This window comes from Bombyx mandarina, chromosome 28 (genome assembly GCF_030267445.1).
Source record: "Bombyx mandarina strain Sakado chromosome 28, ASM3026744v2".
Lineage (NCBI taxonomy): Eukaryota > Metazoa > Arthropoda > Insecta > Lepidoptera > Bombycidae > Bombyx > Bombyx mandarina.
This window is the reverse complement of record NC_143233.1, coordinates 6,627,567-6,730,814: the sequence shown is the minus strand read 5'-3', so window position 1 is coordinate 6,730,814 and position 103,248 is coordinate 6,627,567. Positions and strand designations below refer to the sequence as shown.

The 103,248-nt window shown below is 37.9% G+C and overlaps 5 protein-coding genes across 6 annotated transcripts in view; 1 reads left to right on the top strand and 4 right to left on the bottom strand.

The window, feature by feature from the left end:
• RpS11 (ribosomal protein S11) overlaps positions 1-823 on the bottom strand; it is a 5,192-nt gene extending 4,369 nt beyond the window's left edge. The window contains exon 1 of one of the 2 annotated variants that reach the window (XM_028175376.2): positions 682-823. In XM_028175376.2, coding sequence (XP_028031177.1) covers positions 682-693 — 12 coding nt within the window. In that variant the 5' untranslated portion in view covers positions 694-823. The remainder of the gene's footprint in view (positions 1-681) is intronic. The other variant, XM_028175375.2, reaches the window with a different exon arrangement.
• Positions 824-3,302: 2,479 nt separating this feature from the next.
• Positions 3,303-14,021, bottom strand: Nup62 (nucleoporin 62). Its single transcript, XM_028175381.2, has 13 exons — positions 13,792-14,021; positions 13,544-13,600; positions 12,940-13,041; positions 12,329-12,456; positions 11,954-12,032; positions 11,450-11,574; positions 10,611-10,743; positions 9,048-9,881; positions 8,140-8,224; positions 6,900-7,071; positions 6,361-6,536; positions 5,736-5,847; positions 3,303-4,886 (listed from the first exon to the last, which is right to left on the bottom strand). Exons 1-13 carry the CDS (start codon positions 13,856-13,858, stop codon positions 4,728-4,730), a joined length of 2,229 nt encoding a protein of 742 aa, XP_028031182.2. The 5' UTR covers positions 13,859-14,021; the 3' UTR covers positions 3,303-4,727.
• Positions 14,022-25,000: 10,979 nt separating this feature from the next.
• On the bottom strand, positions 25,001-28,465 carry LOC114244790 (uncharacterized). Its single transcript, XM_089739084.1, has one exon. It carries the CDS (start codon positions 28,380-28,382, stop codon positions 26,313-26,315), a length of 2,070 nt encoding a protein of 689 aa, XP_089595210.1. The 5' UTR covers positions 28,383-28,465; the 3' UTR covers positions 25,001-26,312.
• Positions 28,466-30,405: 1,940 nt separating this feature from the next.
• On the top strand, positions 30,406-35,602 carry LOC114243774 (uncharacterized). The gene is made up of 3 exons (XM_028175380.2): positions 30,406-30,597; positions 31,956-32,045; positions 32,687-35,602. Exons 1-3 carry the CDS (start codon positions 30,576-30,578, stop codon positions 33,271-33,273), a joined length of 699 nt encoding a protein of 232 aa, XP_028031181.2. The 5' UTR covers positions 30,406-30,575; the 3' UTR covers positions 33,274-35,602.
• Positions 35,603-40,567: 4,965 nt separating this feature from the next.
• LOC114243784 (uncharacterized) lies at positions 40,568-60,975 on the bottom strand. The gene is made up of 5 exons (XM_028175396.2): positions 60,205-60,975; positions 59,320-59,430; positions 55,153-55,240; positions 41,485-41,617; positions 40,568-40,774 (listed from the first exon to the last, which is right to left on the bottom strand). Exons 1-5 carry the CDS (start codon positions 60,846-60,848, stop codon positions 40,569-40,571), a joined length of 1,182 nt encoding a protein of 393 aa, XP_028031197.2. The 5' UTR covers positions 60,849-60,975; the 3' UTR covers position 40,568.
• Positions 60,976-103,248: the final 42,273 nt, after the last annotated feature.

Below are 103,248 nucleotides of genomic sequence, written 5' to 3'. Positions count from 1 at the left end.
TGTAAATTTAACGGTAGGTAGGGTGTTTCTAATTGAAAAAGTTAAGGCACACCGCCTGTGATTTCTTGAAACGACTATTGAATTTAGTGATTTATTGAAAAACTGTTGAGTTTAATGTCGCTAGGCCACTTCAAAACTATGGAGAATACGTAAAAATTTGTATAGAATAAACTTCACAAGTTAAATTGGGATTTGATTGACCGCAAAAGTTCATCGATTTTTTATTTTTATAATTATTTTTGTGTGAGATATTGACTGAGCTGAAAATTAATAATTTTATGTATTTTCAACACATTTTCATCAAACCTTTTCTGTAACTGATTGTACCAGGTTATTTAGTTTACTTAACAAAAACTAACCTAACAACATTGTGACGGCCACTGTTTAGAAGTGAAATTTGAAATCTACGCTCAAAATCTAAATATATACAGCATTAACAAAATGTTCACTGTTAAAATTTATCTTTTCAAACACGATTTGTGTTCTATTTAAATATGAAACACATTTCCACGTGCCCGACGCAAAATTTGTTTTCGATCACATTTTTTACAGGTCTCACACGAGGAACACTTAACACTTTTATTACACCACACATATATGCTTTTAATCTACATTTTATAAGCAAAAACCAGTTAATTTTAATTATTTTAAGACATATTTTCATTTAAATACAGCACATACCTGATCCGCCATTTTGCTTGACAATGAAAAGAAGTTGGTGTAGGGATGAAGACCTAAAATCGAAAAATCAGTGACTCGTTTTTTTATTCGGTAGAAAATATCGATTTCACTCACTGAATCGATCTGAGACTAAATAATCTAGATTCGCTTTTTTTGTTTTTTTTTTTATTGCTTAGGTCGGTGGACGAGATCACAACCAACCTGGTGTTAAGTGATTACTATTTAGAACCAGATTCGCGTTCGCGGCTTAGAGCTTAGAGACCCTGATCGAAAGATAGCCTGTAATTCGCCGCACACCGCCGCTAGTGATGAGCAGTTTAGTAACTAGGGACGCCGCCACATGTTTTATGAAAGGTATCGTAACATGAATCGTATTAAAAAAGAAGGCTGCTGTTTTAAGAATAGATGATTTTTTTGCCGGAAATAAACATAATTTGACTACTGGTCGTATGAATTGAATGTAAAAACTAAATACTGCAAATGGGGACTATCTCTGTTTCTTTCTTCTACGTAAGTGCTAACTTGAACCACTTTCATTTCACAAAAGATTTATGTCCCACGTCCTTGCGGATCCATCATATCCATTAACCTTTGCGTTAGACGCCTTCAACTCTAACACTAGGATTAGGCAAAGGAAAGTGCAACCTAACCCATGCATCAGCCCGCTGAGTTTCTCGCCGGATCTTCTCAGCGGGTCGCGATTCCGATCTGGTAGTAGATTCATTCACGACGCAGCTGCTCTTGAGTTGATAGGTCTCCTTCGGCGGCGCTCGGACAGCTATTAGCAAATCCCATCAATCACTCCTCGCTCAGCATTTGCTCGCCCACCTGTTCTGGTGAAACTGGAAAGGCCACAAGGCCACCAGTAATAATTAAAAAAAAAAAAGATATTTATCTGGAAACTAAGTACCGAAATAAGTTTTCGTGTCGGGTTTTAAATAAAACAAATCCATAACGAGTGAACACCACAATTTTTTCTATGCCGATGGGATTCGACTGTTGCTCTCTGTCGTAATCAGTTATTTAAAGAATTAGACGCAGTCATAAATTTGTATTTCACGGTATTTCGCAGTCGTCAAACAATTTAAAATGCTTGGAAACTAGCTTCGGGCTTCGAGAACGGTCCACTTCAATCGGATTTAATATTTATTTGAATCCAATCAACATTTCTAGGTCTTTAGGTTTATTTGTGACACTGAAGTATGAAACCTATGGAAATGAAACGTCAACAAAAAAATCGTGCCACTGTGACGTCATCTGACCACAAAACATGGCGGTTTTAGTGCTGTACAAAAGATTTCAATGTTATCAGGTTTTATCGATAAACGTTCTTGGCTCATTTTATTTTAAATATTGTTGAGTATTATTTATTTGTAGAATTTATACTTTAATAGGAAGTAAGTAGGTATATTGTTATGTGCAAATATGATATAATTTAGATGTGTGAAATCTAAGACAAGTTCGTCCTTCGAATTTGCCAAGTAAACGATATGATGATTTTTAAAAGTTGCTACACTGATTTTATAAAGTTGTCGTTTGTCGCAAAACATAAAGATATAGCGTAGTACAGTGCCATCTGCCCATTTCTAACATGCTAAATGCTATCGTATTTTGAGTACGTGTTTTTCTTAGACTATTAATTGTTTATTAATTGTTTTACTGACCCTAAGGTCCGTAACACACTACCGCAGCGCACCTCAAGGAAGGTGCGCAGCACCATTTGAATCACTTTCACTTGAGAGTGATTCAAATTTTAAACTTATCAAGGGACCGCGTGAAAAAAAAACACCTACAGAACATTTATTCATTAATTACAAACGTCATTCCTTGTGAATTCCTCTCTAAAATCACTCTATTATTAAATATTTAACGAATTTACAATAGTGTTTTACTCACTGCGGAATAAAACTATTTTATTTAAATAGTTCCGAAGAGATTTTGTCGGTAGCCTTTTTCCCGAAATATCTAAACAGAATGTCTAAATATGTTTTGATGACATATTTTATAGAGGTATTTATGATTAGTGTCATGATCAATAGATTCCGACCGAAAAATGGTGTCCGATTTTTCGGATGAGGGCTCCATAATGAATTTAAATATATATAGATAATAGTTTTGGGGCATCGACTTTCTTGAGATCCTATAAAATACGTTTTAATTATCATTTTTGTATGTTTTAAGCATGATAAAACATAAAATTTTATATAAGCAATCATATTAAATCGATATCAAAGTCATTAATTAATGTACAACCCAAAACAGACGGCCGAACTGACGTGACAATGACATTTGGTGCGCTCAACATGGCGGATTTTCGGCCTCATTAGACATTTACGTATATTCATGTTTCATTTTATGTACATACGCACTGAAATACTGTTATATTGTTTTCCTGCGAGTTAAAGTGCTGAGTAAGAACGAGATAGATATATGTTTATGTGTGTGCTTTTAAAATGGGTGCTATTTATATAAGCAATTGTACGTATAGAACAATATGTCGTGTCCCTATTATATAGGTCTATGATTTGTGAGACGATAGTCAGTCTGTCAAAATGGGCCAGCAAAAATAAAGTAGAGGGAAATAAATCGATGGATTTGATAACAACAAGAAAAAAACTATATAGATACATAATATTTTTTATTTTTATTTATTGAATCATTTGTTGCCATAACAAAAACATTTTAACGTCTTTAATAAATGACACATTCATTTGTAAATATTAATTGAGTGTTTCATTTCTGGCCTCGTCACTAGCAAGTGTGCTTAGTGCGAGTTTTTAACATTCTCGATAGCGTAAAAGTTAACTCAAATTTGTATGCAGTTGGAACAGCGCCCCTAGCGGCAAACGTTCCAACTCCATACAGATTTGAGTTAACTTTTACGCGATCGAGAACGTTAAAAAACTCACATTAAGCACACTGATCATCAATATAATCAAATTACGTTCGTTTGTTTGCTTGGGTAACAACATATTACGTGATTTGAATTAAAATTCTTTGAACCCATGTTACTCAATTTTCTAAAATATAATGTATAGTAATAATGCAGTTTGATCGCGAACTTGCATTTGATAGTACGAAAGACAAGGGATTCATGAAAATATTTGATTCACATTTTCATCCTCATAGTACATTTAGGTACCGTCGTAATGTGAAGTGTTTTTGGACACATAGACATGCATCATAAATAATATGATGAGGAATGTAAATAAATTATACGTGCATTTAAATTATAATTGAATTCTACTCTAAGCATTTTTTGGTATAGCATTCGCAACGGGTTCTTGAACGTTGACGTCATTGTACAAAGTAGTGACCTCTTTTTTTTGGGCAATACTGAAAATATTTACCTTTATTACACGACAGATTTTTAATTGTTCTCCTTCATTATCTCTGATTGTTTAATAATAGGTTGTTATAAATATTCGTGTAAAGTACAATTCTTGAGTTTAGAAGCTAGATATTCGGTAATGCGACATTAATATTTTTATTTAATATAAGATTTATTTCAATTATTTATTTAAAAGAAAACGTTAGAAGTCCAGCATTGTACTGCATTCGTTAGTTAATCAAACAATACAATTCACTACTTTAAGTACTGCAATAGTAAAACTGCAATAGTAATATAGTTGTATTACAAATATTCTTCTATTACAGTTTACAAACATTCTGAGTACTTGTAAGCGTTCTTAACACGATAACTGCCTTGTAGGTCACCGGTGTCCTACGCGGCGCACTGAAGTAATTATGTCGATTTGCCTTCTTTTGTTTTTTAATGTATGTTTTTAGTCTTCTAGGTCTCTTAGGAATAGGTTAATTCTCAGTATCTTCGGATTCGTCTTTCCCAAAGTTTGCTAGATATTCCTTAGTAAGATTTTTTTTAAGAAGACATTGAAGCGAGAAATCGCCATAATTACTTCAGTGCGCCGCGTAGGGCACCGGTGACCTACATGTCAGTTAGCATATTAATTATTAAAAGTGACATCCAGAAACAATCGACAAAAATCACAAAACTGAACCAGCCGTACACATATCATAAAAACCGATTAATTGTAAGTCAATTGAAATGATCTCTCGTTATCCTTCCTGAGCGTGTCGTGAACGCTCTTCAATTGATCCAGCTTATTGGATATCTGAGCTATGGAGTTGTCTACCCAGTGCATCGACGACATGTGAGCGTTTAGTATGCGACCAATTTGGACAATCTGAAAAAGAAAAATATTGAGTTATTCGAGTAATTTTAAAATGCATAAGTTCAATACGCATAGATAGAGATTAAGCTTCTTTTCAATATTTAAAATACTGGGTACTATTCAATCTAAAAGTTCAAAAATGTATTAACTTTTATACTGGAATGTATTAATTTTTTTATACGCTTTTATTAGCTTCAGACGTATGTATGTATGTAACGGAATCTTTGAACATGATTTTGACCCCCTTCAAAACGTCGGATTAACTCGAATTTTGGTATACTTATTAAGGACCGATGACAATACAATATTTTAAAAAAAAGTTGACAAATATTGAAATTCCAACTGAAAAATGAAAAATAAATAGTAGTTTAAAAAAAACGAAAAAATACGCTTTTATAGAAAATTCAACAAGCGTATTTTTTAGTTTTTTAAACTACTGTTTATTCTTTTACTTAGAGCAATTTTTTATAAATAACTAGCTGACCCGGCAGACTTCGTAGTGCCCCAATCGAGAAATAAAAGACCTAAACTTTTGTATAAAATAAACTTAAAACAAACAAAAGGAATCCGTCCGACGGGGGACACATCAAAGGAAACACAAAATTCTCTGGACTTCAAACGACAAAAAATTCAAGACCAAAAATTAGCGAAATAGGTCCAGCTGTTCTCGAGTTTTAGCGAGACTAACGACAGCAATTCATTTTTATATATATAGATAAGTGGCCCTAAGCTACCAGCAATAAGACAGTAGTGGCGCGTAACAATTAACGTAGAAATAATAAAGAGTTTGGATAAAAAAAAAATATTGAAAACCTGCTTTAAGGAATAATCGTTTCATTTTTAATCAAAACAATCACTTACTGGATCGTTGCCATCTTGACTTCTGTTTGTCTCATTGAGATGCTCTATAACTTCCTTCAGATCTTCCGACATCTGATGCAGTTGAGAATCCAAATTTTCCGCTAGTGAATACCTAGTAACGAAATGAAATAAAATTATTATTGAGTATTGTTAACATCTCGGTATACAGCTGATTTTTTTAATCTGCTCCTATGTGGGGCTTTCAAAATTTTAAATGAATACAACATCATTAGGTGTGACGTCATTTGAGGCCATGATAATTGTTTTATTTTTTATTGCATAGATGGGTGGACGAACTCACGACCCACCTGGTGTTAAGTGATTACCGGAGCCCATAGACATCTACAATGCCGCCACCCATCTTGAGATAAGAGTTCTAAGGTCTCAGTATAGCTACAACGGCTGCCCCACCCTTCAAACCGAAACGCATAACTGCTTCACGGCAGAAATTAGGCAGGGCGGTGGTACCTACCCGTGCGGACTCACAAGAGGTCCTATCACCAGTAAAACCTGATAGACGATTATTTCATTATACATAATTGTTGTTTATAATCATGATTATATAATAATATCTTTCTTCTGTAATTGAGATCCATATTTCTATGCAAAAAAAAAAAACACTAACATATGTTCTCTCTCCGGATCTTTAATGCGGTCATTGTTCTCTTGCAGTAACTGTTTCTCCATCGGCCCTAATAGATCTTCCAATTCTTTTTGTTGTGCCAGTACAAAGTCTAATTCATGTTCCAGTGATTGCTGTTCGTTTTTAACTGTCTCGACTGCTTCGTTTAGTTCTACGATCTGTGGAAAAAGCATTATTGGTAAAAGTCATAATCCTGAATAGTTTAAAACAAAAGCTAGAATGTTCTCGGTTGCTTCTCTCTAATATTTGAACTAGCTGACCCGGCAGACTTCGTAGTGCCTCAATCGATAAATAAAATACTTAAACTTTGGTATAAAATAAACTTAAACAAAAGGAATCCGTCCGACGGGGGACACATCAAAGGGAAAACAAAATTATTATCTCTGGACTTCCATAAATAATTCAAGACCAAAATTAGCCAAATCGGTCCAGCCGTTCTCGAGTTTTAGCGAGACTAACGAACAGCAATTCAATTTTATATATATTAGTATAGTATAAATATTAAAAAAATGTGATCATACCTTCTCTCCGTTCGCTATTAGTAATGTGTCCCAAGCATTAATCTGGGTAGCTTGGTTGATGAACGTCCGTTCCTGCTCTTCCAATTCCAGGGTCCATTTGTTGATATTCTCCTCTAATTGTGCAAATGTTATCGAAGTTATCGGTTGAGGTGGAACTGGTGCAACTGCAGTACTAAAAATTTTAAAATGATGCCATCATATACCCAAACACGTCTGATATTAAAATTTATTTATTTAACTTAATGCACAGAAGTACAATGGCGGACTTAATGCCTGAGGCATTCTCTACCGGTCAACCAAGGGTGGTGTAGAGAATCCTGTGGTAGGTGCATTACTTAATGTGAAAATAACCAAACTGATAATACTTCATACCTATACAAACATACACGGTATATATATATCATCACATACAACAATGTACATATATACAAACTCTATCATATACTCATATATTCACATACATATTCATATACACACTTAAACACAACATAAAAATATAACAAATTTATCAGAGAAATAAAATAATATATACATATATAGTACAAGAAAATAGTATATAGCCTAAAACACACTATATTGCGGGTCAAATTTGTAAGTTTTTAAGTTTCTCCAGAAAAAGTTGCCGAACCTTTATATTTGATATATTCCAAATTTTTCTGTTGTCTAATATGGTATGAATTCCATCTATGCTGTGCAGCAAAATTACTTAACTATCAGATATTTTTATGTCTATATATTGTAGCATAAGGAATCATTAGTTTATTATCATTTAAGAATAAGTCCGTTCCATTCCAAAGTGGATTTAAATAGCAGTACTTTTTTTTTTACTGCATTGGACTTTGGAATGAGCTTACCATCTACTTAGTATTTATTGTGTGGTAACAGGAAAGCACAGAGTACAGACATCACAATATCAGTGCTGCCATTCACCTTGGGTCATAATGTCTAAATATCATTGTGTAATATGTACCACAGTTCAAACCAGAACACATGACAGCTTTGCGGCAGAACTAAGCAGGATGAAGGTCCTTGCCTATGCAAGCTTACAATATGATCTAACACAAAATTGTACTTTTTATAAGCACAATATGATTTGCCACAAAACAGCGCCCCTAGCGGCAAAGGTACGCAAACGATCCAACTCCATACAAATATGAGCTACCTTTTACGCTATCGAGAACGGTAAGAAACTCTCACTAAGCACACTGTACTTTTTATAAGCTAGTGTTAGTCGACTTACGTTGTTGTAGTCAAAGTGGGCATTATTGAAGTTGAAGCTGTAGTTTTTCCCAGTGCCGTTATGCCAGACGGGGTGGTAGTGGATGCTGAAATTTAACGAAATTTACAAACTTTAATAATGACATTGACAGCGATATCTGACACTGATTACAATGACATTTTAAAACGCACAAAGGTTAATAATACTTTCTTGTCAAATATCACGCCCTAACACCGTGCTAACGCCATCAAAGTATCGTTGGACAACGTTTGGTGAACAAACTAGATTTTATGGTATTTAACTATATCATCATAGCAAAAGTGTGTATATACTTATATAAGTAAGTACCAAATATATTTTCCAATATAATATTTTCAGATTATTCAGTGCAAGTAAGGTAATAATTGATCAGAACCCGATAAGAAATGAGAATATCAACATATTCTTAGCAAACGGGTAGGTACCACCACCCTGCCTATTTTTACCGTGAAGCAGTAATGGGTTTCGGTTTGAAGGGTGGGGCAGCCGTTGTAACTATGCTGAGACCTTAGAACTCATATCTCAAGGTGGCGACATTTACCTTGTAGATGTCTAATAAGCAATAAAAATAAAAAACAAAAAAAAAATGACAGGGGAAACGTTATTAATTGCCTAAAAGAGTTAGGGAAGACCGTGGCATCCACTGGTATTGTATTGGTAGCACGCAATATTTTAGAAAAAAATGACGATTTGAAAAGTTATTGTGATTTCTACCTCCATTTATAGGTTGCCTTTAAATAATAAAATAATATTATAATTTATCAAGAAATTGAAACCCCCGAAAATAGATCTTCACAAAATCTACCCAAGAATTAGTGGAAATCCGAAAATCGTAATAATAAATTAATAAAAAAAATACTTTTAATTAGTTTATCATCTGCATGACTTACGTGCGGAAGAAACAGCGGTCGTTGTAACAGTTTTCGTTCCGAAGGTTAATCCGGCTGATGTACCGGTTCCAAAATTGATTCCGGTGGTCGGTGGCTGAGTAGTGGCCGAGCTTACCCCGAAACTAAGCGTGGTAGCTTGGGTACTTGGCGCGGAGCTGACACCAAAACTAAGCCCAGTCGTTTGCGTACTTGGCGCGGAACTGACACCAAATCCCAGACCAGAGGTTTGTGTACTTGGAGTGGAACTCACACCAAAACTAAGCCCTGTCGTTTGTGTACTCGGCGTGGAACTGACGCCAAAACTGAGCCCTGTTGTTTGTGTACTTGGTGTGGAACTTACACCAAAACTAAGCCTGGCTGCCTGAGTACTAGGTGCTGAGCTAACACCGAAACTAAGCCCCGAAGTCGTTGCGGCCGCTGCCGTACTCGTTCCAAAGTTTAACCCGGTTGTAGTAGCCGTGCCAAAACCAAGCCCGGTCGCGGAGCCCTGAGAAGTCTGCCCCCCGAAACTAAGCCCAGTGGAAGGTTGAGTTACGGTGGTCTGTGTTGTCGGTGCGCCGAAACTTAGTGTTGCACTCTGTGTAGTTGTGCCGAATCCAACGCCGGTGCCAAAATTAAGACCACTCGTCGCACTGGTCGATGGTGTACTGAAACTAAGCGCGGTCGTGGTTTGACCTGGAGACGTTCCGAAAGCTACACCGGGTCCGGATGTAGTAGTACCGAAGCTCGGTATGCTACTTTGAGCTGTGGTAGTGAAATTCGTTCCACCCAAATTAAGCCCAGAGGCTGGCTGAGATGTGCTGCCACCGAAACTGTAACTTGGTGCGGGTGTTACTGTAACAAAAAAAATATTAAATTGTAAGTGATCTGTATATAAATACCCAAGAAAAGGGGTACAACATTATCACTGAATGGTAGGTACCCTAGAAACGGTAAAAGTAATAAAGGATAGGAAGCAAAGGGATGGGAGAATAAGATAAAGTGGACAGCCAGGCCCAACTGGAGGAGGGTTGCTAAAAATAGATAGCAGTGGACCACGTAAGAGAAGGCTGAACTTAGAGTTATTCTGTAAAACGTACCAAAATGAATCAACAGCACTAAAAGTTCAGGATTAAGGGAGTCATTGATTGATTGATATAAATAGGCTAAGACAAAATATGATTATTTTCTACTGTGTTGAGCTGTATATACTAGTAAATGATAATTTAAACTGTCATCAACTTCTTAAATTTTAAATTTACAATTTCATCCATTAAATTAATGGATAGAATAAACCTTGATGTCAGTGGATACAAGCGAATTTTGATTATTGGTTGAATAATATTTCAAGAATATTTTATTTGGTTGCAATAAGAAGTAAAGATAATCTCAGAAACGAAAAAGTTTCCACATTTTGTTTTTTGTTTTTGTTCAACCATGTATTTCCTTGCTGGTGCAATAAAGAAACTTCCTCATGTTCTAAGAGAGTCATTGATTCTTTTTTTTTTTTTCATTTTATTATTATTAAATTTTGTAATAGATTATCACTTATCACTTATTATAATACAAAACCAAAATACGAACCGATACTGGTTGTAGTTATAGCGGTTTTACTGCCAAAACTGAAGCCCGTTGATCCAAATGAGCTCTGTCCTAAGGCTGGTGCTGCGGTTGTTTGACCAAACGTTGGCAGAGTCGGTTGTACTATTGTCGTTGCCTGGAAATGTTTCAACATGAAGAAATCCATCAATAAATATGGTAGAAGAAAGCATTGAAAATAATCTCTGTTCTTATCATATTTTTTTTATATTCTTTGACGGGAGAATGAGTTTCCAATCCAACTGGTATTAGGCATTTACCAGAGCCCATAAACATTAACAATGTAAATTTCGCCACACACCTTAAAGCATCAGTCGTAAGTCTATAGTATAGTAGTATAGTATTATATATATAATAATATATTCTGTAGTATAGTAGCTGCCCCACTCTCCAAACAGGATAATTAGCAGGGTAGTACCTATCCTTGTGGGCTCGGAAGATGCCCTAATACCAACAAAACCTGGCTACATTTGAGCTGCTGTTAATGTTAGCTAATCCTAAATGTTTCGTGGAGCATACTTTTAGCTATAAGGCTTTCAATTACCTTTGTAATATAGTTTTCATAACTATTTAATTTTAATTAAAGTGCATGATTGCTTTGCAGCAGAAATAGTATAGATGGCCATCAATGCTTACAGCTAAGTAACTACAATATACAGACTGACACTGTCTCCTGGTTTCAACAAATTATTGTAATCAGAAGTTGGATTTAGAATAGGTACCTTTGTACCTTAAACTTAACAACAAAAATAACAGACAATACAAAGGAATTAACTGGAGATGATCTAAAAATGATTTTTTTTGGGATTGTTACAATAACTTACAGTACTAGCTTGCGGTGCTGAGAAACCAGATGTAGGTGTTGAAAAACTAAAGCCAGCTGTCGTTGATGCCGGCTTCCCGAAGCTAAAACCTGTATTCGCACTGGAACCGAATGCTGGGGCAGCAGCTAAAACAAATTTCCTGTTCATACATTTCCTTTTCCTAAAATTTCTGTTCACTTTATTACTGATGGCTATGCGATGCAAGCTAGACGTACTGGTGAAGTAATTATAAATTTCGTTTGTAAGGAACAATGACTTAAAACTTTTCTGAACTTTTTCATAATAGCAAAAGCTGAGCGCTAGTGCATTTACAAAAGCAATATTATTATCCTTTTTTTTAATTTTAAATTTATAATTATCCATGTCATCTGCCATGTCAAAATAATTATATTTGTCAATCCAGGTCTTAAGCTGTGTTACCATTATAATCGTCATTTTAGTATAATATCATTTATATATTCATTATAATAATAAATTTATAATATTATTATATTTATAACCAACCTTGTGTGGCAGGTGTACCGAATGCCGGTGGTGCTGTGGTGGTTGCACCAAACGACAGATTCTGGGCCTGTCCTGCATTCTGTGAAATATTCACTAGCATTACAAGGCATTAACACATGCAAAGGAGCACAGTAAACGACATATAAGAGTTATGTAGAATGTAAGCATTCTCGAACTAAGAAAGAAAAGATAACATTTTTTTCCCAACTATTTAACAATGGCAGAACATTATTGACTTACAAATATAACTGTTTTTTTTCACTTAATTTCATGAAATGCACAATATGGTATTGATCGATAAATGCAGCTGGAGACATCACACCAAACTGACGAATAGTTTGTTTAACAGGCTCCCAACAAAATTACTGTACACACCTGATTTGTTGCTTGCCCAAAAGCAGAACTGCCAACTGTCTGATTAGGAGGTGAAGTGAAACCTCCAAAGGGTGTTGGCTTATTTGCTCCAAAGCCTGCAGTTGTAGTTGTTGTAGATGGAGATGAAACTGCCATACAATACATCAGTGTGAGAGGCATTTGTTATGAGTAGAATGTTTTTCGTAATGTTTGATGTAAGCCTCTTTTTGAGCAGCTAGGTTCTCACTGTTTATAAAGAGCAGTACGGGAAAGGATCATAGCTCTTATATTATGTGATTCAGTAGAGTGTGGTGATAATTTTGATTAAGCACTATGTTATTTTGTTATTTGTAGGTCAATTCTATTTTAGTGTTAGATTCATTCCTGGAGTTTAATTTAACTTGTATGAAAATTGTTTTTAGAACTTAGGATCTGAGTGTAAATAAATATCTATGAAATATTGATCATTTAAGAACCCCTTTGATGGATAATCATTATTTTTTTAATAATTTTTCACATGTCAGCTAGGAGTGTTAATAGTTGTTTAAATATCTTTTGCATGTCTTTTGGCTATGGTTTAATTACAACCATACAGTATATTCAGTGTTAAGTAAACGAAGGCCATTACTTACATGGTGAAGGTGCTGCATTTGTCGTTTTAGCACCAAATGCAAAACTGCCAAATACTGGTGCACTTGTTGTGGGACTAGTAAAGCTGAATGTTGCTTTGTTTTCTGAGAGATTAAAAATATTATTTGCATTTTCTATATCGACAGTTGAAAGGCAAACGTGACTAAACAACAATGCGTGAACTTTACAGTAGACTAATTTAAAGTTGAAATACCTGAAAACAAATTTTATTTTAACGAATCTAGCTGTAGTAGAATTTAGCTAGTAGCTGTAGGATTGAAATGATTTTAATAGACCTAGAAATATATTTTTTTGCGCATCGAATATGGTTATTGCCTATCATTTATGTACAAAGCAGTTAATGTCGCTTAGTCACGTTTGCCTTTCAAGCGTCGATATGCTTTTTTTTTTGGGATTCGATTCATGTTTGGATATCTAATGGGTATACTTCATCTTTTCTGAAAATATTGATGTCTCTTGGTTTAAGAAACCAGCACCACTGTGAATAAGTTAAGTAACAAAAATAGACAGTAAAATTTTAACGCGAAAATACAGATTTAAAATTTCGCTTGTATTTGTTATTGGAAGTTTTTGTACGCATCGTACCTGTGTTGGATCCACCAAATAACGGCTTTGAAGCGTCACCGCTGCCAAATGAAAATCCTGTAATTAAATCCAATTAATTAATTTTTTGATCTTAACGTGAAAAAAGTGTGGTTATATTGTTTACATTTACAATTTAATTATTGTTTAAAAAAACATATAAGTATATCGTAGTTCGAATCGTATTCTAGAGTATTTCAATTTATAAAGCTTCAAATTGGAACATGATAATCAAACCAAAAAGAATTTACCTGTTGATGGTGTTGGTGTACCAAAAGTATTAGACGACGTTGTAGTAGTTCCAAAAGAAAAACTCATTTTGTAAACTATAGATAAACTTATGTAAAAGTAAAATAGTTTAAATGATGAAAGTATGTATATTTAGATATTTCAATAAATGTTTAGTAATAGTACTCTTTGCCGCCGTTAGAAAATTTATCAACAGTAAGATTTATCGAGATATTAATCATTCGTTCAAACTTCAATGTGTCAAAACTCACTTTTTGTTATGTCCGATCAGACCGGCAAAAGAAACGTAGCCAATTGATTTAAACTGGAATTGAAATCCTTGTGTGAGATCTCAAGCCAGGCAGATTGCAAGCATATTTTTTCCCGTGTCCTCATCGCAACCAATTCTAGAAAATTAGTGTTGGAAAGGAAAAATATATGAAAGATAATCGTGGCAAAAGAAGAAAGATAAGGCATGAGGGAGCTCATATAGAGTCCCTTCTTTATTTCGCCTGGTCGTGTTTTATGTAATTAACACCACAGTTGGAACAATATAAATTTTATTGTTGTAGCGGCATAAAGTAATTACATTAAATTAGTTATTTAACTCATTATAAATTATTTTTCTGTTTTTCATATTTGGCGGTAAAAAGGTAATGCCTCACAGACTATATCCTTTTTCCCACATCTCGTGCGTTCCGGCTTACGCATAATAAAACGCCACACCACCCCCCTACGGAGAAGGAGAATCCGCAGAAAAAGAGAAAAATTATCATAGGTCGAAAGGTTTGGAGAAGTGGACTCTGCGACCTGACCGGGTGGTATATTGAGGTGTATGTGTAGGAGTAGCAGTTAGAGGTGCCGAAGGCACGAGTGGACGTGAAGGGACATTAGTAGCATCCGGTTGCGCTGGTTGAGGCACAGAAACCCGCGGTGCTGGTGCTGGAACGAGATCTACTAAAGAATGCTCGACGAAAGCTGGCTTAATTCTGTCGACACTGACCGTCACCTGCTTCCCTTTTACATCAATCGACCACGTTTTTCCGTCCTCGGCTCTAGATATAACTCTATGAGGACCAGAGTAAGGTGGTTGCATTGAACGTCTAACCGAATCCTCCCTGAGCATGACATGAGAGGCAGTGGAAAGATTTTTAAATATGAAAGGTGATGGTTTAGTGTGTGAGGAACATGGAGTGGGACGCAATTTAGACATACGCTGTCTTAACTTTACGACAAAATCCGTCGGGTCCTCGAAGCCAGAAGGACCGGGAGGTACTAACAGTTCCCCTGGAAGCGTTAATGTTTCTCCGTAAAGCAATTCCGCTACTGTTGCTTGTAGATCTTCTTTAAAAGCCGAACGCATTCCTAATAAGACCAAAGGTAATGCATTCAACCACGAATCATCATAACACATCAGAGAGGCCTTTAATTGTCTATGCATGCGCTCCACGAGCCCATTGGCACAAGGGTGGTAACTAGTAGTGCGTATACGTTTAGTACCACATAAATTAGTAAGGCGTCTGAAAAGGTCCGACTCGAACTGTCGTCCCTGGTCGGTAGTGATGACAGCAGGTACTCCGAATCGAGCAATCCAACCGGCTACAAAGGTGCTCGCCACTTCTTCTGCTGTTATTCCGTGCATAGGCCAAACTTCGGGCCATCGAGTGTAGCGATCCACAGCAGTCAGGCAGTATTGGAAGTCAGAACAAGATGGAAGAGGGCCTATGATGTCAATATGGACATGCTTCAGTCGAGACGTAGGACTGGAGAAATGTCCAAGTGGAGATTTTATATGCCGCGTCACCTTACTTCGCTGGCAAGCAACGCAGGTTTGGCACCAATAACGGCAATCTTTGGCAATGCCAGGCCACACGAAACGGTCTGAGATCAATCGAATGGTTGATCTAGTACCAGGATGGCTAAGATTATGTAGCTGAGCAAAAATCTTCTTTCGCATAGGTTCCGATACAAATGGGCGTGGTCGCCCTGTTGACATGTCGCAGACCAAAACAGTGTTTGTGCCAGGAACTACGACGTTCTCTAGTTTTAGAGAAGAATTCGCATCGTTACGATACTTTTTCAATTCGTCGTCAAGTTTTTGGCAAGCGGAGAGAGCAGAATGGTCAGTTTCAAAACTAACAGCTTCGATGCGGGACATGGCGTCCGCCACCGTATTGTCCTCCCCTTTTATATGGAAAATGTCCGTGGTAAACTGCGAAATAAAAGACAGTTGATTTAACTGTACCGGAGGAAGCCTTTCGCGACGTTGCGAGAACGCATAAACTAATGGCTTATGGTCCGTATAAATCGTTACGTGCTGTGCGGCTAGGAAGTGTCGATAATGTTGCACGCTCTCATATACCGCAAGAAGTTCTCGGTAGTATGCTGGCGAAGCAAATTTTCATCAGTGAGGGTGTTTCCTGCCAATGATCTAAGATGACGTAAAAACTGCGAAGGACGGCGGTCACCCAATTCAACATCACTGACAAGTTGCCGGACACGTTGCTCCTCAGACGTGGACAACCTACGGATCAACTCGGATTTGAGGTAACCATATTTGTCCTCAGGTGGTGGTTGGAGAATAATGTCCTCTACCTCCCCAATAACTCGGGTATCTAACTGAGCAATCACGTAGTTAAATTTAGTTAGGTCAGCGGAGATGCCTGAAATCGAGAACTGTGCCTCTACCTGAGCAAACCAAATTGCAGGCCGATCAGGCCAGAAGGGAGGAAGTTTTATGGCTACTCTGCATACGGAGGTAGGTTGAGGAAATAATGGGTCTGTGGGGGGTGGGTCCGTTTTATCGATGCCTTGCATTTTAAGTTTTTGTAATTCAGCCTTTAGGATGGCATTTTGTTGTTGTAACAGTGTATTTTCTTCTCTTACTAATTGTTCGTTTGCCTCCATTACGTTTACAATTGTAAAAAAAAAAAAAAAAAAACTAGCACTTATACAATGTAACAACTTAAAAAATAATAATAATAAGTAAAGAGGAAATTGAAAATTAATGATTATGGTAAAAGATGGCAAAATACTGACAATAACACAGTAAAACAATGAAATAAAATTATAGTAAACAAGAAAATAGAAATTAGACAAATACAGATGTGATGTTAGCACCGACTTACATTTCCTGACTATTGACTTTAAAACATTTATGTAGATAAGACCTAAAACTGTAATTATTTTGCCTCGTAAAAACAAATATTTCCTTACTACTAATCGTACAATAATACCTTAATATTATTATTAACTACAATGTTATACAATGAATTGGCGGAGCAATGAAGGCCCGTTAACAAAATATGATTAACTATTGTTACAAAAGGAACCTATAAATTAAATTAAAATTTTGTTTTTCTTGTTTTTTATGTCGACAAAGACAAAGCTGTTATATATGCAATTATGTAACAAAATTAAAGTTACAGTATAGGCGGAGAATATGAAGAAGTATTAAGATTAAAATAAAATAAAAAATATAAAACACTTCACTGAGTTAATCAGAAAACACAAAATTTTGTGGAATGCCGCACCAGTGTGCTTAGTGCGAGTTTTGTAACGCTCTCGATAGCGAGCCAGTTTGCTCAAATTTGTATGCAATTGGAACAGCGCCCCTAGCGGCAAACGTACCCGGTGTTATTTTGTGAGTGCGAGTTCATATTAACGTTGTGATCTCGTAACCGAGTAATTTTATCGAAATGAGTACCACGAATGACATTTGTGCGAGTGCGTGTTACAAATTAGTGGGTTTTAACGTTTCGATCGAGTATTTCTTTAGTAGTTCTATTTTTCCAACTAGAGAGGCAAAAGTATCATGCCATAAAGCCTAATCTTTTATATGAAAAATGATAATATGGAGTGAAATGGATTTGATTAATTTGAAGCATTAATCAATTGGCATAGAATGAAATGAAATGAGATCAGATAATATGGGATAAAATATAATCTCTGCAAAATGCTGATTATATACTGAGATTTTTTTCAGTGGACCTTTTCGAAGACTTTGAGAAGCTACGTCCACCAGTTTTGTTAATTTTTTTTAAATTTTTGCACTTTCACAGATACTATACAGTTAATAAACCCACGTTACTTTGTTATTGCATAGATGGGTGGACGAGCTCCCGGCCCACCTAATCTTAAGTGGTTACCGGAGCCCATAGACATCTACAACGCAAATGCCGCCTCCCACCTTGAGATATTAGTTCTAAGGTCTCAGTATAGTTACAACGGTTGTCCCACCCTTCAAACCGAAACGCATTACTGCTTCACGGCAAAAATAGGCAGGGTGGTGATACCTACCCGTGCGGACTCACAAGACGTCCTACCACCAGTAATTACGCAAATTAATTTTGCGGGTTTGATTTTTATTACATGATGCTATTCCTTTACAGTGAAAGTCAATCGTAAACATTTGATAAGTACGTATTTCATTAGAAAAATTGATACCCGCCGGCGGGATTAGAACACCGGTGCATTGCAAGATACGAATACACCGGACGCCTTAACCTTTAGGCCAGGACGGTCTCAAAATTACACTTATACACGAAGAAATATTAAATACGCATAAACTAAGAAACATTAAATAGACAAAATAAAACAATTCACACAATTTAGCTCCTCGCGGTCCCTCCAAAATGTCTTTTCATCTTTTTTTCCTAGTTGTTCAATTGTAAATGAATAAATCAAAATCAAATCGAGTTTACGTTCTATACGGTGAAAAATGAAGAATTGTGAGTGTGAGTTGAGATATGCTACTCGCTTCGCAGGGCGTTTATTCACCGAGAGCAGCAATAATATTATTTCTCGTATATTGGTAGCACGTGATGTTTTGGCATGAGACCGTCTAAATGAAATACAACGCATTTTAACAGCATTTTAATGGGAACCAACTACTTTCAAAATTATTCAGGTAATGTCACGTGTTCAATACTATTTTGTACCTTTAGAATTAAAGTGGCTCAACCCAAAATTCTTAGTTTCTGGTAAACTTCAATATTGAAATACAATAATTGTATTTTTTTAGTTTTTCGGTTTAAACACTTTAAGGCATGCCATTTTATTTGAAAAAGACAGAAAGAGTACTTTGTCCTTTTCTAGACTAAAAGAGACTGTTTAATTTTATAAGCTGATATAATAATATAGAAAAGAATAGGATACCCTCTAATCGTCACATTGGAAAAAGGTATGGCTTTATCATTTTATCATTTAAATTATTTTTTATTGCACTTATAAAACTAATTTAATTTACAATATGTAACTACATATATCTATAACTAATCCGTACTTGTCAAATTCCTCATAAATTGTCAATATTCTTAATAAAATTCCTATTAATAATATACAAGTGCAAATGTTGAGCTGCTTGCCAGAAATGATATAATAGTGTTTTGTTTTTTTGTTGTTTCCTTGTAGGCTGCCTGTAATAATCAAAATCTGTGTGAAAGGCAATAAATGATTTTATTATTATCTACTAATGGTAGTCCAGTGGTCGAAATTTGACCATAATTTATTTAAATTTTAAGTTTGAACATTATTATAGTTCTATTGTCACCTTTCTATTATCATCATTTCTATAATAATCATTGCTCTATGTCGCCAAGGCTACATTATAGAAAAATAATATTAAAGACAAAAAATCTATTCTCAATTTGACCACAGATTGATAAATCAATAAAAAAAAAAGTATAAATGCATGTGTGTGTGTGTGTGTCAAATACATGGTAATGTGTGTAAGGTTTTTTTATTCATTTAGTTTATTTTTTTATTGTTTATGCAAAATTAAAAAAAATATATTAGCAATCTGCACTACTTCTCTATATTTTCTATAAGTGTGGGAAATTTCATACTTCTCCGTCCGCGCAATTTTCGTAAAAAGGAGTACAACATTTTTGCTTCACGTATTACCTATTTAAAATGTAGGTTCTTAATAATAATACATAAGTGTTTTGAAATATAAAACTAATCTTAAATTTTTTAGTTATACCACTTCCATTCTAAGGGTGCAATTTCGTAAACAAACTTTGCCGTAATGGCGTAACCTTTAAAATACACGAAAACTGCCCAGCATAAACATATTTTTTTAGTAACTTTAATAGAAGTATTAGAATTAGAAGTTTATTATAGAATTTATTTAATTGTAATTACATATTTAGACATACTTAACATAATTAATCTTGGAATAGGTAATTATTTCAGCTTTTTTTAATTAAGAAATTATGTTTTACATAGGTTTAATCATTTACCCGTTGAACGTTTATAAAATGATTGTATTTACGGTAATAGTGTTGATGATCTTCATTAGGTGGCCCAAATATACTAAAATTATTACGAGCATCCATCCTTATTTATAAATGTGTAAAGAAGCAAAATTATTATTACATTGTTCAAATTTCTATATAATTTATAAATATAAATCTGTACGTATGTACCTGTAAATATGTATATTGCGCGCGTGTGTGTGTGTGTGCGCGTGTGTATGTGCGTGTGTGTATATATTTCTATAATAGATAGGTACACAGTGTGCAATTCTTTTCGAAATTATTCTTGCCCATCTAATGGTTGTCTGGAAGAGATCACTCTTAGCGATAAGACCAAGAAAGAATGTTTCACAATATTTATTCATTTTGTGTACAATAAAGAATACCTACTCTTTCACTGGTGGTAGGACCTCTTGGGAGTCCACACGGGTAGGTACCACCACCCCGCCTATTTCCGCCGTGAAGCAGTAATGCGTTTCGGTTCGAAGGGTGGGGTAGCCGTTGTAACTATACTGAGACCTTAGAACTTATATCTCGAGGTGGGTGGCGCATTTACGTTGTAGATGTCTATGGGCTCCAGTAACCACTTAACATCAGGTGGGCTGTGAGCTCGTCCATCCATCTAAGCAATAAAAAAAAAAACAACTCTATGTCACTCTCTCTCCCTCATCAAACAACTCTTTAAAAAAAAGCAATGATTTAATAAGAATTAAATGAAAAAGCAAAGAATTAATATGTATTTACAACTAGCTACACGTCTATAAAATTTTCTAACCGAAAAAAGATATGTGTATAAACCATTAGAATAGATAAAACCTTAAAAAACAACATTATTATTAAAAACGAAAGAAAAAATCTTGATATTGTATTGGTTTCACGGCAAAATTTTTAGTGACTACTTAACTTGCTTGAAAGTGAAGAAATACTCTCAAAATCCATTAATTTGCAACTCGCACTCGCACATACATTTTTTTTTTTTTTTTTTTTTTTTTTTCCTACCTAAGCTGAGAGCCTTGAGAGGCTATGTCAGCGTAACCCTAACTTTAGTAGGTGAGCTCACGGGGCTCAAACCTGACGATGTTGCTAACACGAACCCTAGCAAGAGTCGTGCTTCGCAGAATCTACCACCGGATCGGAAACGCGACCCACTGAGAAGATCCGGCGAGAAACTCAGTGGGCTGTGTCTGAGAGTTAATTTACTCGTCGAGCCCTTCGTCGCAAGCGACGGGTTCGACGAGAACGGTGACCGGTGCTTGAAGTACCTAAAAGCACCGTTAGTGGATCGGGAGGATCCGAGATAACGTGTTTTGGGCGACGTCGACTGCTTTCCATTCTGTCCGCAGGATCGGGAATGTAGTTACCGGCGGCCACGATGAGAGGGTTCTCGTGTCGTGCCGCTTTATCGAAGTGGCGCATGGACGCCGACTGAAGATACTTACTGATGGTCGTCATGGAGGTCGACGTTCCTGACGAACCACGGGGCTCCGACGGCTATCCTGCAAAACCGGGATTGAATAATTTGAAATGTTTTTAGGTGTATGCGGGCCGCGTGAGCGAACACTACACTTGCATAGGTCATGACGGGGCGTATGCAAGTTTTGTAGAGTGTCACCTTATTTCTAAGGGACATTTTACTTCGCCTACATATCATCGGGTAGAGACGTCCTAGAATGAAGGCGGCACGGTCGCGTACCGTCTTAATGTGGGGGCGGAATGTCATCCTACTGTCGAGGGTGACGCCTAAGTACTTGACCTTCGGGGCCCACGGTATGGGCTGGTCGAACATCGTGATCGGGCGAACGGCGGGGGCGGGGGTATTGACGCGCCTAGTCGGGAGGGGGATGCTCAGCGTGGTGTTCGGAGGGCGACCCCTTTTGAAGAGCACCGCTGTGCTTTTCGTGGGGTTAATGTCGATGCGCCACTTCCGGAACCACTGTCCCATGGTGGTAGCTGCGGTCTGAAGTCGTCGATGAAGCAACGCCTTCTTCCTACACGAGTAGTAGATGGCGGTGTCATCGGCGAAGAGCGCCAGATGGGTCTCCGGAGACCGGGGTATATCGTTGATATACAAACTGAATAGTAACGGGGAGAGGGCGGAGCCTTGCGGGACTCCGGCTGTGACGTGACGGGGCCGGGAACGCGTTCCCTCGACTCGATATCGGAACGAACGGTTCGACAAGTAGTCTCGTATGATGAGCACGAGTCTGTCTGGCACTCCCATGTTATACAGTTTGTATATCAAACCGTTGTGCCAGACTTTGTCGAACGCCTTCGCTATATCGAAGAAGAGGGCTCCTGTCGGAATGGGTTTCCGCCTGTTCAGCCCTAGTAAGATGTGCTCCGTGAGGCGGTGCACTTGATGGACGCACGAGTGTCTGGCGCGGAATCCAAACTGCTCGTCTATCAGAATTTTGTTCGCGGATACGAAGTCCCAGAGGCGTTTACGAAGGAGCCGTTCGTATAGTTTGCCTATCGCCGGGAGGAGACTGATGGGGCGGTAACTCGCGGTTTCGTTCTTCGGTTTGCCCGGTTTGTGTATGCCGATAACGTCCGCTTCTTTCCACGCCGCGGGAAAGATGCAGTTCGTCATAGCAGCATTTAATATGGTGGCCAACATCGTTATCAGTTGGGCTGGTAACAATTTAAGCGCGCGGTTGCGGATGCCGTCGGAGCCGCGCACATACAATAATCGAGAGGCTCACTTCGGTAAAGCTATTCGATACATGAGACAGCAACATTAACAAACCTTCTCTCTCCCACAAAATGAGATTCATAAGCTTACCACTAGGTGGCACTGATACAACCTCACACAAATTAAACATATCATTAACATCGACTGAGTAATTAAAAAAACTCGCACTAAGCACATGTACATTACCCATTACCCGAATAATTATAAATATCGTTAGAAAGCTTGGCATTTCAATTAAACGCCTTAAAAAAACCCTTGCGTGCTACCAATATAAAAGAAAAAATTATCGCTTCTCAAGATGAATAAACGTCCTGCAAATCAAGTAACTCGCACTCAGAGCTCCGCACGTTTCACCGTGAAGAGCGTACACTCGATGCGAGTCATTCGATTCGATTTTTGAAACTCGCACTAAGCCTACAGGTGTTTAACCGCTTGTACTTGATCACTCTGCTGTGCGCGGCGATGCTGCGCCAAGTGTATATGGTTCGTAGACGATCTTGCCTGAATGCTGTGCCAGGTGTATATAGTTTGTACTCGACCTTGTCTGGATGCTGCGCCAGGTGTATATGGTTTCTACTCGATCTCTATTTGTAACGATCGATCACGTCGGGGTCACCAATGAGGGAGCTCATATAGAGTCCCTTCTTTATTTCGCCTGGTCGTGTTTTATGTAATTAACACCACAGTTGGAACAATATAAATTTTATTGTTGTAGCGGCATAAAGTAATTACATTAAATTAGTTATTTAACTCATTATAAATTATTTTTCTGTTTTTCATATTTGGCGGTAAAAAGGTAATGCCTCACAGACTATATCCTTTTTCCCACATCTCGTGCGTTCCGGCTTACGCATAATAAAACGCCACAGGCATTTAAAAGCTTAATAAAACTATATTCTTATAGTACATAGTATAAAAAATACCTAACAATGTTTAATTACCCCATTTTTTCTCGTCACCTAATATGAATCCTAACGATAAATGTGAAACCGTAAATTATCCTTCCAATCCAACTCTCTATACTCTGTTCAATTCAAATCAATTTACTATATGTGATTTTTAAAGGCAATCTCTTCTATACCTTTAGATCGCTTTTGGTAACATCAGTTGGATGATGACAATAACAATTTTAGATGAAATCATCCATATCGTTTGCCACATCCTGAATTAAGCAAGTTTGTTCCAAAGTCGAGTTTGATGGTGTGTTCCAAAGGAAAGGAAAAAACGAGCCATCGCGGTAAAGCTTGTTGATGTGAAACATTGATATTACTTTGTACAAGTATAGATTATAATAAAACAATGTTTTCAAGACATAGCATAAAAATATATTAATGATAGATGGTAAAAATGACAGTGTTTGAAGTATATTTCAAATAATGGAATATGGAAAAGAAGGTTACAACATTCCTCCCCATCTACATCTCGTTGATCAGACGGCGGGGTGCCTGTATACGTCGATTACTTCGACGCGGAGCAAATGGCACAGGAGTGGAGACCGGAGCAGGTGAGGAGTATAACTTCGAATGCTGTGAAGTTGAATTTGGAGAAATTTGTACATTTGTAGGTGACTGCGGTGTAGGTAATGGTACTGCTGCCGAATTCTTGTTTTTAGTTAGCCTTTCGTCAATTGTTGTTTCCATTCCAATGTCTGGAGAAGCAGTCGCCGGCAGCATAGAAGAATGCACCCTTTCATTCCTCGGGGTTTCTGAGGTGGAGGACTCGCGTGGCCTGATGTGATCAGCGTGTCTTCGTTTTTCTAGTCCTCCTGGTGTTGAAACAATATATGAATATTTATGTTTTCGGGATGTAATTACCGCTGGTTCCCATATTTTATCATTGCGTGTTTTAATATATACTTGGTCACTTGGTCGGTAACTCGGTGATGTGGTACGAATGTTTTGTTTTACTTGTAAATACTGCAATAATCTTCTTTTGTCTGGCCGAATGTTGGAAAGTATGCAATTCAATTGTCGTCCAAACATCATCTGAGCTGGAGATTTACCAGTGGACGAGTGCGGAGTGTTTCTGTATGTAAACAAAAATTCTAATAGTCGGCGCTCGAGATTTGTGTTGTCTACCGATGCCATTCTATTTTTGAATGTTCTAACTAAACGTTCTGCCAGCCCATTTGTCCGAGGATGATATGGAAATGATGTGACATGTAAAATAGATTGTTTTGTGCAATATTCTTTAAATTCATAAGATGTAAATTGAGGTCCATTATCGGATATAATCATTTTTGGTAAGCCAAATGTACAAAATATGTTATCTAGTGTAAGACAAAGTGATCTGGTGTTGATGTGTTTCATCGGTCGTATTTCCACCCATTTGGAGAGAGCGTCGCACAATACCAACCAATACGATCCTTCGAACGGTCCAGCAAAGTCGATATGGATTCTCTCCCATACTTCTTCTGGTATGTACCAGGAAAATACAGGAAGTTCAGTATTACAAGGGCGGTTCTGTTGGCATCTGGTACATTTCTTGACAAATAATTCTATGTCTTCGTCAAGGTTAGGCCACCAAACATAGTAACGTGAAAGTGCTTTCATAGCAGAAATGCCAGGATGTCCTCGATGAAGGTATGTAAGAATGGCTTTTCGGAGTGCTGTAGGTATAACGATGCGTCCTTGCCTCATAAGTATCTTATTCTCAACAGATAATTCAGTCCGGTTTCTGTAGAATGGTTTCATTTCTGGATTGTAATCTGATTCTCTCCAGCCGGTTTTTAAATTTTGACAAACTTTTGTGAGTATATGATCCTTTGAAGTTGTTTTCATAAGTAACTGTTCTGATAGATTAAGGTCAGTCATTCGAGTGCTCAAAAGACGTAGATCTATTTTATGTACAAGCCCTTCTGTCTCGGAGGGTTCAGTTTCAGGGTTTGGTAATCTAGAAAGGCAATCAGCTAATGTGTTATTTTCACCTTTCCTGTAGTAAATGTCATATTGATAACTTCCCACTACTAGGGCCCATCTTACCAATCGGTTATTGGCTAGTTTAGGAAGGTTGCGGTGTGCACCCATAATATGTATAAGAGGCTTATGGTCCGTAACTAGATTAAATTTCGTTCCTCTCAAGTACTGATCAAATTTTTTTTATACCAAATACTATTGCTAAAGCTTCACGATCAATAACGGAATATTTCATTTCCGCTGGTCGTAGTTTCCTTGAAGCAAAAGCAATTGGTTGTTCTATGTTCGAGTCCTTGTGGAATAATACTGCACCCAATCCCTTTTCGGAAGCGTCACATGCTAAATAAAGGGGACGTCTCTCGTCAAATGCAATTAATGGTTGTGAAGAAGTTATGCATTTCTTTGTATCTTCAAATATTCTGTTTTCATGATCAGTCCAACGCCATCTATTTTTTTCACTAGTTAGATCGTGAAGATCCGAAGAAATCCCGTGAAGATGTGGTACAAACCGTTCGTAAAAATTAACTAGTCCTAAAAATGATCGTAGTTCTTTTGCATTACACGGTGCTGGGGCCTTAGTTATGGCATCAATTTTAGATTTGGTTGGGTGGATGCCATGTTTATCTATTATGTGACCTAGGTATTCAATCTGATTCTGTAAGAAATTACATTTCTTTAAGTTAACTTTTAGGCCAGCGTTTTTGTAAGCGATCGAATACAATAGATAAAGTTTGTAAATGCTCTGAAAGATCTTTCCCTGCTATAGCTATGTCGTCAAAATATACAGCTACATTGGTGATATCGCCTAGCAGTTGATCCAGAAAATGTTGAAAAATTGAAGGAGCAGTCGATATTCCAAAAGGCATTCTATTGTATTGGAAATACCCTTTATGGGTTGACAACGTTAAGTACTTTTTCGAATCTGGTGCTATTTCAAATTGTAAGTATGCGTCTTTAAGGTCTATTTTTGAAAATAATTTACCGTTTTCGAGATTTTGGCGTAGTTGATCGAAAATTGGAACTGGGTGTAGATGTTTAATAAGTACTGGATTAAGTGTAGTTCTGTAGTCTCCACATATCCTAACTTCCCCTGTAGATTTCAGAATGTTAACTGTGGGTGTAGCCCATTCAATAGGTGTAATATTAGGATCTACCTTTTCCACTATCCCTTCTGAGATCAGACGATCTAACTCCCTTTCTATATTCTTTTTCATGCTGAATTTTATAGACCGTGCAGGAAGGTGGATCGGTTCAGCTTCTGGTTTGACATGTATGTTTACGTAATAATTGTTAACTTTTCCTAGTTTTCCATCAAAGAGTTGTACATGTTTACCCAATATTTGTTTAAGAGTCATCGGTGTTGATGTTTTGATGGAGTATACTGGTTTTGGAAATTCCATTTCAAAAACTTCACTCCAATGTAAACCAAATAACATTGGTTTGGCATTTTTCATTACGACCACAGGTAGAAGTTTTTGCAGTCCGTCGACTTCCACTGTTACTTTTGTAATTCCCTTTGTTTTTAAGTTTGTGCTACCGTAGGCCTTAAGTTTCGGGGCGGGTTGTAAAGATGGTGATCCTAATTTTTTCCATAATGTCGTGTTTATTATTGAATACGCAGAGCCGGGGTCCCAATCCATAGTGCAAGGTATTTCATTGATGCGTACATCGATTTGTTTGCATTCTCTCTTACGTGTACCCAAGACGCTGCAGATAACTTCATCATCGCTTCCTTCCTCGTTATTACTGATAGATGATGATGATGATGTTGAGGACTTATGATGTCTTGTTATTTTTTTAACTGATTTTCGGCTCCCTTTTGTATAGCTGATGTATCCAGACTTAATGCAACAACTCTCAAAGTGTGCCTTCGTGTTACATTCTTTACAAATATGGTCCTTGGCTGAACACTGTGATAGGCTGTGCCGTTCTTTCTTTCCACAGCGTAAACAATGCATTGGATTTAATTTTCGTGTTGTATTTTGATGTAATGGTACGGTTTTGGTTTTGCTCCTATTTATTTTTTTAATACTTGTTCGTGGTGTGTCTTGTTCTGCCTGTTCTCTTGATTGAGAGATTGTAAAAATTTGTTGAAAGGTTACTTCTCTTGGTATTCCGTCTACCATTTGAATTAAATCAGGCCATTTTTGTTTCAAGTCGGTTTCTAAATCTGGATGATTCAATCCAGTGGCAAAGCGGTCACGTAATTGTCGTTCCAGGAAGTCATTAGTGTAGCCACAATCCCGACTAAGACTTTTTAATCTGTTTGCATAGTGCTCCATCGTTTCATTTTGTTCTCTAGTGCAATTCCAAAATTCTGTTAAGGCTCTATATCTCGTCGTTTTTATGCGATAGAGGTCTAATAATTTGTTACAAATTTCGCTGTATGTAGCTATATCGAAATCAGGCGTTAAAGCCACTTTTAATTCGTGGAATATCTCTGGTGTTAGTAAATTCAGAAGTAAATCCTTCTGTAAGTCGCTGTTATTGACATCAAGAATTTTGCATTTGTTTTCGAAAAAATCAATGTGATCGTCAATTCTGAATGTATCTGGGTTGTATTTATCCATATTGAAATTTTTGATTATACTTATCTTGTTATCCGTATCATGTTTTGTAAAAGAGTCGTTCGTCACGCTCTTGGCTGTTGTATTGCAAGCTGCTGGTACTAACAACTTCAAGATTTGTAAAATCTGTTCTTGCTGATTTTGTTGTGCATGTAAAAATAATGCGAATTGTTCATCGTTCATCTTAATTTCTTTTAACTCGTCGCCAATATAATAAAACAATGTTTTCAAGACATAGCATAAAAATATAATAATGATAGATGGTAAAAATGACAGTGTTCGAAGTATATTTCAAATAATGGAATATGAAAAGAAGGTTACAACAGATGTTTATATGGATAGCTTAGAATAGAAAATTGGTGTGGAATATGAAAAATACAATAATAAAATAATGAGATAGTCGCTTGCGCATGGCGACGCGTTGCCACGTCAGCAATCAAAAAAAGAGCTTAAGTAGCTTAGCATTTTTAAAGTATTTGTATATTTCATATTATTTTTATTTCATAAAACCTAATCCGCTTACATAGCAGTGTGGCCCCATTTTTTAATTTGCCCTGGGGCCCTTGGTTACCTTGCTATGCCACTGTTTATCTCGGCAGGTAGATTCGTGTTTCATGCTCGCATTACTATATCAGAACACTATTTTAATTATTTATATTTATTTTATTAAGCCACTGCTACTATTTTCCCACGAGATTTATGGAAATGTCTAAATAAGACGTACATAACTACGACCACTCCGCTAGGATTGTACGACTGAGAAGAAAAGAAAAACTATCTCAGACGTGGTGTGTCTGGTTTTAAACTTTTTGACTAGCAATCCATTGTATACAAGTGCACAAATATGAGGCGTAAAGTTTTCAAAGTAAGTTGACTACCTGCATACCTACCTACTTAATATTTTATCTGCCGTACTTATTCTCGTAGGTTCCATAGTGACACAATTTTTACGTCTATCTGGTCTATCACTTTTTGGCGGGAACGCGAGGTGTGAAGTTGTGTGATTTGTTTTATTTTGTCTATTTAGTGTTTCTTCTGATTTATTAACTGTTTAGTATCTGTGAAAGTGCACAAATGTGGGGAAAGTAAACAAAGCCGTTGGACGTAACTTCTCGGGATCCTCCAAAAAGTCCACTGAAAAAATCTCAGTAAGCGACCATCATTTTACTGAGATTATTTCATCCCCTATCATCTCATCTCATTTCATTTAATTTCATCCCAGTTGATTAATGTCTTTAATTCTTCATGTAATTTCACTCCATATTATTATTTTTCATAAAAATATCCCATATCATATCATCTCATCTCAAAAAAAGCTATAAAAATAGTGATTTTCATATGGCAACAAAAAAATTTCATCTGTCAAAACTGAAATTTCATGGAATTGTTTTTGGTTTGGCTTCAAATTTCCTTTAAAAAGTGGTGAAAATGTCAAAGACACCTCTTCGGTGGCAAGCAAAAAATATTGTTTTCAATGTTTATCAAAGAATACTTGATGGACAAGGCGCAGAACAAACACAATCATTGATATTGAGGCATGTGCAAGCGTTGACTGGTTAGTAGGAATGACACGTCTTGATACCTTGCTTTATTGCATTTTCGTGTGTATTATGTTTACTAAAATTTTGTTTATTTCAGGTGTTTCTAATACTACCATAAGACGAATTGTTGCTGAAGGCAGATCTAACAGAGGCGTATTTAGTACGCCCGGTAAAAAGAGGAAAGGTGGCAAAAATACTGCGTCTTCCTCGTCTTCCTCTTCAGATGAAGACTTTTTTATGGATGTGCAGTATTTGGAACCATTTTCAAGTTCTGATAGCCTATAATTAATTAATAAGAGCGCATAAATTCATGAACAGAGTAATTGGATTTTTCATCTAAATTTCGAACCCCACATTCATCACAGTAAGATTTTCAAACAATATCCTTGATCATTGCATATTTTTTTATATTTGCATGTATCACACACAGAATCCAGCCGCTATAAGAAAAAAAAGTATCAAAACGTTTTACTCAAATTTCCCCAGTATTGCTAGCGTCAATTTTTTTTTCCTTTTTGCTATCAGATCTTGGTTGACCTATAATCAGCTTAATTTCATTTCCTAATATCATATAATAATATAATAAAAATAAAATTAAAAGATTAGGCTGTATGGTGTGGTACTTTTGTTTTTCCATTTGGAAAAATAAAACTACTAGGTACTATTACTTTACGTCAATTAAATTCATTTGATAAACATTTTCCTAAATCACGTGAAGACCAACCAAGTGAGTGTAACAATAAAAACCATAAATAATATTTATTATCGTGGGCGGTCTCGAATACTACGGAGGAATAAAAGCAAGAATATTGACGATACAAATACTAGAAATAAAATGGAAAATCAAAACTCTTCAGGTACATAATAATACGCAATAACAATAAATTTGATCTTCCTATCTGTTTTCACAGTAGTGCGTAGTCGGTAATATATGAAAAGTATAACATAGACCCAGAGTCTCTTGCTCATATTTACTTGATGGAATGGTGAAACTGCAATCGGTGGTAAAGTCATGACGATACAAACGTAAGGGTAGCCTTATCGCTTAAAGCAATATCAAGTAATCAAGGTAACAACTAGGTAGGTACCACTACCCTGCCAATTTCTGCCGTGAAGCAGTACTTAATGCGTTTCGCTTAAAAGGGTGGGGCAGCCGTCGTAACTATACTGAGTCCTTAGAACCCATATCTCAAGGTGGGTGGCGGTATTTATGTTGTAGATGTCTATGAGCTCCAGTAACCACTTAACACCAGGTGGGCTGTGAGCTAGTCCACTCATCAATAAAAAAAAAAGATCAAACCAGACGTAAACCAACCATAGCCCCATACACATCAACACATCACACCCATGCACATCTCAATGATTGCTGCCATTGTGAAGTCTCAATATTTTTCTATAATAGCTGTTCTACTATTCATAACTATAACAATAATAACTGGTAACAAATCATGTATCTGGTCATCCTGCTCCAATTTAGGATTCCCTGTGTAATGGAGACATACACACATCGATCTATACATTTAAATAATAATGGATAATAAACACCCAGACCAAGAGCAAACAAACCTATTCATCATACAATATTAGCCCAACATGGGACTCGAACCCATGACCCTTGGTGCAAATAGCCAGTGACACTAATTACTGCACCTCCGGGTCAGTTGAATAATGAATATTATAAATGCTTTGCAGCTACAACTGGAAATATATAGGGAACTTTAGGAAATGTGGCCCCTACTGAGAATACTGACATAACAGTAACATCTGTACCCAAAACATTTCAGAGTATAATTTTATTTATTTATTTATTTGGAAAACATTTAAATTTTGTAATCTTACTAGACATTTTCAAGTTTTCATTGTCTATACTAAAAATGGTACATGTTTTTGAGAGCAGACTGAATAATTATTGTCTCACATAATCATGACAATGGTCATTAAGTCTGTAGGTCCATGCACTACAGTTTCTCATAGCTACAAGACTAAGGGCTAGTCTAGGTAATAAGAAGGCTTAAAATGGACTTTACAGTGAGATTCTATTTCTCACATCCGACCTCTATCCTACTAGAGTACCAATTGCATTGAAAAAAAAGAAGATAGAGTTATGGGACTTAGCAAATCAAACCCAAACACATGACTCATGACTGCGTTGCATCATATTTTGGTGAATCAGTGTTTGGACTCTGACGATTATATTATATTTGTTTTATTCCAGAAAAATCTGAAGATACAGAGGAAAATCGAAAAACTGATGACGAAGCCGACACCATTAATACAGATGTACAAAATACTTTAACACCTGAAGGTATTGTAAGATTTTCTTTTATAAAGAAATCCGTATATTACAGGACCAATAAAAAAGAGACGGGAGTTCCAGAAATATATTTCGTGTAAAAAAAATTTAAGCACTATTGTTGTTCCTAGCCCTCCCATAATATTGTACACCTTTGGCTGATAGCATGTTTTTTAAAGCAAATGATACTTATCATATTAAACAGTTCCTCACAGCATCCAAAATACATATACCATAATACAAATGTTAAAAATCGGAGAGCAAAAAAATTGATCTTCAGTGGATGTTAATGATTCCATTGTTAGTTGTTTTTTGCCTGCCTACTGCTAGGAAAATCAATCAATCATTATACTATCCTCATAGTAAGTGTCAGCGAGCTCACAGGGCACCTCCTGGAATATTTTGCTAACATCTGTTTTAGCAAGAGCAGTGCTCCGCTGAATCTTTCACCGGATTGGAATGGCGACTCAGAGAAGATCCGGCGAGAAACTCAGTAGGCTCGTACTTTGCGTAAGACGCTGCTGTGGATTTTATCCAAAACTGATGTCTGATTATGTGGGTTTTGTGGTCACTAACTACACAGTCCATCTTAAAGACCTTATTGCATATGCAATGTGCTCCTACTGAAGTTTTTTATTATTGTTTCTTTCCAGTTAAATCTGGAGACAAAGAGGAGAACCAAAAAACTGATGAGGGCTCAACAGTAGCAACGGATGAAGAAAAAATTTTAGCACCAGAAATACCTGAAGATTCTGAAGGATATTTTGGAATGAAACCCTCTCCCGGTACATGGGACATTCGTAAAACCATCGACGAGCTTAATGGGAGGGAAGGTAAGAACTTGGCGAGATATGGCATTACGTACGTTTTTGAGGACAAAAAGGGTCAGCTTATGCCCGGAATAATCGGCGAACCTGAAAAACCGAGCGGGAACTTTAAATTCGGTATTCAAAATTCATCAGAAGACAATACTGATGAAGGTGAAATAAAGACGAAACTGCGCGATTTCAAGTTTGGCGAAACACCCCCTGAAATCGAAAGACCTGGTACAATGTCAGAGGAAAACGAGAATTCAAACATAGAATTCAATTTTGGCATACCCGCCGGTGCTGCCAGTAAAAATAAAGATTCGTTGGAAGGTTTTAAATTCGGCCAGTTGTCTGCATACGAATCTATGATGGAGGCCATCAAGAAAGTATCGGGTAAGGAAATAAAAAACGAAAAACAATATTTGTGTTAAGACTAAACAATGTTTTATGATACACAAAAAAACATGACAGTTAAAAAATGATGTAATTTAAGTAAGTTCTGTGTGAGATTTATAGCGATATTTTCTAGATTTTAATATTGTGTTAGAAATGACATAAACAAAAAAAAGCGGCCCGCTTGCAACTTTGTGCACGTGAATGAAGTGAAACTTCTTTTTCGATGTGTAGCATTTAGTAGTTTTCTTCATTTTTCATCCTTAAATCAGATTGCTCTTGTATATAATAGGGAATGCTGTGTATAAGAGTTGCGATATCTTCAACATTTATACTATACATAGAAAAATAAATAAATATATATTTCTAAATACTTCATTAAAATATTGTATTGGACGCTACTCGTTGCTAACGCTCGCGCTGGCCTGTAACAAGTATACTACGCGCGTGCGTTCGAGTGCCACGCATTCACTCTCGCTGTGTCTCTTTCTGTTTCATGGTAGCGTTAAATGTTTAACGCTACCTTGTTGGAATTATATTGGAAAATCTTGCATTAGAAGTTTCACTTCAAAAAAAGCAACAATTAATGGTGGCAGTTTTATAGTCTAAGAATGTACCAGTGAATACTTTAGTTGTTTTCTACAAGTACCACTGTCACTTAAATGGGAGAGTTGTCGCTATGATTGGCTGTCACCACACAACCGAATGATATTAGATTATGAGAGGCACAACTAGATAGGTACATTTTTGAGGTGTATAAATAAATTATTGTATCGATAATCTACAGTCCTTGTATCTTTGTTTTGCGAATTCAAATAGACTTTGTACTATATGTACAGTCAGTTACAGTCCTTTGTAGTTTGATATTTGTATGAAAAATAAGTTGCAGTCCTTCGCAGTTGGATGTACAGTCAGTAACAGTCTGCTGCAGTTTTTCATATTTGTATGAACAATAAGTTGCAGGTCCTTGGTAGTTGGATGTACATTCGATTGCAGTCCTCCTTAATTGTATGTACAGTCAGTTGCAATGTTTTAGTTATATGTACATTCAGCAGTAGAATTTAGATTCTATAATCCTATGCATGTTTGATTATAAGTTAATAATAGTAGATGGCGCTTGTGGTGTTATTAATTACACGAGTATTATATTTATTTATTTATTAAAGTTTAATTTTAAGTGGGTAGTGATATTGTTTATCTGTATCGTTGCCTAGATGGCGTTAGTTGTTCATACGAATTTTACTGTACTACCCACGCACTTTTGCAGCTTACTGTATTTTGTATATACATTTGTTTTAAATCTTCTTCAAATTTGTTTTATAGGAAGAGAATCAAGTGAAGCTCTTTGAATAATCTATGTTTTATATCGCCAGTAAACTTTTCGTTTTTTTTTAAATGGAATTCAAAACTTACATTTTATATAAGTTATTGCATTTATTTATTTATATTGTGGATAATATAGCTTTAGACATAAGTACTATTGTACTCAGGAAATAATGCCGATTTCTTTTTATTGTATAAAATACACAAAGTATTTTTAGGTTAGGATTTATATATACTACTAGCTGAGTCCGATGCTACCCGCGGTTATTGTCATATCGCGGGTGACGCCGGGGGCGAAGGTAGTCTAAAAAAGTAGCCTAAGCTACTCCTTATATCATCAGCAACCTATCAGTGAAAGTACCGTCAAAATCAGTCCAGCCGTTCTAGAGTTTAGCCGGAACAAACAGACAGACAAAATAAAAAATAAAAAAGTTATTTTGGTATATATACTGTGTATACATACTTACGCATTTAGTACCTATAAAATGTGGTTATTTTATTATTACAAACAGACACTCCAATTTTATTTATTTGTACAGATGTACGGATACAAAAAAAAATCTATGCGTTCGTCAGTTAATAATAATAATAAATAATAATGCTTAGTGCGAGTTTTTTAACGTTCTCGATAGCGTAAAAGTTAGATCATATTTGTATGGAGTGGGATCGTTTGCGTACGTTTGCCGCTAGGGGCGCTGTTCCAACTGCATACAAAATTGGGTTAACTTTTACGCTATCGAGAACGTTAAGAAACTCGCACTAAACATATACTGAGGTATAAGAAACCTCTATTACAATACTATTTAGACTTTCACATCACTTCGTTTATCAATGGGAGTGGCGGTATTAAAGTTATGATGTCTATGAACTCCAGAGACCACTTTGTACCAGTTTGACCATTAGTGTTTAAACGTATGAATTACTGTGATTATAATAACAAAGTATTTACCAATGTTTTAAAGTTATCGTATATTTAAAAATTTTAATAAAGTTATTTATATCTTTAAGTGTTGTTGAGTGAACATTATAATATATTAATTATCAGTATTGTTATTTTTGTTAAGTTAATTTCTGTTAAATGTTATAGTGAGAACGTGGCTTATCGGCCGTAGACAATTTTTTTTTTCGTAATTTGTCTACGGCCTTTGGTTACTCGACCTTTCAGTTAACATTGCCGTGCTACAACACTTACAGATTATTAACGACTTTTATTACGTGACGAGTTGTCATAAAAAAAGTAGTAGACAATTTTTTTTCGTATTTTGTTTACGACCTTTGGTTACTCAACCTTTTAGTTAACATTGCCGTGCTACACTTACAGATTATTATCGACTATTATTAAGTGACGAGTTGTCATAAAAAAAGTAATATTTAATACTAGCGACACGCCCTCGCTTCGCTTCGGGAATATTTAATTTATTATTGATTATACAAATAAGATGGCAGATTTTTTTACTACTTACCGTTATATTTTGGGTAATTCACACTATATTTTTATAAATTGTAGCCTATGTGTTATTGTGATGTGTCAGCTGTACTATTGTAAACTTTCACCAAAATTCATCGAGTAGTTTTTGCGTGAAACAATAACAAACAAACATTCATTCATTCTTACAAACTTTCACGTAGTATTAGTAGGATTTTAATATTAGTAGGATTATGACACTTTACTTAACCGAGTTACTCAGTTGCTCAATGTGGCAGGAACGACTAATGTCTCAAAGTGGGCGGAGGTCAGGTCTATGCAGGCTCGTTAAGGGGGTACTTAACAAATGTTCACGATCGACTTCCACGGTGAAAAAATAAATAAAAATCAAACCCGCAAAATTATAATTTGCGTAATTACTGGTGGTAGGACCTCTTGTGAGTCCGCGCGGGTAGGTACCACCACCCCGCCTATTTCTGCCGTGAAGCAGTAATGCATTTCGGTTTGAAGGGTGGGGTGGGGCAGCCGTTGTAACTATACTGTGATCTTAGAACTTATATCTCAAGGTGGGTGGCGGTATTTACCTACGTTGTAGCTGTCTATGGGCTCCAGTAAACACTTAACACTAGGTGGGCTCTGAACTCGCCCATTCATCTATGCAATAAATAAATAAATCAATGAACAATACAATGGGCGATCTTATCGCTAAGAGACAAGAATCATCTAAGGAAGGAAATTGGTATTTATGTATACTATTCCGTATTCTTAAACTTTTATTTTCTAATTAAAGAAGAACACCATGATATTTTTATACAGTGTTTTTTTACCTTTTTATATTAATTGCTAATAAATGGTTCGATTAAAGTACTTGTTTTTTTTTTATAACGACAGTCCTTATCCGCATTGCTCATGTACATTTGTGCACGAGAATCACGCAGCAATAAGAATAATAGTAGGTAATATTAATATTCTCTTGCGGCCAAGGTGACCGCTTCAGCTCTGTTTCTACTGGTCACGGTGTGCTCTTGTGTGAGTAGACAATGTATCCTCCTTCCTAATCGTTCGCTTACTGTTGAGCAATCTGATGCGCCCGCGCGAGATCTTTTCTTCTGTGTGCTTAGTGCGAGTTTTTAAACGTTCTCGATAGCGTAAAAGTTAACTCATATTTGTATGGAGTGAAATCGTTTGCCTTCGTTTCCGCTAGGGGCGCTGTTCCAACTGCAAACAAAATTGGGCTAACTTTTACGCTATCAGAAACGTTAAGAAACTCGCACTAAGCACACTGATCCGCAGACCCATGGAGGTCAGTGGCACAGCGAAGTGCGTCACTCAGACTCGGTCCCAGTTATCCAACTTTTTAAGCTTCGACCCATGAATCACTTTCCATCCATTTTAACTGTGAGTAATATTTTTAAACTTCCATCAATAGTTTATCGTATTTTTTTTAAGTTTGGCAATTGGCTTCTAGCGATGCCATTGTTGCCAGTATCGATTTTACAAAAATATACTTATTGATTTATAAAAAATACGGATCGAATTGAGTTGAAGTTGTTTAATAGAAAGTGTAATCAATTTATATGAACTGGAATGAATGAATGAAAGGGGATGGCCTATTTTAGGCCCAAAGCGGACAATAGATTATAGAAAAAATACTTAGTGCATTAATTTTGTCATAAATAAATATGCATTTACTTTCTTCCAAATAAGCGCCACTACAGTTTACAATAAGTAGCTTAAAAAAAGTAACTCTATTGAAAAAGCAAGGACTTTTATTTTTGCGGGAAAAATATTGCCAGCTTCAAAACCTTTTACGTATGAAGTAAATATTTTAAGTATATAAATAAAACATATAAATAAATCATTTTAAGTATTATCATTAATCAATCGATTTTAATGGATTTTATGCACATAAAATAACATCGAAGACATACCCATTGGACTTTAACTTATAACTATACTTGAGACCTTAGAACTTATATCTCAAGGTGGGTGGTGCATTTACGTTGTAGATGTATGTGGGCTCGAGTAACCACTTAGCAACACCAGGATGGCTGTGAGCTCGTCCACCCATCTAAGCAATAAAAAAAACTTTACTAGTATTGTTATTTAAATATGTACAACAAAAACAAAAACATAAAAAATAATGTGTACTCGTAAAAAAAAGATTAAGATATAAATCAATTATCGGTTATTTAAAAAAATAATCGATATATGAATTTCATGTAATTATTTTTCTTTATACTGTCAACACTGAATTTAATCTGACTGACTGACAATTCGCTTGCTGCTTGTGGTGTTGTGCTTGCGTACAAAATGGATGTGTTTTGATTTTTCTTCGATTTATTTTACTTTTATCAATAACGTTTCATACTACGACTAAAAAACATTGTGTGAATTGTGGTTTTACCCTGACCGAGATTTAAAACCGTGTATATGCTCTCCTTTGCTATTTTTAGATGATACTAATTGTGTATGAAGATGAAGAAAATATAGATATTTAAAGAATTAAGTGTGTTTTTATACCCTATTGGATAAAAATACATTAGGAACATATTAAACATTAAGAAAAGAAAAGTTCTTGAAGTATCTCACAATCCGACACTTATTTATATAGAAAATTAACCTCAAAACGAGTTTTTATTTTTATTATATTTTTTATAATAGTGGCGTCAATTTCAATATATTTTTTAGATATCCAATACATTTAAGAATTTGAATCAGTACATTTTTATAGTAATATTTGATGTCCATCTTGGGCCTAGCACACTATGGAGAGTGGGCAATCCCCTTTAGTCGTCGTGGCCTAAAGGATAAGACGTTCAGTGCATTCGTATCTAGCGATGCAACGGTGTTTCCAATCCCGCAGGCGGGTACCAATTTTTCTAATGAAATACGTACTCAACAAATGTTCACGATTGACTTCCGCGGTGAAGGAATAACATCGTGTAATAAAAATCAAATCCGCAAAATTATAATTTGCGTAATTACTGGTGGTAGGACCTCTTGTGAGTCCGCACGGGTAGGTACCACCACCCTGCCTATTTCTGCCGTGAAGCAGTGCGTTGGTTGCGTTGCGTTGCGATTTGAAGGGTGGGGCAGCCGTTGTAACTATACTGAGACCTTAGAACTTATATCTCAAGGTGGGTGGCGGATTTACGTTGTAGATGTCTATGGGCTCCAGTAATCACTTAACACCAGGTGGGCTGTGAGCTCGTCCACTCATCTAAGAAAAAGAAGAAAAAAAGTCAAACCAATCGAGATGTAACAAAGTTTCAGTCAAATGGTGGTTATCTAATGATATTTTAGTGGACTTTTTGGCTTTGTCTCATTTTCTCACATTTGTACACTTCTACAGATGCTAAAGGGTTCGTAAACCACCATAATTGAAATCTGAAGAAGCACTAAATTGATAAAATAATTCAAATAACTTCGCTCCTCACGTTCCTGTCAAAACGCAAATTTTAGTAGTTAATCGGATGTCCTCATCCGATATTGGTAAAAATTAAGTTGCAAGACTTCATTATATAAATAGATTATAATAAAAGCGTGGCAAAAACTATATGTACATACTTGCAACGTTAGATCCTGGTCTAGCACGTGTTCTTACCGTCGCGCTGACAATTTTTTTACCGCCTTTGTAGGCAAACGAATCCACTGTTCTGTGGTGCGCCATAATACGCCCATCGACATCCGAAGCTTTTTTTTCCTGCCTAAGCTGATAGCCTTGAGAAGCTCTATTAGCGTAAACTAACAAGTAGGTGAGCTCACGGGGCTCAAGCCTGACGACGTTGCTAACACAGGCCCTAGCAAGAGCAATGCTTCGCAGAATCTACCACCGGATCGGAAACGTGACCCACTGAGAAGATCCGGCGAGAAACTCAGCGGGCTATGTCTGTGGGTTAATTTACTCGTCGAGGCCCTCGTCGCGAGCGACGGGTTCGACGAGAACGATGAACAGTGCTTGAGGTACCTAAAAGTACCGTTAGTGGATCGGGAGGATCCGAAATGACTTGTACATCCGCGTATCAGATACCGCTACGTACCTACTGCTACTTCATGGACTTGTTTTTCTACCCAACGGATAAGAAATGACCCCTTTGTTTTGGTCTATACTGATATCTAAAATTTGTAATTATGGACGTCTAAATGATTTGTAGTTTACGTATATATCTATTTCTTTGATTTGGCGTTCAATACGGTATACAAAATACTATATGATTATTTTTAAATTAAGCACTAACTGTTACGTAATTTTAAAACTAATTTTAATGCTCTGTTCACCCCAACATTTTTTTCTTTTAAACGATTGACTTTCCCTATTTGAATAATGTAGAAATTAACATACAAAAAACGTCCATATTACATTGGTATAAACGCCATCTCCTCGTTCGAGCATATCCAATTGTAAAATAGAGGTGAAATTGTCGTTAATACGTTAACTGGTATAATCATCTACACCGATATTGTCATTAAAGTGTTTCGGCAGATTTTCTCCGCTCCCCGATATCAATCACAACGAAATAAAACTTTAATTAAAATACAAATGATACATTCAAATACAACAATAAATTAATACCAAAACGTTCAAACGATATATCTATTTCTAGGTACGAAAGGCACAGGGTTCGAATCCGGTGTCAGTAGTAATCTGACATTGACATTGGCTCTCCTCCATCTGTTCCACATGATGTAATGATCCTTCCACAGAAGATAAACGGTCACAGAGTATCCGCACAACACAATTGCCATAAAAAAGTCCATTGCGGTCTCTGTGATGCGATGTGAAATACCTAAAAAAAAGTCAAAGAATTATTGGGTTATATTTGTCTTATATGACACAAGAATATCTATACTTCAAATACCAATATATTTTTTTTAATTATTTTTAGCCGTTAGCATACGAGCATATGACCTACCTAAAGTCAAGTGGTCGTTGTCACTCAAGGACAACAGCAATGCCGGTGCCAAAGTTTGAAGTTGTTCGTGGCCTCAAAGATGTGACGCCCTAATGAGACTGCCGGTGTTCTAATCCCGGAGAAAGGTACAAATTTTTGTGAGCAAATATGTTTTTAATATAAATTCACGAATGGTCTCCATGATTATAATTTGCCTAATTGGACCTGTGGTAGGGTGTACTGTAAACTCGCCCTGGTAGTTACCACAAGTCCGCCTATTTCTGTCGCGAAGCGGTAATGCGTTCTGGTTCAAAAGATGGGGAGAGGGAGGGGGTAGTCATTGTACTATTGAACTGCGATTTAGAACTCATCTCTCAAGAGGATTTATGCTGTTGGAATTCGTTAGCCACTTAACACCAAATAAGTCCAATTTCGTTGGCTTGGCGAACACTAGTAATTCAAAAAGTTCAGTATTAAAAAAAACCAATGCCCATAGTATTCTTCACACAATTTCAATTTCTTATCGCTTAGAACCGGTTCCGAATTTAAAATAGAACAATTCTTGAAATAACAAAAACAAAAAAACAAAAAAAAAATAGACGAACCTTCCTGCTTCCTACCAGCGTCGAGCTTACCAAATTTGTTACCCTCGATAACAAAATACTGAGTTCCCACGATGCACACGGCCAGCAGACCGGCCGTAACAGTCGACAGGAGCCAAAAGATGAGGCAGTCAGACTGAAAAAACAAAACATTGCTTCCAAAGATTGATTGTTTATTGCCTAAACAATCTAAATGGATAGAAGAGCTTACAGACCACTTGGCTTAGGTGGATACTGGAGCCCATAGACATCTACGACGTAAATGCGCCACCCACCTTGAGATATCAGTTCTAAGATCTCAAGTATAGTTACAACGGCTGCACTGTCCTTCAAACCGAAACGCATTCATGATTCACGGCACAAATAGGCAAGGTACCTACCCACGCGGCTCACAAGAGGTCCTACCACCAGTAATAATGTCTTCTTCATCTATAACTATGATGAACCCTAAGAGCCTTAGCCGTGCTTCAAGGACCATGGACTGCGATATTTAGCACCAGGTACGCGTTTTGTTTATTTATTTGATAGCTATTAAAAGCCGCCAAGAAAGAATTTAAACATTTTAGATCCTCAAGCCGCTGCTACTACTTGATTATCATATGTCAATAATATCAAAATTGTACGTTCTGTTAACCATAATAGTAACTGACAGAGCGAGATAGAAATAGGACTCTGTATTATATATTATTATCTATTAGCTAAGCGAAGATCCACTTCGGATGTGCGACAAGTAAGTCGTAAACCCTGATTTGCTAATCGCCTTAAAGTTTACACAAAACTGTGACGACTTTTTGAGTATATTTACGTGCTATGTATGAGATAAAATATATATATTAATCTATTTTGTCTATTATCAATATGATCGATTAAAAATTAAACTTATTAACAAAAAAGGCATTATACTTAGAAATTTATTCAGCACCACAGCTCCTCTTAAGGGCGCTTACAAACTAGTTACCTATTCTCGGATGAAATATGACAGCGATTTAGCAATGTCGTCTCGAGACCTAGGAAAATTCCGGGAATCAGGGTTGCCATGATCTACGAAATTTTCACGTATCTATAGAATTTTATTATGATTATATTAAAGATTCGAGATTTATCGAGAGGAGAGATCGAATTAACCAAACTATTTATATATGGTCGTCTCCTTTACTTACGGGCAAAAATAGACAGACTAAATAACTAAGTACGTTATCAATATAAATATAAAGAAATTAATATAAATACGTTACTAGTATTACGTACCGTATCTCATAGACAATGCAAAGTGAACTCAGATCATAAGTTAGTTAGATACTTAGCACATTCCACTACTAATAGGAATAAGGTGTGAAAATTAGGGAAAAAAGTTCAATAATACTATTAACAGATGACTAGCAAGCAACAGAGGCAGTTCGAAGTGACTGGGGTCATACACCTTCATATTACGCAGATTAAGAGCCGGAGAGAGCATAATATAAGCTTAAGAAACATCGCAAGGCTGAGATACAAATCAAAAGTATTTATTCAAAGAAGCGCTAAATTGTGCAGCGCTAATACTTTTGCCGTCCGTGTGTACGGACAACGTATGCAGATCTTTCCGACATATAGGGGACCGTAAAGTGAACGGTTGGATTAAGTCAGATTAAGTTGTAAGCTCGACGGTACATCGGCTGCATTCGGTAAACCTTAGCTAAGTCGAATTTAGGTTCGTTTGTGTACTACTAACTTACACTTTTACGTACTGGAACTTCAAGCATAAAATCTCATGTTTAGTTTGCTAGTCAACTTTTTGTGTACGCATGTGTCTTGAGTTCATTCATACTACTTGGAGCCATTGCGGTCATCCACAGTGCGTTTTTAGAGATCCTTTTTGTCACATACCATCCGGCTTTGGAATGAGCTCCCCTCCACGGTGTTTCCCGAGAGCTTTGACATGCCCTTCTTCAAACGAGGCTTGTGGAGAATATTAAGCGGTAAGCAGCGGCTTGGCTCTGCCCCTGGAATTGCTGAAGTTCATGGGCAACGGTAACCACTCACCATCAGGTGGGCCGTATTTTCGTCTGCCTAATAAATAAATAAAAATATTAATGTGGTACTAGCACAGAAAGTGGTAAGAAGATAAAGAGCAGAATTCGCGTCGTGCGTCAATTATTATATCTCTATCTATTATTAATTAGCAATTAACTCCCAGGCTACATAATTGCGTTTTATTAAAGTCTGCACTTATAAAAACATATCTGGCTAATTAGTAGGGGTTTGAAAAAGAAAAAACAACACACAACAACGTTCAAATTAATTAAGTTCTATGTTTTTGGTGAGTAATGTATAACGCGTATTCCAAATGCAAAATGTACGAGTGTTTTAATAAAAAAACTTCAAACCATTTACCGTTCCCTTAAGTATTATATAAAAAAGCTAGCATATAATATATTTTACTTAATAATTAGATCTATTTAATAAAAACGTAAAATATTTTTTACCGATTAAGCTAAGAATAAATGCGCTATCACAGTTTTAGTAAGTTCATATTTCGAAATCCGAATATTTTTCGTTTTTAGTTTCCCGAAACCAGTTTCATTCATATCAATTAAATGCAACCAATGCAATTACCACTATAGAAGCATTATCACATGCAACGTGAATAGGGCCGCAAAATCAACAAATAGGTAACACGAATGAGTTTCAGAAACACAGAAAAAAAATATGTACAAGTTGCTTTTTTTTAAATTTTAAACTCGGTAGCCCTACGAAGGATCCCGGTATCACAGACTGACAAATGCCGTTTGACGGGTTCTTCCTTTCGTGACGTAACGCGATATTTCGCATTGCCTCCAAAGCGTTTAGTTGGTTGTAAATCGTATTTATTTTACCTATAAATCTCACGTTACATTAATGTGAATGATGGATTTTAATGCGTTCAGAGTAATGTGCTTAGGGTAATATGGAGGTAGTTAAAAAACGCGGGCCACAGACAACGCAATGAACCGAATTTGCGTAAGGAAGTTCAGACCACGAACGTGGTATATTGACGTAAATAGTACAGCCACTGATTAATTCTACACCAAAACATTCAATAATATGAGTCGTCTATTATCAAAGGTGGCAATCTGTGCATTTGGACAAAAATTTTTTATTGATATGACAATACAGATTGATTTGAATATAATCGTCTCCTTCAAAGAATACGGTTCAAAACCTGCATTAAATAAAGGTTAATAGTTAACCTGTTATTTATCTAAGATGTCGTTCCGAAGAGTTTTGTGACTGCCAATGGAATACAAAGTCAATAATTCGTTTTTCTGATTTACCAATCATTGTCCAAAAGTCAGATTGCCGGCTTTGATAATAGTCGACTCATATATGAGAGCCGTTATATGAAGGCAATGGAAACATAGACTGCATGGGTCAGAGGAATCGATAATTCAAAAGATATTTACCGGACATTGGGCGTATAGTGTGCCAACACTATTTCCCTATATGTATCACCAAGTAATACGTACCAATTTTAGAAGTTGAGCAGCTATTTAATTTAATCGAGACATCGATATCATGTCACAAGGTCGATGATGGCATTCATGTTGTGATGTCGAAGGACTCAAGCAATCATTTAGTATCAGGTCTGATGTGAATAGGTTTATTGATCTAGGGTAATTAGAAAAACATTTTTTTCGGTTAATAAAAGAAAAAAAAACCTTACAATTACCTATGCTAATTTAATTACTTTTTATCCTTGTTTTGAGGGAGAAATTAACAGGCTGGCAAAACCAAATCGTATCGTAATACGAGCTCATATTAAACAACTTTATAGTGCACGGTAGTTAATTATCTTTGTTATGATAATTTAACTTTCTTCTTTAAAAAAAATCGAATTACTAGCAAGAAGAACGACAGCTCACAACGAAACGCGCATATAATTCAAGTATTAGCTCGGCTAACACAAACGATATTTCTCACAACTCCTTCTCGGTGACCACAAACTGCTGACGTTTGACAGGACACGCACATATTGAATTCTGTCAACGTCATTTATTAAAATATGGCGCACGTCTCGTAGCTGTCACTCTGCCTATTTGTTATTTAGTTAATTGGATTTAATAATGTAATTATTAAATTTAGCTTTAGATATTGATGGTGATCAAGCCTTCAAGGGTTTGAAGAATAGACAAAAAAAGACATACGATTAGTTTAAATTCCTTTTTTTTATCATAACGTGAACTCTAGCCTTGTGGCATTACAAGCATTAAAGATGCAAGTATTGCATTAAACTGTTTTCATTGCTACATCGAACTTTCTCAACAACTTCGTAACGTAGTGAATTCTGCGAGCTTAAATAACCATTTATTTACAGAAACACCACAGAGATTCGGTACCTACTCATACAGCGACTTGATTCTGAAAGTCATTAAATACAAAAACGATGATGACGAATATTAAAAAAATATCCTAATCTGATGTATTTTATCTTTACCCAAAAATATATATTTGCTTCTGAAGCACGGAAAAATAATTTTCCAAAATGGCGGTTCACACTCCACGTTTGCCCTCATTAATTAAATCGTAAATCAATTAACGACAAGTCTCGCTTAATTAGAAGCCGCGATGTCAGGCGAACTTCGTCGTGGAACATTAAACTGAATCCATGCTTTAACACCTATAAAATATGTTTTGAAGGATCGTTTGTTATCGCGTATCTTTTGGCTACAACTTTTCGAGGAAGTTGGAACGGAAATTATATAAATTTTTAGGTGTCTATGCTAAAAGAAAGATTTATTAAAAAAAAAGCTGTGACGTAGTATGTAAGCATTTATATAAACATGTATCGTTTAATTATGGGGAGAGTAATAAATCATACTTCGATGTAATCAGTCGTTTGAATTCCTTAGTCCCGACTCCCGTCCTTATAATGCTCCCTTTAAGAATCATGTTCGTGTTTGTTGCGTGTTGTATAATTAGTGTGTTATCTATAAATTAATACGCAAAGCAAAAACTTTGTACCCCTTTTTACGAAAATTGCGCGAACAGAGGTGTATTAAATTTCCCACACTTATAGAGAATATAAAGGAGTGCAGAATGCTATGTTTTTTTTTTAAATTATGCATTAATAATACATTTAATCGACAATAAAAACATTACACACACTACCATGTATTTGACACACACGCGCATGCATACTATATGTTTATTGTCAAACTTTTTGCATAAAATCTGTGGTCAAATTGAGAATAGATTAATATTGTTTGTCTTTATCACTGAAGTATGAAACCTATGGAAATGAAACGTCAACAAAAAATGCGCTACTGTGACGTCATCAGGCCGCTAAACATGGCGGTTTTAGTGCTGCCCAGAAGATTTTAATGTTATTAGGTTTTATCGATAAACGTTCTTGGCTCATTTTATTTTAAATATTGTTGAGTATTAATTATTTGCCGAATTTATACTTTTATAGGAAGCAAGTATATTGTTATGTGCAAAGATGATGTGATTTAGATGTGTAAAATCTAAGACAAGTAAACGATATGACGATTTTTAAAATTTGCTATACTGATTTTATAAAGTTGTCGTTTGACAACTCAGTGACCGCAAAACATATGTAGTACAGTGCCACCTGCCTATTTCTAGCATGCTAAATGTTATCGTCGTTTCTTATGTTGCCGTCTCGCTCGCACTTGCGTATATTTGCCGGAAAGGGATGAAACCTTTATGTCGGTGACAAAACGTTAGCATGCTAGCTATGCTGTTTTGGATATCAAAATAAGAGTACGTGTTTTTCTTACACTACTTACCTCTTACCTACTTAATGTTTAAATTTACAATTTCAATTAATTATAGTCCAATTTCGATTAATGGGGGACCATTAGTATAAAATAATACTCAGACCGTTAATTCCGCACACACAGAAAGTATTGAGAAAGACCCCTTCAAACGTATTAAATAACTTTGAACATGCATCGCAAACGACAGGACCCAACTTATCAGCGTACATTCATTCCTGTCCAAAGCTAAATTGTAAACGTATAGTGGCGTTAAATCATGGATTCGTCCGTGTTCGAGCACTATAGAAGCGGATGTTGACGATCGATAACAACAGACAGACAGACCGAGAGGAATGTAATCTACAACACTCGTGTCGGATCAGTTCACTCGGTGACAAATGTTTCATAACATACAGGGTGTTAGGAAATCGTTAATCAAGCTCTCTTCTTCAATCCCCTCATCTCCTTTTTATCATCGCACCTCCCGCCATCGGAGCAGAGTTCATCCGTATTATATGGAACCGCTGCGCTCATCGACAGTGCGTTTCTAGAGGTCCTTTTTTGCCACGTACCATCCGGCTATGGAATGAGCTCCCCTCCACGGTATTTCCTTAGCGCTGTGACATGTCCTTCTTAAAAAGAGCTCCTGGCATTGCTGAGGTCCATGGGCGACGGTAACCACTCACCTCCAGGTGGGCCGTATGCTCGTCTGCCTACAAAGGCAATAAAAAAAATCCGTGTCACCAAATGCTTTTCAAATTCACTACATTCTTTAACACCGCCATTGCCGGTCCAAAATCCGGATGTGAAAGGAGGAAGGTTGGTTAAAGGTGACCTTTCCAACCGTAAAAAGTTAATGCCAAGCATCGGGCGGCGATGAAATGTCCCAAACTCTGCAAAGAATGCAGATAGGGTTACCACCAGCTCCAACGACTTAAATGCCCTTGAAATAATTAGACTCGCCAATCCGCAATGGCCAGCGTAGCGTTTTAAGGCCAATGATCTCCATGCACAAACAACAATCAAGCTAAAACAGCCTTAAATTAATTGGTGGCGTAAACTCAGACTGGTGGGTAGGATGAACTTTCGTATTTCACCCGCGAAGCAATAACGCGTTACGATTCGAAGGTAAACTTCGATCTCATATCTCAAACGGTTGTGATGGTCGTAAACTTATATAAGACAAGGCTAGACTCGTCTATTTATCTGCAGAAAATGGTAGAAACGGTCAGGACAGTGATACATATTCGCGCGGGCCTCAAAATGTCCCTTACTGCCGGCTAATGACGATCTCACTTTGATAGTATAAATTAATTTTTAACATTTTTTTTATTGCTTTGATGGGTGGACGAGCTCACAGCCCACCTGGTGTTAGGTGGTTACTGGACCCCATAGACATATACAACGTAAATGCGTCACCCACCTTGAGTTATAAGTTCTAAGGTCTCAAGTATAATTGCAACGGCTGCCCCACCCTTCAAACCAAAACGCATTACTGCTTCACGGCAGAAATAGGCAGGGTGATGGTACCCACCCGCGCGGACTCACAAGAGGTCCTACCAACATATCAGATTTGTTTGCATCGAATTCTAAGTTGCATTGGATACGTTGCGGATAGTTCTCTAAAGGTAAACATGAGTGAACGTACTTCGGCTGGCCTCCCGAAAATCATGTACATATTGTGTACACACTCTCTTAGCTTCTCCACGCTGCTAATCGATCCTAACCACGATGTAACTATCATAATGTAACCTCATTATTTCTCTCTCCAACGACATAATAACAACCGGTACTTTCATGGATCGGCACACGTATTCTGTTTGGTTATTCAATCACGACCAGAAACCCTAAAAAAATTAATGTCGTCTGTAAAGTCGAGGGGTAAAACATGCAGTCGATCGCCCACGCGCTGGCCAGACTAAAAATAATCTTCAACAGGTCCGCAGCCACATGGAACTTTGAAGACAATTGAGAACAGAGAGATATAGGATGCCTTTATGGTTGAATCAATTTAGGAAAATACATTTCAGAGACGACCTTCAACAATGAAGATTCAACAGAGAAGAATATGTGCCCTGACCGACTTTTCTGTCTGCCAGTATTCTTGGATCAACAAAAGTGCCATCCAATACGAAATTGTAATTTGTATTGAAATTGTAAATTGTATCGTTCCGCGGCGAATGTTTATTTGTCTTTATGCTTCGAAATCGATACCAATAAAGGCTTAAATTAATACTTTATAATATTTATTTTTTATTGCCTAGATGGGTGAATGAGCTAATGGCACTGGTGTTAAGTCGTCGGAGCCTGTAGACATCAACAACACAAATGCCGGCACCTACCTCATGTCTCATATGCATTTCTAAGACTAAGTTTTTTTCAGTAAAACGGCTACCTCACCTTTAAAACCGAAACGCATTACTGCAGAAATAGCCAGGGTTGTGATACCTACCCATGTGTACTCACAAGACACTTTTATTTATTTCAAAGTTAGTTTTATTTTCAATTATCTTTTTTTTAAGCCGTATTATTGGTAGAAGTGCTTAATTCGTCCGTATGAATGTTTTTTTTATTGCTCTGATGGGTGGACGAGCTCATAGCCCATCTGGTGTTAAGTGGTTACTGAAGCCCATAGACATCTACAACGTAAATGCGCCACCCACCTTGAGATATAAGTTCTAAGGTCTCAAGTATAGTTACAACGGCTGCCCCACTCTTCAAACCGAAACGCATTACTGCTTCACGGCAGAAATAGGCAGGGTGGTGGTACCTACCCGTGCGGACTCACAAGAGGTCCTACCACCAGTAAGTAGGTATGTATTTTAATTCCTTTCTATTGACACATGGGATGTGCCGATATCGTACGTCGGGTGAGAGAGTGTAAGGTCATTTGGTGCGGTAGGGGCCTAAAATATCATTGGGCCCACGGTCTGCTCCTAACATCTGTAGACCGTCAAGTCCCACATACCCTACGTGCCCTTGTACCTTGTAAAAAAGGGGGTAGCGGTTGCATCCAGTTTGGAAGGCTTAACGACGGAGGGAAGATCTTCCACCGAGCGGGTGATATTGCTCGCTCGGTAGATGACTACTCGCCACATCCAGTAGGGGACTTATGGCCATTTTCACCGACATTTAGGGATCCCTTAACTGCATTTAAGGAGCCCCTTATTAAAAATTCGTTTTCACCAACCTTTAGGTATCTCCTAAGTTCTCAAAAGGCTCCCTAAATTTAGGAACCGGATTTTTCGTTCCTTAACTGTCTCCTAACACTAGAAGACAGTTTTATGTCTGCTGTCATCTATTTCAATACATAACATTCAAAAGGTTTGAAAACCATTTTTACAATGGATGATGATTTAATTCTATTTTTAGAAAGTTTGGAAGCAGTTGAGTCTTTACAGTTAGTTTCTAGTCATTCAGTACTTAAAAGGCCACGCTTGTATCGTCAGAGAACTGAAGATTTCGGAAAATACGATGACAAAGACTTTGTCTTTAGGTATAGGCTATCAAAAGAAACTGTGCTATTTTTATTAGAAAAAAAAATTTTTTTACCCTAAAAATGAAAAGTAAGGTTTTTGGAGTGAACGAGTGTTTGAGTAAATTTTAATTATAGCTCTATGGGTATAAAATAAAAACGAATAAATAGCCAATTCCAAATTAATGTTCATTATAGCTCTTGCTACTATTTTAATACCAACTGAAAGAAAAGAAAGTTAATATTTGCAGTCAGGTTTTTTTTCTATTACTCATTTACCTGTAATCTTTAGTTAAGTAAAAATAAATTATTATTTTAAATTACATTTTAATGATTGATGTAAGACTTCATTCTTAATTTCGACTTCCTTTGCTGCTGCCTCTAATGAGTACTTGTAAAACTTTCTTTTATATTCTAATTCTTCCTGAAGAAGTTGTCTTTTTATGTCTTCTATATCTTGGTGATGAAGGCACAAAAAATTATTAATGATTCATACTTCAACTGGAATTTGATTTTCTTTTCTGCAACAAACTCCTCTACTGTCGCAGTATTTTCTGTGCACATCTCTCTTTTATTGGTGATTCATTTTCCACCACATTCAAAACATTAACAGTACAGTCTTGCACGCCTATTATGCCTGTGCAAACTCGGCCAAGAAGTGTACTGTAGACTTGCTCCAGAATAGGATCAATTTTCACTTCTCCAGGACCACCACCAGTTTTAGTTACGCTTAGCTTAGCGGATTGATAGTATAATTTGCTCTCAGTTTTTAGTTTATCCCACACTTTCATCAATGAGTCCTTAGTCCTGAAATTATTTTTATTATTTCAATTTTTATATTCGTAGTTATTAATACGATACGGTTTTTTTAGTATTCTGATTATAGCGTTATATCATTAAATACAAAAACTTTGTTGAAAATTTTCATTTATTTACCTGTAAACAGTCGTAGACGCATTAAATTCGTCGGTCACATTTAACCAGGCCCTATTTTTGGCCTCATTGGTACAGCCATCTGTTTTTTTTATTTAATATAATTTCTTTGTTGGAAGCCAATAACTTCACAAGTTTATCTTTTTCTTCGGCCGTAAAGTTTTAGCCACGTTTTTTTTTCCGCCATAATTTGGTTTCAAAATGATAATGAAGAATAACGAATTTATTATTATTATTTGCCAAATTAACGGCAATCTGCCGATACTTTCAGCAATTTCAATGAATTAAATCCACAAATTTATTTTGGTCACTTTTGTTTGAAGTTTTTAGTTTGACATTAACTTTTTAATTTAAACTGAAAATTGAATTATTGACATTCACGACTAAAGTGCGTTATTCAATTTCATATTTATATAACAGATTGGGTTTTTTTAAATAAATTATATACCAGAGACGTATAATTATGATTTATTGTCATTAATATTTATTATTCTTTTATTTGATGGATATTTTAAAGGTAATCGCGGATCACATATTTTTATCGATAAAACAGCACTCAAATCAAAACATTAAAACGTCACCTAACTAAGAAACTCCTTAAAACTTAGCACAAAGCATGGTGAAAATGAATTTAGGTAGGTGGTTGATTTAGGTAATCTCCTGTCTAAAGTGTTTCCTACGTAGGACCGCTTTGGGAACTTGTCGGTGAAAACGGACATAAAAGTCGTATTTTTGATTAGACGAAGTCAACTGACGTTTACTGTGTTGTCAGTTTTTGATGAAATAAAAACAGCGTTAAGACAAAATGAATGATCGAAAAACTCCTGAATTAATGAAACGGCAGAAATAGGCAGGGCGGTGGTACCCAACCGCGCGGACTCACAAGAGGTCCTACCACCAGTAAAAAATATTTCTTACAGAGGAAATTAGGTATATTAACTACAGAGGAAAGCAAAAATCAAAAGGCCTCGATTCCGTTTATTCCCGTTTATAGATTAAACACACAAGCACATCGTTCACGTACGATATTTTAATTTAATACGACGTGACACATGATTAAGCTTGTCATCGAAGCTCTGAAAACAACGTGACGTTATTAAATCACATCCAATGGGCGGGATTCGCTTGAGATTATGAAGCATCAAAGGATTTCCATATTTAAAATTAATCTATCAACAGATTTAGAATTCGAGTTACTTCCTGGAGGAAAACGTCAGTTTTTACTTCTTGAAGACGTTATTTATTTGGTTTGTCTCTTCGATCGGGGATCGAGATGTGAATTTTTGAATTTGTCGACTACCGCACTTCATTGGTTGTTTCATTTTATAGGCAGAATTGATCGTGTTTCCAGGATTTCTGCCACTAAGAAATAACGATTCGATTTTAAGGACAGTGTGTTCTGTTACACCAAAGCAATCCTTGTTACCATCGTCCTCAAATATTTACGTTATACCATGGCTTAATTATCGAAGAGGTAAAACATGTCAAAAAGTTATTTTTTTTTCTTTACCTCTTCACTGGGAGACTAAGAGGCTATTCTAGATATGCCCGGACGGGTGGGTGAGCTCACGGACTCAATTTGAAAGAATTTGGTAACACTAGCCCTAGCAAGAGGAGTGCTTCGCAGAATCTACCACCGGATCGGAAACTCAGTGGGCTGTGTCTATGGGCCAGTTTACTCACCGAACCCTTCGTCGCAAGCGACACGGCTTCTACGAGAACTGATGGCTTTCAAGTAGAATAGTACTATTTATGAGCTTGTTCATCCCGACAAAAAGTAAAAAAATATTATGCCATCTCACAAAATGGGCTAAAACGAAAAAAATCAACAAAAAAAGAAACGAATAAAATCAACCCATTGTCCCGATGCTCGAGTTCTCTCGTCGGTATAAACAAACGCTTACCGCCTTTGCACGAATGTCGTTTTAAAAGCCCACATGGCTTCGACCGAAAATAAGTGGAAAAAATATACTATAATATATGAAAAAACGCAAAATATATTTATTATAGGGACGGACATGTTGTTGCAAATGCTGCACAGTTAGAATTGAACAATTTGCTTGGGGTATACCGCTATAAAACCGATATCATACAACCATATCGATTACCAAACATTATGGATAAAGGTTTCATTTTGTTACGTAAAAAATGCGATCTACATTTAATTATGAGCATCGGCCGAACGCTTCGATCGGCTAATATAGACGGCACATATGTGTATGATATAATAATCACTTTATTCCTCACTAAAAAGACTAGAGTCTTCTATTTTTAATGCCTACATGGCGTGTTTATGAAGTTGTCAGGTACATTTATTTCGAATGAAATACGACCTTAATCCATATCACGTGTGAGTTCTGCGATGAAGTAACAATAGCACCGTGTAACACCAAACCAGTGTCAACATAGGTCGTGATATTCACGCTTTCTTTTTTATGAATGAGGGATTGCTGGTCGCCCAGAGGCCTTTCCAGCTTCACCAGGTGGGCGAGCAAAGACTCAGCCAGGAGGGGATTATTCACGCTCTGATGTCTGTGGGCTACAGTAACCGTTAGATACGAGGATCCTTCAATTCGTTAATCGATTTACGAAATAAATAAACAAAGTTTTAGGGAGAACGTTCTTTAAGCCATGTTAAAAAATCTCTTGTGAATTTTTTTTTCCAGTATTTTCATAGCGCTACATCCAGTTTTTCTAATGAAATTACAGTTACGTCGGGCGTTGTGTACTTTCCAACAGACGTATGTCAGATAAGTCTGCTTTTTAAAATTGTGATATAATAATTTAAACATAAAAAGTAATTTTAGTTAAGTATACGGGTAGCAAAAATCGAAGTAATCGAATCTACAAAACCCGTGACAAGCAGTTTTTTTTACTGGTTATATGAATGGACGAGCTCATAGTCAACCTGGCGTTAAGTGGTTACCGGAGCCCATAGACATCTACAACGCAAATGCCACTATTCTCCTTAAAACAAGAGCTATAAGATCTCACTTTATAAACTACAACGGCTGCCCCATCCTTCAAACCGAAACGCATTACTGCTCCACGGCAGAAATAGGCAGGGCGGTGATACCTACCCGTGCGGACTCACAAGAGGTCCTGCCACCAGGAAAATAAACGAAAAGCAAAATTTGCAAATGCTCCTTTATATCTTTGTATTCTAACTAGATGATGACCAAGCTTTGCTCGTTTTTTTTTATAACGCCATCTTGTTGTGTCTTTAAAGCGGTTAGTTGCCCTCAATAAAAAAAAAATTGTACTATTATTCGCCAATAGATGTCGGGAAGAGTTGATTATTGAAAACACGAATAAAACAAAATTTTCTGAAAATAAATCGTAGCTAGATCGATTTATCGGCCCCGAAATCCCGCGCATACTAAATTTTATGAAAATCGTTGGAGCCGTTTCCGAGATTCAGATTATATATATACAAGAATTGCTCGTTTAAAGGTATAAGATTGAAGGGAAGATATAGGTGGCATCTAATAGCCACATAAACGTTTTCGAAACACGGAACCTCACCTGCAAATGGCTTCGGTTGCGCGGATTGCCGAACCACAGCCTGAGCGCTTGCAGCACCGTGTAACGGGGGGTCCGAATTGCCGGATAGCTGTTGACATTTGAAATGTATCGATTGAACCATTTTACAACAATACAAAGCTCTATCGCAACTAGATATCGGTTACTATTTAAACCAGCTGTAGTTTTTTTTATTGTTTAGATGTGTGGACGAGCTCACAGCCCACCTGGTGTTAAGTGGTTACTGGAGCCCATAGACATCTACAACGTAAATGCGCCACACTCCTTGAGATATAGTTCTAAGGTCTCAGTATTGTCACAACGGCTGCCCCACCCTTCAAACCGAAACGCATTACTGCTTCACGGCAGAATAGAAAGAAACGATCTTATTGTGAGTCGGCATATCGTCTTTTCGCATTAAAAGTGTACAATTTCCAAAAATATTCGAAATTGAGTTAATATGCGGAGTAATTTGGTATCACCAGTATTTTTCTCATAAATACTGTCAAAAGAGCGTAGTTTAGTTTTAATTTTTTGTTTTTAGTTTACCTATATTTTGGCTACTATTAACAAAATTAATACATAATTTTATCTTACTTTAAAAGACAGATAATGTAACTGGTAAAAACTAAAAAATAAATGTTGCAAAGATGATTATTATTAAAAATATCATATGTTTAAACCTTTAAAACACTCTTCTGTAAAATTTAGTAAGTTTTGAGATTATACAGTTTTAATGCGAGAAGACGATATATTGATACATTATATGGCCTGCAGACCGGGCTCAGTGGTGTAGATTGTGAGAGGCCTATGTCCAGCAGTGGACGACTGTGGGCTGTTGATGATGATGATGATGGCCTATTTCTGCCGCTAAGCAAGGCGGGAAAAATAGTGTATTGACATTTGAGGCCGTCAGCGCAAAAGTGTCCTAAACTTACCATAGTTAGTATGGAGATAATGAAGTTCAAATTTATCATTACAATATTTCGTAGGCAAAAAAAACGCGATAAAATGACGTTTACAAAGTCATCTGTTATCTATGGATTGAAACTAGGGATAGGTCGAATTTGCATCAAAATTTATTATGTTTTAAATAAATTGCAATATATAGGCATGAATATCAATTGTGGGTTAGACCACTTTTGCGCTGACGGCCTCATTTGAGAGCAGCATAATCTCAAGATAATTTTAGATCGTTTTTTGTTTAAAATGAAACGTAAAAGGCTAGATTAAAAAAATACACCACAATTAACACAATATTCAAAAGTAGATGAATAACATTAGTCGTCCGTGACCTCGCGAAAACTGTAAAGGTTTTCGGAAGGTCAAAAACAATGACAGTAAAAAACACGGGAGCTCAAAGCGTAAAATAAGTTTTAATTATGACTAAGATTCGTAAAAAACCAAAGAATATACTAGAACGATGAGAGTTAAACTTGAAATTCAGATCTCGAGTTAGACAAAAATTTACAAAGAAACAAATTATCGTGAGATAATTTATATTGAAAAAAAAAAAACTTATAATAAAATTTCACTCATCAGTGTGTAATAAAATTTCTTTATCAATCAAATTCGATCAATACACGCTTCATTAGTTCGATTCTCAATTCGTATGGAAAATCGAATTCAATTCTTCATAACCACAAATCCGTGAATTCTCTATTGAATCGAAAATTGTTAAGATCCTGAGTGAGAATTTTTGATCGCAGCTTATTTTATATGATTATCATTTTCTTTCGTAGACTGAGGTATAGAGACCATCTGGAGGTGTTGTTTTTTGCCCACATGTGAATTAGGCGAACTAACATTTTTATTTATTTATTGCTTAGGTGAGTAGACGAGCTCACAGACCACCTAATGTTAAGTGGTTACTGGAGCCCATGGACATCTACAATGTAAACGCGCCACCCACCTTGAGATATAAGTTCTAAGGTCTCAGTATAGTTACGACGGCTGCCCCACCCTTCAAACCGAAACGTATCACTGCTTCACGGCGGAAATAGGCGGGGTGGTGGTACCTACCCGTGCGGACTCACAAGAAGTTTCAATAATGTTGCAAAGCAGCTGTCTGTCTCACCCATCTAATAGGAACGCATGAAAACTTCGCTGTAGCAATCGACGAACGGAATGTATAGCAATAGCCATTACAGAATAAAATATATTGTTAAAAAAATTTATCGCCTTAATAATATTTTAAAGATGACTTTGCATATATACAAGTTTGTTGCAACATTCTGACCGTCAGTCTATAGAGCATTAATTCGATGGAAGACTTTCTCTATGCTGTCTCCTCCAAAGAGAAATATAGAATTTTCGATTACAGTACTGCTCAGAGTTCGCTGTAACATTTGCAGTAATATCACCCTCAACATAATTAACTTCTTCCCAAATCCTTCCTGCTTATGTCCCAAGTTTACTGCTTATAGGGCGTACTTGTTATTCAGCACAAATTACTACCTAACTGATTGATTGATTGATTACCATTTTATCTTTTATTGCCACAAAGAATTTTCTAGGCTTTAAGGCTAGGATACCTGTATTACGATACTATTAGGCCTTTCAACTTCTCTGAGGATCGCGTGTTCGTCTGCGTATTCACCCTGGCTATTTCTGCCGTAAAGCAGTCTTGGGTTTTGGTTTGAAGGGTGGGAGAAACGTTTTTTATTTTTTTATTGCTTAGATGGGTGGACGAGCTCACAGCTCACCTGATGTTTAGTGGTTACTGGAGCCCATAGACATCTACAACGTAAATGCGCCACCCACCTCGAGATATAAGTTCTAAGGTCTCAGTATAGTTACAACGGCTACCCCACCCTTCGAACCGTAACGCATTACTGCTTCACGGCGGAAATAGGCGGGGTGGTGGTACCTACCCGTGCGGACTCCCAAGAGGTCCTACCACCAGTGATTACGCAAATTATAATTTTGCGGGTTTGATTTTTATTGCACGATGTTATTCCTTCACCGTGGAAGTCAATCGTGAACATTTGTTGAGTACGTATTTCATTAGAAAAATTGGTACCCGCCTGCGGGATTCGAACACCGGTGCATCGCTACATACAAATGCACCGGACGTCTCATCCTTTAGGCCACGACGACTTCACGTCGTACTATAAAGCTCATATCTATCGAGGTAGGTGACGGCATTTACGTTGTTGATATCTTTGGGCCCCGGTAACTGCTTAACTTACTTATCAGGCGGGAGGTGAGTTCGTCAATCGGGTATTAAGTGTCTAAGTATCTAAGCAATAATTAAAATAGGGTTATGAAATAAAGGTCAAAGTCGCTTCGTAGCACAAATAGGCAAGATCATTAAGCCATCTCGTGCTTAGCGTACACGTTTTTCCTTCAGCTAAATTACCTCAATATTCAACAGCTTAATCAAATATATTTATGAAATTATTGCAACGAATAATAAATAATAAGTCTCGTCCACTGCGCAACGAGAGTTAGTTGCAAACAACACTCAAGTACGCTAGGAAACTTTTTACAATCGAATATCCCGGCGGTACCAGTTCCGATATTAATTGTTTCGCTTGTTTGCCGGCTGGATTAAATTGAAATCTGCAATGCTTCGCAATGCTGGTCTGGTTGCCGTTCGTAAATCGAAATCCACTCAACGAATTTTACTATCGAATAATTTTAAACTACGCTTACTAAAACTGTTGAGTTTCTCGCTCGCAATATTTCTCTCTAAATAGATTCATCGATAATGATAGTTCTTATTGCTTAAATTTCATGCAGGTCTCGCTAAAGTAAAGCGCTAGGAACAATCAGAAGCGCTAACTATCGCATCGCCGAGTTAGGTCAATGCTTCTTTTACTACTTTCACGGCTTAATCTCGTGTTTTTTATTGCCATTATATTATATCCATCGGCTATCACAAAAAGTGTAAAGTATTTAAAGCGTTTATAAAGAATATAATGACAATAAAAAACACAAGATTAAATCGTAAAAGTGCTTTAATTAAACTTATGCAGTAGCTCCGTTTGAAGTCACTGAACTGTCTGTTCCCGAAGAGATCAAAACAATTATTTTTATCTAGAGCTTAGAATTATTGATGAAGTAATGATCCAAACTACATTGATTACAATTAGTGCCAAAAAACCATTATTTTATGGTACTCAGCTTATGCATCGTTCGATTATCGGTACTTGAAAATTACCTTACCTAAAACCACACAGCTCACAATGATTTCTCCCCACTTGGTTCAGCCATCTTTCAAGACAAGTCAAATGTACGTTTGCCAGGGATCCTTTGCAGTTGCAAGGTGAGATTAGCCTAAAACATTAATAGTTTCAGTTATATTGGATGTCAAAGATGTAATCGAATGTAAGGCAAGTAGGTACCAAGTTATTTTGCGTTTTATTGTAAATACTTCTTGGGTTATTAGAACATTTATTTGTTATTTTGTTAACCTTTAGAACCTCGTCCTTAATAACAACCGAAATTTTGAAATAATCATTTACATTTTCAGCCTTCAGTATGAAAATAACAACAAAAATGTTTTGTAATTGATTGTTTGTATAGGTTGATTGTTTGTATAGGTTGATTGTTAGATAATTCCATTTTCACAGATCGGATGAAACCTCTGGATCTGCGAAGGGCTTTCGCTTCTCTCTGTGTTTTGTAACGTATGTTCCATGGGAAGTGCTCTGAGAATTTGTACAAGATGATCTCTTCATATCTCTAGAGGTGTCAAAGAAGGTACGCTGTGCCTTTGGCATTGCTTACGTCCATTAGCGACAGTGACTATTGACCATCAGATGCCTTATGCAACCTTAACCCAAGGCAATAAAAAATAGTACCCCTTAAAAGACAGAATGCATTAAATATGTATTTTTACTAACATTAACCATAAAAGTCTCCCAAAACACGAACGACACCGAAAAAATTAAACCAATTCCACTTATGTTAAGTGAATGGACAATAAAGGATAATAGGAATATGAAAAACTTCGTTCTGAACGCAAGTATTCTCGAAAAACATACAGATAACGATCTCAAACTAAAACTAATAACAAATACCGATTCTCCATTACCCCCTAATGCTAACCTTTCCCGTCCGCGAGTCATACAAATTCTGCAAACGTTTGAACCGATACTCGAAATAGAATCTCTTTGTGCCAAAACCAAATCAGATCTTTCCGATAGGCCACCAGAAGTTTTCTTCTTATCGGTACCAAGTTTCGACAGCTTATTTTCGGTTTTTGCAGTTACTATGACTTCATTTGATATGATTTCATTGGTTCGAGCATCGTTGTTATTCAAGGGCGCTAAGACTTGGGTATCGTTTTGGATTCTGGTAACAGCGTGTACATTTGGTATATCAGCTACGACTACATTCTCGCTTATTCCTTTAAAGCATGAAGCCATAAAATTCTTTAAATCAACAAAAGTCGCCGGATCGTCCTTTGATAAAATTTCATTATTTGCTCTAGAGTCTGCGTTTGGGTTGAAGCTGATCGATTTCAAAGCATTCGATACATCTTTGACTGTTATTATTTGGCGGATGTTGTGCTCTGATTTGGAAACTCCAGTTTTGTGACCCGTTGGTACGGATCCCGGTAACTCATTCACCGATGACGGTCCAGCGTTATCATTCTCCGACACTTCATTTGCGCTTTCATTATTATTTACTATTATTGTTTTTGTTTCATCCGCGGTCGTGTCTGTAGCTTTCTGCGTTTGGTTATCCATCAATCGTTGATCATTTTAAATTGGAAATATTTTATGTATTTACACAAAATGCAGCGTCTGACATGAGAATTTTGAAGTTTAAAAAATGACAGTGGTCATATTTGTAAGGTCAACGCGACAAAAAAGAGTATTAAGTGTGTCTTACAGGATATCGGACGATTGATTCCATTAAAATAGTTTGCCTCCAAGACGAGAATTATTTGATGTTCTTATTTCTAGTTCTGTTATTATATAAATTCAAAATCATTTATTTCAACTTAGATGTCAGTATAACACACTTGTTGAATGTCAAAATATAAATAACAATGTTAACTCTACCACCGGTTCCAAAAAAAGCCACAGTCCTGAGAAGAACCGGCGAAACAAACTTAGCAGGCTTTTTTTTTTGTTTTTTCTCAAATATTTTCTTTTTTTTAAAATAAGTAACAATATTTGCAATAAACGAAAAAAAAGGTCAAAAAATACAATTACAAAATAATAATAATGAAAAATGAAAAGGCCAGGAGCGAACGCCTCATTCCCACGTAGTGCCATCTAGTAGATAATCCTTAACTTTATACTATTATAACTACTATGATATATACTACTACTATTATAACTTATAGGTATTCTTAGGTAACTATAACTTTCTTAACTATATTTTAACTTAACTATAACTTTCCTCTGAGACGCTTTTTGTTTTGATCAGTGAATTTTTGTTTGCTAGCTAATCAAATCATTTTGGAACTAATACAAAACCTAATCGAAATCAATGTACAGCTTAATATCGGTCTTATTATTTTTATTTCATTATTTCCGACGTTTCAGATGGTTTACAGTTTTCGTGGTTTAGGTCAGTTGTTTACGTTACGACGGAAAATATTGTTATGTTATATACCTAGAACCATTTTAGAGACACTTCGTATTGCTCAATACAACGTGTTGACAATTACAGGAAAGCTTTTTGAAGTGAAACTTCTTTAGGCGCATGAGGGTAAAATTTTTACAGAACGTCACGCAGGTATGCAACGGAAGTGTTGACCGCGGTAGCCCCCCTACTTCATCCGGGTTCTGACCTCGGAGGGGACGTCGGGTGTAAGAGTGCAGGGGAGTCGTTTAGTGGGTGGGTCCTAAAATCCTTGGGCCCGCGGTCTACTCACAACACCATGCAGATCGTTGAGTCTCACATACCCCGCGCGCCCCTTTTGCGCGGGGACCTCGTAGGAGGTTCGGCCCTCTACCCGAAAAAAAAGGTATGCAACGGAAGTGACGTCAAACTACTATTGAAATTAAGTACTTGTCAAATGTCAGTAGTAGTTGTTGTATTTTTCCAACTGGAAAGTAAAAGTTTAACATACCATACAGCCTAATATTTTATATTTTTTTTGTGAAAAATGTTAATAGGAATTGAAATGAAATGAAAAGAATTTGGAACATTAATCAAATAGCATGAAATTAAATTAGTCAATTCAATTTGTAAAATATTAGTCATTTACAATTTAGAAATCTAAACATAATGTGACTGTCAACACTGAGGTTTGAGATTGACATTTGACAGACTTTTGGCGGGAGCATATCTCCTTTTTTCCCTTCCTCTAAGTCTCGGAAATCTAAAGTTTTAGATTTGTATAAATATAAGCAAGACTCAAAAATTAGTTCGCCAAAAAAGTTTCACTTATGACATGTGTACTTTGTATGCACGCACTTTTTTTTTATTACTGGTGGTAGGACCTCTTGTGATTCTGCGCGGGTAGGTACCACCAACCTGCCTATTTCTGCCGTGAAGCAGTAATACGTTTCGGTTTGAAGGGTGGGGTCAGCCGTTGTAACTATACTTGAGACCTTAGAGCTTATATCTCAAGGTGGGTGGCGCATTTACGTCGTAGATGTCTATGGGCTCCAGTAACCACTTAACACCAGGTGGGCTGTGAGCTCGACCACCCACCTAAGCAATAAAAAAATTGCCCTTGTAAGCAGACAAGCATACGACTCACCTGATGGTGAGTGGTTGTCGTCGCTCATGGACGCCAGTAATGCCAAGGGTGGCGCCCAGCCCTCGTAAGCGCACTATTGCGTCTCTATAGACATTAATCTAATTTAATTTAAATATACTAGAGACTTGTAGTAGGAAAGTATTACGGGATTTTTCTAAATAAAAGTAGAAAATAAATTTGAATAAATTCTATTCTGTAAAAATACGCTTGGTCAGTCAAAAACTTTCGCTAACCTGAACAATCGGATTACGGATATATTTTTTATAGATTCATAATTGCCATAATTTGGTAGAATAGTGCCTACCCAGGTAACCGTACTCGTCGAACTCCACAAAGAGTTCGACTTGCAACCTAACCTAAACATCATCCCGCTGAGTTTCTCGCCGGATCTTCTCAGCGGGTCGCGATTCCGATCCGGTAGTAGATTCATTCGCGAAGTAGCTACTCTCGAGTTGTTAGGTCTCCATTGGAGGCGCTCGGGTAGCTGTTAGCAAATCCTATGCCTCCTGGCTGAGCTATTGCTCGCCCACCTGTCCTGGTCCTCAAAAAATGATTCGAATCCCGGGATAATCGCGTCACTCAGAGAACTGAAAGCGAACGTCGCACGTTGAGAACAAAATCTTTTAAGACCCGCAACGTGTGTGATAGAGAGAGCGATAGGGTACAACAAGATTTATCTCTCTATAATTCACAACATTGAATCAGCAATTTATATTTTATACGTACAATTTAATCAACTCACAGGTTCTCGTGTCGTACTTTTCGCTTAGGTTTTTCGTATTTGCGGGAAAAGAGCTGTAATCGCAAATTGGAGTACAGCGCTTTCGTGCTCGATGTCAAACATGCGCTCGCGTGAGACTTTTGGATGGCTTTATGCGAAGAGGAAGAAAAAAAAAACAGTTATTTTTAAATTTAGTTTTTTTGATGATTTTTTTTCCAAAGGTTTTTTAAAAGGCCTTTTCTATCTCACAAAAGTCAAACTTTAACGTAACTTGAACGAACTTAATTGGATATTTTAGAATGCTGGCCACAAAAAAGTTTATTGAATTCGGATTTCGAATTGTTCATGAAAATAAAAATGTATACTTTTAGAATTTTACTCATTTTTAAATATGAAGTGGACGCTTAAAGAAGATCGTGTTGCAGTTATTGCGTTGCATCGTTGCGGTTACGCGCCAATTCAAATGTTTAACATACTGAAAAATTTGAATATAACCAAAAGATTCGTTTATCGTACCATCAAACGATACAATGAAGACTCTAGTGTAGATGACAGGTCAAGAAGTGGTCGCCCTCGGTCTGTTAGGACTCCAGCAGTGATAAAAGCTGTGAAGGCGCGAATTCAAAGAAATCCCAAACGTAAGCAGAAACTGTTGGTCCTTCAGATGGGGATTAGCAGAACCACGGTGAAAAGGGTGTTAAATGAAGACTTAGGGCTTCGGGCATATCGAAGAAAAACAGGACATCGTTTGAATGCTCGTCTAATGGACCTGAGACTGAAGAGATGCCGCGCTTTGTTGAAGCGGTACGCGGGAAAAAAATATCGGGAAATTCTTTTTTCGGATGAAAAAATTTTTACCATAGAAGAAAGCTACAACAAACAAAATGATAAGGTGTACGTACACAGTAGTGAAGAAGCGAGCAACCATATTCCGCGTGTCCAACGAGGTCATTTTCCATCCTCACTCATGGTATGGTTGGGAGTTTCTTATTGGGCCTTTTTTTTTTTTTTTTTTTTTTTTTTTTTGTTGCCTTTGTAGGCAAACGAGCGTACGGCCCACCTGATGGTGAGTGGTTACCGTCGCCCATGGACTTCAGCAATGCCAGGAGCAGAGCCAAGCCGCTGCCTACTGCTTAATACTCTCCACAAGCCTCGTTTGAAGAAGGACATGTCATAGCGTTCGGGAAACACCGTGGAGGGGAGCTCATTCCATAGCCGGATGGTACGTGGCAAAAAAGACCTCTGGAAACGCACTGTGGATGACCGCAGTGGCTCCAGGTAGTATGGATGAACTCTACTCCGGTGGCGGGCGGTGCGATGGTAAAAACGAGACGTTGGTATCATCTCGAACAATTCCTCAGAGCACTCCCCATGGAACATGCGGTACAAAATACAGAGGGACCCGAAGTCCCTCCGCAGACCCAGAGGCTCCAAGCGATCCGTGAGAATGGGATTATCGACAATCCGAACGGCTCTCTTCTGTATGGAGTCAAATGGAAGAAGCTGGTATTTGGGAGCCCCGGCCCAGAGATGGGAGCAGTACTCCACGCGAGGCCGGACTTGTGCTTTATAGAGCAAAAGTCTTTGTCCAGGCGTGAAGTACCGCTTCGCTCTGTTGAGGACTCCCAGCATTTTGGACGCCAACTTGGCTTTGCCTTCCAAATGACTCCGAAATTGGACATCGCTCGAAATGTCGACCCCAAGTATCCCGATACTCCCGGAAGCTTGCAGGGATACTCCTTGGAATTGCGGCGCCATGACAAAGGGGTCCTTCTTCGCAGTGAACGCGCAAACTTGTGTCTTTGTCGGGTTGAATTGAACCAAGTTCAATTCACCCCATTCGCAGACTCGCCCCAGAGAGTTCTCCACTTCAGACACAAGTTTTGATCGTCTCTCTTGCACCACGCTCCGAGAGAGACTCTGATGGCCGATATATCGCGCATCCCCCGTGCTGTCATCCGCATAGCAATGCATGCCATCAATAGACAGCATGTCATTGATATACAGGATGAAAAGCGTGGGGGAGAGCACCGAACCTTGTGGAACGCCAGCGTTAATGGTCATGGTATCAGAGCAGTCACCGTCTACAACAGAGGGGCTTAACAGAGGTACATTTTTGTGAGAAAGGTGTAAAAACGAATGCAGTTGTGTATCAAAATACAGTCCTGACGAACCTTGTGGAACCTGTTTCTCATACCATGTTCAATAACAGGCACTGGGTATTCCAACAAGATTCGGCGCCAGCTCATAGAGCGAAGAGCACACAAGACTGGCTGGCGGCGCGTGAAATCGACTTCATCCGGCACGGAGACTGGCCTTCCTCCAGTCCAGATTTGAATCCGTTAGATTACAAGATATGGCAACACTTGGAGGAAAAAGCCTGCTCAAAGCCTCATCCCAATTTGGAGTTACTCAAGACATCCTTGATTAAGGCAGCCGCCGATATTGACATGGACCTCGTTCGTGCTGCGATAGACGACTGGCCGCGCAGATTGAAATCACGGAGGTAATTTTGAATAAACTTTAGTGTCATAAGAATCTATGTTTTGTTAAGTTCATTTTGGTATATGAATGGTTACATAATGAATAAACTTGTTTCAATTATTTTACATTAAACATGTGACAGAATTTATGACCTGACTAGGTATATATATATATATATATATTATTTTTGAAGTGAAACTTCTTTAGGCGCATGGGGGTAAAATTTTTACAGAACGTCACGCAGGTATGCAAAGGAAGTGACATCAAACTACTATTGAAATTAAGTACTTGTCAAATGTCAGTAGTAGTAGTTGTTGTATTTTTCCAACTGGAAAGGCAAATGTATCATACCATACAGCCTAATATTTTATAATTTTTTTGTGAAAAATGTTAATAGAAATTGAAATGAAATGAAAAGAATTTGGAACATTAATCAAATAGCATGAAATTAAATTAGTCAATTCAATTGGCAAAATATTAGTCATTTACAATTTAGAAATCTAAACATAATGTGACTGTCAACACTGAGGTTTGAGATTGACATTTGACAGACTTTTGACGGGAACATATCTTCCTTTTTCCCTTCCTCCAAGTCTCGGAAATCTAAAGTTTTAGATTTGTATAAATATAAGCAAGACTTATAAATTAGTTCGCCAAAAAAGTTTCACTTCTGACATGTGTACTTTGTACGCACGCACTTTTTTTTATTATAAATTTTTATACAGTATTCACAAGTAAGTAAACAACTTTTAGAGTTATCTTTTTCCGTATCTTCCGTGGAACGTTGATTAAAAATGTGCCGCTAAAAAGTTGAAGTTGAACAGTTATTTTTAAATTTAGTTTTTTTGATGATTTTTTTTCCAAAGGTTTTTTAAAAGGCCTTTTCTATCTCACAAAAGTCAAACTTTAACGTAACTTGAACGAACTTAATTGGATATTTTGTAATATTATGATACTAATATTTTCGATGCGGAAGTACTTTTGTAGGTTTATTCTTCTATTACGCTTAGGTTGCTTTTTGATTGGCAGAGGCAGACAGTTTATTATACTCGTAGATCGTAGACTATGATAGGGATTTTCAACTTTTTAGCGGCACATTTTTAATCAACGTTCCACGGAAGATACGGAAAAAGATAACTCTAAAAGTTGTTTACTTACTTGTGAATACTGTATAAAAATTTATAATAAAAAAAAGTGCGTGCGTACAAAGTACACATGTCAGAAGTGAAACTTTTTTGGCGAACTAATTTATAAGTCTTGCTTATATTTATACAAATCTAAAACTTTAGATTTCCGAGACTTGGAGGAAGGGAAAAAGGAAGATATGTTCCCGTCAAAAGTCTGTCAAATGTCAATCTCAAACCTCAGTGTTGACAGTCACATTATGTTTAGATTTCTAAATTGTAAATGACTAATATTTTGCCAATTGAATTGACTAATTTAATTTCATGCTATTTGATTAATGTTCCAAATTCTTTTCATTTCATTTCAATTTCTATTAACATTTTTCACAAAAAAATTATAAAATATTAGGCTGTATGGTATGATACATTTGCCTTTCCAGTTGGAAAAATACAACAACTACTACTACTGACATTTGACAAGTACTTAATTTCAATAGTAGTTTGATGTCACTTCCTTTGCATACCTGCGTGACGTTCTGTAAAAATTTTACCCCCATGCGCCTAAAGAAGTTTCACTTCAAAAATAATATATATATATATATATATACCTAGTCAGGTCATAAATTCTGTCACATGTTTAATGTAAAATAATTGAAACAAGTTTATTCATTATGTAACCATTCATATACCAAAATGAACTTAACAAAACATAGATTCTTATGACACTAAAGTTTATTCAAAATTACCTCCGTGATTTCAATCTGCGCGGCCAGTCGTCTATCGCAGCACGAACGAGGTCCATGTCAATATCGGCGGCTGCCTTAATCAAGGATGTCTTGAGTAACTCCAAATTGGGATGAGGCTTTGAGCAGGCTTTTTCCTCCAAGTGTTGCCATATCTTGTAATCTAACGGATTCAAATCTGGACTGGAGGAAGGCCAGTCTCCGTGCCGGATGAAGTCGATTTCACGCGCCGCCAGCCAGTCTTGTGTGCTCTTCGCTCTATGAGCTGGCGCCGAATCTTGTTGGAATACCCAGTGCCTGTTATTGAACATGGTATGAGAAACAGGTTCCACAAGGTTCGTCAGGACTGTATTTTGATACACAACTGCATTCGTTTTTACACCTTTCTCACAAAAATGTACCTCTGTTAAGCCCCTCTGTTGTAGACGGTGACTGCTCTGATACCATGACCATTAACGCTGGCGTTCCACAAGGTTCGGTGCTCTCCCCCACGCTTTTCATCCTGTATATCAATGACATGCTGTCTATTGATGGCATGCATTGCTATGCGGATGACAGCACGGGGGATGCGCGATATATCGGCCATCAGAGTCTCTCTCGGAGCGTGGTGCAAGAGAGACGATCAAAACTTGTGTCTGAAGTGGAGAACTCTCTGGGGCGAGTCTGCGAATGGGGTGAATTGAACTTGGTTCAATTCAACCCGACAAAGACACAAGTTTGCGCGTTCACTGCGAAGAAGGACCCCTTTGTCATGGCGCCGCAATTCCAAGGAGTATCCCTGCAAGCTTCCGGGAGTATCGGGATACTTGGGGTCGACATTTCGAGCGATGTCCAATTTCGGAGTCATTTGGAAGGCAAAGCCAAGTTGGCGTCCAAAATGCTGGGAGTCCTCAACAGAGCGAAGCGGTACTTCACGCCTGGACAAAGACTTTTGCTCTATAAAGCACAAGTCCGGCCTCGCGTGGAGTACTGCTCCCATCTCTGGGCCGGGGCTCCCAAATACCAGCTTCTTCCATTTGACTCCATACAGAAGAGAGCCGTTCGGATTGTCGATAATCCCATTCTCACGGATCGCTTGGAGCCTCTGGGTCTGCGGAGGGACTTCGGGTCCCTCTGTATTTTGTACCGCATGTTCCATGGGGAGTGCTCTGAGGAATTGTTCGAGATGATACCAACGTCTCGTTTTTACCATCGCACCGCCCGCCACCGGAGTAGAGTTCATCCATACTACCTGGAGCCACTGCGGTCATCCACAGTGCGTTTCCAGAGGTCTTTTTTGCCACGTACCATCCGGCTATGGAATGAGCTCCCCTCCACGGTGTTTCCCGAACGCTATGACATGTCCTTCTTCAAACGAGGCTTGTGGAGAGTATTAAGCAGTAGGCAGCGGCTTGGCTCTGCTCCTGGCATTGCTGAAGTCCATGGGCGACGGTAACCACTCACCATCAGGTGGGCCGTACGCTCGTTTGCCTACAAAGGCAATAAAAAAAAAAAAAAAAAAAAAAAAAAAAAAAAAAAAAAAAAAAAAAAAAAAAAAAAAAAAAAAAAAAAAAAAAAAAAAAAAAGAAAAAGAAGCCCCAATAAGAAACTCCCAACCATACCATGAGTGAGGATGGAAAATGACCTCGTTGGACACGCGGAATATGGTTGCTCGCTTCTTCACTACTGTGTACGTACACCTTATCATTTTGTTTGTTGTACCATAGCTTTCTTCTATGGTAAAAATTTTTTCATCCGAAAAAAGAATTTCCCGATATTTTTTTCCCGCGTACCGCTTCAACAAAGCGCGGCATCTCTTCAGTCTCAGGTCCATTAGACGAGCATTCAAACGATGTCCTGTTTTTCTTCGATATGCCCGAAGCCCTAAGTCTTCATTTAACACCCTTTTCACCGTGGTTCTGCTAATCCCCATCTGAAGGACCAACAGTTTCTGCTTACGTTTGGGATTTCTTTGAATTCGCGCCTTCACAGCTTTTATCACTGCTGGAGTCCTAACAGACCGAGGGCGACCACTTCTTGACCTGTCATCTACACTAGAATCTTCATTGTATCGTTTGATGGTACGATAAACGAATCTTTTGGTTATATTCAAATTTTTCAGTATGTTAAACATTTGAATTGGCGCGTAACCGCAACGATGCAACGCAATAACTGCAACACGATCTTCTTTAAGCGTCCACTTCATATTTAAAAATGAGTAAAATTCTAAAAGTATACATTTTTATTTTCATGAACAATTCGAAATCCGAATTCAATAAACTTTTTTGTGGCCAGCATTCTAAAAGAAAAGTTTTTACTGTATCACAATACTTATGACCTGACTAGTTATATATATATATGTCGGCGCGTGTTTTTATAAACCATTAGTTCATGATAATAAAGATGGGACGACAAACAACAGGTGCAAGCATTCATCGAAAACAACACGTGCAAGATAAGAATCGTAAACAACATCGTCCCACCACGATACCTTGCTATAAAAACGCTCCGTTGTTGTCTCTCGAGCACTCTTACATATCGAGGCGTCAGTGTGCCGCATCGCGCTGACGGGACACCAGCCGATCGTCATCGCATCCGTTTATCTCCCCCCTGACAAACCCCTCCTGAGCAGTGACCTCGAGACACTGCTCGGTATGGGGGACGCGGTCATTCTGGCAGGCGATTTAAATTGTGACCCCACTAGGTGGAACTGCCATCGCACGAATGTGAACGGTAGGCGTCTCGACGCGTTCATAGACGACCTCACATTCGAGATATTCAATCCCCGACCTCCACGTGCTATCCGTACAACGCCGCGCATCGTCCGAGCACAATAGATCTGGCACTGCTGAGGAACGTAACTCTGCGCTTGCGCTCCATCGAGGCAATGTCAGAACTCGACTCAGACCACCGACCTCACCACAACCCCGAATGGCAGGCGGCTTGACGCGTTAGTCGATGATATCGCCTTCGATATCGTCGCTCCGCTAACACCGACTCACTACCCGCTAAATATCGCGCATCGCCCGGATATACTCGACATAGCGTTATTAAAAAACGTAACTCTGAGCTTACACGCGATCGAAGTAGTTTCAGAGTTAGATTCAGACCACCGTCCCGTCGTTATGAAGCTCGGTCGCGCTCCCGACTCCGTTCCCGTCACGAGGACTGTGGTGGATTGGCACACGCTGGGCATCAGCCTGGCTGGATCTGATCCACCATCGCTCCCGTTTAACCCGGACTCTACCCCGTCTCCTCAGGATACCGCTGAAGCCATAGACATCTTAACGTCACACATCACCTCAACATTAGATAGATCATCGAAACAAGTTGTAGCGGAGGACTTCCTTCACCGCTTCAAATTGTCCGATGATATTAGGGAACTCCTTAGAGCTAAGAACGCCTCGATACGCGCCTACGACAGGTATCCTACCGCGGAAAATCGTATTCGAATGCGTGCCCTACAACGCGACGTAAAGTCTCGCATCGCCGAAGTCCGAGATGCCAGATGGTCTGATTTCTTAGAAGGACTCGCGCCCTCCCAAAGGTCTTACTACCGCTTAGCTCGTACTCTCAAATCGGATACGGTAGTAACTATGCCCCCCCTCGTAGGCCCCTCAGGCCGACTCGCGGCGTTTGATGATGACGAAAAAGCAGAGTTGCTGGCCGATACATTGCAAACCCAGTGCACGCCCAGCACTCAATCCGTGGACCCTGTTCATGTAGAATTAGTAGACAGTGAGGTAGAACGCAGAGTCTCCTTGCCACCCTCGGATGCGTTACCACCCGTCACCCCGATGGAAGTTAAAGACTTGATCAAAGACCTACGTCCTCGCAAGGCTCCCGGTTCCGACGGTATATCCAACCGCGTTATTAAACTTCTACCCGTCCAACTCATCGTGATGTTGGCATCTATTTTCAATGCCGCTATGGCGAACTGTATCTTTCCCGCGGTGTGGAAAGAAGCGGACGTTATCGGCATACATAAACCCGGTCAACCAAAAAATCATCCGACGAGCTACCGCCCGATTAGCCTCCTCATGTCTCTAGGCAAACTGTATGAGCGTCTGCTCTACAAATGCCTCAGAGACTTCGTCTCATCCAAGGGCATTCTCATCGATGAACAATTCGGATTCCGTACAAATCACTCATGCGTTCAACAGGTGCACCGCCTCACGGAGCACATTCTTGTGGGGCTTAATCGACCAAAACCGTTATACACGGGAGCTCTCTTCTTCGACGTCGCAAAAGCGTTCGACAAAGTCTGGCACAATGGTTTGATTTTCAAACTATTCAACATGGGCGTGCCAGATAGTCTCGTGCTCATCATACGGGACTTCTTGTCGAACCGCTCTTTTCGATATCGAGTCGAGGGAATCCGCTCCTCCCCACGACCTCTCACAGCTGGAGTCCCGCAAGGCTCTGTCCTCTCACCCCTCCTATTTAGCTTATTCGTCAACGATATTCCCCGGTCGCCGCCGACCCATTTAGCTTTATTCGTCGACGACACGACTGTTTACTATTCTAGTAGAAATAAGTCCCTAATCGCGAAGAAGCTTCAGAGCGCAGCCCTAGCCCTAGGACAGTGGTTCCGAAAATGGCGCATAGACATCAACCCAGCGAAAAGTACTGCGGTGCTATTTCAGAGGGGAAGCTCCACACGGATTTCCTCCCGTATTAGGAGGAGGAATCTCACACCCCCGATTACTCTCTTTAGTCAATCCATACCCTGGGCCAGGAAGGTCAAGTACCTGGGCGTTACCCTGGATGCATCGATGACATTCCGCCCGCATATAAAATCAGTCCGTGACCGTGCCGCGTTTATTCTCGGTAGACTCTACCCCATGATCTGTAAGCGGAGTAAAATGTCCCTTCGGAACAAGGTGACACTTTACAAAACTTGCATAAGGCCCGTCATGACTTACGCGAGTGTGGTGTTCGCTCACGCGGCCCGCACACACATAGACACCCTTCAATCTCTACAATCCCGCTTTTGCAGGTTAGCCGTCGGAGCTCCGTGGTTCGTGAGGAACGTTGACCTACACGACGACCTGGGCCTCGAATCTATACAGAAATACATGAAGTCAGCGTCGGAACGGTACTTCGAGAAGGCTATGCGTCATGATAATCGCCTTATCGTAGCCGCCGCTGACTACTCCCCGAATCCTGATCATGCAGGAGCCAGTCACCGTCGACGCCCTAGACACGTCCTTACGGATCCATCAGATCCAATAACCTTTGCACTAGACGCCTTCAGCTCTAGGAGCAGGCTTAGGGACCTCGGTAACCGTACTCGTCGAACTCGACAAAGAGTTCGCCGTGCAACCTAACCCATGAATCAGCTCGCTGAGTTTCTCGCCGGATCTTCTCAGCGGGTCGCGATTCCGATCCGGTAGTAGATTCATTCGCGAAGCAGCTACTCTTGAGTTATTAGGTCTCCTTCGGAGGCGCTCGGGCAGCTGTTAGCAAATCCCACCCCTCCTGGCTGAGCCTTTGCTCGCCCACCTGTCCTGGTGAAACTGGAAAGGCCTCCGGGCCACCAGTAATCCTTCAAACATAAAAAAAAAAAAACCACCGACCTGTCGTCATGCAGCTCGGTCGCCCACTCAACCGCGAACCAGATACGAGGACCATGGTGGATTGGAAGAAGCTGGGCACGTGCTTAGCTGACACCGCTCCACCAATGCTCCCTTGCGGCCCGGATTCAACTCCATCCCCCGAGGACACCGTCGAATCCATAAACATCTTCACTGATCACGTCTCGACGGCGATCATAAGATCCTCGAAACAAGTCGATGTGGAGGACTGCTTCCACTGCATCAGACTTTCCCCCGATCTTAGGGACCTCGTAAGAATCAGAAACGCGGCAATCCGGGCCTACGATCGATATCCCACGGATTCAAACCGGACTCGGATGCGTCGCTTACACCGGGAGGTCAAATCCCGCTTAAGCGACGCCCGAAACGAAAACTGGGATAGTTATTTAGAAGAACTCGCGCCCAGTCACCAAGCATACTGGCGACTAGCTAGGACCCTCAAGTCCGAAACTATAGCCACTATGCCGCCTCTCGTACGCCCCTCAGGCCAATCACCGGCTTACGATGACGATGACAAGGCAGAGTTGCTGGCCGATGCACTGCAAGAGCAGTGCACCACCAGCACTCAACACGCGGACCCCGAACACACCGAGTTCGTCGACAGGGAGGTCGAGCGCAGAGCTTCCCTGCCGCCCTCGGACGCGTTACCCCCCATTACCGCTTCCGAGGTTAAGGAGGCGATCGATAGCCTACAACCACGGAAAGCTCCTGGCTCCGACGGCATCCGCAACCGCGCGCTAAAATTGTTACCAGCCCAACTGATAACGATGTTGGCCACCATTTTAAATGCTGCTATGACGAACTGCATCTTTCCCGCGGCGTGGAAAGAAGCTGACGTTATCGGCATACACAAGCCGGGCAAACCGAAGAACGAAACCGCGAGTTACCGCCCCATCAGTCTCCTCCCGGCGATAGGCAAACTATACGAACGGCTCCTTCGTAAACGCCTCTGGGACTTCGTATCCGCGAATAAAATTCTCATAGACGAGCAGTTTGGATTCCGCGCCAGACACTCGTGCGTCCATCAAGTGCACCGCCTCACGGAGCACATCTTGCTAGGGCTGAATAGGCGGAAACCCATTCCGACAGGAGCCCTCTTCTTCGATATAGCGAAGGCGTTCGACAAAGTCTGGCACAACGGTTTGATATACAAACTGTATAACATGGGAGTGCCAGACAGACTCGTGCTCATCATACGAGACTACTTGTCGAACCGTTCGTTCCGATATCGAGTCGAGGGAACGCGTTCCCGGCCCCGTCACGTCACAGCCGGAGTCCCGCAAGGCTCCGCCCTCTCCCCGTTACTATTTAGTTTGTATATCAATGATATACCCCGGTCTCCGGAGACCCATCTGGCGCTCTTCGCCGATGACACCGCCATCTACTACTCGTGTAGGAAGAAGGCGTTGCTTCATCGACGACTTCAGACCGCAGCCACCACCATGGGATAGTGGTTCCGGAAGTGGCGCATCGACATCAACCCCACGAAGAGCACAGCGGTGCTCTTCAAAAGGAGTCGCCCTCCGAACACCACGCTGAGCATCCCCCTCCCGACTAGGCGCGTCAACACCCCCGCCCCCGCCATTCGCCCAATCACGATGTTCGACCAGCCCATACCGTGGGCCCCGAAGGTCAAATATTTAGGCGTCACCCTCGACAGTAGGATGACATTCCGCCCTCACATCAAGACGGTACGCGACCGTGCCGCCTTCATTCTAGGACGTCTCTACCCGATGATATGTAGGCGAAGTAAAATGTCCCTTAGAAATAAGGTGACACTCTACAAAACTTGCATACGCCCCGTCATGACCTATGCAAGTGTAGTGTTCGCTCACGCGGCCCGCATACACTTAAAATCATTTCAAATCATTCAATCCTGTTTTTGCAGGATAGCCGTCGGAGCCCCGTGGTTCGTCAGGAACGTCGACCTCCATGACGACCTGGACTTAGAGTCCATCAGTAAGTATCTTCAGTCGGCGTCCATGCGCCACTTCGATAAAGCGGCACGACACGAGAACCGTCTCATCGTGGCCGCCGGTAACTACATTCCCGATCCTGCGGACAGAATGGAAAGCAGTCGACGTCGCCCAAAACACGTCATCTCGGATCCTCCCGATCCACTAACGGTGCTTTTAGGCACTTCAAGCACCAATCACCGTTCTCGTCGAACCCGTCGCTTGCGACGAAGGGCTCGACGAGTAAATTAACTCTCAGACACAGCCCACTGAGTTTCTCGCCGGATCTTCTCAGTGGGTCGCGTTTCCGATCCGGTGGTAGATTCTGCGAAGCACGGCTCTTGCTAGGGTTCGTGTTAGCAAATCGTCAGGTTTGAGCCCCGTGAGCTCACCTACTAAAGTTAGGGTTACGCTGACATAGCCGCTAGGGCTATGAGCTTAGGTAGGAAAAAAAAAAGAAAAAAAACTCTCGAGCTCAGAAGCGAGCGAGTCGCCGTATCAGACGGAACGCTCCTGCGTAATATACGCTCTGAGTTTACATTTCTGGTTTTATTGACTTACGAAGACCGCCCGCTTACCATGTCGCTACCCGAAAGTGGAAATACTCCAACATATATACATATGTACATGGACGGCAAACTTAAGCCTCACACAAAAATGTCGTTACAAGTCGTTGAGAACTAGATTAAGGTAAAGTCATCCTGAGAAAATTCACGAATCATTCATAAATTAAAACGAGGGTGTTGAAGCATTGATTTTTCAAAACTCTAACCAATATTTAGTGTAAATATTATAAATTTGACGCTATGATAATTTATCATTATTAAGAATAAATAGCTAGCATAATATGTTCCAGCTAATAAAATTACTGTACGCCTTTTATGGACAAACGGATGCGTTCACGAAGCAATTGGCTGTAGACAGAGCGTTCATTTTGTTATAAAGCAGATTCTAGAACAATACTAACTAGTAGCTATAACTAGTAACATTCGTTGAAAATACTGGACTCGCTTCCTCTCTGAGATGTGTCATAAATAAGAAGTTATTCAGAGACTGGTTCACTCTTGCATGAACTCCGCTACGTCTCGCATCGGCCGTGTGAGTTCGGACAGCCTAATTAAAATATTTCGCTTACTTCATAAAGGTGGGAAAACCGCTTTAATTATTGCTCGACCAAAAAGGAAAATTGGTTAAAGTTGGCGATTCCTTCGACGATTTATATGGAATTTTTTTTTTTTTAATACTTAGTACACGGATAGGTAACTTCATTGTGATTACGTCTACATAATGGCATATTGAAACCAAACAAAGCAAATTACGAATTTGCCAAACATCGTAAAATCTAGCTGGTAATCGGCGCTAATTACTGCACCACCGAATCATTAATGAATGCCAAAAGGATTCTTCTAGTATAAGTCTCGGTGTGCCTTTGGGCTTCTTCTATTGGCAATTTATAATATACTTATGTTGCGACAGAGTCATATGAGATTCTTAGACTAAATAAAACGCCCGGTATCATCAGTACATGGAGAGAATTAGAATCTTTTGTGGATGTTATTAATATTTATAGGATTATATATTATAGGATTTTCTATGATTAATATTTGTTTTTGTTTACGCTCTCTGGATACTATTATAATTACAATTCACATATAAATATGTCCGCTAATGCAATAAATAATGAATTGTTCTTAGTCGGTTTTGCTATTAAAATACTATTATTTTTCAAGGGTTCCTCAAGGGTTCTTCTATCTATGTTTTGTGATGTGCTGATAGCTTAAAGTGGCTTTTGCGTGTTCATATTTTAACGATTATAGTTGTTGAAATTAAATGGTAGTGCAAAATAGAGGGGGAAGAGGTCGACCGAAGACGACATGGATGGAGTGTGTGAACAACGATATGAGGGAGAGAGGAGTGAGTGTTGAAATTACGGCTGATAGAAGAGAATGGAATAGAAAAAAATCTCTGTGCCGACCCCACCTAGTGGGATAAGGCAGAGACAAAGAAGAAGAATGAATTTTTCTTAGTCTGTTTTGTCTAATCCAGTGATTCCCAAAGTGGTATATATGGACCCCTAGGGGTCTATGACAACCTGCAAGGGGTCTACGTCAGCGAAAAAAAATTTGGGGGTCCACGATGGTGGATCTCAACACATACACTGATAGTACCTATTTACTTACATCATACTCTCTTATAATATCAAGACATCATTAGCCGAAGAGATTTAAGATTAACCCTTACAAAATTGACGCCAAATGTTGATAATTTATTATTAAAGTATCAGGTTCATCCTTCTCACTAAAAATATTGACTTATTGCTTATGTTATTTTATTTATAGTTTATTTTATGTTACGTATATTTTACTTATCAGATACAAAATTTTATTTTGAGTAGTTTTAATTTAAATTCAATTAATAAATGTATAAATTAACATGTGTTTTCACTTTAAGTTTTTACACTAAACTTTACTACAGTTAGAAATTTACAGGAAATCAATATCAGGTAAGTAGGGGGTCTACCCAACACGGAAAAACATGGCAAGAGGTTTACGACACAAAAAAGTTTGGGGAGCTCTGGTCTAATCCTATTATTTTTTCAAGGTTTCTTATTTTTGTGACGTGGTAATATCTATGTACAGTTGCGTGCATGTTCATGTTTTAAAGTGTATATTCGTAGAAATTGAATCACTTAGCCGGCGTAACTTAATATTAAATAGATTTCAGTGTAATTTCAAGGATTGGTTTTGCATTCAGTATCCGCTAATAAAAGCTATGTGTGAACAGAAGGCCTTAAATGAAAATACGCGTTCAGTTGTTATTCTAAAATCGAGGACCGGAAGAAAATAATTAAAGGGATTAATAATTTAAATTTAATTAGTGGTTCGCCGTTGTTGTGCTTACAGCGTTGCTGTTTTAATGTCAGGTACGAAATTACTTATCAAGGGAAATTAAGGTTGCACAAGTACCTCAGCGTTGTTCAAGATGAGAAAAATTGCTTAGATGGGTGGACGAGCTCACAGTCCACCTGGTTTTAAGTGCTTACTGGAGCCCATTGACATCTACAACGTAAATGCGCCACCCACCTTGAGATATCAGTTCTAAGGTCTCAGTATAGTTACAACGGCTGCTCCGCCCTTCAAACCGAAACGCATTACTGCTACACGGCAGAAATAAGCAGGGTGGGCGGACTCATAAGAGGTCCTACCACCAGTAAGCATTTATCGACAAGTACAACGGAAAATGCATATGCAAAGAAGAAAACGTTTTTCATGAAAACAAATAGTCGCAAACAAATTTAATGCGACCGGTAAGTTTAATGAGTGAGTATAAAAATGTTGATTGCAATTTTATTATGTTACTAACGAACTGCGTCTTTGGGTCTAGTTGTGAAATGTCTGAGTTTTGTAGCTTTTAAATGTTGAGTTGTAAATTGATTTGCGGTTAATGAATTTGTTATTTTTGTTCTTTAAACGACTTATAGTTATGGTTATCGATAATAATATGTTAATATGGTTAAGCTATTCGGAAAATAGTACATATTTATTTTTCAAATAATCAAAATTGCAGATATAACTACATGATATAAAATTAACTTCGTTAATGAGATTACTTGGCATTTGAAAAAGTCACAGATCAAACACTTTGTTGAAACACCATATTAATAAACAACAAATTTATGAAATCGAAATATGACTTGATGCAACAGTTGGTGGCCTTATTGCTTTAAGGAATTTGTTCGAGGCAGCCTTGTGTTTTATTTCGGAATAAAATAATATAACGCTGCCAGTATTTTCGGAACCTTGCCTAAAGGGACACTTTCTATTTTAAGGTTTTTAGTTTTAGGTTCATTGTTAGAGTTGATTGTCTTAGCTATATAATATATTAAATGAACATTTTAAAAACCCAATTAATGTATATAGTTTAAGAACAAAAAACACTCTTAAACACAATCCGAACTATCAATTCACCTTTTAAAAATTCATTTTTTTTATCCTGTTGATAATATTCAGGATATAAAAGCGAAATTATAAAATAGTTGTATCGTCGTCTGTCTTAGATACGTGTGCTGACTTTTTATTTAATCAGACGTCTAGAAGTCGGTGAAAATGATATTCATAGATTCCGTTACATGTAAATATACAGATATACATACAAGACAAGCTAAAAAAAGCGTTTTGAAAAGTAATACAAATTCGGATAATAGCCACGGTAAAATTATATACAATTAGTTTTTTTAGCTTTTGAGTAATCAGATTTGAACTAGTTTATTGAAATACAGCGCCAGAAGTTTGTCACACATCATACTAAGGGCATGTTTCTTTAAAAGTTTTTTTCTTAAGTTTATATATTTGTTTATTTATTTTTTTATTTTTTTATTATACTTCATGTAAAATTTACATTGGCGGACTTAATGCGGACTAAGGCATTCTCTACCGGTCAACCAAAGGTAGTGCAGAGTAAGTAGTGGTAGGTGCAATGAAATTTATATTAAGTTACAAATACATCCACAAAAAAGTATATATATTCATATATACACAATCACATATACATATACATATAATACTACTAATAATAAAGTTTACTTTTGTGTAATATAATTTTATCATACGAATGGGTGATCGTTGGCTTATTATTCTGGCACAAGGGGGAAGAGTAGTAGAACCTCCTGATTTTTGCCGAAATTAATTTATTGACTGCAGCGAGACTTAACTCACTTTTCTCACTTTTATTCCGGAAGAATGATGGGTTTCTTTATTTTAGGAACACAATAAATGGCGCGCGTAAAATTAACAGTCTCTTAGTTTAGGTTACGTATAATATTACGGATCTAAAAGTTTTTTTGTTTGTTAGATCTGTCTTAGATCTTAGCAGCTAGCAAATGCCCGACAATAAGACTTTTGGAACCTCATTTAATTGGATGTTTATAACTAAATTACGTGAAAATTTCTACATGGATTTTGCTGAAATTCCGCACAAAGATGGACGAACCTAATTATATTAAACTAGCGGCCTGCTCCGGCTCCGCTCGGGTCTTTAACAAAAATTTCAACGATATTTGACGTCGTTTTATTTTTTCAAATAAAAGAACACTTATTGCGGCGTAACTATAATAGTTAGACATATACTGTCGCGACACTTTTTGTTAATAATGTGTTCTACAAAGTCGTAGTACATTTTTTTATTCTATCATCAATAGTTTTCGCAGGGCACGCGATGTAAAGAATATTTTAGGTAATTTTTTTACACCCTCGGTTACATTATTGAAGTTTTATTAAGGATCCCTAAGTTTTTTTAAAAAGATTATATATAGCCTATGTCACTCGGGAATAGTATAGCTTCCAAATAGTTAAAGATTTTTTCAAATCGGTTCAGTAGTTTCGGAGCTTATTCAATACAAACAAAAACAAATCTTTCCTCTTTATAATATTAAATTATTATATTAAATATAGACGACAAAAACACTGAGTCGCTATAGTTTTTTTCTACCTATTCGCTGGTATTTTAAGGGGCTATTCCAGTATTGCGCGGACGGCTAGGTGAGCTCACGGGCTCAACCTGAGAGAATTAGCTAACACTAATCCTAATAAGAGCAGTGCTTCGCAAAATCTACCACCGGATCGAAATCGTGATCCATTGAGAAGATCCGGCGAGAAGCTGAGGGGGCCGTATCGCTATAAAAAATATGACACTGTGAACGCCAATGATTTTACGTACAAATCGATCTAATCGTCTGGTCATTTATGAAACAGAGAGCTCTGATACAAGTGATTTTTTGGCCCGCGAAAAGGCGTAAGTCAGCCTTTCCCAAAGTGGGCGATAACGGACCCTCGTGGACGCTGCAGGCCTAAAGGGGGGCGGTAAGAGACTCAGATAAAAAAATGGGGGCGTTGTATAGAGGCTTGGGAGGCGATTTGTAATTTCATCTAGGAGGACTCTGAGACACCGACTGAGCTCTCGCTGTAGTAGGTGAAAAAATGGGGGCACCAAAAAATAATGTATCCTCAAAGTGGGCAGTAGACAAAATAAGTTTGGGAGCCCCTGGCGTAAGTGAAACGGCGTGGCAAGTCGTGTATTTAATAATACTAGAGGTCCCGCAGTAGTCGAAATTCGACTATAATTAATTGGAATTGTAAGTTTGTACACTATTATGATTGTATTTTATACTTTTATAATCACAAATTTCGCCAAGACTACACTATAAAAAATACTAACAAAGACAAACAATATATTTTAATCTATTCTCAATTTGACAACAGACGTCAAGAACAAAAGTTTGTCAATAAATAGTATGCATGCGTGTTCTTCTCTATATTCTCTATAAGTGTGGAAAATTTCATACTCCTCCGTCCGCGCAATTTTCGTAAAAAGGGATACAAAGTTTTTGCTTCACGTATTAATATATAGATGACATTCAAACTGTTCAATAGGTTTATTTAGCTTTATTTAGAGTAAGCGATATATTCAAACTGACCGGCGACATCGTCCACAATGAAAATATGCGTTTTAAAACAACATTGTTAATTCAAATTGTGCTCTAAAATAAACGGGAAACGTAATAAAGTGTAGTTTATGTTCGTTTTTATAACTGCAACGTTTTAATTGTGTTTTCGTTGTAGTTTTTCCGGGGCATTTAAGCAACATTCTATGTCCGATGCAGTATTCGAATATAGACAGGCTTCCGTCTTAAAGATCGTAGGGTTAACTTCGGGAAGTGGTATTCTTCTTAATACGCTGTTATTAGCTTCAGACGTGTGTATGTTAGTATGTAACGGAATCTTTGAACATGATTTTGACCTCCTTCAAAACGTCGGTCTAACTCGAAATTTTGCAAACTTATTATGGACCGACGACAATTTAATATAAAAAAAAAATTAAAAAATTTGAATTCTACTAAAAAATGAAAAATAAATCATAGTTTAAAATAACTAACAAAATAAACTTTTATAGAAAATCCAACTAAAAATAGAAAATAAATTTTAATAAATTTGAATTAAAAATAGTGTAGGAAAAAATGATTTTATTGTAAAATAAGCGTGTAGTAATTTTATTTTCTTCCTTTGAGTAACATTTTCGTGGTCACGATTAAATACGCAATTATAAATAATCAATTATATTGAAAAAATAAACCAGATTTTTTTCGACGTTAGAGAAGTAACATTTTTAAGCAATGCAATAAGCTTTTATCGCGGTCTTTGAGCGCGGCGACCGAATCAAGAAATTCCGTAACGAAAATAAAACCTAACACCCACTCCGCCTACCATGTAGCTCGCGTTCAACACATTTACACGTTGCGCTTGTGTAGTGTTTGTGAATAGGCGCGCGTCGTGACGTCGCACTGCATGCGCATCATGAAAAGTCTGCCCATCTCTCTCTCGCGCGATCTAGCTTATGAGTGTGAAGGGGAAATTTAATGTTTTGCTTTTGTTAATGTTTATAAATATAGCGTGGTGTTATTTTATTATTGTTTTAATATTAAATAATTATTATTGTCTAATTATAATTGCGTAAGTTGATAAAAAATGCTATGTAATAGCTTTACCGCGGCAGTCCCCGACTGCCGCACGTGCTTTTTTACTTTAGGAACGCCAGCTCTTTATAATTTTATTTAAAGTCATCGATGGTATATTTTATATGACCTCTCTCGTGGTGTGCGGTCACCGTCGTTCTTAAACGCTGACAGTGTCGAGGGCCAATTATTGACCTCAATAAAATACTCGCTACGAATACATTGATATTGTGGGAGGCTTAAACGACCAAAAGAAAAGATCTTCCACTGAGCGGGTGGTATTGGTCTGTAGACCGACAGTCCGAATGTTGTTGTTCGGAACTTGTTTAATTATATGCATGCTTATCTTGAAAATGTCGTAAGCGAGATTCAGGCATCTGTCGATTATCTTGTATTGTATGATTGCTACCCCCACGACAATATCATTTGTAAAATTTATCTAGGATACTCCACGTCCATGAACACTCGGATTTGTATATCATACAGTAACATTTAAGAAGGCATAAGTAAGGCACAATCGCTTCATTGTTTATGAATCTCGATAAAATCACGGCACGCTTATTACCGAGACAGCACAAAAAATATTTTTCGTCTCATCTCTTTCTAGGGCTAGTGTTGGCAAATTCTCTTAGGTTGAGCCCGTGAGCTCACCTACTCGCCCAGGTGTAGCTAGAATAGCCCCTTAGTCTACCAACGAATGGGCAGGAAAAACAAATATGTCATTAAGTAAATTTCAAACATAAAATGCAAACTGTAATGAGGTACACGAATAAGTTTGTTTGACCAAGCTGCGTAGGCAACACTAGGGCCTGTATCGGCGCATTAAGATTCCGTAAGAGGGTTTAAATAATAAAATTTTATGTTACCAAGGAGACTGCGGTACTGCCAAAGTTAGTGGCCGTTTTAGGTTCAGTCATTTAAATGCGACGACGCCTTTCATTACGCTTCATAGCACGTCTTGGTCCACAAGCATATGTTTTAGGACATATTTTGTGGCTTTTCGGCTCATTTGTCTCAACTGTGGTCGGAAGTGATTTTTTTTCTTTCTTTTTTATAGCTTATATGGGTGGACGAGCTAATAGTCCACTTGGTGTTAAGTGGTTACTGGAGCCCGTAGACATCTATGACGTAAATGCGCCATTGAAGTCATCGTGGCCTAAAGGATAAGACGTCCGGTGCATTCGTTGTTGCGATGCACCGGTGTTCGAATCTCGCAGGCGGGTACCAATTTTTCGAATGAAATACGTACTTAACAAATGTTCACGATTGACTTCCACGGTGAAGGAATAACATCGTGTAATAAAAATCAAACCCGCAAAATTATAATTTGCGTAATCACTGGTGGTAGGACCTATTGTGAGTCTGCACGGGTAGGTACCACCGCCCTGCCTATTTCTGCCGTGAAGCAGTAATGCGTTTCGGTTTGAAGGGTGGGGTAGCCGTTGTAACTATACTGAGACCTTAGAACTTATATCTCAAGGTGGGTGGCGCATTTACGTTGTAGATGTCTATGGGCTCCAGTAACCACTTAACACCAGGTGGGCTGTGAGCTCGTCCACCAATCTAAGCAATAAAAAAAAAAAAAAAAAAAATCCACCTTGAGATATAAGTTCTATGGTCTCAAGTATAGTTACTACGGCTGCCGCACCCTTCAAACCGAAACGCATTACTGCTTCACGGTAGAAATAGGCGGGGCGGTGGTACCTACCCGCGCGGACTCTCAAGAGGTCCTACCACCAGTAATTACGCAAATTATAATTTTGCGGGTTTGATTTTTATTACATGATGTTATTCCTTCACCGTGGAAGTCAATCGTAAACATTTTTTGAGTACGTATTTCATTAGAAAAAATGGTACCCGCCTGAGATTCGAACACCAGTGCACCGGGCATGCTGTAGAAACGTAAGTGCGCTGCTGAAATGGGCAAGATAATAAGTGCCTACGTGTTAGGCTCGTAATAAGCTCTACTATGGTTCCAGCCAGCAGTACTAGAATAAAATTGAGACTTCCATCCTATTTTTTTAAATTGTTAATTTAAGTGGACGAGGCCACGATCCACCTGGTGTAAAGTGGTGATCGGTGCTCTTAGACTTTATCAACGTAAATGCGGTCTTTCATCCACCACATCCACATTGAGACATGTGTTCTATTTGTGATGAGTATCTCAAGATGCGCGGAGGAATTCACCTTGAGACGTCTATGGTTCCTGGTAACCACTACATTTCAGCTGGATCGACCGGGATTGTCTTTTTTTTATTGCTTAGATGGGTGGACGAGCTCACAGCCCACCTGGTGTTAAGTGTTTACTGGAGCCTATAGACATCTACAACGTAAATGCGCCGCCCACCTTGAGATATAAGTTCTAAGGTCTCAGTATAGTTACAACGGCTGCCCCGCCCTTCAATTCGAAACGCATTACTGCTTCACGGCAGAAATAGGCTGCGTGGTGGTACATACCATATATCGATGTACATACCCGTGCGGACAAGAGGTCCTACCACTAGTAAATGTCAGGGGTTTCTGTGCCAGAAAAAAAATTAAACCATTCTACTCTAAAATCGGTCCTTTGTAAGCCCCGTATGTGTGTGTAAATTAATTTAAAATGTTCACAGATATAATAATGGCTATAAATAACACGTTTCCCGGGCGCCATTTTGCGCTGGATCCACATTAAATTCAAATCAGGTAATAAAACAGGATGAATCGAGTAAAATATACGTCTAGGCGTTATTCGAGCTAGACATAAATTCTTAGTTGTTACTGTGTGCCGAATGTAAAATGTTTTTCTTTTAATACTAACTGAATATTTTCTTTGGTGTGTATTGTGAAGAGTTTGTTTTTTTAATTCCAAAGACATTGTCCTAGACAAGTGGTCAATAAACTTGTCAACTAAATGAGCCAAATATAGATAAAATACTATTGAAATTTATTTATCGAGCCATTTTTCAAGTAAAACTTCTTTAGGCGCGTTGAGAGTAAATTTTAACTTGCGACAGATTCGTTACGGCTAGAGAGAAAAGATACAATTTAGGAGAGCGAGAGTGAGAAAACAGACAGAGCGTCTCGCGAACCACTCGGCCGTGGAGAGAAGGAAAGGACAGAGCAGGTTATATCGTTTCTCTTATATATACCATTCATTCCTTATTACAAGATTGATTTTACGACGAAGAATGAAGAAAGCCACAATACTACACACTGCAAAAGAAGTTTCACTTCTTTAACGTGTACCTACCAAGTTGCATGCGCACTACTTTTAATTCAAATTTATTAAAATTAATTTTCTATTTTTTAGTTAGATCTAATATATAAAATTCTCGTGTCACAGTTTTCGTTGCCATACTCCTCCGAAACGGCTCGACCGATTTTCGTGAATCTTAGCGTGCATATCGGTCAGGGTTGAGAATCGAACAACATCTATTTTTCATCCCCCTAAATGTTAAGGGTGGTCCACCCCTAAATTTTATTTGTTATTTTTTAGACGAAAATTTTTGTTTTTATTTTTTTATGATACAACATACAAAAATACATACAACCCTAAATTTTCACCTTTCTACAATCAACCCTTATTTTTTATTTGCTATTTATTTATTAATAAACTTTAATTTTTTTGGCAAGATTTTCATTTTTATTTTTATTTTGTCATGAATTAAAATAAAAAATCTGATGTTACTCACAATTTTTCATCCCTCTATGATCAACCCCTATTTTTTATTTGTTAATTATAAACTTAAATTTTTTTGGCAAGTTTTTTATTTTGTTTTGTCATGACTTAAAATAAAAAAAATCATATTACTCTCAATTTTCACTCTTATACGATCAACCCCTATTTTTCCATCCCGATTAACATTTTTTTTATTCTATGCACAGATCCGCAATAAGGTTGCAAGATGGCAATCAAATATTATAATTGTAGTACGATAAATTCTTATTCAGAGTTTATAATTTCAAGTTCCTTTAATTATGATTTTTTTTAATTGAATTTGGTCTCCCGCCCTCGCCGGTGACTATCAATCGATCAGCTATCCCCGCCAGATGTCACCACTCATCCAGTAAACATCACGTAGTAGGGATGAGAACGAAGCCGGTCTCCTGTCTTACTTACTCACTATACATCATAGATTATACACTTAACATATTTGAGAGCTATACAATACTATACATTTTTCAGCCATGTTTTATTGGTTTTATTTGTGTATCAATAGTATGTTCAGTAGGTCTGAGAATCGGCTACTATCTATTTTTCATACCCCTAAGTGAAAAGGGTGGTCTACCCCAAACATTTACTTTTAATTTTAATTTTTTGGATATTTTTTTTGTTTATAATGAGGTATTATGTGGTTAAGTGAGGTTTTTTTTTCTCAGTAGAATTTCCCTAGAAATCTTATTTAAGGCAACACAACGTTTGCCGGGTCAGCTAGTTTTCTATAAAAGCGTATTTTTTTAGTTTTTTTAAACTGTTATTTATTTTTCATTTTTTAGTTGAATTTCAATATTTTCAAAATTTTTTGAAATATTGCATTGTCATCGGTCCTTAATAAGTATACCAAATTCCGAGTTAATCCGACGTTTTGAAGGGGGTCAAAATCATGTTCAAAGATTCCGTTACATACATACGTACGTCTGAAGCTAATAAAAGCGTATTAAAAAACATAAAAACTGGTGAAGCAATAGCTTTAAATGTTGTTTCTCTTTATAGAGTAAATTAGTTTGTGCTATAGTTTTACTGGGCTAAGCTTTATTTTTATGTGAATATATTTTCGTCTATCAGATCGCGAAGAAGATTTTTTTATTTTATTTTTATTGCTTAGATGCTTGGATGAGCTCACAGCCCACCTGGTGTTAAGTGGTTACTGGAGCCCATAGACATTTACAACGTAAATGCGCCACCCACCTTGAGATATAAGTTCTAAGGTGTCAGTATAGTTACAACGGCTGCCCAACCCTTCAAGCCGAAACGCATTACTGCTTCTCGGCAGAAATAGGCGGGGTGGTTGTACCTACCCGTGCGGACTCACACGAGGTCCCACCACCAGTAATTACGCAAATTGTAATTTTGAGGGTTTGTTTTTTATTACATGAAAACGGCCCAGTTCAGTAAGCGGCCCAGGATCTTAAACATCATTATTAACAAAGAAAACTATAGCGCATCTACCGTAAACAATCCTCGTTCGCTATCACCCCTATTTTTATGAATAAAAATAATAACATTAAATACCTTACATACGTTTTGGCATTATTTTCGTCTATCAGATCACGAAGAAGTTCGGTAAACGTTCGAGGATCCTAAACATCATGTCATGAAACGAACCATAACTAATTGGAAATGTTCCAACTTAACAGAAATAGGTGAACGCCCCAAGCGCGGTACAGACGCAAAGAAAAGTGCTTCAATAATCAATTCATTTTCAGTGTCAGCAGACATTTTGGTTTAACCTTAAATATCGGTAATGTTACAATAAAAAAGTTTTTTACGTGATGATAAGGCGGGCATAAGAAGTACCGTCATCTTATTTACATCTGCCGCGAAGTAGTTATAGGGGGGTTCCGGGGGGAGGAATCATGTCTATGGGCTCTGTTAACCAGTTAGAACCGGATAGCTTGTGGGCTGTTTCGTCTATTTGTACTGGTGGTAGGACCTCTTGTGAGTCCGCACGGGTAGGTACCACCACCCTGCCTATTTCTGCCGTGAAATAGTAATGCGTTTCGGTTTGAAGGGTGGAGCGGCCGTTGTAACTATACTTGAGACCTTAGAACTTATATCTCAAGGTGGGTGGCGCATTTACGTTGTGGATGTCTATGGACTCCGGTAATCACTTAACACCAGGTTGGTTGTGAGCCCGTCCACCCATCTATGCAATAAAAAAAAAAATACATATATCTATGTAGGGCAGACAATTTCGGAGTGAGGGCTTTTTGTGTTGTTAGCGATAGACGTATAGTATGAAAATACTATAAAGTCGGCTTTAGCATTTCATAGACATTATTTAACGGCCGTCTGGTGTAGTGGTAAGTGACATGGTCACTACACAGGGGGTCGCGGGTTCGAATCCCGCCAAGGGAAGATATTTGTATGATAAATATAAATGTCTTTTCCAGGGTTATGGATGTCTATTAAATATATGTATGTGTATAATAAAAATCTTACATTTATTTCCGTTATCTGGTACCTGTAACACAAGTTCTTTACGAACTTATCACGGGACCAGTTAACGTGGCGTGATTGTTAGTAAATATTTATTTATTAATTTATTATTATTAAAATTACTTTTACGATTGATTTTCATTTTTTTTTATTGACCAACGCTCAGGACTAGGCACGCATTTAAATATTCGAAACTTCGGAAATAATGCAAGGATATTATATTTATAAGAGATCAGGCGGGACATCTTGAAATCTCTAGCAAATATATACTCTTTGTAACGACTTGTACGTAATAAACATAAGTCTACATCTATGTATGTGTTTGCAATCTAATCGTGCTTGACTGTATTCCAATTGTATAGTATTGGCATTTGGTTCTGATAGGAGCCTGACTGGGGGCGCACATTGAAATACGTTCAATTATATGTATGAAAAAATAAACATAATAACTGTCTTTTTACTCCGAGAAAATAAGCAAATGGTTATAACAAATGTAAAGAGGAAACGTAAATGGTTTTGTATATATGTATACTTTTTTTTAATTGCTTAGATGGATGGACGAGCTCACAGCACACCTGGTTTTAAGTGGTTACTGGAGTCCATAGACATCTACAATGTAAATGCCGCCACCCACCATGAGATAAGGGTTTTAAGGTCTCAGTATAGTTACAACGACTGCCCCACCCTTCAAACCGAAACGCATTACTGCTTCACGGCAGATATAGGGTGGCATCACCCACAAATAGGCAGGGTACCTACCCGTGCGGACTCACAGGAGGTCCTACCGCCAGTAATTACGCTAATTATAATTTTTGCGGATTTCATTTTTATTACATGATGTTATCCCTTCATCGTGGAAGTCAAGTGTGAACATTTGTCAAGTACGTATTTCATTAGAAAAATTGGTACCCACCTGCTGGATTCGAACACCACTGCATCGCTAGATACGAATGAACCGGATGTCTTATCCTTTAGGCCACGACGACTTCAACTTGGTATAGAAGTCATTATTTTAGGCCTTTCAATTGAAAGCCTTAGCTATCGCCCGCTGTCATTAGTAACGAAGCATCTTGTAAGTCCACTCGAGTGGAGAGCATTAAGGTTTTTGATTCGAAGCAATGTGTTTCAATGTTACTCAGACTCTGACTTAGTGTCTTAAGGTGGGACCAGCTTTGACGGCGTAAAGTCTACGGGTACCATTCCCGGACAGGTGGGGTTCGCCCCGTACTCACTTAAAGGAATATGACGACCCCTATTGTCTTGTCAACGGACTGCGATAGTCCCATGGCAACAGGTAGGCTAATACGCTCAATAACAATAATGGATTCAATAGTTTGTTATAAACAAAAGTCGATGTGGGTATTTTCCCTACATACTGCGAAATAGCTAGAGCGATTTGTATGAAATTTTTGGATTGGCTTAGGGCTGGCCCTGTGAAGTAGCGACAACCTTAAAATCGGTCATCGATATGTATCGGATTTAACTAGTCTATATCTTATACCTTTAAACGAGCAATTCTTGTATATTAATATATATATATATATGTATATACTATATATATATATGTACTATTATAGAAGTACTAGCTGACCCGGCAAACTTCGTAGTGCCTCAATTGATAAATAAAAGACCTAAACTTTTGTATAAAAGAAACTTAAAACAAACAAAAGGAATCCATCCGACGGGGGACACATCAAAGGAAAAAAAAAATGTTTTTTTGAAGTGAAAACTTCTTTAGAATCATTGTGATTTCAAACCGGATGCAACGGAAAAAACGACAGGTAAGAGACACAAATACAAAAATGTGTAGGATGAAGCCAGCAAAGAATGAGACAGAAATATACATACTATTTAATACAGCGCCATCTGTGAGATTTTTTAATACTAACGTGTGTATGAAAGCTCTTGTAGTGAATTTTAATTTAGGATTATACGTGAAATTAAAATATCAATTCACAGAGGGCGCTACCTTACAATTATTTACTAATGACAAAGTTTTACATATACTTAAGACGTTTAGGATAATTGTATTTTAATTTTGGAAGGTTTCACTTCTACCACGTGTGAATTGCACACATGTATTTTTTTTTATTCCGAGCATTTTCATATTTATATCCTTTTAAACCTTCTCTGGACTTCTACAAATAATTCAAGACCAAAATTAGCCAAATCGGTCCAGCCGTTCTCGAGTTTTAGCGAGACTAACGAACAGCAATTCATTTTTATATATATAGATAATAGTGTTTGACAATAGAACCATAATAATGTTTAAGCTTTTAATTTCCATTAACTATAGTCGAATTTCGACTACTGCGGGGACCACTAGTATATATATAATATCTCTCTTGTTAAAACAACATCGTTTTAACATACCGACGTTTCAACTGTAAAATCTAACTTAAATTAAGACAAATGAACCAAAACAAAGAAGAGTTAAAATTTTCGAGTACATCATACAAAGATATTAAGCTACGATGTTCTTACATAAATATTTATTGGGGTCCTTCACCGTTAGTGGACGATATTATGTAGAATGACCATGTTTTAGGTGAATAATGGATATTTTAATAAGCCAACACTGAGCACTTCTGAATATTCTACAAAACAAGTATTTTGTATTTTTCTTACTGATGGTAGAACTTGTGGAACTAGGACTCTTGTGAGTCCGCACGGGTAGGTACCACCACTCTGCCTATTTCCGCCGTGAAGCAGTAATACGTTTTGGTTTGAAGGGTGGGGCAGCCGTCGTAACTATACTGAGACCTTAGAACTTATCTCAAAGTGGGTGGCGCATTTACGTTGTAGATGTCTATGGGCTCCAGTAACCACTTAATACCAGGTGAACTGTGAGCTCATCCACCCATCTAAGCAATAAAAAAAACAAAAATATAAGTTTCTCGGATCTTCTCAGTGAGTCGCGCTTCCGGTCAGGTGGTAGATTCTGCGAAGCACTGCTCTTGCTAGGGTTATTGTTAGCAACATTGTAAAGTTTGAGCCCCGTGAGCTCACCTACTTGTTAGGATTACGTTGAAATGGCCTCTCAAGGCCATCAGCTTAGGAAAGAAAAAAAAACAGCACCTATACGCGCGTGTACCATACTACAGTCAAAATTCAGAGCTAATAATATTATTATAATGGAAATTATTTCGGTACTCCTATCCTTAAAGTAGCATTTCTTTGATCAACCGACAAAATGACTTTATCGTAATTAAATCAATAACTTTAGTAAGGTTTTTGAAGTCTAATAGATGTAATTTTTAACGAGTGCCTCTATATTGTGAGGGCTAATACATTTACTCTTTAAAATTTTAGCTTTATTCTGTTGTATGGCTTGAATATTTTCTTATTATGCTTTCACCATTAATAACAATTTTATTATTAAATATAGTGACTTAATGATAAATTTTTAAGCTATTTTACACTATTGTATTGTAATATAGATAGCTTTATATATATATTATTAACATATTATTAACACCGATATATGCGTTTACCCGCGACTTCACTCCCATTAATGTAGAAAAAAACTATTATAATAACTTGATATAGTCCTATTTTCTGGATGAAAATACCGTATATCTTTTATTAACTCAACTACCTTAACTGGTAACTGTCATTTCATTATAAACTTTCATTATAATCGATTGAATAATTGCGAAAGCGCAAACTTTTACTTTCGCATATATAATATTATTTTAGTATGGACTTACCTTCATACTTCCACATTTTTTCCAATTGGCCTTCCCAATAAATAAACGTGTGGTTACCACAATCGATGGGTATGTAATTTTCGGAAATGTCCACTCAAAACATGAAAGCGTTGTCAACAAACCAAGGCCTATATTCACGGGGGGAGCATAAAATCGTACGACGCGAATTGGCGTCGTCTGAACGCGCGTAGTTTTCGGATCACATGCGCAAAATGTCTTCGTTCCGCGCTTTTAAATTGACTAGTTGCCTCTACATGCCGAACGTATTGTTGTGGGTGCGACAAGAAATATCTTACGGCATTGTTATTGCGATGCAAGCACGTTTCGAACCAAATTTCATTGCATTATATACTTTTATAGGACTTTAAGAGGAGACGTGGAATGCATCACAGAAATACTTAAGTTTTGAATATAATAGGTAATAAAATTTGGTAGGCAGCGGCTTGGCTCTGCCCCTGGCATTGCTGAAGTCCATGGGCGACGGTAACCACTCACCATCAGGTGGGCCGTATGCCCGTCTGCCTACAAAGGCAATAAAAAAAAAATACTTTACACTTTGTTTTTTATTTATTAACTAGCGGCCCGCTCCCGACTCCGCTCGGGTCAACAAACATTTCAATTATATTTGACGTTGTTTTATTTTTTAAATAAAACAACACTTATTGCGGCATAACTATAATAGGTAGACATATGTTGTCGCGACACTTTTTGTAAATAATAATGTGTTCTACAAAGTCGTAGTACATTACTTTATTCTATCATCAATAGTTTTCGCAGGGCACGCGATGTAAAGAATATTTTAGGTAAATTTTTTACACTTTGGATTACATTATTGGAGTTTTAGTAAGGATCCCTAATTTTTTTTAAAAAAAATTATTGCCTATGTCACTCGGAAATAATGTAGCTTCCAAACAGTGAAAGAATTTTTCAAATCGGTTCAGTAGTTTCAGTAGTTTCAATACAAACAAACAAATATTTCCTCTTTTTAATATTAGTATAGACTAGATGAAGACCGATGATGAAGATGAAGATTTTTTTTGATAGGGCATCTTGTTGTGTCTTTAAAGTGGCTAGTTGCCCTCACTTAAGAAAAATAGTATTATTATTCGCCAATAGATGTTGGGAAGAGTTGATTATTGAAAACACGAATAAAACAACAATTTCTGAAAATAAATCGTAGCTAGATCGATGTATTGCCCCCGAAATCCCCTGTATACTAAATTTTATGAAAATCGCTGGAGCCGTTTCCGCAATTCAGATTATATATATACATATTTCGCCAAAACTACACTATAGACAAGTAATATTAAAGCCAAAAAATATTAATCTATTCTCAAATTGACCACAGACTTTAATCATTATCAAAAGTTTCACAATTGACAATACACAAAGGGTATATTTATACGTATGTGTTGTGTCAAATATATGGTAGTGTGTGTAATTTTTTCTTTATTAAAATAATATTACGCATAATTTTAAAAAAAAAATTTTGGCATTCTGTACTTCTCTTCTATATGTACTTCTCTTCTATATTTTCTATAAGTGTGGGAAATTTCATACTCCTCCGTCCGGGCAATTTTCGTAACAAGGGATACAAAGTTTTTGCTTCACGTATTAATATATAGATATGAGACACCACATATTCGTGGTAAGATCAATGTCAAAATTATATCAATAAAATTGAATGTATTTTCTTTTTTAATTGTTTGTAATGATAATCTGTTCGCTCGTAACTATTAAGTAAAAAGCTATATTTAAAAATATATTTTAAAATACAAATAGGATAAAAATATCACATCTCATTATTATTTTTTCATAAATCATAATTGTTGTCTCATCGCCCTTGTGCCCGTGTGCTTATTATCACTCTTTTTTAATTGTTTGTGATGATAATCTGTTCGCTCATAACTATTAAGTAAAAAGCCTTATTTAAAAAAAGATTTTCAAATACAAATACAATAAAAATACACATCTCATTTTTTTTTCTTCATAAATTATAATTGTTGTCTCATCGCCCTTGTGCCCGTGTGCTTATTATCACTCAGATCGAATTAATACATATTTGAAGAGTATCTACACACTCCTCCTCCTCCTCCTCGAGTCGTGTTCCTCATGTCTGAGGGTCGTGACCACCATCACCCATGAGCTTCAATCTTAAGATCTTTTTCCACTTTCCCCTGTCCACGGCGTCATGCAGCGCGCTGTACACTGTACTGTCCAAAGCGGTGCGGATCTGATCGCACCAACGAGTCTGGCTACACACACACACAGCTATAAATTAATATTTTAGAAGCACAAAGAAAACCAAACAGTCACGGTATATGAGTCAAGTTCGTGTAACGTCACATATAAAACCTTTTCGTGTATGAAGGGTTAATCTAAGTGAGATGTAGTAATTTACGAAAGTACTCATAACTAGACGTGGATCCGTCCGTGAAGTGAATAAAGATTATTTTGGAGCGTGCCTTTTACGAGAACCAAGCGTTTTGCGGGTGTCTTACGGCCTTTTGTAACTAAGATGCCTGCGTAGTCATATCACTGATTCATGAGCCCAAAATTTTAGGTACATTTATAATTCAAATACAGAGACTTTCTTCACGATAGAAATAGACAGTAATAGACCAATCCACGCGGGCTTACAATTAGTGACATCAGCAATAGATAGGGTATGAGTTTAGTAGGGGGATAACCCTATAGACACAGCCCATTGAGTTTCTCGCCGGATCTTCTCAGTGGGTCGCGTTTCCGATCCGGTGGTAGATTCTGCGAAGCACTGCTCTTGCTAGGGTCAGTGTTAGCAACTCTCCGGTTGAGCCCCGTGAGCTCACCTACAAACGTTAGGGTGAAGCTGAAATAGCCTCTCAAGGCTAACAGCATAGGTAGGAAAAAAAATGTAGGGGGAATTTAGTGGTTAAGGTGATGCTGGTATTACTAAGGAGGAAGGGTGAGGTTGGTTTAATGTGAGTAGCACTTCTAGGATATTGGAGTGACATAGGTGTACCGCATAGCTGCTAAACATTTTTTATATAAGAGAAGTTCTCAAATTCCCTGTAAAGTTAATACTTTCGTATGTGGTTGTAAAATTTATTGCATGCAACATGGTTGGTTGTTTCCACCATTTGATTTATTATCTACAGTTAAAAACTGTCCTTAATTGTAATAAATATAATACCTCATATTGTAATAAAGAAGGACAGAGCGCGACATAGTGTGAAAAATTCCAGAAGGCAATAGAAGAAGAGACAAAGCAATTTTTTCCCTATCTAAGCTGGTAACATACAGGGCTATGCCAACGTAACCTGAGTAGGTGAGCTCACGGGGCTCTAAGTGCTCTAAGTGTTTCGCAGAATCTACCAGCGGATCGGAAACGCGACCCACTTAGAAGATAAATGTGCTTAGTGCGAGTTTTTTTTTAACGTTTTCGATAGCGTAAAAGTTAACTCAAATTTGTATGCAGTTGGAAAAGCGCCCCTAGCGGCAAACGTACGCAAACGGTCCAACTGCATACAAAATTGAGTTAACTTTTACGCTATCGAGAACGTAAAAAAACTCGCACTAAGCGCACCGGCGAAAATTTCAGTGGGCTCAAAGCAGTTAATGATTGGGCAGAACTGGCACAGATAGGAGGATTCAAATGTCCGAGATGTAAGCAAGATTTACCTGCAACTGGATATTTGAGCAGTTTTTCAATTTCTTCATAATATGACAATATTATCAGTTAATAAGTTACAACAATACAGTCACACGCTTTCAGTTAGAAACGCTCCTTAGAGCCCTATCAATAACTATACATTTTTTTAGGTAAGCCACCGAGATATTACGGTAAGCCGTACTTTGAATCTTGTTTCAATGAAATCAAAGACGACTTAAGTAGAGTTGAAAAATAGTGACATCCATCTGACACTTCAATGTGTCGATAGCGGAAAATTCCCTTTTATCTACAAGCTAAAATACACGTGCTCGAGTGTAATCTTGTTATAAGCCGCACGTGTAACTTAAGTGCCGAGTGTATCAGCCTGAATATGTAACTTGTTTACTTTACTGATTGTAGTGTAGGAATGTTTATGGAGATACTCGGTAGTTTTGATGATAATACGCTTTTTAGACGCACTGGCTGCAAAAGTTTAATGAATTTTCTGGAATCTTTGAATCAAATTTTAAACCTTCTATGGTGGTTTCGTCATAAAATTTGTCTATTGTGAGAAATTATGTTTAAAACAATACAAACCCATCTAGTTGGGATTTCAACTGTTCTTAATACCACGAGCATTTACAAGGATATATTTTTATTGGTAATTTACAGAGTAAATTTAACATTGGCATTAATTATGTTAATATACCGTCCTTCTTGTGCGAGGTCCAATGGTTTTTTTTTATGCAGAGAGGTGAACAATCTCGCATCATTCTCCATGGCACCACATCGAAAATTATTTTTATGTACGCGTACCGCCATCTGATGTTACATGACTAAAACAGTTTTCGAAAGAACTGGAACATTTCTTGAATTTTCGTTACACGTCATTACGGATCCTCCCGATACATTAACCTCAGGCACCGTTTACCGTCCCTGCCGAACTCGGCGCTTGCGACGAAGGGCTCGACGAGTAAATTAACCCATAGACACAGCCTACTGAGTTTCTCGCCGGGTCTTTTCAGTGGGTCGCGTTTCCGATCCGATGGTCGATTCTGCGAAGCACTGCTCTTGTTAGGGTCAGTGTTAGCAACACTCCGGTTTGAGCCCCGTGAGCTCACCTACATGTCAAGGGGAACCTGAAATAGCCTCGCAAGGCTATCAGCATAGGTAGGAAAATAATAGAAAAGTTCTGGAAGATTGCAGACATAGTCGAAACGACTGCAAAACGTGGCATAGATGACATGAGGAGTACAATCAAATGTTTAAAATTCCTTACCGCACATTGTCATTCATGTTATTAGTTGTTTGTTTCAGAATAAAAAAGGACCGGAGTATGCGATGGAAGACCGACCTCCTCTCAGTACCGGCTTCTTCTGAGTACCATTGTGATGGCATTGATAATATATAAATATAGGCCAGTTTCATTACCCTTGTCGAGCACGCAGTGTGATCTAGCCCAGGGAGAGCGGGTTGCCTCGATCCGTGCCCCGTAAGAAGATACGAGGACCTGATGCATGAGGGGAGCTCTATTCGAAGCGAAGCGATGACCAGCTCAAGAAAACGAAGAAGTGAAATATTGAAATTTACCCTTAATTAAATTGAGTTTTAATTAGTATTTATCCTGAGCCTGAGAATTTTTATTAGTAATGCATACAGTGTATGTTTTAACTTTGTAATAACGTACAAATTAGTAATGCACACAGTGTACGACTTAACTTTGTAATAACGTACAAAAATAACATATTTTTTTTGTCATTCATTGACCACGATCTCAGAGCGTTCGTTTGCGCAATAAACTAACTCATATGCAAACAACCGTGAATGAAGTGTACCACAATAAGTTCGCACGTTACCGAATAACCGTGGGTTGTTGCGAAACCTCCAGTTTTATTTTCTTTATAGAATAGAACTTAAAATTAATATTTTTATAATAAGGAACTTCATTCTTATCCGGTGTCCCACGACACCACACATCTTTTTTTTATGTGTTATTAAATAAGTTAGTTTTTCGTATAGGGAACCTTTGTCGACTCCATTTAAGAAAACGAGTCTTGAATCACTGTTAAGCTAAGTGCCGATTTTTCTCAGAAAGTCGTTCAACGAATTGCAGGGAAACTTAAAATTCATAAGTTGGAAAATTCAACGACTTATAATAAAGGATTGCACGGAGCGCGTGAAGTCGAAGAAAAGTCTAGAAGAGTATAATTTCTCCTCATCTACAAATCACCTCGTTGCTAAAGTACTTTGTGATTCTGACTAATATACTAGGGGGTTTGTTTGCGATTCTTGGACAGAGATATTATGTATGATATTACGATAATATGCTTACCGGTGGTAAGATGTCTTGTCAGTCCGCATGGGTAGGTACCACCAGTCACCAACCTGCCTATTTCTGCCGTGAAGCAGTAATGCGTTTTGGTTTGAAGGATGGGACAGCCGTTGTAACTATACTGAGACCTTGGAACTCGTATTTCAAGGTGGGTGGCGGCATTTACGTTGTACATGTCTATGGGCTCCGGTACCCAATTAACACCAAGTGGGCCGTGAGCTCGTCCACCCATTTAAGGCATTCGGAGTCACTACCATATAAAGTTCGCCTTCGTGTTTTATTTTTCTCTAGTATAACGGCTATCGCAATCGGTCACCGGCCTCGTCGAACCCGTCGCTTGCAACTAAGGGCTCGACGAGTGAATTAACCCATAGACAGAGCCCACTGAGTTTCTCACCGGATCTTCCCAGTAGGTCGCGTTTTCGATCCGATGGTAGATTCTGCGAAACACTGCTCTTACTAGGGCCAGTGTTAGCAACACTCCCGGTTTCTTACCTAGCTCACCTACACGTCAAGGAGAAGCTGAAATAGCCTCTCAATGCTATCAGCGTAGGAGGAAAAAGAAAGCTATCGCACCCTTAATACCTGAACGCACGATTGAATCCCACAAAAAATTACACACACCCATCCCAATAAAAAAACACGAGAAATTAAATTACCCTTTAGGCCTTAAGCGAATTGTCCTGAATTTGCATAATGACTGTAACGTGTGTATTACACGTAATCAGTGAAAATCATGTACGTGACTGCAATGTATTAAAATGACGGAGATGTAGGGCACCATTGTTTTTTTATTGCTATGATTGTATGGGCTATGATAGTGTGGTATGGACTATAATGGTATGGATTATGGACGAGGTCGCGGCCCACATGGTTGGTCACTGGAGCCCATAGACAGAAGCAACGTAAATGTTGCTCCCCAACTTGAGATATGAGTTTTAAGTCTCAGTTTTTACAATACAACGGCTGCCCTGCCAGTCAAAGCGAATCGCATTACCGCTTCACGGCAGATATAGGCAGGGTAGTGGTATTTCTTTGTGCAAACTCATGAGACACCTTATCACCATCAATTAGGAAAAATTGTAATTCTTATGCGTTTTATTTTTAATTTTTATGACACGATGTATGAGTCGACTATTATCAAAGCCGGCAATCTGACTTTTGGACAATGATTGGTAAATCAGAAAAACGAATTATTGACTTTGTATTCCATTGGCAGTCACAAAACTCTTCGGAACGACATCTTAGATAAATAACAGGTTAACTATTAACCTTTATTTAATGCAAGTTTTAAACCGTATTCTTTGACGGAGACGATTATATTCAAATCAATCTGTATTGACATATCAATGAAATTTTTTTGTCCAAATGCACAGATTGCCACCTTTGATAATAGACGACTCGTATATACCTTCACAGTCGGGAAGTGATTCGTGAACATTTGTTTAGTACGTATTTCATTAGATTTTATAGATCTAATTTTATTGCACTTTATCTTAATTCTAAATAAGAAATATTGTCTTAATTAAGCCAACGTCTGTTACACTTAATTACTTATTTTGCATAGTTGATTACACAAACCCAATCGATAATGTAATTAACAATTACAATGTAAATCGATAATCGTTTGCGAACGTAATATTACATCGTCATAATGTCGAGGTTTGACGCCAGAATCTATTAGTTAGGGACAATTAATCAACCTCCCACCGGAACCGATTCATCACAATCGATTGTCAATCAATCTAATTGTTATCGATGTGTGCTCGGAGACGAGTCTAAATCGAATTTTGCGATTATCGATTTTACAGTTATCGATTCGTTGGAAACGCGATTGCTTCAGACGTTTTCGTGCTTTGAGATATTTAACGTAGCGTTTCTCTTTTTCGAAAAGGAGGTAATTTTAACTGGTGGTAGGACCTCTTGTGAGTCCGCGCGGGTAGGTACCGCCGCCCTGCCTATTTCTGCCGTGAAGCAGTAATGCGTTTCGGTTTGAAGGGTGGGACGGCCGTTGTAACTATACTGAGATCATAGAACTTATATCTCAAGGTGGTGGGTGGCGCATGTACCTTGTAGATGTCTATGGGCTCCAGTAACCACTTAATACCAGGTGGGCTGTGAGCTCGTCCACCCATCTAAGCAAAAAAAAAAAAAAAGGTTCGTAATTCGGATTGTTTGTTTAAATTGCGGCTATTACTTTTATTAATGACTTGACACAGTAGCCGTTACAAGCATATCGCTAGGTTTTTCAAACGATATACCCTGAACAATTAAATACCCTAGTTCCCAATCGTATTAATTGCGATTTGTTAAGACCTAGCGAATGGTTACGGCACTAATCTCGCTATGAAGGGTAGAAGCAGGGAGTACCATCTCAGTGTATTCAGAAGTGTCCACTGAAACGGAGCCAATCAAGGTGGTGCCACAGTAGCAAATGGAATGATTTTAAAAACAGCGCCATAAACTTTATTTTTTCAGTGGGTCGCGTTTCCGATCCGCTGGTAGATTTTGCGAAGCACTGCTTCTTGCTCGGGCCAGTGTTAGCAACACTCCGGTTTGAGCCCCGTAAACTCACCTATATGTTAGGGCGAAGCTGAAATAGCCTCTCAAGCATAGGTAGGAAAAAAAACACACTTCACTTCAATCCATCACAGTTACTCTGTTTATAACTGCTATATTCATAACATTTCTATTTCCTACGCTAGCTATATTTCGATGACTCACTTGCTGTTTAGATGTGGATACTTTTTCAAAATGTCCCCTATAAAATATAGTGTTCTTTACTTTTACCGTCTATTAAGTTCTGGTGCTGCAGATAAATGCTACTAAACAAATAAAAAAAGGCTCTTAAGTTGTGAAAAGCGTCGAATTGATTCAGCTGACCAAATAACATTTAGGTATGCAGATATTAATCATTTATGTAAGCCATAAAATAATATGGTCTCGAATTTTCTGGCCTACTCAGACTGGTGGTAACTACGTCATTTACTAGACTCCTTGTGGTAAGTTATGTTTTATGCCTGGTACATGGCGCAACCACTATCCTACCTATTTGTATTACCTATTGGTGCTGGCATTTGTGCACTGAAATTTTAACCTTATGTCACAAATTAAACGGTAGCATTCGCATTGTGTCTAAAGTAGTGTAATATTTTAAAGCTATTGCATAGATTTTATCGTGGGCTTTGAGCGCGGCGACTGAATCAAGAAATTCCGTAACGAAAATAACCTGACACCCCCACTACGCCTACTATGTAGTTCGCGTTCAACACATTCACGCGTTGCGCTTGTGTAGTGTTTGTGAATAAGCGCGTGGCGTGACGTCACACTACATGCGCATCATGAAAAGTCTGCCCATCTCTCTCTCTCGCGCGGTCTAGCTTATGAGTGTGAAGGGGACACTTAATGCTTTTAAATATAGCGTGGTCTTATTTTATTTTATTGTTGTTTTAATATTGAATTATTATTGTCGATTTATAATTGCATAAGTTGATAAAAAATGCTATGCAATAGCTTTACCGCGGCAGTCTCCGAGTGCCACACGTGTTTTTTTTAATTACAAATTAATTTATTAGCACGGTTATTAAGGGAGTTAATAACATTTTGAGTGTGCTGGGGATCTGTAGGAGCACCTATATTTGTAACACAAGCCTCTTAATCATCGTTCAGGCATAATCTGTTATTCTGTACGGTGTTGTGTCTCGTGTAAGAATTTGTATTGGCTCCGTGTTGGTATCGATTTGAGCCTTCAACGCTATTAGGGTCCCGTTCTGAATTCGAACGAGTTGCAATTCATAGATTCGAACGGAAACGGAGCGAATTCACGAGCGTTGCACGTTTATATTTTGCTATGGCGATTTTAATGTTTTGAGAATTCTCGAATTTTGTTGTAACAAATTTTTTTTTTTAACTATTGCATAGCTTTTATCGCGGGCATTGAGCGCCGCGACTGAATCAAGAAATTCCGTAACGAAAATAAAACCTAACATCCCCCACTCCGCTTACCATGTAGCTCACGTTCAACACATTCACACGTTGCGCTTGTGTAGTGTTTGTGAATAAATGCGCGGAGTGACGTTGCACTGGGCACACGTGTTTTTTTAATTAATTTGATGAATTAAAATTTCTTGTTTGATTGGTTTTGAAGATTTAAATTGTACGGGTATGGTGAAATTTCGTAATGATTATTTTTTGCTTTAAGCGAGTAGATGACTTTTTGGGATCGTGTTATACGAACAACTGCAGTGAACAGTGTGCTTAGTGCGAGTTTTTTAACGTTATCGATAGCGTAAAAGTTAACTCAAATTTGTATGGAGTTGGAATATTTGCTTACGTTTCCCCCTAGGGGCGCTGTTCCAACCTCATACAAATTTGAGTTAACTTTTACGCTATCGAGAACGTTAAGAAACTCGCACTAAGCACACAGGTACAGACCCTGGTTTTTATTTCCACTGTGGATTATGAGGAAATCGCTGCATTTGTTCCTGTGCGTTTCAAGAAAT

Coding starts and splice junctions, on each gene's coding strand:
- LOC114244790 (XM_089739084.1), bottom strand. CDS start 28,382: ATGAACGATGAACAATTCGCATTATTTTTACATGCACAACAAAATCAG.
- Nup62 (XM_028175381.2), bottom strand. CDS start 13,858: ATGAGTTTTTCTTTTGGAACTACTACAACGTCGTCTAATACTTTTGGT. Junction 9,882..10,610: donor TATAACTACAACCAGTATCG/GTTCGTATTTTG, acceptor TTTTTGTTACAG/TAACACCCGCACCAAGTTAC. Junction 4,887..5,735: donor GTCAAGATGGCAACGATCCA/GTAAGTGATTGT, acceptor TTTCTTTTTCAG/ATTGTCCAAATTGGTCGCAT.
- LOC114243774 (XM_028175380.2), top strand. CDS start 30,576: ATGGAAAATCAAAACTCTTCAG. Junction 30,598..31,955: donor GGAAAATCAAAACTCTTCAG/GTACATAATAAT, acceptor GTTTTATTCCAG/AAAAATCTGAAGATACAGAG. Junction 32,046..32,686: donor AAATACTTTAACACCTGAAG/GTATTGTAAGAT, acceptor GTTTCTTTCCAG/TTAAATCTGGAGACAAAGAG.
- LOC114243784 (XM_028175396.2), bottom strand. CDS start 60,848: ATGGATAACCAAACGCAGAAAGCTACAGACACGACCGCGGATGAAACA. Junction 41,618..55,152: donor GCAACCGAAGCCATTTGCAG/GTGAGGTTCCGT, acceptor TTGTTTTTTCAG/TCTGACTGCCTCATCTTTTG. Junction 40,775..41,484: donor CGCTGGTAGGAAGCAGGAAG/GTTCGTCTATTT, acceptor ACTTTTTTTTAG/GTATTTCACATCGCATCACA.